General features: G+C 40.2%; 7 protein-coding genes across 12 annotated transcripts in view; 1 reads left to right on the top strand and 6 right to left on the bottom strand.

Moving 5' to 3' along the window:
- Positions 1-33: 33 nt before the first annotated feature.
- Positions 34-7,595, bottom strand: polr3h (polymerase (RNA) III (DNA directed) polypeptide H (22.9kD)). Of its 4 annotated transcripts, none has more exons than XM_012961320.3 (8): positions 7,450-7,595; positions 6,367-6,415; positions 4,653-4,779; positions 3,219-3,315; positions 2,501-2,587; positions 1,967-2,030; positions 1,622-1,832; positions 34-1,006 (listed from the first exon to the last, which is right to left on the bottom strand). In XM_012961320.3, exons 3-8 carry the CDS (start codon positions 4,761-4,763, stop codon positions 953-955), a joined length of 624 nt encoding a protein of 207 aa, XP_012816774.1. In that variant the 5' UTR covers positions 4,764-4,779; positions 6,367-6,415; positions 7,450-7,595; the 3' UTR covers positions 34-952.
- Positions 7,596-50,080: 42,485 nt separating this feature from the next.
- Positions 50,081-60,860, top strand: wbp2nl (WBP2 N-terminal like). The gene is given in 8 exon segments (NM_001113925.1): positions 50,081-50,177; positions 51,888-51,996; positions 55,965-56,100; positions 57,261-57,353; positions 58,623-58,811; positions 60,012-60,146; positions 60,345-60,421; positions 60,524-60,860. Coding segments are annotated over 8 exon segments (846 nt in total). The 5' UTR covers positions 50,081-50,118; the 3' UTR covers positions 60,572-60,860.
- A 6,112-nt stretch (positions 60,861-66,972) lies between these two features.
- On the bottom strand, positions 66,973-78,399 carry LOC100495359 (cytochrome P450 2D15). Of its 2 annotated transcripts, none has more exons than XM_002933762.5 (9): positions 77,902-78,399; positions 76,619-76,790; positions 74,510-74,662; positions 72,234-72,394; positions 70,651-70,824; positions 69,807-69,948; positions 69,195-69,382; positions 68,325-68,466; positions 66,973-67,531 (listed from the first exon to the last, which is right to left on the bottom strand). In XM_002933762.5, the coding sequence occupies exons 1-9, from the start codon at positions 78,106-78,108 to the stop codon at positions 67,353-67,355; spliced, it is 1,518 nt and encodes a 505-aa protein (XP_002933808.1). In that variant the 5' UTR covers positions 78,109-78,399; the 3' UTR covers positions 66,973-67,352. The 2 variants fall into 2 exon arrangements, with proteins under 2 accessions (XP_002933808.1, XP_004913818.1); XM_004913761.4 differs by having other exon boundaries at positions 68,325-68,427.
- Positions 78,400-84,325: 5,926 nt separating this feature from the next.
- Positions 84,326-94,913, bottom strand: LOC100495518 (cytochrome P450 2D17). The gene is made up of 9 exons (XM_002933763.5): positions 94,333-94,913; positions 93,675-93,846; positions 92,340-92,492; positions 90,471-90,631; positions 89,039-89,212; positions 87,899-88,040; positions 86,320-86,507; positions 85,674-85,815; positions 84,326-84,927 (listed from the first exon to the last, which is right to left on the bottom strand). The coding sequence occupies exons 1-9, from the start codon at positions 94,537-94,539 to the stop codon at positions 84,749-84,751; spliced, it is 1,518 nt and encodes a 505-aa protein (XP_002933809.3). The 5' UTR covers positions 94,540-94,913; the 3' UTR covers positions 84,326-84,748.
- Positions 94,914-99,752: 4,839 nt separating this feature from the next.
- Positions 99,753-110,742, bottom strand: cyp2d6 (cytochrome P450 family 2 subfamily D member 6). Its single transcript, NM_001015719.1, is given in 9 exon segments — positions 99,753-100,260; positions 100,716-100,857; positions 101,824-102,011; positions 103,112-103,253; positions 103,979-104,152; positions 105,678-105,838; positions 106,373-106,525; positions 109,424-109,595; positions 110,346-110,742. Coding segments are annotated over 9 exon segments (1,518 nt in total). The 5' UTR covers positions 110,553-110,742; the 3' UTR covers positions 99,753-100,081.
- A 2,768-nt stretch (positions 110,743-113,510) lies between these two features.
- On the bottom strand, positions 113,511-129,703 carry LOC101731511 (cytochrome P450 2D6). 2 transcript variants are annotated; one of them, XM_004913762.4, is made up of 9 exons: positions 129,101-129,698; positions 127,099-127,270; positions 125,045-125,197; positions 124,421-124,581; positions 121,643-121,816; positions 121,088-121,229; positions 119,654-119,841; positions 118,902-119,043; positions 117,930-118,434 (listed from the first exon to the last, which is right to left on the bottom strand). In XM_004913762.4, exons 1-9 carry the CDS (start codon positions 129,305-129,307, stop codon positions 118,256-118,258), a joined length of 1,518 nt encoding a protein of 505 aa, XP_004913819.2. In that variant the 5' UTR covers positions 129,308-129,698; the 3' UTR covers positions 117,930-118,255. The 2 variants fall into 2 exon arrangements, with proteins under 2 accessions (XP_031756935.1, XP_004913819.2); XM_031901075.1 differs by lacking the exons at positions 117,930-118,434; positions 118,902-119,043; positions 119,654-119,841 and adding an exon at positions 113,511-113,899 and having other exon boundaries at positions 129,101-129,703.
- A 13,078-nt stretch (positions 129,704-142,781) lies between these two features.
- LOC116410452 overlaps positions 142,782-144,179 on the bottom strand; it is an 8,090-nt gene continuing 6,692 nt past the window's right edge. Inside the window, exon 12 of the mRNA XM_031901074.1 lies at positions 142,782-144,001. Coding sequence (XP_031756934.1) covers positions 143,782-144,001 — 220 coding nt within the window. The 3' untranslated portion in view covers positions 142,782-143,781. The remainder of the gene's footprint in view (positions 144,002-144,179) is intronic.

The following is a 144,179-nucleotide window of genomic DNA, read 5'->3' as shown; positions in this document are numbered from 1 at the left end:
GATATTTGACATCCATTTTGTTGAGGCAAACTCTGAGGCATAACAGTGTTTTTAATTTTCTTTTACATCCATCCAGTGAATCACCTTACCCACCCTCTGTTATTAGATTGCTGTGATAAGTGCTTATGTTTATCTGCTTCTTAGCACACTGCCATTCATGTCATGGTTGCTGTTTGCTTGCTGTCTAAATTTCTACACCTCCCTGAAACACAGATTAAATCACAATTGTGTAGAACTGCATGCTGGAAAAAAAAATTTGAGTACCATTAATAAAGCTAACCTGACAACAGAGTTGTAGTTCACCAAAACCTAAAGGTCGGAGGTGGGATGTATGCACTGTTGGGTTCCCACTTTTATGGGTTTATTTATCAATTTCTGAGTTTGTGAATTGGAGTTTTTTTTTCTAATTCGAATAAACTCGTAAATTCAAGTGTTTGCTTATTTATTAACATGAAAAACTCTACTACTATCAAGGCAGTAGGTAGGAATTTGTAGGTTTACAAACTCAGAGAAAAAGCTTAAACTCAAATCGAAAATATGTCTTGACTTTGCCTAGGACAACTCTCATTGGCTTCTACATAAACTCGCAAGCTTTTAGATGCCGAAGTTTTACATTTGAGTTTTTTTTTGCACTTAACCATAATTTGAATTTTGCGAGTTTTAGCGCTAAAAAACCTAAGCACTCTAACCACCCCTAGTGTCTAAATAACATTTAATTCAACTCTCTATATGAAAGTATAATTTATACGGCAAACAAAAGGGAACCAATAGTCAACGTTATCTTAAATCTAGTGCATTCTCATGGAAGATAGTAAATATTTCTCCTCATTAAACAGGACATAACTCTGTAATACTCCTGTTTTCATTGTCAGATGCTCTGTGTATTCCTGACTGGCATGGCTTTCTGTACAGCAATGATGTGGGACAGGAAAAGCAAGGCAGCTCCTTTCAATCAGTTGTTGGTCCACCAGGAAAGCAGGCCCAACCCTGGCTCACTTATAGACCCCTACAGGAAAATAAAACAATCATTCTAAGGGTTATAATAAATTTTTGTACCCCTTCATTCCTAAAGGCCCCCAGTCATAATCTCATTAGCTGATGCTTCACAGCTGCCTCTCTATGCCAAGCTTTTTGTAATGTTAAATGATTCTACTGGCTGAGTGTAGCAATAACCACATACTGCAGAGGCAATCACCCTAGTGTGGCTAACTGGATGGCATTTTGTCTTGGGTCCTTTACCAGAGTTCTGGAAGTTTTGGGTTCTGCGCAGTTTTAAGCACTGCACTCTTCCGGACAGAATTCTCTGATATTGTTTCTGGGATCGGTTGGAGCCATTCTCCTTACTTAGGCGTCACAGTCCTGAGTGCTACCACAGGGACTACATTCAAGTTGTGTGTCAACCCTTAATCTATCATTTTTATCAGTACAAGTTTGGACATGCCTTATGTAGATTATATAAAGTTGTCATGTACCCTTTCCTAGCTAACTAGGGAACAACTTTATGGTAGCCAGCTGCTGAAGCACCACCAGTGCAAAAGGAGAATGTCCTCTCAGTAGCGATGCAGGACAAAATTAATAGAAATCCCAACTAAAACAGATAGGAACCAACTGAATTTCTTACCACCAATGTGTAGGGTGCCTCTTTGCGAGGAGTCTCCTCTGCAACCGCCGTTGACGAGGAGGCTTCTGCTGAGCTGGGTCCGGTTGGAGATGTGTCTATAAAGGTCTCATCCACCATTCGGAATCTGATATCCTCACCCACATCCATGTACAGGTCATGAGCACCCTCCTCTGTCTCATATTCCCATACCCATACCTGTTCGGCCTCATCACTGAGAGCAAAAATTGTCAAGGAAATGTTGATAGGAAATATACACACTTACTAAACAGACTAAAGGAATCTCACAGCTACTACTTCTGCTACATGAGGGGCCATAACAGTTGTCCCTGTTACCACAAAAGATACAATTTTGCTGGTTGCTGCAAGGACTCCGGAGGTATAACAATATCATCAAAGAAGCCTAGGGAAACTGTGGGAGGAATTAAGAATCATGTATTATCTGCAAGATTAAGGAGCTGAACAAGACATGTCTAGCAGAATCAAACAATCCCATTACTTCCTACCAACAATAGATCTAACATTTTAGGGTAATAGCACATGGGGAGATTTGTTGACCATGTTTAAATCTTGGCTACTGCAGAAGTTTAAACTGCGGGACACAAATCTCCCTGTCTGCTATTAAACTTAAAGGAAAAGACCACCTTTACATTAATATTAAGTATGATATCATAATATGTTTTGGGCAGGGCCCTCTTTTGCTTCTGTAGCAGTCATTGGCTGTATTTTTGTATTTATTGTACAGCGCTGTGCAATATGTTGGCGCTTTATAAATACATCACAGTGAAATACTGAGACAATTACAGAAGTACAGTACACTAATGCCGATCTAAGCAAATAGGGTATGAGATCTGAGGATTCCAAACAATTTTACATACTCACCATGCACACCTTCTGGGCTACAACCTTTAATCTTCCCCATGAGGATCTCATCAAGGAAAGGACGAAATACCACATACCGGAACTGCACTAAAAGTGACACGCCGATTAAAGGATAGTGGCACAAAAATTATTTAAAGCACTATGCCAAAGCTTGTGCTCTTAAGGTACCATAAACATGTAAACATATGGCTAAAAAACTTCAGAACTAGTGAAGGTTTGAACTAAAATGTATGTGATTCTGCTACAGAAAGTCATATTGTTCTCACTGAGCGAGGAATAGGACTGAAGTAAGACACAAGGTGAAAAAATATTGTAAGGAAAGATTTGCTAGGTTGGTAACACAGGAAATAGTTGTAAAGTCAAAGGTGTTGGGAGTTAGAAAGGTTAAATAAAAAGAGCAGAAGCAAAAAACAGGAAATAGGGTAAACTGTCACTCTGGTGCCAAAGTGGTTAAATATTAAAGGAAAAGTTAAATCACTGGGGGATGCCAAATGTTATGCACCATTTATCTTTTGGCCAGGGCAAGATTAACCATTTGCCTAAACTGTAATGTTTATAGTTAAGTCTTTTTTTAAGCAACTTTTGCCTTAAAAAAAAAATACCACTCTGCTGCAACTCCCAGCATCCTAGAGGCTGCCAATAGTTATTATTGAAACGCTGGGAGTTCTAGGTCAGGTCTATCTAAAGGGCTACAGGATAGACTTTCAGAGAGTGTTACCTTTTGTATGTGATGCACCATCTCCAGGAAATATATAGGAGTCATCCATTTTTGTAATGTCAAAAAGGCAGATACAGAGACCCACGTTATATACAACCTAAGCACAAAGAAGCAGAATGTGATTTGATTTTATGGAATGGAAGAAAGAGGGCGTTAATGGGATTTAAATGGAGGTGGCAATAAGTTTGTTCCACGTTTGCTGTGTTGGTTAATTTACACTGTGTTTGCACATATAATCCCTCCTTCCTATTATGTTAAATGTTAAAGAGTTCTACCCAAAATAACACATACACAATGTACATAATGCATCATCAAGAAAAATATTACAACCCAATCCAATACTACACAGTACTGATCAGCTTTGAATATCAAATCTTCTAATTCTTTCCCATAGTAAGAGAGAGAGAACCAATATTAGGCTGACCATACGGCGCAATACTAGTCAAGTAAATCTACCATTCACATTAGAGCTGGATACTTTCCTATTTCTGCCTACATTAAATCTGGGCATGCACAAATGGAAACTTGGTGCCAAAGGCAACTTGTGTAGTAGCAGGTCTAAATACTTAATATTCAGAAATTCTAGCTAGAAGTATATTGTATTGAGACTATATTGATAGACGTGCACAATGGAACATGAAAAGGCATTACTTGTTTACTATGTGAATGTTAAAGATACAAACATAAATGTGTGCATATACATACTATAAAATGTAGATTATATAGGCAAATTACATTGCTTTTAAGCTGTACCAAAGTATATGTATATACATGACATGAATAAGTCTTGGAAGTGCCATGCAAAACAGGCTCTATCATTTTTTTAAAATTCATATTTACCCAAGAATCATGCATTTGAAACCAAATGCAGACAGAGGAGGGACAAACTAACATCACTTGCATTTTGCTAATTTATAATCAAGTATTGCGTTTAATAAACTGAGCATATGCTGGTCATATGTGTTTTTTTATGGGGCCCATGTGCAATCTGCACGGCATGCCCTCTACATCACCTCGAGCCTATAACGCTGTTACACGTGCCACCTTTGTTCACTAACAATACCGGTTTAAGGGTCGAGGCAGGCATGAACGGCAGTTGAAGGCAGGGCAATAAGTTAACAGGAAGGGTAAATAGGCAGGCTGGGCAAGAAAATGGCCATGGCAGAGGTGGGCCTCTGCTTATAAGGTTTGATCAGCAGTGGAAAGGGTCGGGGAAGGGAGGGATTTATCGGTAGGATTGCCACCTTTACAGCTTTCCCTGCAAGTACATTTAAAGTAAATCTGTAATATTGGCATTGGCCTTAGCTGATGAATTGCCCGTTAGGATGGTCAAATACCAGCTGGGTGGTGACCCTAAACTCTATTCAAGTGAAACCTGGAGCCTCTGTATTCCTTAATGGACTCATTGTGCCCTGAACTCAGTAATATTCCTACCTTGTTTGCCAGTTTCTTATTGAGCTCCTCTGCTATAGAGTCATTCAACTTCCTCTCGAATTGCCAAGGATTAGTCCGGACTGTATCCACCATCTCTACTAGAACAAACATTTTTGCCAACAGCAGTCTAGGAAACAAATATAGAAACCCATTATCTTTCCAATGATCCATTATCAAATATTAATCTCATAGTAAAACACATCCTACTGGCATTTTATAGAGGAGCAGTATTATGATCTGGAGTAACAGATGGCAGTCATACTTTCATCTAGTCAAAAAACATCAGTGCACATGAACACTGTAACCTAACAAGTAAGTCAGACTGATCAAAATGTGTTTACCTGCAGACTCATACAGCTTAATACTGTTTTCAGCCTACCAGCTTGTTTATCCAAAAACATGAATCCTTCAGGGAAACTATTATTTTAGTACATGTCCGCTGTTCTGTTGATAGGCTGCTGGGGAGGGGGATTTTACAGCTAACTACAACTTGCAGTAAAAAGAGACTAAAGCTTGCCACATGTCAAATTTAAAAATCCAATAGAAAAAAAATCTGTTTGCTCTTTTGAAAAATAGATTTTGGTACAGGATTTTATTCGAGGAGCATGAATACCCAATGAATTAAAAAAAAAAAAAATCACATTTCCCAGTTAATACCATACACAATAAATCAGTCAGAAAAGAGCCCATCATCTCTTCTCCTGCTAATTAAATCTCTTATTTGGCCAATCATCCTGCCACACATGAGAACAGCTTTTTTTGTCAGATCAATCACTACATGCTATTTGCTGAACAAACAGACCCGGGGACAACTGATCTGCAATTCTTCTAATGCTCAATGCTCACTATACAATGTGCTTATAAAGAGAAGCTTTGAAAGCTAATAATATATATACCTACTTAGTTTATTTCCGGGAACAGGACTGTATTTGTTTACAATTATATTGCATATCTGGGGTTGCCACCTGTCCGGTTTTGACCCAAACAGTCCTCCCTCCTGCCCGGTTTCCCAGATTAAGAAAATCGGACAGGATGCATTGACATTGACGCAGCAATTGGCCAACTGCCGCGTCATAGCCCCACCTCTTTCCCCGTCCCACAATGCCACAGCCCTGCCTCTTCCCTGCCCCCTTGACGTCACCCCTGCCCGGTGAAGAAAGCTGGCAGATGGTGCCTAATGACATCATCAGTTATATTCTCTGTTCAGTAAAGTTATTTTTGTCACATGATTCACTGAAACTTGTGTATTATACAGAATGATGTATCCTATTGTAAAATATGAGGATATTAGAAATCACCATGAAAATCCATGACCAGTACAAAAGCCCTTGGTTTGCAGGCTCGTAGTCATGAATCTCCTCATGTTTAATATCATTATATATTATAATATAAGGGTAATATTTACAACTAGGTTTGCCACCTGCAGCCAGAATTGCAAATTTACATTTTATTTGCTGATAAATTTGTGTTATTCGGCCTCCCTGCTCCTCATCCATCACCTCTTTAAACTTGCCTCCAGATAACATTTTTGGTCGATGCCGGCCACTGTGTCACAGCTCTGCCCTGTCATAACCCCACCCATGATATAATTGACCCAAACCCCTGAGCTGCAGCCCCCACTGCTGTCATCAGCCAGTATGTATCCGGCAAATGGTTTAGTAGCCAACAATCTTGGACTAAAAACCACCCCCACCATGATCTCTCCAATACTTACTTCTCTCTTCTCTGTCTGCCTTTCTTTCCCTTTCCTCTTCTTTGTATGCCTAAAAAAATCAATAAAAATCTCAAGTTAAAAAAAAAAAAAAAAGAAACCTGCAAATGTGTAAACCCTATTTGCAATATATGTGCATTATTCCATATATATGCATTATTCCCTATATATATGTGTTACACAGTGGTTTACAAGGAATAACACAAATAGATATATCTGTAATAAATTAGACAGTGAAAAAATGAGTTCAGTTCTAGGAGAATCTATAAACAATCAATGACGTTCCTGGGCTATATCTGCAATTAATATTGTTTTTATGTTATTGCATTATGAAACTGATTAGTAACTGAACTGGTTCTTACGTTTATTTTTATTTTTTTTTACACTTGTTTCCTCTAATAATATCAAGTGCATTCTCCACATATAATTCCTTACTTACAAAGGGATAATCCACTTTTAAATTAACTTAGTATGATGTAGACAGCGATATTAGGAAAATGTACAATTGTCTTCATTTTTATAGTTTCTGAATTATTTAGGATTTATGTAGTTCTTCTATATGAAAGTTCAGCAGCTATCTGGTTGCTAGAGTCTAATTTACCCTAGCAACCAGGCAGTGATTTGCATGAGAGACTGGAACATATGAAGGAAATGGCCTCAATGAAAACTGAAGTATTAAAAATGAACAATAACCATTTTGCCTCATAATGCAATCTTGGTTGATTGGGTCAGTGATGCCCGATTCAAAATTTGTAAAGAGGCAGAAGAAGAAAGCAAATAATTGAAAAACTATAAGAGATAAAATGATGGCGACCAACTGAAAAGTTTAGAAGAACAGGACAGTCTATAACATGCCAAAAGTTAACTAGCCTTCAAAGTCAGTTGTAAAGCTTGCTAAGGAAATGCCCACCGCAGCCTAGCAAGGCATATATGTCAGCTTGGGGATCCCTGCCATGCTGCCCAATCACATTCAGCTACAAGCTGACAGGGACACCCTCTCTCCCCTGAGACTGATCCCAGACACACATCCAGCTGTGAGCGCAGGGAAGTTGCCTAATGCATACCGCCCCACAGTCCCGCTCTCACACACAGCCTGCAGTCGCTGGTGAAATGTCCCGCAACACCCTTTATAAGCCCAACATCACGGCTTGTCCGGCATGCACAGCACTACCATAAGCCTCATCTCGCGAGACGTGCGACTACGGGAAAAGAAGCGCAATGACGCGCACGTAGGCGCTTTGGGGAAGTGACGAAAAGGTTGAAGCATTTTAGCGTCACGCAAGCGTAAGCTGAGAGTTCTGCGAAAGGCTGTGCCGGGCGCGGCTGGCTGCTGTGCTGTACACACATTTCTTTTTCTCGGCTCGCAGACTGCTTTTACTCTTTTAAACAGAAGACTTAGTTTGTTTGCTAGCCATACTATTTGCCACCATAGCTTTCCTATACTGGACCAAAAGAAACAAGCAAATTGTCTTTGTAAGCAATAGTGATTTCAGTATTCAGAGGTAATGTTATTTCAGAGCCCCTAGTTGTCTCCAGAGTTGCTTATTTCAAAACGTAATGAAAATGAATACATAGTTTTCCTAGTTTTTTTGTTAAAAAGAAAGATTTTTTCACGATTTGGGGACAAAAACAATGGTTCATTTAGAAGAAGACAATGTGTTGAATAGTCCAAAAGTAATCTTGAGTTTTTAGGCATTTTTTATTGCAGGGGCTCCAATGTCTTAGTGAAAGTGTCAGGTTTTTACAATTTAAAGATTAAGGGCTAATTTACGAGAAGACTAAGTAAAATAAACCAGAAGTAATCTTTAACTCTCACTTTACTCGTCAATTATAAGATTAATCACAGTGGCTGCCTTTATGGATAACACCAATTTGTGTCAGCCTAATACACGGGCCAACTATAGCTGCCGATATCGGTCCCTTGGACCGACTCGGCAGCTAATCGGCCCGTGTATGGGCAGAACAGAGCAGCCTGGCTGACCGATATATGGCCTGAAATTGGCCAGATCTCAATTGGCCAAGTTAGAAAATCCAGTCAGATTGGGGACCGCATCGGCTCGTTGATGCGGTCCCCAAACCAACTGCCCCATAACCACAAATGTAATCAGATTATTTTTTTTTAAGTTTCTTGCTACCCGATATCGCCCACCCCGTAGTGTATGGGCACCTTTACTGTTCTAAAGATGGCCAGATCTTCTCCCGATATACCCACCATATGGGTGGGCAATATCGGGCTAATTCTGTCATTTGGCCCTGGGGCCAAATGATCAAATTAGAATGACGGGTATAGGTGTTCATCGGTTCAGGGACCACATCAACGAGCCAATGTCCCCGATCCAACTAAAAATCTATTGAGATTTGGCCAATGTCAGGCTAGATGTCGGTGGTGCAGGCCTGTTAGACTGATTTGGCAGCTTATCGGCCTGTATATGAGCACTAAGGGACCTATATCAGAAGCTAGAATCGGCCCGTGTATGGCCACCTTAAGTTGATTTATCAATAGCCCTTACAATTCAAACTGCTTTTAAATCTGTTACCTCCTGGCCCTTGGCATCAGCATATTTTTATATAATATGCTAACAATCTGCGTTGTAATCAGATATGTAAAGTAGTCTAAACAAGATGGCCATCAATTAGGGTTACCTCCTTATCTCCTAAACCTGCCACATATAAAATTGAAATTTTGCACTGCTGATTAGTAATCTGTAATTTATTTAGCTTTCTTTTTCCGTTGTATAAACAGCTGTGCAGGATGTATTGAAACAGTACTACACTAAAGTATGTAAATTTCATTCAGCGATGAGGTAGCAAACCTAGGATCAATTAGTTTGTAAAGGTGGCCATACACGAGGCGATTTCGCTCGTTGTGCGATGAACGATTATATCAACAAACGATCGTATGGCGATCGAGTTCCCATACGATATGCCATCCACGAGCAACGATAATTCGGGAAAGATTTCGTCGCATCATTATCGTAAAATACGTACGATCGTACATCTACGTACGATCGAATGTCGTTGACTTCCGCTGCTGGCAATCGTGACATGCGCAGAGAACAATCGTTGAAAGACAAATGTCTGACACTCACACCAACTGGCAGATTTTATCGTTAAACGACCAAAATTTTTAAACCTGGCCGATCGATTTTGGGGACGATAATGTCGCTTATTTAGTGGGACGACGATCGTTCGTACACCACCAACTATACGATAACTTAACGATAGCATCGGATCGTTCGGGAATCGGTCGTTTGTAAGTAAAAAATCGGTCCATGTATGGCCACCTTTAGAATGTTTTGAACATGGTGTACTAGGAGACATTTCTTAAAATGCATTAGAGGAGAATGAAAGGCATTTTGACATTTTAGTGCCAATAGATTAGTCACATTAGTGCAAGCTAGAACGCTAGTTTTATTCTGTAGAAAGCTTTCCCATACCTGAGTAAAAGTCATAGAAGGTCCATTTTAGTTCAGTCTGACTTCACTTACCTGCCTGCATGCTGCTCCTGGAACAGCTCTAAGCATGGGATGGGAGGGACAGAGAGTTGAGATTGGAGGAGGAGAAGGAAAGGGGAGAGAGGAGCAAACTGAGCAGACTTGTGCTGTGCCCTGAAGGATTTTCCCGAGAGCAGGAAGTCTGACACAGAAGATCATGCATACAAAATAAAAGGAAATAAATGTGGTGTTTCTTTTCACTGAGGACTCGGAGAAGCAGTTCTGTAAGAGTTTATGGCTGTATTTACATAGAGCTGCTAAGATGTCCACCCTGTAGTGTTGAACAAAGGTGTTAGGATTACTCCAAGTTGCTGCTCTGCAGAGATCTGATCCATAGATACTCCTGCCATTTCAACCCATGAAGTAGACACAACTTTCTAGTAGAGTGAGCTGTGATCCTGAATGGAGGTTTCAAACTGTCCTTGATATAGGCCATCTGAATGGTCTCCCTAATCCATCTAGACAAGGATGACTTAGAGGCTTTGAGCCCTCTATTCTTCCCTGCAAACTGATGAACAGATTTTCATCCCTCCTGAAGGTCTTGGTACGATCCAGGTACATTTTCAGGATTTTCCCTACATCCAACAGAGGAAGCTGACTGTCCTTCTCTTGTATCCTATGGTTAATATAAGGAAGAATAATCTCTTGATTGAAGTTACCTGAAGTACCCACCTTGGGTCTGAAAAAGGGGAGAGGTCTTAGAACTACCCGATCCTGAAGGAAAATCAAATAGGGCTCCTTGGACGACAAAGCTTGTAATTCTCTTATACACTTGGCTGATGTAATGGCTACCAAAAAGAGTACCTTGAAAGATAAGCACTTAATGGAACAATCCTCCAAAGGTTCATAAGGAGATTCACACAGCTTCTTCAGCATCAGAGAAAGATCCCACGAAGGGAAGGGTTGATACACCCTTGGTCTTATCTTAGATATAGCTTTTATAAACCTTCTAATAGGTGAAAAAGATGATAGAGGTTTATCTAAAAGGGCAGAGTGCGCAGAGATCTGTACCTTTTTCGTACTGACAGCTAACCCCTTGTTGAATCCTTCTTGCAGAAACTTTAGCAGATTTGGTACTGAAGGTTGGCTGTTCAAAAGCTTCTTCCTTGAACACCAAGATCTAAAAATCTTCTAGACTCTGAAGTAGACCTTGTTAGTAGAATCCCTTTTTAGACTGTAAAAGGATGTCAACAACTTCCGGAGGAATACTCTGCGACTCTAATATGGCCCTGTCAGATTCAAGGCAGTTAACCAGAGCCTGGCAAGATCCTGGCAAACAACTGACCCCTGCGATAACAACTTCGGGGTTTGAGGTAGGATCCAGAATTCCTTCCTGGCCATCCTCATTAGAAGGGAAAACCAAACTCTCCTCGGCCAGAAGGGAGTTATTAAGATGGCCTTCACCTGCTCCTGTCTGATCTTCTGAATGACTCTGGGAATCATGGAGAAGGGTGGAAAAACATACACTTGGGGAAATCCCACCTGAAGGACATGGCATCTAGAAAATCAGGATAATCCTGTCTGTTGAGGGAGCAGAATGTCTTCAACTTCCGGTTCTTTCTGGTTGCCATTAAAGGTGGCCATACACGCACCGATAATATCGTACGAAACCTCGTTTCGTACGATATTCGGTGCGTGTATGGTATGTCAGCGAGACGACCGATATCGCAGGAAGCTGCTGATATCGGCCGACTCGCCGATCGGACCAGTTGGAAAATTTTGATCGGGCGCCATAGAAGGCACCTGACGAAAAAAATCTCCCTTCAGGGCTGAATCGGCAGAAGGAGGTAGAAATCCTATTGTTTCTACCTCCTTACCTGACGATTCAGCCCTGAATGGTGTGTGGCGGATCTGACGATGTTTTGTGCGACCGATGGTCGCACGAAACATCGTCAGATCGCCACGTGTATGGCCAGCTTAAGTCTATGACTGGAAGACCCCACTGTTCTGTAATCTTCCGGAATACCTGTTGATTCAGAGACCTCTTCCCTGCTCTGAAGAAATTCCTGCTGAAGTGGTCTGCCAGAATGTTGTTCTTCCCTTTTATGTGAACCGCCATGATGCTGGGTACATGATTTTCTGCCCAACTCAAGATTTTCCATATCTCCCTTCACAGTAAGGGGGCTCTGGTTCCCCCCTGCTTGTTGATATATGCCACAGTGGTAGAGTTGTCCGACATTATCTTCAGGTGTCTGCCCCTCAACAAGTGTTGCATGGTCGTGATGGCCTTGAAAACTGCCCTCATCTCTCTGAAGTTGGAGGACATAGAACTCTCCATTGGGCTCCAGACACCCTGGGCTGTTGTCTGGTTCAGATGTGCCCCCAAACCTGTCTGAGAGGTATCCGTTGTTAGCACCAACCATTCCACCTGTTTGAAGGACAATCCCCGAGTAAGATTGTGACTGTAACTGTTGTCTCGTCTCTTTGCTGAGAAAGACTCTTGTTTCTAACGAAGGTAGTTGACGGTCCCATCTGAGAAGAACCTCCTCCTGAAGCGGCCTCATGTGGAATTTCGCCCAAGGTACAGCATCTATCGTTGAGGTCATCACTCCTAATACTCTCATCAGATCCCTGAGAGAGGAGTGTGGTTGAGTAGCAATCTCCTGGACTAACTTCTTGAGTCTGGATATCTTCTCTTGTGGCAGGTAAACTTTCATCCCTGCTGAATCAATCTCCAGCCCCAAGAAATGGATCGTTCTGGATGGAACTAATGACGACTTCTCCCAATTTATTATCCAACGAGATGTTGAAAAAAGAGGATAACTCTGTTTATTTTCTTCTGAAGAAGGGAGGCTGAGATCGCAGTTATAAGCCAATTGTCCAGATAAGGGATTATTGTAATCCCCTCTTCCCTGAAGACCACTACTATAGATACCACGATCTTGGTAAAGACCTGAGGAGCTGTGGTATAACAAAAGGAAGAACCCTGAATTGGTAATGCAAAAGATTCCCTCTGATGTATAGAGCTACACGAAGAAACCTCTTATGATCTCTGAAGAGCGGCACATGCAGATAGGCATCTTTGAGATCCAAAGAAGCCATGTAATCTCCTGGATCTAAGACCCTTATAACAGACCTGATGTTTTCCATACGGAATCTTTCCTTGCAAATGAACTGGTTTGCGAATCTTAGATCTATGATCGTTCTGAAACTTCCATTCGGCTTTGGGACCAATAATATATATATATGCTTGAGCGATAAAATCTGTAATGGCCAGTTCTAGAGCTCTTTGTTTTGCTGGAGACATCATAGGGTTGATACACTAAAGTGCGTTAAAACGAGCGATATTTATAGCATGCTTTAAAAATTTTATCGCGTCTAATTTTTTGCGTCAATGCACAATTCACTAAAAGGATAATTGCGTTAATTTAGACGCAATGCTGTTTGTGACTATTTTCATGCAGTATTTGATGCAACGCACGCTAATTAACGCAGCTCGCTACTTGTCATGCGCCCTTATTAACGCACGTGCGCTATTTTCGCGCGCACGCCATATTAGCCATACACAGCATTACGTTCTTAAAACTACTTTTTTTTTAAATGACCATTTTCTTGCAAACTGGAGGCTGCATCACTCTAGGGCCAACACATACTTGAATAAATCACACTGCAAAGTCCATATTGTGTTGCCAAAAGCTCATGAACTGTACTTTTCTATAATTACCGCCTGCTTCAAGTAGGTGTTAATTTTCGCATAGAGTAATGCGATATTTAGCATGTCTAAGGGGCACATTTACTAATCCACGAACGTCCGAAAAGCGTCCAAATGTGTTTTTTTCGTAATGATCGGTATTTTGCGATTTTTTCGTAAATTGTCGCAACTTTTTCATAGCCATTACGACTTTTTCACAAATTGTCACGACTTTTTCGTAGCGTTATGACTTGCGCGAATTGTCGCAACTTTTTCGTAGCCGTTGCGCTAAGTACGAAAGTTTTGGATTCATTCAAGCTTCAGTATCGTGACTTTCCTTGGGTCAGGTTGGAGCTGCAGAGTGCCATTGAGTCCTATGGGAGGCTTCCAAAATCATGCAAAGTCTGAAAGGTTTGCCCACTGTTTACGAGGGCTCAATACGAAAAAATCGCAACAATATACGAGCAAATCGTAACGGCTACGAGAAAGTCGCGACAATTCGCGCAAGTCGTAATGGCTACGAAAAAGTCGTAACGGCGACGAAAAATTCACAAAATGTTTGTTTCCAATCCGAATTTTTCGGATTCGTGGATTAGTATATCAGCCCCTAAGTGTTTGTGAATCATGCGTTAGTATTATTTCTGCGCGCTAATTAACGCAATGCGGTAAAATTAACACATGCGGTTGCATGCTAGTAAACGCACGCGATATGCGACTTAACGCATGCGATAATACTTTAGCGAATCGCTTCTTTTTTTGCGTCAATTTGAACACAAAAAAGCATGCGATAACGCTTATCGCACTTTAGTGAATCAACCCTCATATCTTTTTAATACAAAAAAAATATTTCTGCATCTACACTCGATTTATTCTTAAAGGACAAGGAAAGGCTAAGTCACTTGAGGGTGCCAAAATATTAGGCACCCCCAAGTGACTTTAATCGCTTACCTTGTACCCCAGGCTGGTGCCCCTGTTAGGAGAAAAAAGCACCAGCCCGGGGTACCTGTAGCGCTGTGGTTCCTCCTTCCGGCTTCATTTCGATGCGACTATCCGATAGGCGCATGCGCAGTAGAGTGAAAAGCCGACTTCTCTGTTGAAGTTTGGATTTTAACTCTACTGCGCATGCGCAAGCGAGCAAACCAGGAAGAAGGAAGCGCCAGCCCAGGGTAAAAGGTAGGCGATTTTAGTCACTTTGCCTTTCCATGTCCTTTTAATCTATCTGTTCTGCACTTGTCTACACTGGTTCCATAAATTTCAGGTATTGACTAAGCTGGCTTTATTTCCTTTACTGGGTACTTAAGTGCAGCCATTATCTCCAGCTTCCCCCCCATTATATTTATAGAAGCCTATTATTTAGGCCTTTGAATTAAAAATATAAACAATAAATACTGGGAAGATTTTTTGCATTGAAGATATTCTGTGATTGTAGTAAAACATTCTGATTAAATGTACTTATTGAAATCTTTATTCTCTGATTAAGCACAAACAGATCACTGCAACATATGGAAAAAATTAGAGCAGCAATCTCCAAGCGTAGTAAAAAGTCATATTCATTTTAAGTTTACCTTGTCTTGACAGCTCCACCAATCATTTAAGATGGATAAAAGAACACCAGGAATGAGTCAAATTCAAAAATGTAAGGCATAACAAAGGCCACCTTTTTTGTGTTGAAATGATTGGCTGAACCAATGGATTTCTTCCTTTTTTAGTTCGGTATTCTATACTGCAAAGCCTGAAGACCATTATTATGCTGATTTATTTTCAGTTCAGGAATGGCAATTCTGGAAGATAAACTGGTTTCACAAAACACATGTAGACACCACGCAGGTTCCAAAAATTAGACAGAAGAATAAACTTCTGGATTAAATCTTCTTTGATGTCATACCTGAAATTATGTTTGGCTGCCCTATGGCAAGAGAATAATTTTGTGCCAACTGTTTAATGGATTCTATCAACGTATTTATGAAATTTAATACGTTATTGGGGGGGGGGGGGTGTAGCCATGAGGCAAGAAGAACCTTGCCTCACATGGCAATTAAAAGAGGTGAAAAAAAGCCTCCTTTGATTAGTTTAAGAGACAAATTTCCATCTTTTAAAGCTGAAATACGCTGCCTTCACTAGCAATGCGGCCCACCTTGACCCACTCTAACAGAAAATAAAAAGCTAAGTGCAGGGGTGGGGTGAGACTACATTGGGGCTGCTGCCTCGGGCAGCTCTAACCCCTAGATTGCCCCTGTAAGCGACAGAGCTCTTCTGGCTCATTAAAACAATGTCAGCCATTTGTGGAAGAGCTTTCATTCAAATGGTATTACATTTCAAAATCTCAGTGTTTTATGTGCAGCACAAATCAAGTTGCTAAATCTAGTGCAACTAATAACCAGCTTGCTTTATAACTGTTAGGTGCAATCTTAGATTTTTGAGAAACAAATAATAGTGTTTTATAATATGCAATGTAATTTCTTTAATAAAAATAAAAATGTATTATTAATCCAAAAAAACTAGCAGTTTGGTATTACTTGCATCATTGCTGGCAGTCCATCCATTCCACAGAACATCTACACCACCTGTGAATAAGCTGCAGATATAACTTTGATGTCTAAAGTGCAATAACTTATATACAAATCATCTCCCAGCGATAGCAAACACCTTGTTTTAATAATCAGGAAAGGGTTTTGCAAAATATATGTTTTCAGCCCATTCCACTGCATACTCAGAACACATTTTTAGCATAAACACCCACCTAAAATCAAAAGAAATGTGACATTCTAGTGCAATCTCCTTACATTACTTGTAGATGAATAGGTATTTGGTGGTGTTTGACCTGCTAAATCAGACCCTCACTTTTGATTTGAATAATGTAGATAGAAAAATGTATTTATTCTGCAGAAAGCTTTACCATACCTGAGTAAACAGCCCTAGAATCTCCCTTTGTTTGTTTAAGATAGCAGCTGCTATTTTAGCTTGGTCTCCGTAGCTTCCTGCTGCAGCTCTAGCCGCTGGTAGCTCAGATCACACATTCTGATGGGAGGGGGAGTGAATTCTTATGGGAGGTGGCGGGCAGGAGAAGGGAGAGAGCTGCGCAAACTCAGGCCCTAGGAATGAAGGCTTTTTCTGAGAGAGGAAGTCAGATACCATAAGAACATGTTCAGTGCAGCTTTTCTGTGAGTGCTTATGGCTGTATTTTTCTGATAAAGATGACTTCGTTTTTACCTTTCCTTCTCCTTAAGGCACTTTAGAAGCAGCACCTACTGCAATGTTTGAAGATTAAGGAAATGTGGTTGTCCTTTCTGTTCTAGATGAAAATGCTGGCACTTATGGAACTAAGTTAAGATTCATTAAAAAATACCTACCCATTGGTATTAAAAGAACACACTACTTGTGTGTTTCTGTGCATTGCAGAGGTGCAGACAGAGAGAGAGATATTTAGCAGAGTTCATTGGAAGTACCATATTTGTTTGTAGAGCTTTTCTACTGCTTATTTGCTCATGTACATTGGAGAAGAATTTTTAGAAAGGTCCCTTGAACAATATTACAATCTTTATAATAAAAACCATTTATAAAAACAGAATTCTTGAATTTTCAGGAATAACTGTAAATTACTTTCACAAATACTGCAGTTATGAAGCATAATTTAGGCATTTTTTTGTTTATTTTTGGCATATATATAAAAGTGAAATTATAATAACTATATTCGGAAAGGATTTTTTACAGTGAGAGCTGTGAAGTTGTGGAATTCCCTCCCCGAATCAGTCGTACTGGCTGATACATTATATAGCTTTAAGAAGGGGCTGGATGGATTCTTAGCAAGTGAGGGAATACAGGGTTATGGGAGATAGCTCTTAGTACAAGTTGATACAGGGACTGGTCCGATTGCCATCTTGGAGTCAGGAAGGAATTTTTTCCCCTCTGAGGCAAATTAGAGAGGCTTCAGATGGGGTTTTTTGCCTTCCTCTGGATCAACTTGTAGTTAGGCAGGTTAGGTATAGGCATTATGGTTGAACTAGATGGACGTATGTCTTTTTTCAACCCAACTTACTATGTTACTATGTTACTATGTAATAACTATAGTAGTGAATTGGCAATAATTAAGGACAACATTTCTAACCAGAGAGCAGAATAACATATTCATGAAAATCCTTTTAAGATACTAAAAAAAAAACCCTAAATTAAAAATCAGTGATTATATCCTAAGAAAAATAAAGGAATATTGTGCCTGCTATCTATCAACAAATCAAACCTAATTACAAATACATGATACAAATACATGCAGTGGGAGGTGCATTTAGTATCACATAACACTGTGATCAAAACTGCATTTTTAATTAGCAAATGTTTCCATGAGTAAAGGCTAGATATTAGATTGCAATTTGAGCTTTTAAATTACAGTACATAGAATGTTTCTTATCCTCTCATAGCAGGTCTAATCTAGGAACCGCCGAGAGGCAATATGCTTTTGCTGCTCCCTAGACCCATAGATCTTTCATGTAACCTATTTTATGACTTATTAGTAAGGGTAAGTACCGTTCTTAACTTGAATGTCTATGTATGAAATAGGGTTGGGTGATAGCTTAATGCTGAAGGTAAGCAACACATAGCTGCAAATGGAGGTTAAACCTCCTATATAGAATCAGCAAATACAGATACATCACTTGCTCCAACACAAAAAACGATTTACTAACAGTACACTGGATGTTGAATTAGCTTGGTTTGGGGTTGGAAACGCTTCCTAAGAAATGCAACAGCAGCTTACTGCCAAACCAAAACTACAGAATATAAGAAGTATTTACCTTTACTGACATTATTTGCATAATTTAGTAAATAACGGCTTCCAGGTTTTTATTGGATCCTAAAATTGATTATGTTTGAAAACGTGTTTCTTTAACTCTGACACTCCACTTTATAACAGGGAATTCTATGCTGTTGTAGTCTGTCAGATGACTTAAAATCACGTGCTTCCTTGCTTCTAAATTACCATATGTGTTGCCTGGCTAAGCGGTTCTCATTATATGTGTTGCTATGTCCTATCACAACAGTTTGTGTGTTAAGAGGTTTTCATATTTTCCATTAAATATTGTTCCAAGAGAAGTAGATGGGCCTCTTATGAAGTGAGTCACTGCATCTAACTCTATTTTCAGACTTGTTTTACTCTAAAGGAATACATTTGGCATTAAGAGTTGGCTGAAGCAAATCAGACAAAAGCCAGTGGATTTTGAAAGCTTTTCAAGTGACATATGCCAGGTTGCAATGATCCCACATTATAAGCTGTGAACATTGCCTTGGGGATAATTTTCTCTAGATAGCTGATTGCCTTTACAGAGTATATAGTTCTCTTAACCATCAACGTTCCTCTGGTTCATTGCGTCTCTCTCACATTTCTATTTAATTCTCACAGAGGAGCATTACATATAGCCAGTTGGCTAACAGTTCTTCTTATGTATAGATAACCAGAACCAATAAACCCAACAACAGTGGTTTCATTGTTCTCAACTTCAAAGATAAAGCTAGCCCTCACATCTACCCTGGCTTCGCATATTTTAAAAAGTACTTCTGAAACTGCACTTTTATTTAGAGTCATTATTTTTTAATTTACTTCCACAGATAAGTAGGAACAAGAACAAATTATTATTAGGAGAAGGAAAGTCATTTTGGCATTTTACTGCCACATTAATGCCACCTAGAATGCTTTATTTATTCTGCAGAAAGCTTTACCATACCTGAGTAAACAGCCCTAGAAACTCCCTTCGTTTGTTTAAGATAGCAGCTGCCATTTTAGCTTGGTCTCTGTAGCTTCCTGTTGCAGCTCTAGCCATTGGAAGCTCAGATCACACATTCTGATGGAAGGGGGAGTGAATTCTTAAGGGAGGGGGGAGCAGGAGAAGGGAGAGAGCTGCACAGACTCTGGCCCTGGGAATGAAGGATTTTTCTAAAAGAAGAAGTCAGATACCCTAAGAACATTTGTGTTTACCTTTCCTTCTCCTATGTATGTACAGTGGAGGAAATAATTATTTGACCCCTCACTGATTTTGTAAGTTTGTCCAATGACAAAGAAATGAAAAGTCTCAGAACAGTATCATTTCAATGGTAGGTTTATTTTAACAGTGGCAGATAGCACATCAAAAGGAAAATCGAAAAAATAACTTTAAATAAAAGATAGCAACTGATTTGCATTTCATTGAGTGAAATAAGTTTTTGAACCCCTACCAACCATTAAGAGTTCTGGCTCCCACAGAGTGGTTAGACACTTCTACTCAATTAGTCAACCTCATTAAGGACACCTGTCTTAACTAGTCACCTGTATAAAAGCAACCTGTCCACAGAATCAATCAATCAAGCAGACTCCAAACTCTCCAACATGGGAAAGACCAAAGAGCTGTCCAAGGATGTCAGAGACAAAATTGTAGACCTGCACAAGGCTGGAATGGGCTACAAAACCATTAGCAAGAAGCTGGGAGAGAAGGTGACAACTGTTGGTGCGATTGTTCGAAAATGGAAGGAGCACAAAATGACCATCAATCGACCTCGCTCTGGGGCTCCACGCAAGATCTCACCTCGTGGGGTGTCAATGATTCTGAGAAAGGTGAAAAAGCATCCTAGAACTACACGGGAGGAGTTAGTTAATGACCTCAAATTAGCAGGGACCACAGTCACCAAGAAAACCATTGGAAACACATTACACCGCAATGGATTAAAATCCTGCAGGGCTCGCAAGGTCCCCCTGCTCAAGAAGGCACATGTGCAGGCCCGTCTGAAGTTTGCCAATGAACACCTGAATGATTCTGTGAGTGACTGGGAGAAGGTGCTGTGGTCTGATGAGACCAAAATAGTGCTCTTTGGCATTAACTCAACTCGCTGTGTTTGGAGGAAGAAAAATGCTGCCTATGACCCCCAAAACACCGTCCCCACCGTCAAGCATGGGGGTGAAAACATTTTGCTTTGGGGGTGTTTTTCTGCTAAGGGCACAGGACAACTTATTCGCATTAACGGGAAAATGGACGGAGCCATGTATCGTGAAATCCTGAACGACAACCTCCTTCCCTCTGCCAGGAAACTGAAAATGGGTCGTGGATGGGTGTTCCAGCACGACAATGACCCAAAACATACAGCAAAGGCAACAAAGGAGTGGCTCAAGAAGAAGCACATTAAGGTCATGGAGTGGCCTAGTCAGTCTCCGGACCTTAATCCAATAGAAAACCTATGGAGGGAGCTCAAGCTCAGAGTTGCACAGAGACAGCCTCGAAACCTTAGGGATTTAGAGATGATCTGCAAAGAGGAGTGGACCAACATTCCTCCTAAAATGTGAGCAAACTTGGTCATCAATTACAAGAAACGTTTGACCTCTGTGCTTGCAAACAAGGGTTTTTCCACTAAGTATTAAGTCATTTTTTGTTAGAGGGTTCAAAAACTTATTTCACTCAATGAAATGCAAATCAGTTGCTATCTTTTATTTAAAGTTATTTTTTCGATTTTCCTTTTGATGTGCTATCTGCCACTGTTAAAATAAACCTACCATTGAAATGATACTGTTCTGAGACTTTTCATTTCTTTGTCATTGGACAAACTTACAAAATAAGTGAGGGGTCAAATAATTATTTCCTCCACTGTATGTATGTATAACTTTATTTATAAAGCGCCACAAGGGTACGCAGCGCTGTACAGTCTTACAGAATACAAAATTACACACAGGGAGGAAAGTGATATAATAAATAAATACAATAAATATATATATGTATATAAGTGCCATGTGGTATGAGACACAGTAGGAAGGAGGTCCCTGCCCCGTAGAGCTTACAATCTGAGTGGTTGGGTAACATACAGGCACAAATTGGAAGGTAAGAGTGCACCAGGTATGGGCATTTGCCCTTAAGCGCAGGACTGGGCAAAATAATGTTTTAGTGCTCCAGAAGGTAACAGCTGAGTTTTTTCTTAAAGAGAGTGGGTGAGTGTTCCCTACCAAGGGATTCAGGGATAGAGTTCCCGAGGTAAGGAGCAGTAAGATAGAAAGGTTTAAGACAAGAGAGCGCAATGGGTGTGGATGGTGTAAAAAGACGGTGGCTCTGAGAGGAGCGGAGGAGACGACCAGGAACATGCAGGGAGACCAGTGAAGAAATGTAGTGAGGAGCAGAGGAGTGAAGGGCTTTGAATGTTAGCAGAAGGATTTTGTAAGCTATCCTTTGTTTAACAGGCAGCCATGCAAGAGAGCTTAAGTGAGGCTGAACAGGCTCCCTCTTCGGAGAGAACAGGAGGATCCTGGCAGCAGAGTTTAAAATTGATTGCAGGGGAGAGAGGTGGGAGCCTGTGAGGCCGGTTAACAGGAGATTGCAGTAATCTAAGCGGGAAAGGGTAAGGGCACTTTAGAAGAAGCAGCACCTACTGCAATGTTTCTGTTCTAGAAGAAGAATATGGCACTTATGGAACTAAGTTAAGATTAACTGGTATTAAAAGCATATCTAACCCTGTCTTATTGAATGTACAAGTTCACTACTTGTGTGTTTCTGTGCATTGCAGAGGTGCAGTCAGAGAGAGATATTTAGCAGAGTTCATTGGAAGTACCATATTTGTTTTTCTTGTAAGTGTAATGCAAGAGCAGACCTGAAGAAAGGCCTCTAATACTTTAACTGTGGGCAGTGTTTCTCAGGTTTCCTATTCTGCGAGTTCATGTTTCTCTTCACTACAATGGGAGACCACATTGAATAGCCCTACTTTGGTTTCAGCGTTTATGGGGATATTTATGTAAGCACTGACTTTCTCTGGATTTACTACAAGGTTGAGAATCCCCAGTATGGTTTTTAAGAATTAAATTGAAATGAAGCTCTATCCAAATATTGAAACCAATACCATTTTCTATGAGGACAATAAATGTAACTGAAAGCAGCTTCAAAATATACATTATTTAAAAATGTAAATTATTTATACACTGCTCAAAAAAAAAAGGAAACACAAAAATAAGACATCCTAGATCTGAATGAATGAAATATTCTTATTAAATACTTTGTTCTTTACATAGTTAAATGTGCTGACAACAAAATCACACAAAAATTTTCAATGGAAATCAAATTTATTAACCCATGGAGGTCTGGATTTGGAGCCACACTCAAAATTAAAGTGGAAAAAAACACTACAGGCTGATCCAACTTTGATGTAATGTCCTTAAAACAAGTCAAAATGAGGCTCAGTAGTGCGTGTGGCCCCCATGTGCCTGTATGCCCTCCCTACAGCGCCTGGGCATGCTCCTGATGAGGTGGCGGATGGTCTCCTGAGGGATCTCCTCCCAGACCTGGACTAAAGCATCCACCAACTCCTGGAGAGTCTGTGGTGCAACGTGGCGTTGGTGGATGGAGCGAGACATGATGTCCCAGATGTGCTCAATTGGATTCAGGTCTGGGGAACGGGCGGGCCAGTCCATAGCATCAATGCCTTCATCTTGCAGGAACTGCTGACACATTCCAGCCACATGAGGTCTAGCATTGTCTTGCATTTGGAGTAACCCAGGGCCAGCCACACCAGCATATGGTCTCACAAGGGATCTGAGGATCTCATCTCGGTACCTAATGGCAGTCAGGTTACCTCTGGCGAGCACATGGAGGGCTGTGCGGCCCCCCTAAAGAAATGCCACCCTACATCATTACTGACCCACTGCCAAACCGGTCATGCTGGAGGATGTTGCAGGCAGCAGAACATTCTCCACAGTGTCTCCAGTCACGTCTGTCACATGTGCTCAGTGTGAACTTGCTTTCATGTGTGAAGAGCACAGGGCGCCAGTGGCGAATTTTCCAATCTTGGTGTTCTCCGGCAAATTCCAAACGTCCTGCACGGTGTTGGGCTGTAAGCACAACCCCCACCTGTGGATGTCGGGCACTCATACCACCCTCATGGAGTCTGTTTCTGACTGTTTGAGCAGACACATGCACATTTGTGGCCTGCTGGAGGTCATTTAGCAGGGCTCTGGCAGTGCTCCTCCTGTTCCTCTTTGCACAAAGGTGGAGGTAGCGGTCCTGCTGCTGGGTTGTTGCCCTCCTACGGCCTGCTCCACGTCTCCTGATGTACTGGCCTGTCTCCTGGTAGCGCTTCCATGCTTTGGACACTACGCTGACAGACACAGCAAACCTTCTTGCCACAGCTCGCATTGATGTGCCATCCTGGATGAGCTGGAGTTAAATTGTGTTAAGTGTTCTCCGCACATCATGTCCTGATAATGTAGCCAAAGACAGCTCTCCTGTAGCCATGACTCCAATTCCCATAATGTGTTGTGTTCTTACTTCACAGGTCTGTTAGGAACAGAACCTGCATTCTGCTACACTGTGTAAGAGTCATGAGAAGCAGTGCAGAGAATAGAAAGGGGCAGAGAGACTCTGCTTTCAAATTAATGTAAAATGGGACAATTGCTTAGAACTAAATTTTCTTTCACTATATAGTGTTTAATTATTTTCATTATCTGGGTGAATTTCTATTTCCCATTCTTTTCTTTTTCAGTTTTCATGATGCTTCTTCCCTAAAGCAGATAACATATTAAAGAAATGTACATAGTAGAGAAGAGGGGGCCAATGCAGGAAAAGGGGCAGGGCTCCATCAAGGATGCATGGAATCAGCGCTGTTTTAATAAATGGGCAAAAAGGGCATATGCGCAGGGCCCAGCAAGATAATGGGCCCACTAGCCCACCTTTCAGCTGGGATAACCTTTGTCAGAAGCATTCTGCAGAGATGGCAGACCCCTCATTTTAATGAAGTGGGAACATTCTAAAGTATAGTTATTTTAATTTCTTATTCTTGTGGCATCGTTATTTATAATACAACATTAATGCAATGACAACTCTATATATAAAATAATATCCACCATGTCCAGGGCTTTTGGTCCAGAGCAGCACACCTGGGGATCATGTCTACTTCAGTAAGCGTAGACCATTTCTTCACTGTCTGCCTTACTGTATTGAACTAGTGGGGCCCACCAATAAAATTTCACCCAGGGCCTGCTGGTATCTTAAAGTGGCCCTGCATGGAATCCCCATCCTGCTAGGAATAGCAGTTTGAGAACATAATAAGCACTGCAAGTTGGACATTATGCATATGTTGAAAAGTTCTAGCAAAATTATATATCCTTTGTACTTTGTATTATCCCCACAAGGGCTGTTTAATGCCGGGACCCAGTGCTATGCCTTCTCTGCCCTACCCAAAACCTGACCCTGACTACAGTGCCAGTGCTTATATACAAACATACTTTCCCCCTTCTCCTTGATTTCTGTTTTCCCTTATATACAGCATATATATCACGTCATTGTCATAAAAGTGCTAAACAAAAATAACAGAAATGGCTGGATATGTCTTTCAGCGTGTGATGTGTAACATCTAAACACCCGAAACAGATTTAACCAAACAAACAATAATGTGTTGTCCTAATACATCTTCTTTTTATTAAATCACAGGCTCTCATTTATTCAACTAGTCTGGATTTTAATAATCACATCATCCTGAGCCAGCCATTAACATAACACTGCAAATTTCATTTGGATCCCAGCGCCGTAGTACAGGTATAGGACCCATTATCCAGAATGCTCGGGACCAAGGGTATTCCGGATAAGGAGTCTTACTGTAATTTGGATCTCCATACCTTAAGTCTACTAAAAAAAACAATAAAGCATTAATTAAACCCAATAGGATTGTTCTGCCCCCAATAAGGATTAATAATATCTTAGCTGGGATCAAATACAATGTCCTGTTTTATTATTACAGAGAAAAAGGAAATACATTTAAAAAAAATGAATTATTTTATTAAACTGGAGTCTATGGGAGACAGGCTTTCCGTAATTCAGAGCTTTCTGGATAATGGATCCCATACCTGTATGTGAAACTGTCAGTAGTCTGTTTTTAGTCACTGCAAGTTATGGATTAACCATTTACAATGCTAAGTGGGGCAAAACATAGGCTTATTGCCATTTTTTTAATTAGACAGGTGCAATGGAAAAAAGTTTTCATTTGTATAAACTGGAGAACAAAATAATCTCAAATGACAAAGGACCCAATTTGAGTGCACACGGCAGTTTTTATTTTGCTTAAAGTAGAAAGATTATTTGTTACTCGTGAGACCTGAGTCACTAAAACAAATCTGTTTAGTTCATTACTGAGCTGCTCAATTATTATTTTCTGCAAAAAGGTCTTATATCATTTGTAAAGCCACTGACATTAAGAACATTTGTCCCTATTTGTCAGTTGTAGAGACCATAGCAATGTGCGTAATTTACATTACTGTTCCACCATATAACCAGTAGCATGAACCAACCTTCTGTCACCAGAACTTTCTCTGCAATAATGTCTCTAATATAATGTCTGGGCAAAGTGAGCCCACTCCAATGTATCTGACCTAACTGTCAATCAAAATCTGATTTTTCTCAGATGAAACTGAAGAGTAATTTGATTATTTTCTGTAACCGTATAAAATATGTTATTGTATATATATATATATATATATATAATTCTCATTATAGTTTCTTATTTTTAGGAAATGCTATTATAGAATTGTGATTTTTTTTTGCAGTGGTTCCTCTTTAATTGATCACAGTGGGTGGTGGGACCACACAAATAGGTCTGCAACTTGTTTGCACGCTCCCACCAGCCTCTAGGTTAAAGCGGGTCACCAGTGGCGTTACACAATCACTTGCTTGACCCGAACAGCAATTCACAGTAATTGTTTCTATTTCCAGCACTTACTAATCATCACATGTACAAAAGAGGTAAATTCAAAATTTCCCATGTTGTTTCTTTGTTTGATGTTCATATTTATTCAATTAATGTGGCAGAGGCGTTCCGTCTTTGCAAAAGAAAGACGAGTCCTAATTAAAACCTCAACTTTAGTGCCATTTCATAATAATCTGTGCACATAGTTTGCTTCATTCCAGTCATCTGTTGTCATGCTATATTAGTGTTTGGCTGTATCCATTTGTCCCCTGCAGTCAAAGCACAATAATGTTTGAAATATTTTTATAGAGGAAGTTTTCAAGTGTTACTGTCTGTGAAATATAAAACATGGCACTTTCAATACAGTTTCCTTTTTTGTATAATTGTTTAGAGTGGTTGGTTATTATAACATTATAACATCTGCAGAGCAAAGTAACACGACCCTTATTTTACTTGTTTTTAGCAGTATTATAGAAGCTAATATTGGCGTAATAAGTTGATACCATAGGGTTTCATTTATGTGAGCAATGTGAGTCAGTTTTTTTTCCCCCAAGAATTCTGATGTCATAGCAGACAAAAAGGGGCAATTCTGTTGCACTTCACCTTCTGCAATTGCATCTGATTCGCTATATTGAATGCAATTCCACTTTGTTGCAAATCTGCCACAATTGCGCCAAATATTTCTTCTTCTTTCACTCATCTGGTACACCCAGTACACTTTCTAATGTAATTCATTTGGACCAGCGCACAGATTAGAATGGGTGGGAGGTGAATGCTCTAAAAAGATTTAAACAAATTAGTTTAAATGGAGGGCAGACTTTGGGGCCGATGAATCAAAATTCGAATCCCGAAATGATTGCAAATATCACAAAAATTCTTATGAAAAAATTGTAATAGTCACAATGATATCATATTGGCGATCCAAAAGTCACAAAATTTCTGTATCCGAACCATCATAAACAGCGGGAAAACCTTTCTGACTTTGATCCTTCTGTGCATGTTTTTGGAAGCCTCCCATAGGACTCAATGGCACTCTGCAGCTCCAACCTGGCCCAAGGAAAGTCTCCCATAGGGCTCAATGGCACTCTGCAGCTCCAACCCGGCCCAAGGAAAGTCTCCCATAGGGCTCAATGGCACTCTGCAGCTCCAACCCGGCCCAAGGAAAGTCTCCCATAGGGCTCAATGGCACTCTGCAGCTCCAACCCGGCCCAAGGAAAGTCTCCCATAGGGCTCAATGGCACTCTGCAGCTCCAACCCGGCCCAAGGAAAGTCTCCCATAGGGCTCAATGGCACTCTGCAGCTCCAACCCGGCCCAAGGAAAGTCTCCCATAGGGCTCAATGGCACTCTGCAGCTCCAACCCGGCCCAAGGAAAGTCTCCCATAGGGCTCAATGGCACTCTGCAGCTCCAACCTGGCCCAAGGAAAGTCTCCCATAGGGCTCAATGGCACTCTGCAGCTCCAACCCGGCCCAAGGAAAGTCTCCCATAGGGCTCAATGGCACTCTGCAGCTCCAACCTGGCCCAAGGAAAGTCTCCCATAGGGCTCAATGGCACTCTGCAGCTCCAACCCGGCCCAAGGAAAGTCTCCCATAGGGCTCAATGGCACTCTGCAGCTCCAACCTGGCCTAAGGAAAGTCTCCCATAGGGCTCAATGGCACTCTGCAGCTCCAACCTGGCCCAAGGAAAGTCACAATAACAAAGCTTGAATGAATCCGAAAATTTCGTACTCGTCGCGACAATTACGAATTGTCTTGCTTTTTGTTGCAAAGTACGAAAAAGTTGCGCAAATTGATGAAAAAGTCGCAAAAGATACGCACAGTCTGAACACATGTGATTTTTTTGTTTTTGGATCATACTTTGATAAATGAGCCCCTATATCTCCTCCCCTTTGCTGAAGCACTTCCTTTGTCAGTAGCTTGACTAAAATCCAAAGGAAGAGGGTATTGATTACTGAGGTTTAAAAGGATACTCTTGTCAGAATACAAAGCATTTAAGGGTAATGGCACACAAGGCCAATCAAAACCACCTTTTCATTAACTCTGAATTGTGCAGCGGTGCAGTTTTTGAGCAATAGCCACCTTCACCCTAAGGATTTGTAATCTATTTTAATTCAAGGTTTAATTACAGTTCTACTATTCTGGCGCAGATACCATTGAAATACAGAGTGCAATGGGTGATAAGTTTTTGTATGTTCAGGACATTTTCAAAATTAATATCAAGAGAAGAAAGGAGACTGCCAGTCTTGTGCTGTTCCCTATGTGAAACTGGGAGATATCATTTACTCTGAATGATTTGTTGAAAATGTTTTTTTTTTCTAGATCAGTGCTGTCCAACTGGCGGCCCGCGGGCCGCATGCGGCCCGCGACCCCCCTCTGTGTGGCCCCCCACCTGTCTGGCTGCTTTGATGGCTTACTCTTGTGTAAGCTTTAAATGGTATTAGTACTGTGATTAACTGCCCCCCTGCATGGTTCTCACCTCAGATTCAGGCTGTAATCAGGCTGTATTGTTTAAATATGTAATACCCTGTGTTGTTCACACCTTTTAGTTTCTGCATTGTTCACCCCCTGCAGTGTTCACACCTCAGGCTCAGGCTGTAATCACCCCCATTGTTCCCCTGTTCACACCTCAGGAGGAGTAGAAACCCACAAATAATCCCTGCATACTACAAAAAGAACATATACTGAGGTGGTAATGCAATTAAAAAGTTTTTTAATATATAGTTATTGTGCAGACTGTAGGAGCAGTGCCAGCATTGTGTCACTGTATGCTGCCTGTGTGTGCCATACACACAGGCAGCATAGGGCAAGCAGAGTATGGCACACACAGGAAGAGTAGGGCAGGCAGAGTATGGCACACACAGGCAGGGTAGGGAAGGCAGAGTATGGCACACACAGGCAGGGTAGGGCAGGCAGAGTATGGCACACACAGGCCAAGTTTGGCACAAACCAGCCAAGAATGGCACACACAGTGAAAGTATGGCACGCAGGCAGGGTAGGGAAGGCAGAGTATGGCACACACAGGCAGAGTAGGGCAGGCAGAGTATGGCACACACAGGCTAAGTTTGGCACAAACCAGCCAAGACTGGCACACACAGTGAAAATATGGCACACGCAGGCAGGGTAGGGAAGGCAGAGTATGGCACACACAGGCAGGGTAGGGAAGGCAGAGTATGGCACACACAGGTAGGGTAGGGAAGGCAGAGTATGGCACACACAGGCAAGGTAGGGAAGGCAGAGTATGGCACACACAGGCAGGGTAGGGAAGGCAGAGTATGGCACACACAGGCAGGGTAGGGCAGGCAGAGTATGGCACACACAGGCCAAGTATGGCACAAACCAGCCAAGAATTGCACACACAGTGAAAGTATGGCGCGCAGGCAGGGTAGGGCAGGCAGAGTATGGCACACACAGGCAGGGTAGGGAAGGCAGAGTATGGCACACACAAAGGCAGGGTAGGGCAGGCAGAGTATGGCAGGTTTTTGCTGTACTACAACCATTAATATGGGTATGGTCATGTGATAACATGGGTGTGGTTTCAAGTGGGTGCGGTTTCAAAAAGGGGAGTGGTCAAAACTGGCTTCCATTATCGGCCCTCCACCACGTAGGTCGGAAAAATTCCGGCCCTCGGTACAACAGAAGTTGGACAGCACTGTTCTAGATAATAGGAATTAAACCTACATAATGTAAGGCACTCTCTATTCATTTTTGTTAAACTGAACATATGCCATGTTTGTCTTGGCAGAATAGTGGATAGGATTCCACGCATGTAAGTATAGGCCAAGATGGTTTGTTGTGAGTTAAGCATTTTAGGCAGCATAGGCTGAAGGTTAATTTTTTGAACCTTGTCCTCGTCCAGAGTGATTGAAGGTGACCTCTAAATACTCCCCAGGGACAATCTGTGCATTAGATTCCATGCTGCTCAAGGCTGAAGGAGTCAACTGTTTGTGGGTGTCTGGCACTGCTCTTAATGCTGAAGAGCTTTTTACTGGCCTTGCCATGTGTGTAATAAAGTTTTTAGTATTAGCTTAGTTTGTTGCAGTGTCACTAAGGGGCTGATTTACTAACCCACGAATCCGACCCAAATTGGAAAAGTTCAGACTTGAAAACGAACATTTTGCGACTTTTTTGTATGTTTTGCGATTTTTTCGGCGTCTTTATGAATTTTTCGTTACCAATACGATTTTTGCGTAAAAACGCGAGTTTTTCATAGCCTTTACGAAAGTTACGTAAAATCTTGCGATTTTTCCGTAGCGTTAAAACTTACGCGAAAAGTTGCGCCTTTTTCGTAGCGTTAAAACTTAAAAGGTGTGAAGTTTCGCGTAAGTTTTAACGCTACGAAAAAAAGCTCAACTTTTTGCGCAAGTTTTAACGCTACGAAAAATCGCAAGATTTTACGCAACTTTCGTAATGGCTACGAAAAACTCGTGTTTTTACGCAAAAATCGTATTGGTAACGAAAAATTCGTAAAGACGCCGAAAAAATCGCAAAAAATCGCAAAATACCGATCTTTACGAAAAAAACGCAATCGGACTCATTTCGACCCGTTCGTGGGTTAGTAAATCAGCCCCTAAGAGTAGTCCATGTGTACTCAGTGGCATTTAATATACAGAGAAGATGTGTGTGATGCTGGCATACTTTCAAAGAAAAGAAAACTCACTTCTCTTTATTAGCTGAGCAGGTTTAAATGCTGGAATCCAGCAATAAATTTAGGGAAAAAAAAGAATTATCAATGAGAACCCATAATACAAACACTCCAATTGGAAGAAACAATATTAAACAATATTTTGTAAAGAAAACCCCCTCACAAGAGTGATGTCTCCCTCTACTAGGGCAGGCAACCTTGTTGGGGTACACAAGTGCATAATAAGCAACTGCCTCAGCTTGCTCATTATGTGCATGTATGTGCATGTATGTGCTGTAGGATTGGTGTACATGTTCCCTGATCCTTTGTCACATACATACACATAGCAATCTCGGGCACTTTAACATGACTGTTTGTACATGTTGGAATACTATTCACTGCACCTCTGGTGGATGATGGGTGCACTTTCATTTTAAAAATGCCACAGTGCTTAGCAGTGTAGACTGTGTATATTTACCCGTTAACATACATTAAGGGGCTGATTTACTAATCCACGAATCCCAATCCGAATGGGAAAAATTCGGATTGGAAAACGAACATTTTGCGACTTTTTCGTATGTTTTGCGACTTTTTCGTAGCCATTACGACTTGCGCGAATTGTCACAACTTTTTCATAGCCATTAAAGGAACAGTAACACCAAAAAATTCAAGTGTATAAAATAAATTCCAATATAATGTACTGCTGCCCTGCATTGGTACAACTGGTGTGTTTGCCTCAAAAACACTACTATAGTTTATATAAAGAATGCAGCTGTGTAGCCATGGGGGCAGCCATTCAAAGGAGAAAAGGCACAGGCACTTAGCAGATAACCGATAAAACACTATTGTATTCTACAGAACTTCTCTGTTATCTGCTATGTAACCTGTGCCTTTTCTCCTTTTTTCCAGCTTGAATGGCTGCCCCCGGGGCTACACAGCAGCTTATTATATATAAACTATAGTAGAGTTACTGTAGCAAACACACAACTTTTACCAGTGCAGGGCAACAGTACATTATATTTCATTTACTTTAAAACTCTTTAATTTTTTGGTGTTACTGTTCCTTTAAGAATTTCGCGAATTGTTGCGACTTTTTTGAGGGCTCGAAAAAGTCGCCAAATACCGATCATTACGAAAAAACACATTCGGACGCTTTTCGGACGTTCGTGGATTAGTAAATGTGCCCCTAAGTATGAATACTATAGACTTTTTCTCTCCAAAATTTGGAGAGAAGCATATAGATAACACAAAGGGTTATAATGCTTAGTATTAGTGCAATGATTGAAAAGGCTATGCTGCAGCAAATTTACAATATAGGCTAGTTATGTCAGTTTACTATGGGCTAATTGAAAACACAGACAGCTAATATGTATAAAACAGGAGTTTCAGTAAATCTCGTAAAAACTGATTGCTCCATGCCTTACCCATAAAAGAAACCTATAAAGTTTTAGGGCAAAAATAAAGGGCAAAATGCCCCTGCCCAAATGTCACAGCTTTCTATATAGAGGAAAATAGAGCAGATGGTATTTTCACTCCTATACACCTTCTATTTTACTTATAATAAGTCTGCAAATTATACACAATGCTTTTTATTTAAAAGCTACTACTTGTAATTTCATTAAGTAGGGCTTCTGGGGCAGATAATGAATGTATACTATTAAAGTAGACATATCATATAAAAATTAAGAATACACCAGTGAATTATACTCCTCTAAATATAGAAGGATTGTGCTTAAAAAGTTGTTTCTGAAAAATTTGGCCAAAACCCCACTAGCCCCGCCCATCTGTTCCACTTCCTGCTGGCTGAATTCTCTGGATGTGCAGGGGAGCCGGCGGCTCTCAGTACACTGCACTGTAGGATAGGAACCAATCAGCAGCTAGGCTGACCTGATAGGGAACTGAAGCCTGTCTTTGCTTGTGTGACTGCAGGGCTGTGATTGGCTATCCTCCTCATGCTGTGCTTCTGGCAGGGACTGTTAGGGCACGCCCACTCTTCATTTGAAATAGGGGCAGAGAAGTGATCTATAGGGAGCTCCGATAAAGGGGTCATTATTACAGATAGAATTCATTTTTAGCCCAAAGTGAAAACCAGCACCGTATATTATTCATAATTGCCTACAAAATTAGGTTTTTTTTTCATTTATCCAATATGTCTCCTTTAAGGCTTTTGGATGTCAAGGTCAATGATCCTCATAACCCCCCCCCCCACACACACACACACACACAAAGATCAACAGTAAGGTTTTGTTTTTTATTGCTTATCTTTCTATTCATCTTTCATTCTGACTGTTTGTTGGTTGCTAGGAAAAACAAATGCTAGCTATTGGATTGCAGATGAAATTCCAAGTTTGATAGCTGTAGGAAAAAAATAAATATAAAAAAACTGCAAATTGACGTAGATTACCTCTGTCTACATCATGCTAAAGTTACAACAGTTATAACAGAATGAAGACTGCAAGAGATGGCAGGCTTGCACATAAGATAGAGTGAAAAACTTCACTAATTCCAAATATCAATTAGCCAAAATTTGGGTCTGATTAAGGAAGTGGGCCCTGTCCATGCTGCGTCCATGTGTAAGGAGTGATGTAAGTTTTGGAGAGAGTCTGATATTGAAAGGGGGAAGGAGGGGGTGGAAATAGTTCACAAGAGAGTCAGCTCAGATGTGCAGACCAGAGGGTTGAAGGGAATGAGAAAGGACAACGACAGATTTACTGCTGCTAACCTGCAGGGACACATCTTCTACTGGAGCAGCTAATCGCAGGCTAAGGTAATTGAACCTAGTGATGTAATGTTGGCATCTTTGCTTGGTAATCTTATGAACGTGTGTGTAAGAGGTTTATGCTTGCCATTAAAAAAACATATTGCTTATAAAATTTACTTTACATGAGTCTTAGTAGCCAATCAATTAATAAAAGCAGCATGATGGTAATATACTTGCTAGTCACCTTTATACTGTATTTTGCTAAGTGGTGACTTCAGTAAGATTTATAAATCATTTTGTAGTGTTTCTTGTGGGGGGGCACAGATATATTGGGGTTCAAGCCTTTTTCATCTGGGCTTGGCATTTCCTCCAGTTTTACATGTTTTCATGGAAAGTAAACCTAAATATCTAGTCAAAAAGTAGGAACAAATGATTGATTTGCCCTTTGATTCTTTAGCTTTACGACATGGATTTGAAACTAAGATCCTTGTGTGTATGGTGAAGGCATGTTAGGAGTTACAATCAATAAGGAGGTCTACTCACTTCTTATGTTACAGTGTCTAGCTAATTCTACATTCTTCAGTACATCTCAAAGTAGTAAATTATGGGCTAGAGGATAAATCGCCAAATTGCTTGTAAAAGAACAACTGCCTAAATATTGGACTTGCTACAGTACTTCAAATGGATTGAATATGTTTTCCCATTCTTTGAAGACAACTTAAGCCACATGACATATTGGAAAGCCAACCTCTGTCACCAGATGTTGCAGCAATGTGACTTTCATCAACCATATATGCCTAAACCATGGATGTCTTATAACCAAGAATATAAGCTGATTATCTCTTAATGACTAATGGTGCACTGGAAGGAGTTTACATTTTAGAAGTAACCATTTACCAGTGGAAATAGATATCATACACATGTAAAGCATACCCTGCAGTGGTTTAACACAGAGGTTTTCTAAGGGAAAAGGGACAAAAAAAATGGGGTGCCTTGGCCACTGCTCATTGCCTGGATAATTCAAGCAGCTTGACCCAACAGGTGACATTCTGCCAATCCAACCTAACTAATTTTGCAGCATCTAGCTAATAGAGCATTCCTTTGTAATGTTCCGATATACAGATGCAGGAAATTGTTCCTGTATACATGAATCTACATGAATCTAAGTAAAATTAAGATTAATCTAAGATTCACCAGCATTATTAGATGAGAGGTAATCTTTTTCTAATATGGTATAAAGAGAAAGAAAGAATAATTGCACCTTCCACACTGAAGTGTTAGTCTCGAGTAAATTTCAACACTATTCTACAAAAGAGATATGTAAATGGGGATAAAATCCTCCAAGTAACGTGCAAATGAAGTATACAAACATACAATACACAAATTAGGAAACACCCAAGCAGGTGTTCCCTCCTAGACATCAATCACATGCACAGTTACTTAATTAAATTATTAGGTCAGTTGGTTAACAAAGAGTGTTGGAAAAATCAGAATTAAAATTGAACCTTTATTAATTTAGATAAACCCCCCCCCCCCAAAAAAAATGATGCTCATAGAAAAAAGAAAATCCCAATTAAAAATAGCAGGGGGTGAAAAGCGATCCAAATATTAATCACAGAGCATCAACTGCTCACTACTGACTTACTGAGGCTGACGCAAAACAAAACGAAACAATGTTGCAAGTTTCTCCGACATATAAAATGTATCTAATTCCCCCTATTCAAACTCCAACTGAGCAGTAACAGGGAAAATGCCTCGGAGAACTTGCAACAAATGTAACAACTCTTAACTCGTGTAGAGAGACACCCGACACCATATCATGTGCTGCTGCTATTAGTAAAGTAAAACGGGGCTAGAGTGCTTCTAATTCAGCACTCCAACTAGCAAAGTATACTGAGCATTCTCCTCCTTAGTTTTAATCGCCCCACCATGAATTATAGCATTAGGTCTTGTGGTGATACCCCAGCCTCCCTTATCAATATTGCATTCCACCCCCGCACCTAAAACTGCATATCATTCGTGCACCCATACCATCCCACCCCCTTACAAAAAAAGCCCCTGCATCAACAGCCCAACCTCCCCCCTGATCAATATGCCCAACGCGCGTTTCGCTCCACTCTGTGGAGCTTTTTCAAGAGCTTTTTCTAATATGGTATGTAGCTAGTAAATTTACAGCATGCAAAAATTACTTATCAAGGAAAAGTTCAACTAATCAAGTAAACACCATTGAGGCCCAATTAATATGATTATTCAGCTGACTCAAATTACAAAAAATTTATAAAGTTGGTGAATATGGATAACTATTAATCCTGTACAACCAGAACTGCTACCATAGCCTCACCCCCCTCTTTTTTCTCTTCCTTCCTTTCTTCTTTAGTTTGTTTTTTTGTTGTTAAATTATTTAAAATATAAAATATGCAAAATAAAATCTTTTAAAAAAAAATTACAAAAAATTTAATTTTTGTGGATAACAAACTGCGTAACTCTAGGCAGTGTCAGTTGGTAGTTTCTTTTTTTTATATTATACACAGATATCAGGCATATTTTTTCCCATAGAAAAGATCTATGGGAATTAGTGAGTAGAACTTTAATTTGAAGCAGCGTAGGCGGTTTTTCACGGTGAGGGCAGTGAGGTTGGGGAATGCCCTTCCTAGTGACGTTGTAATGGCAGATTCTGTTAATGCCTATAAGAGGGGCCTGGACTTTTTTCCAGGTTTACTATGCATCCAAATGGATGTCCCTTCCCTCTCCTTAGGTTTTGAATTTTTGATGCTGGTTTTTGTGCAACAGTTTTGGTGAATTTTTCCCATGTGGACTTTTTCATGTTCGGATTTTTTTTTTTTTTTTTTTAAATGTCAGACATTTGTAGAAATGAGTTTTGTTGTATTTTTAAAAATAAATATATGAGAACAGTTTTAGTAAATCTGCCCCTTGGTATTGATATTGGTATGTCAACACACTTTGTGAATATATGTACACTGGGGTTCATTAGGAGGGACTGAACTTGATGGACTGTTGTTTTTTTTTGTTTTTTTTTAAATTTCAGCTCAACTTTCTTATGTATCTATGGGTAGCTGATACTATACTGGTATGAACCAAACTTTCTGAGATACTTGAATGTTTTACATGTTCTCTATAGCTAGAGGTACAAGATCTACAAAAGGAACTAACCAGATGTGAAATCATTGGGCCTCCAGTTGGTGTAATTTACAACTCCCAGCTGTTTTATTACTAAGAATGGTGGGACTTGTAGTACAACAGCTGGATGTCAGCAGGGTTTACATCCCTGGATGAGGCATATTCCTCCAACCCAGGCAGTAATAAAGCAAGAATCCCGAAGGACTGAATTTCCAGCTGGAGAACAGTTTCTGTCTCTTTTCTAGTCATCATCAATAAAATAGACAGAAAGCAGGTGAACATTTCATGAGAAAGGGAGTGCAATTATTATTATAACATTATGTATATGTTGGATCAGAGGTAAAATATGACATTGTTGCACAAGATTATTAAGCAAGGAGCATATTCCTATATATTGAACATTTTCTGCTCAAGATTTCCTCCCCTTTTAAAAATACATTTTTCAAAAGTAGAATTCACTAATAAGTAGATAATATCTATTTATAAATCATGTCTGGATCTTGTGATGAGCAATGTAATCAATGTTGTATCAATACAAAACCTTGTCATAAAGTAATTGTGTAGAGGTGAGCTATAATAATAAGACTGAACTGAATATTTGAAGTAGTTAGGCACATTTCTAACTGTGTATTTCCTGGGAAACATAGGAATATATTTTATATTCCCCGAACCTGAAAGAAAAATGGAGGCAAAACAAATATGCTGAAAACTATGCTGCAAAAGGGTGGTTGTCCATTAGAAGGTATAAAATTACACGTATAAAATACATTTATTGGCCCTTTAGTTTCCCCTTTGTTACTTTATAATGTAGGCCTTTTTGACTCCTTTAAACCCAACTGACCATATCCAGAGTTGACAGAAGTTGACAAATTCCCGACATTATACTGAGCAGTGAGATGTTTGGCATCAATTCTGTTTATCTGAGAGCGAAAGCTTGATTTGACCCGTTGCTTAACTCTCAAAGAACAGATGTTTTTTCTTCTGGCGCGTGACAACAGTAATGAAGGGGCCAGTACAAGTACGAAAGAATGCAAATATTTGCTATGTAAAGTGACATTATTAAACCACTATGTAGAGTTTAAGTTATGAACAAGTTGGGGAATTCACACATTACCAATTACATACAGTTAAAGGCAAATGGTCAGAGGTCAGTGCTGTCGCTGGACTTCCACCCCAATACTTAACACCAGTGATCCCCAACCAGTGGTTTGAGAGCAACATGTTGCTCACCACCCTTTTTGAAGTTGCTCCCAGTGGCCTCAAAGAAGGTGCCCATTTTTAAATCTCTGGCTTATAGACATGTTTTGGAAGCAGAGAGAGTTTCAGAGCCTCTTGCAGGCCAGCAGTTGACATGGGGCTACCAAATAGCCAATCACAGCCCTTATTTTGCATTCTAAAGGAACATTTTTCATGACTGTGTGGCTCTCCAATACGTTTTACATATGAGTGTGGCTCACAAATAAAAAAGGTTAGGGATCCCTGCTTTACACCATACACAATAGAACACCAGAAATGCCTCTTCCTTGATATATAGTGCAAAAGCAATTAAGTCTGAAGACCAGTGGTGCCTGGGATATATACTATGCACAGGCTTAGCAATAAACCTTAAAGATTAAGACTTGCAGTACCCTTTTTTGTATCATTTGACATTTTTATTAAAAAAAATTACATCAGCGGAGACAAAATCATAACAGCATCTTATCTAGCAGATGTAATCTTATTAACATATATCAAATTATTCATTTCCATCTTTTCTCTTTTGCCTTAACTAGAAAAAAGACAATTTTGTGGAATAAAGTTGAGCTAGAATACATTTTTGTTTGTCTCTCTTCATTTCATTTAAAGTAGTTGAGAATAAAAGAGTGTTTAGAAACAGTTGGGTGAAATAGGAAATTATAAAGGAAATATAGTTTCAGGTTCCATTCTGCTTATTTAAGGAGACACTGATATATCTTGTTGTATATAATATGTCTTAGGTACTATTATTGGCCCTCCCCTGTAGATTATCTAGTTACTGGGTCTTCTTTTGGTACTTGTCTTATCCCAAAAAATCACCACAAGACACTGATTGTATCATTTTATGTATTCTTCTGAGGAAGTGGTATAACCACGAAACGCGTTAAGCCAAGAGGTGAATATGCTCTGACTTGTTTTTAACTGATGAAATAAATATATGTTTTTATCTTTAAGTTTTCCTGTGCTCCACTTCTCTATAAACTCCTTTTTGTAATTTTGGCCCTATCGGGGGCGGCGTAAAGCGTGGTAGCACAGAATGACTTACTATAGCAGGCTATCCTGGTGAGTGCTCCCCTCTCTTTCTTCTATTTCTCCAGCCATTACACCCTACAAAATAAGTTGCCCTTAATTTATTATTGACATTTCTAAAGCACCAGCATAAAACAACCTGATGTACAAACATCCCTATATAAGTGAGCTTTACAGCAGTGCCATAATTATTATTACTGATGTAGGATCGTCATTTCGCATAATGAAGAAATGGATTGCCGTAAACAGTTTAAAGGGGAAGTATTTTCTGTAATTTTTCCAGCCTTGCAGCTTCTGCTTTTACTACAAAGTGGGTAGCAATTTCTCAACTATTCTATCTTTTCACACACTACAGCTAATCGTTTGGCAGTGGCAATAGTTACCCATAGCAGTGTATATGACAAGCTGAGGAATGGCCATCCTTCGGACCTGTTCGGATACACAGGCTTTCATAAAGAATGAATTGCTACCTACCCTGTTCCTGGCGATAGGTTCCTTTAAGGGCCTAGCATATGTTTATAGTAATGTTATTAATATATATTAATGAAACATTATCTTTTTATTTGTAATGCTCATATAACCAGTAGTCCACAGGTATTTTGCATTTGTGGCCCTAAGTTTCATTCTCCCATCTTGGCCTTTCCATTTTTACACAAGCAAATAGTTATGTTATCTGTATATATGTTATTGTTATATGTACATGTTAAGTTATTTTACTTTTAACAGGGTGGTGCAACATGAAGGTTTCTAACTCAAATTTCATTTCGACTTTGACCTTACTTATACTGGTCACCACTCCACATGCAAATAAAGAGTTCGTCAACCAGTATGAGAAATGGAACTACAGAGAAGGAGGTAAAAGGCTGATGAACTTTATTTTATATTCCATTCCGCAAATGAAAAATGATGCAGCTGTGCTGTATCAGTAAAGTCAAACAGATAGCAATTTAGAATGTACACAAAAAGTATGTTTTGTGCTTATTTGTATGCTTGCACTAGTTAGTTTTATATCCACTGTAAATATTTATACTATATGGATGTATATGATGAGTATGGGTCTGGCAGATGTCAGGAAAACGCTACCTACCTAAATATATAATGCCACCTGTAAAGTTTGATGGAATTGTTTTTTTACTCCTTGACCTATGGTCCCTTGTTGCAGTGAAAGCAAACCTTAATGTTACAGAATAAAATGCTCACTACTTAGGGGCTGATTTACTAAGACACGATTTTGAATCCGAATTGGAAAAATTCCGATTGGAAACGAACATTTTGCGACTTTTTCATATTTTTTGCGATTTTTTTCGTCGTCTTTACGATTTTTGCGTAAAAACGCGAGTTTTTCGGCGTCTTTACGATTTTGCGTAAAAACGCGAGTTTTTCGTAGCCATTACGAAAGTTGCGCAAAGTCGCGATTTTTTCGTAGCGTTAATACTTGCGCGAAACGTCGCGCCTTTTAAGTTTTAATGCTACGAAAAAGGCGCGACTTTGCGCGCAAGTTTTAACGCTACGAAAAAATCGCGACTTTGCGCAACTTTCGTAATGGCTACGAAAAAAATCGTAAAATTACGATTACGTCTTTCGTAAAGACGCCGAAAAAATTGCAAAATTACCGATCATTACGAAAAAAACGCAATCGGACGCATTGGCCCGTTCGTGGGTTAGTAAATGTGCCCCTTAGTAGATGCTTTTGTATTTTAGCATGATAATGTGCCTATGCACAAAGCAATGTTAGTATAACACTGGCTTGACTGGCCTGCACAGCCCTGACTTCTGCCCAACTCAACAGCTGTGGAATGAATAAGAAACACTGAATGCGAGCAAAGCCCAATTACCCAATATCAGTGCCCAGTCTCACTAATGCTTTTGTGATTTAGTAAAAGCAAATCCCATCAAATTGAAGTTATTTATTGGAAGCCTTCCCAGAAGGACTAAGCACTTGCTCTACTCAATCCTCTGGCTAGGAGAAATGGGCAATGACCCTAATAGCAGTTCTTTGGGTTTACAGCCCCTAAATATTCACAGGCTCTTTAACCATTGAGCTACCAGTCTGTTTTGCATACTTGCATATGCTGTTTGCAAGCATTCCAATATGTGGCTTTTATTTTAGGGTAGCTTCATAAGAAGATACTTGGGGGCTGATTTAATAAATGTCAATATGTTCCCTCCACTGTTTTTATTTTAAAACCCCTGCATTAGCATGTGCCTTTATACCCCTTTTATGTAAACTTTTTTATATGCATGAAATTACAACTGTTTGAACCCCCTTAGCATGCAAATACCAAATGTGTATTATTTTATTGCAAACATAGAGCAAAACCCCACACGTCCAAAATTTTCCTTCTAAGATTTGCACACAAATTTTAGGCCAGAGAACTCAATTTTAGGCCAAAGTAATTTGTTAGGTACCCCCAGTGCGTTATACGACTAACTTTTACCTCCCCGTATCTATAGTGATAGCAAAAGCATTAAGGTGACAATTTAATTTAATTAAACTCTCTTTTTTTCAGCTAACAAAGTAAATATCATGGGAATACGCAGTATTACGGGATTTCTTGAAAAATGGGGAAATGAAATTTTCAGTGCTGGTAAAGACATCCTAATGGACCAGCCGGAACTTCTCCTCCCTGATTACACTGGGTAACAATTTCCCATTCTAGTTGTTTATTGTAAAGAGATGCATGCAGTAAACTTGTTTGTAAAAAAAAATTTCAATAAGCAGATTTGTTTTGCATGTGAATTTTTACTGAGCCAAGCCAATTTTGCCAGATGGGGTCTTTTCATAATTTGAATCTCCATACTTTGTCTACTATAAAAATAATTTAAATGTTAATTAAGGCTGATGCCACACCAGGCGTAGGGCTGATTTTTTCAGTAAGCGGAAAAACGCTTGCTGAAAATTCAGCCCTACGCCTGCTACTTGTGCCTGCACCCGAATGAATGGGATACGCTCGGGTGCAGGCACATGTAGCCAATATACGCACGAAAACGCGAGAGAATGCAAAGTCTCGCCTTTTCGTTCGTATATCGGCTACATGTGCCTGCACCCGAGCGTATTCCATTCATTCGGGTGCAGGCACAAGTAGCAGGCGTAGGGCTGAATTTTCGGCAAGCGTTTTTCCGCTTGCCGAAAAAATCAGCCCTACGCCTGGTGTGGCATCAGCCTAAACACAATAAGTTTGTTTTGCCCTCAATAAGGATTAATTATCTTACCCGGGATCAAGTAAAATGTTATGTTTTATTACTACATAAAAAAAGGAAATCTATTTTTCAAAATGGCCTTCCTGTAATTTGGGACATCCTAGATAACAGGTTTCCAGATAAAGGATCTCAAACATGTACTTTATATGGTTTAGTAGTCACAGAATGACACTGCCTAGAATTACACATCTTGTTACCTACAAAACCCCTAGATCCATCTTAATTATGGATACCCCCAACACACTTAGGGGCTGATTTACTAAGACACGAATTCGAATCCGAATTGGAAAAATTCCGATTGGAAAACGAACATTTTGCGACTTTTTCGTATTTTTTGCGATTTTTTCGGCGCCTTTACGACTTTTCGGAAATTGTTGCGACTTTTTCGTTACCAATACGATTTGCGCGAAAAAACGCGAGTTTTCCGTAGCCATTACGATCTTGTTGCGACTTTTTCGTATTGAGCGCTCGTAAGCGGCGGGCAAAACTTTCAGACTTAGCATGATTTTGGAAGCCTCCCATAGGACTCAATGGCACCCTGCAGCTCCAACCTGGCCCACGAAAAGTCACCATACTGAAGCTTGAATGAATCCGAATCTTTCGTACTCGGCACGAAGGCTAAGGAAAAGGCGCGACTTTTTGCGCAAGTAGTAACGTAGCCAGATTTTGCGCAACATTCGAAATGGCAACGAAAAAGGCGCGACAATTTTCCGAAAAAAATCGCCAAATACCGATCGTTACGAAAAAAACGCAATCGGACGCATTCGGCCCGTTCGTGAGTAAGTAAATGTGCCCCTTAGCGTATAACATTTCTATTATTTCTTCCAAAATGCTAAACCTTCCAATTATCAACATTGAATTCAATCTGTCAGTTTGCTGCCAAGTTTTCCAATTTAATCAAATATAATTGCAAAATGGCAGCATCCCGCATGGAACATAAAGTTTTGCACAATTTAGTATCATCAGCAAAGTTGGGGACAGTACTTTCTATGCCCACCTCCAGGTCATTAATAAACAAGTTAAAAAGCAAAAGACCCCTCCACTAACAACACTGGTCCAATTAGAATATGTTCCATTTACCACCACTCTTTGTAATCTATCCTTCAGCCAGTCCTCTATCCAAGTGCAAATATTATATTCAAGGCCAATATTCCTTAATATTATCATTAACTCTCTGTGCAGTACTGTACCAGTACTGTAAACACTAGTTTAGCAAAGTCTAAGTAGATCAACCAACCAGTCTAGGTTCCTTGCTTACCTCTTTTAAAAAAGTCAAGTAAATTAGTCTGGCAATATGTATTACAGGGTATTTATAAAACCATGTTGGCACAAACTTATAGTATTGTGAAAATATGCACTTTTTGTCTTGTTTTGTGTAATTTATCAGTATAAATGACCCATAATAATATGATTATGTCTTATATACAAATACAGACATTTTGGTGATAACATGGCTGGAACTAGGGGTAGGCAAAAGAGGCACATGTTTAGGATGCAACAGTGTGGGGGCACCAGACATGTACCTTTTCTGTCTGAAACCCCGAGTTCTGGCCCTAATGTAGCTTATAAATGCTCTTGCTCCCACCCCAACCATCCACTCATTATGTAGTGCAAGTAGCAGGGGATATCAGGGAAAATGAATTTGTGGGGCAGTGGGGAGGATAAGGGATCATGAGGGAGGGGTGACAAGCGGGGTCGTGCCTTGGGCACATACTTAAATACTTCCTCTTCCCAGTAATTACAGGATCAGCTTGCTACTACCTTGTAAAAATATTTTTTACAGGACATGGGTGTCTAAACCTCAAAATATAATTGGGGTTTTGTAATAAAAGGCACTAAGTTTGCCTAGTAGCAGTAACCCCATAGCAACCAATAACCTCTATTCTGACTTCCAAATTGCCGCTTCCTTGCTTCAGTAACTAAGACCTAGCAGACCTAGGGGCACATTTACTAATCCACGAACGTCCGAAAAGCGTCCGAATGCGTTTTTTTCGTAATGATCTGTATTTTGCGACTTTTTCGTGAATTGTCGCGAATGTAACGGTTATGAAAAAGTCGCGTCAATCTCTGAAAAAGTCGTAACGTCGACGAAAAAAATCGCAAAAAATACGAAAAAGTCGCAAAATGTTCGTTTTCCAATCCGAATTTTCGCGTGGCGAATTTTTTTATTTGTTTTGCCATTGGCGGATGGTTTTGCGAAACGCATGAAAAAATTTGCTGCAGAAAAATTCGCCACACGTCCAAAAATTCACTGCGAATCCATGCCTGGCGAAACATTTCATCACTTGTAGCCGCATATAAAGTTGCGCAAATGAACGCACGCCATGTTAGCCATAAACGCCAATATATATTTTTATTGCTTTTTGGGCTTTTTTTTTGCAAATAAACATTTATACAGCACCTCTCTAGCACTTTGTGCTCTCCCAGGGCAAAATGTCGCCAATTTTATGCTGCCGGTTGTCGCTTGAGTAATGTCGCGACAGTTAGCGCATGCGATAAATAGCATGCATGCGGAAAATACCGTGCATGCTATTTATCGCGACAAACCTATCGCATAAAATACCGTGCGTAAAAAAGCGCATGTATGCTTATAGTGAATCGTGCGAAAAGTTGCGAAAATTAAGACGCGATAAAATTTTTAGCACACGCAATAAATAGCGCACGTTTTATCACACTTGTGATACACTAGTGAATCGGGCCCGATGTACTTTACTCTTGCTTTGCATTTCCTTTACTTTTCCCATTATTCTCTATGTTTCTGTAGGATTCGCTCCCTTGCCGAAGCGCTTGATGACCTCCTGCGAGATGTGAACCTGTTAAAAAAACGCCTGGTAGAATTAAATGAACGCTTTGAAGGAATTAACAGAGTTTTTGCCAGAAAGAGACTACGCATGGCTCCCAGGAAACCTATAGCTTCTCCAAAGAGTGTAATTCACTTAGTACAGATACAAGAGAAACTTACCCAGCCACCTAACCGTCCCTACCCTGTGAGAAGAAGGGTATACATAAGAAGACGAAAGGCAAAAAAGCCAGCCCAGCACTAAATACTTGTGACACCTTCTGAAGCACCATGTTGAATTATAGTCATTATAGTTAGGGCATGACAGACATCCTGAGAATGGGAAACTCCTTTGGACTTTTCTCCTGGCTAGAGTACATTTCCTTTTGAATAAGAGCGTGAACCATGAAAATACAAACTGCACAGAGCTCCACTGGCTGGATTCTTGTCATATCAATATTTAAATAAAAATATTTCTATTATCTTGGTAATGGCACACATGGCATTTTCTGCTCTGATTGGCCTATGTTACAGCAGCACTTTGGTGCCAAAACTCATCTCTGTGTGCACACACTGACAGGCGGATTCTTTGCCCATTAGTGCTGCTGCAAGATGTTGGATCTGAACAGATGCTTTTACCCCTGAGGAGAAAAAAATTTGTGTGCCCTTACACTAAGGCCAGTGGCACACAGAGTAGATTGCAAGCTTTTCTTCCTCCTCCATTTTGTATGCAGCTAGAGAAAAGTGGCACAATATGGCACGATAGCCAATATCGGCATACCTTTGATTTTCCACACCGATATCCACTCTGTGTAGCTTCACACACGATGCTTATCTTTTAAATAAGCTACAGGAAGAAGTGGAAGAAAGTGGACAATCTGCTCTGTGTTCCCCTGGCCTAATTACAGATGGTGGGGACCTCCAACTTGGAAGATGTAACTCACAACATACATGTATGACCACCAGATGTCCATTAAAGTTGGGTGTCATGCAAGTAGATGGAGCATCACATTTATAAGGAAAGGGAGTATCACTGTTATTATGAGTGATAATCACATTCGCATCATTTCAGGCAATTAAATATAATGCAAAACTGAATTTATCCTGTATACACAATCTTGGATATAAGGAACTTGAATTTTCTTCTACCCATACCATGTTATGTATGATATATTATTGGGAACCATATGTAAAAACTGCAATTTAATAGCTGCTCAGAGTTTTCTTATGTGTTTATGTATACATAGTACCATATGGTCTAGTGCAACTTGGTTATAGTTATATCATATTAAGTTGCCTATTGAAGAACAAGCTGAAATATATAAATCAGTAAATATTGCTGTTTTACATGTATTTCCTTGAGCCACCATTTTGTTATGGTCTGTGTGCTCCCTTGGAGATCACCTGACAGGAAATAATGAACAGGAAGACGTGTGGGAGTAAAAACCAGAACTCTGTCCATTCACTGGCTGATGTGGCCTAAAATGTATGTGTGCCCTTGGTTTGTGAATGTGCGCACAATAAATCGTATGATACTAGGGGGCAGCCCTTAGTAATGAAAATGGCAATTGTCTACCTAATATTACCCAATGGCACATAATACTGAAAAAGTATATTTTTATTAAAATGGTTTATTTAGACTAAGTAGGGTTTTACATGCAAGCTGTTTTAAGTGGTATATTTTTATAGAGACCTACATTCTTTGGGGGTATAGATTTTCTTTAAAGGGATTCGGTCATGATTTCCATGAGGTACTTTTTATTTCTAAATTACGCTGTTTACATAGCAAATAATTCACTCTGCCATTTTATTCTTGAACCAACAAATGTATTTATTTAGCTGTAATATTGGTGTGTAGGTGCCATCTCAGTGCATTGTGCCTGTATCTGAGGAGCCAGCGCTACACATTAGAACTGCTTTCAGGTAACCTATTGTTTTTCCTACTCTATATAAAGGTTGAATTTATGAGCCAGACTTGGATATTTTACTACTGAGTGCTATTCTAATAATCATTAGCATTACAGGCATCAGGGAGCTGCTATCTTGTTACCTTCCCATTGTTCTGGTGACTGTCTGCTGGGGTGAAAGGGAGGGGGGTGATTTCACTCCAACTTGCAGCACAGCAGTAAAGAGTGAAAGTTTTCCCATGACAAAATTCCTTAAAGGAGTTTTATGCTCTGCATTAGCATATACATTGGCCTACCTTACTGTATATGAGAAGCTCCGTTTCACTATCCTACAGCTGCTCTTCAAAGGAAAGTCTCCCATGTTACCAACTTCTTCCACAGACATCTTCCAGCTTCTTAGACTGGAGGAGGATGGAGAGGCCTCCATTAAGTATCTTGAATTTAAACAGTTATATAAAAGATGGCATAAATACAAAGGACTGAAAGGATTCAATCAAACCCCTAAGAATAGCTGGAAAACTAAGGACTAATCATTTCAGATTATGCAAGTTCAAAAGGACAGTTTTATTAACACCACCCAAAAACTCCACTGTGTTGTGCTCAGTGAAAAATAAGGTAATGCTATTCAACCTTTCAACAAATGTGAATTAAAAAAAAATCAATAGTTTTAAAGTTATATGTAAATTTAATTGATATTAACTGTATGACCTTTCACCATTGGCCATTTTATTTCATAAAACAATAAGAGCATTTGAGCAGATAATCACCCTTTTCTTTACCTTTAATACTATGCAGTGTTCCTCGGTTTTCAGAAATAAAACTTTCTAGTGTTATTATTCAGACACAGTGACCAGCCGTCAGAGCGCTAATAAAGAACCTGCCACATTCACATCAGCTGACACCTGAGACGTTCTGCACTGTGCTGTTTGTTCCCTCAGCCTGTCACCTCCTGTATGTTGTCCACTGTAAAGCTCTCAGATCCTCTGTGTGTGCCAGTATATAAATAGTGTATATATAAGCACACTTAGCTATGGAGTGGTCTAAAAGGCAGTTGGAGTGTTGCAAATCAGTCTATATATTCTAAATAATTTTAATTATAAAAAAATAATTTTTTTATTACATTGCCCACTCTTGCATGACACAAGCAGTATCATTGCATTAGAGGTATGACAGGCAACACCTTTCCATTATCTGTGTTCATAAGGAGGGTTCTTGTACAAATCACTCTGCTCTTCACCAGAGCCCTCAAGAGATCACTCTGTCCATAGCCGGAACAGATCACTCTGAGATATTAAATTATATACTGCATACTGCACTCCCCCAGCAGCCCTGTACTTATCATACTGCACTTCCCCCTGCAGCACTGTACTTATCATACTGCACTCCCCTAGCAGCACTGTACTTATACTGCACTCCCCCCTCCAGCACTGTACTTATACTGCACTCCCCCTTGCAGCCCTGTACTTATCATACTGCACTCCCCCCTGCAGCCCTGTACTTATCATACTGCACTCCCCCCTGCAGCACTGTACTTATACTGCACTCCCCCCTCCAGCACTGTACTTATACTGCACTCCCCCTTGCAGCCCTGTACTTATCATACTGCACTCCCCCCTGCAGCCCTGTACTTATCATACTGCACTCCCCCCTGCAGCCCTGAACTTACACTGCACTCCCCACAGCAGCACTGTACTTATCATACTGTACTCCCCCAGCAGCACTGTACTTACACTGCACTCCCCACAGCAGCACTGTACTTATCATACTGCACTCCCCCCTACAGCACTGTACTTATCATACTGCACTCCCCCCTACAGCCCTGTACTTACACTGCACTCCCCCCAGCAGCACTGTACATATCATACTGCACTCCCCCAGCAGCACTGTACATATCATACTGCACTCCCCCAGCAGCACTGTACATATCATACTGCACTTCCTCCAGCAGCACTGTACATATCATACTGCACTCCCCCCTGCAGCCCTGTACTTATCATACTGCACTCCCCCCTGCAGCCCTGAACTTACACTGCACTCCCCACAGCAGCACTGTACTTATCATACTGTACTCCCCCAGCAGCACTGTACTTATCATACTGCACTTCCCCCTACAGCCCTGTACTTACACTGCACTCCCCCTGCAGCCCTGTACTTATCATACTGCACTCCCCCTGCAGCCCTGAACTTACACTGCACTCCCCCCAGCAGCACTGTACATATCATACTGCACTCCCCCAGCAGCACTGTACATATCATACTGCACTCCCCCAGCAGCACTGTACTTACACTGCACTCCCCCCAGCAGCACTGTACATATCATACTGCACTCCCCCAGCAGCACTGTACATATCATACTGCACTCCCCCAGCAGCACTGTACTTACACTGCACTCCCCCCAGCAGCACTGTACATATCATACTGCACTCCCCCAGCAGCACTGTACTTACACTGCACTCCCCCCAGCAGCACTGTACATATCATACTGCACTCCCCCAGCAGCCCTGTACTTATCATACTGCACTCCCCCAGCAGCCCTGTACTTATCATACTGCACTCCCCCCTACAGCCCTGTACTTACACTGCACTCCCCCAGCAGCACTGTACTTATCATACTGCACTCCCCCCTACAGCCCTGTACTTACACTGCACTCCCCCCAGCAGCACTGTACTTATCATACTGCACTCCCCCAGCAGCACTGTACTTTTTATTTCTAAATTACAGTTTACATAGAAAATAATTAACCATTTAAAATGTTATTCTTGAACTGCACAATGTAGCCATTTCAGTGCATTGTGCCTGAGTCTGAGCTTCAGAAGGAGCCAGCGCTACACATTAGAACTGCTTTCAGGTAACCTATTGTTTCTCCTACTCCCATGTAATGTCAGGAGTCATGAGCCGGACTTGGATTTGTTACTATTGAGTGCTATTCTGATATCTACCTTATAGTGATACAGGTGTCAGGGAGCTGCTATCTGTGATATCACCCCAACTTGCAGCACAGCAGGTAAGTATGCACATGGCCATGGCACTCTGGGAAATGAAGACTTATGGCTAGCCCCAAGTCATATTCCAAAATTAAATGTAAAAATATTTATTTGCTCTTTTAAAACACGGATTTCGATGCTTTAAAACAACGTTTTCCCATGACAGGGACTGTTTGCATCGAGCTGTCACTTACAGCTGAGAAACTGGCAGTTCCTGAGCAGGAATTGGTGCTAGCCCCCCCCCCCGGTGACATCACCTCGGCCCGCCCACAATTTGGTCACATGGAAGTGACATCAGGAGCTCCATTAGGTAACTCCATTGCAGTAATTAGTGAGTACGCAGGGAGAAGTTGGAAGGTTTAGTGGGAGATGTCGCTAAATAAGAACCACTCTGAGGGGGCTGGGATCATCGTCAGCAACGGGGAGAGGTCAGTGTTTTGTGTATGTTTGTATACTCTCCTTGTTAGTGCTGGAAACCCTCGCAATATACTGTGTATTATACAGTGCTGTCTGTCTCTAGTAATAATATGCTGTAGCTGAAATATAATGTGCTGTGTGTTGTAGTGTGTGTTAGTAATAATGTGCTGTGTGTGTAGTAGTGTGCGCTAGTCATAATGTGCTGTGTGTGTAGTAGTGTGCGCTAGTCATAATGTGCTGTGTGTGTAGTAGTGTGTGCTAGTCATAATGTGCTGTGTGTGTAGTAGTGTGCGCTAGTCATAATGTGCTGTGTGTGTAGTAGTGTGCGCTAGTCATAATGTGCTGTGTGTGTAGTAGTGTGTGCTAGTCATAATGTGCTGTGTGTGTAGTAGTGTGTGCTAGTCATAATGTGCTGTGTGTGTAGTAGTGTGTGCTAGTCATAATGTGCTGTGTGTGTTAGTAATAATACCTGCGCTGCATATATTATTTTATCATGGTATTTTCTTTATCCTGCTGGAAATAATTACCTTATATGTTATTGCTATAGCTTCCACAGCACCTCCACATTCAGTATACGTGTATGTATGTTTAGGGCTGTCACAGACGGGGAGATTAGTCGCCGTGCGACAAATCCCCCTGAAATGCCAACCCACCGGCTATAATGTAAATCTGGCAGCGCAGCGATTTGCTGAAGTTGTGGAAGTTTCCTCTCAAGGCAACTTCTGCGACTTCGGCAAATCGCGGTGCCGCGTATGCCACCCCACCGGCGATTTACATTCTAGCCGATGGGATGGCATTTCGGGGAGATTTGTCACGCGGCGACTAATCTCCCCGTCTGTCACAGACTTTAACTTTATTAAAGCGCTACAAGGGTATGCAGCACTGTACAATCTTACAATATATACACAATTACACACAAGGAGGATAGATGTAATAATAAATACAATAAATAAATATAAATACATAGAGATTAAGTGCCATGTGGTATGAGATAGTAGGAAGGGGGTCCCTGTCCCGTAGAGCTTACAATGTATGTCACTTGTGTGTACACACAGAGTAAGAATTTGAGGTGCTGTGTGAGCTATAACAATACGTGATTTTCCTGTGAGATCTGCTACATACAGTGAAGGCAGAATGGACAACTGTGGGGTATAAACACTAAATATATGAGATGAGTAGAGAATGATATTATGTGTGTCATTAAAATGTAATTGTAGGGATTGCAAGTGCTAAGTTAATGGAAAGACATCCATTAATTATGTCTGGGGATAACACTGGCTGGTTACTGATCTATGTAAATACTGTCTAGGTTTATTGCTTTAGTTCAACCAGAAGGCAGAACTTTCAGGATTTCCCTTAATTACCAGTTAAAGGCACTGGGCTCTAAAACTATTATTAGGTGAGTGTTAAAGGTAAATGTGGCCAGTAGGTAGATCCACGTAGAACAGCTATTGTATTATAATAGTTATTGTATTATATCTCTCACCACAGCTGATACATGCAGTTTGGCCTGGTTCTGTACAGCAGAGCTGTCAACTGGGGAGGGTGGGTGGGGCAACAAGAAAAGTCTGTGAAAAACAGGATTACTGAGTCACGTTGGGAGGGGAGTTGTTCATGTAAACAGTGGTTGCTTGTGAAATCACAGTGAAAACTCCTTCCTAAGTGATGAACCCATATCTGTCACATGAACTCTGATCATATACATACATTTTCTCTTCCAGTGTTCTCAGGCAGTGTAAAGATGTGGAACTCTCCTTCAGCGATATGTCTCAAAAATCAGAGGCATTCAAAGGCACCAAAAAAGGATCTCTATTTCTCACCCCCTACAGGGTAAGGTACTCTGCATGGTTATTGCTGAGAATCACAAACTGTAGTGCTGCTGTAGTACTACTGGCCATGCATGGGTATAGCCTCTTGTTTGGCAACATCACCAAAGGAGTGGATCTTTGCCTGTTAAACCACCCAGTGCAAACCCCTTGGGAAAGGATTTTGTACATCAACTGATGCAGTCTTTGTCTGACTCTATTTTCAGCCTTCTCAGTTTGATATCATATTAGATACCAGCCAGGAAGACCATTATTTTAGTCCTGTACGTGGGCTAGTAAGCTTTTACCTTGGACTAATGTCACACGTTGCTGTTTTTTTTTCTGACATAGAAACCACTTAACTGTTCCCAGGTAAAAATGACAGTGTTGACTGCATTCCTGCTGTTGTGGGATGCTAGGGGGCGAAGAGCAGTTAGAGAAACTTCTTTGTGTGAAATTAACTTTAGTCAATATGTTCCCTATTATAGCCATCTTAACTGAACTTGTATGTGATTTAAGTGACTGAATCAAAATAATTATGCTCCAATTTTGATGGTATTTTTTTTTCCTAGGCAACATGCCATGGATAACTTACTTACACTGACTTATCTGTCTGAAACTCAGTATTGAGCCTATGGGTGAAGGCTAGCGCCCATCATGATTGCCCCCTTTCCCTTGGGGTCTCCCACCTCTCCACCCCCCTGGCAAATTGTGCACCAAATCCCCCCGCAGTAAGACAGCAGCTGAGGAGAGATTCAGGGCACTTGACTTTGAAAAGGTCAAAACCTAGAAAATGCAGAGGTAATCGCCCAGTACCCCCCTTACTGTTGTGCCCTAGACACATACATCTTCTGCCCACCCCTAGGTCTGGCCCTGCTAAGCCTGACAGCCTCAGTAAGATATCTCCAGGACAGTTAATTGTGCTGCAGTTATATCAGTACTAATGTAAGATATACAGGGCAGCGACCTCATCCAGTCTGTATTTTGAAACTTCTACCCTACCACAGAAGTATTTGTTTTCACAGTCTAATGTATAGCAACTGTAACCCTTTTGTGATTACGCCTTTTGCTATATGAATAAGCAAATACAATACATTGCTATATAATACTTCAATATGCTAGTTAGAGGCAACCCTCTCACTGCAATCCCCTGACATGCACCAATAAAAAATCAGTCCAAATCCTTAGTCATACATTCCTTCATAGATAATCCTGAGGTATAATGTATATTATACAATATATGTTCCACTAGAGTCCCAAGGAGCACTGAGAAAAGGGGTTACCCCAGTATACAGCACTCCTTATCTCTCCTTGCTCAGAACCCATAGATTATATGTGTATTGGGGAGGGAGAGAGGGAGCAAATTAAAAAAACATATTACAAGTTATGGGATGTGAACTTTTACCATTAACGTGTAAAGTTTCCTGTTACTGGCTAAATTAGTCCTTTAAAGCGGACCTGTCACCTTAAGAAATAATTTCAAATTGTTTTCTATTGTGTTTGGCAAGCAAAATAAACTTCACTTACACTATATAAATTATTTTAATCTTATTTTCTTCAGCCTTTGAATTCACAATTGCAGCAAGCAGGCAGGGGCCATTTTGTGGACACTGTTATCAAAGCAGGCATTGCATCCTGCCAATATCTTGTTTCTGTGCCAGTATGGGGGGACCTGATACCCATATCCATGCACTGGTTACACAATTAGATGGTGAGGAGGGAGGGGAAATGTCAGGAGTGCAGTGACATCTAAGAAGTTCTGAATTGAAAGTGAAAGTAACTGTCTGCCCCACCCCTATGCCTAAGGCATAGAGGCGGGGCAGGCATTATATGATTGACAGCTGGGATTTTAAAATGCTTTTATAATGGGTATGGATGTGGTAATAAAAAAATTATTTGGGGTTTCATGTTTAATTTGAAAAGGACTTTTATTATACAGCTTTTTATGTCTGGGTGACAGGTCCACTTTAAACCTTTTCTATATAGATGGACATTTACACAGCATTTACAAAGATTGTATATGATTCACATCAGTTCCTTGCACTCTAAGATGCCCACTTGGTGGTCAGATATCAGTTGGGCAGGCCTGTCAAATTGGCCCTGTATGGGAACCTCCGATGGGCCTGCCCCACCAATATCTGGCTGAAAATTTGTCAGGTTTAATTAGGCTCATTGAAGTGGTCCTCATTTCAAAGGCCTGCATTTGCTGTCATTGTAATCTGATTATTTGCAATGCTGTAGGACAGTGCTGTCCAACTGGCGGCCCGCGACCCCCCTCTGTGTGGCCCCCCACCTGTCTGGCTGCTTTGATGGCTTACTCTTGTGTAAGCTTTAAATGGTATCAGTACTGTGATTAACTGCCCCCCCCCCCTGCATGGTTCTCACCTCAGATTCAGGCTGTAATCAGGCTGTATTGTTTAAACATGTAATTCCCTGTGTTGTTCACACCTTTTAATCTCTGCATTGTTCACACCTCAGGCTCAGGCTGTAATCACCCCCATTGTTCCCCTGTTCACACCTCAGGAGCAGTAGAAACCCACAAATAATCCCTGCACACTACAAAAAGAACATATACTGAGGTGGTACAACAATTAAAAAGTTTTTTAATATATAGTTATTGTGCAGACTGTAGGAGCAGTGCCAGCATTGTGTCACTGTAGGCTGCCTGTGTGTGCCATACACACAGGCAGCATAGGGCAAGCAGAGTATGGCACACACAGGCAGGGTAGGGAAGGCAGAGTATGGCACACACAGGCAGAGTAGGGCAGGCAGAGTATGGCACACACAGGCCAAGTTTGGCACAAACCAGCCAAGAATGGCACACACAGTGAAAGTATGGCACACGCAGGCAGGGTAGGGAAGGCAGAGTATGGCACACACAGACAGAGTAGGGCAAGCAGAGTATGTCACACAGGCCAAGTTTGGCACAAACCAGCCAAGAATGGCACACACAGTGAAAGTATGGCACACACAGGCAGGGTAGGAAAGGCAGAGCATGGCACACACAGGCAGGGTAGGGAAGGCAGAGTATGGCACACACAGGCAGGGTAGGGCAGGCAGAGTATGGCACACACAGGCCAAGTATGGCACAAACCAGCCAAGAATGGCACACACAGTGAAAGTATGGCACGCAGGCAGGGTAGGGCAGGCACAGTATGGCACACACAGGCAGGGTAGGGAAGGCAGAGTATAGCACACACAAAGGCAGGGTAGGGCAGGCAGAGTATGGCACACAGGCAGGGTAGGGCAGGCAGAGTATGGCAGGTTTTTGCTGTACTACAACCATTAATATGGGTATGGTCATGTGATAACATGGGTGTGGTTTCAAGTGGGTGCGGTTTCAAAAAGGGGAGTGGTCAAAACTGGCTTCCATTATCGGCCCTCCACCACGTAGGTCGGAAAAATTCTGGCCCTCGGTACTACAGAAGTTGGACAGCACTGCTGTAGGACACTTGAAAATAGTACCAGTAGTAAAGAGCATGGGTTCTTTTTTTTTTTTTTTTTTTTTTTTTTACAGGTGAAGGATGCTTACTGCCATATTGTTGCTTTTTTTAATACATTCTCAATAAGGGCACCTCCATCTGGTATAAATGCATGTGATGTGTTCCTGTATTTTCTGAATAGCGTGTTCCAGTGGCATGCTATCTTACTTGATTTTCCATTCTAAGGAACATGATCCACTTTCAGTAACATTATTCGCTCTCCACAGAGGCAAAAGGTCTCTTTCTTAGCTGGGCAGTAACCCAGCAAGCGGTAAAGTCTCAAGAGTTTTTAGAGGGCAAAGCTAGAAATTAAAGTTTTTTCTTTTTATATCGAAGAGAATGTGACATTTGGTATACACTGTACAGCATTATGTTACTGCTTATGCGCAGTTATCAGTTTGGTTTTCAGTAACACTCTATAAGGTGTTTTCTATATTAGAAATAGGAATTTTCTACAGTGGAAAAAGCCAGAATCTTTCTAAAGTCTTCTTATGAATTGCATTCTGTGCAGGTGATCTTCCTAAGCAAGGGGAAGGACCCCATGATGTCTTTTAATATGCCATTCTATCTGATGAAAGGATGCTCTATAGAACAGCCAGTGTTCTCTGCCAACTACATCAAGGGATCCATCGGTGCTGAGCCTGAAGGTGCGTGTGTCCCACCCTGCAGGGCCGGAACTAGGGGTAGACAGAAGAGGCACATGACTAGGGAGCAGCCATGGGGGGCGCCCTACCCCTAGTCTGGGCCCTTGTTCCCCTTTTGTCAGTGTCGCTCCAGTTGCATTCCCCCTGCCCCTTTGCAGCATCACCACACTGACCCCTTGTTCCCCAGTTGTCACTGCTGCTCAAGTGTGCTCTCCCCTACCACAAGCAGCAGCAGCAATGCGTGTTCGCCAAAGAGTGCATGCGTATGCGTTGATGCTGCAGGGGGGTGTGGGGAACGTGCAAATACGTTACTTTTTCTTAAAACTTATATTGACACTTAAAACAGCCTAAATTCACCTCTCCTGGCTAGAGTTAGGTTCTGTAATTAAATGTCATTGTCTGTAACAGTAGTAGACTGACTTTTACTTCTAAGGGCTCTGGCACATGGGGAGATTAGTCGCCCGCGACAAATCTCCCTGTTTGCGGGCGACTAATCTCCCAGAATTGCTATCCCACCGGCGATAATGTAAGTCACCGGTGGGATGGCACACGCTGCGCAGACTATTTTGGCAAATCGCCGAAAATGCCCCGTGAGGAAACTTAGGCGATTTGCCGAAATCGCCTGCACAGCGTGTAAGTCGCCGGTGGGATGGTAGTTTGGGGAGATTAGTCGCCCGTGACAAGGGAGATTTGTTGTGGGCAGCTAATCTTCCCGTGTGCCAGAGCCCTAAAGGTGAAGACACACTAAAATAGACAATGCTGATCATTTGCTGATAATTGTGTCTATGTGTGTTTTAGCAGAGACAAGTCTCTGTATTGTCTGTTGCAGGTTATTTTCTGGCATTTAGTAGCCATGACAAGTAGCTACTACTAAGTAGCTCTATGTGTCTTAACCCTAAAGAGACCTGTGTGCAGTCATTGCTGCAGAGCCAGATACCAGCCAGAATGGAAAACTTTGGTTGTGGTGAGGGGTATAGACACTAATCTCTATATTGTTGTTGTTGTTGTTGTTGTTAGATGTTTAAAACATATCTGCACTGTACCTTTTACTTATGCATTTTTATGCTCTATTTCATTTATATGTTATTGAAATAACATACTTGCCCTCAAGGTCCATCAGTGTCTATAAACTGCCTAACAGATTTTACCTCTGTCGTTCACAGGTGGCTGGGTGGGTCAGGCCTCTTTCAAACTTACATTTAATAGTGGAGGTGCTATTGAATTTGGACAAGTCATGTTCAAAATGGCAACTTGTGGTAAGTGGTTTTTTTTTCCTGTAACTGTGCCTTTTCATAATTATAGGGACTATTATTTTTCAGTATCTTTTTACAAGCAGTTCTGATGTGTGCAACTTGTAAATAGATCATTTAATAATTTGTTTTACATGCTGGAACAAATAATTTTTAAATGTGGAAAACAATTGTCCTAATTCTTTCTCTCTGCACAGGTGATTGTGCCCTGTGCTGTTGCTGAGCAGTGCTACGTACTGACATTCACTAAAAAGTCTAAGCAAACACGTTACAATGAAATGTCACATTTAACATTTTTCTGAGTGGCAAAAATTTCCCAAAAGTGCTCTTAAATTGAGAAGATAACTGAACTGCAGAAGATCCTTCTTCTCAATCTCTAAAACATCTATGCTTGCAATAACGAGACTCTGTTCCTCTTACTCAGGTGTTTTGCTGTATGTTCTCCTGTGATTACGAAATACAGCCTTTTTTCCAGAACGGAATCATTCAGGCACATGCAAAGGCCAAGTTGTTTTCCACCTGCATTTGGTGCTTGCACGTACCTGAATGAGTGTGGTCTAATAAGGAATAATGGGCTGTAATTCCCTCAGGTGGAATATAGGAGTGATCCACCACAATGGAACACAGGGTAAAATGTCTGTGTATAAGAGCCGTTTAGCTGAACTGACTGCAGGAAGGAGTGTGTGAGAGCAGGCAGGGCAGGCATTGACTTAGTTGTAGAGAGACTTGGTTAGTCAGTGGATTGTCAGGCGGGTAAAGGGTTAAGAACAATTCTTTTTTTGTACCAGTATAGGCCCAGCAGTCAGCTGCTTAAGCAGTTTTCTGTACAAGGCCCCCCCAAGTATCAGACAGAGGCCATGTTGGTTTTAAATCTAATTTTCTCTAAAACTGTTAGATAAATTATAAAGTCAAATTACTAAGATAAATTATAAAGTCAAATTACTAAAATTGTGACTGTTTCTAAATTGCACTGTTTTTTTTTTTTTTACCAAAACTTGAACTTTTAAACTCTGCTTAATTTAAATTTCTTTTAGTTAGCTTGGCACCTGGGGTTTTCTGGATAAGTGGCGTTCTAAATAATGGGTTTCCAGATAACGAATCCCATACCTGTGATTATTTCTTCATCTTTTTTGATGTAGAATAGATTAAAAGAAAGTTTGTCAAGGTTTTTAAAGTGACAGAATTGTAAGTCACCCTTTTTTTATTTCTTTGGTGGCTTTATTAGCCACCATTGCATCCAGAAGGAGAGCTTTACTCAGATATGTTTTTCTTTAGCTTCCAGAGCCCCTCCTGTCCCTCATGCCGTATATGGATACATTCCTGCACCAGGCGGGTACCCTCCAGCTCCAGGAATATATTCAGCGCCACCCCAACCATCAGGACCTTATCCATACGGACCCCCTGCTATGAATGGATATGGACCACCTCCAAATCCAGTGGGATACCCCTATGCTCCACCACCAGGTATTTGCGCAAGGTTAATTTGTACTGAAACTGCAATCAGGAATATCAAAGGAATTTGTCCTCTTTTTCCTTACCTTCAATAGAAGAAGTGCTGGTGTGATGAAATATTGCAGCTTCCATTCCAGTATAAATAATAGGAACAAAGTGGTTTCAACAATGGTATTATTTTAAACATAATGTATGTGGTTTTTTTTCTGCCTAAACTACTATGTAGCTGCTTCCATATTCCCCCATTATAGTCAATTATTTACTAGTTAAATTCCTAGGTACACCAACATACAGTATAGTTTTACTATACAGTTGTACAATCTATGAAATCTGTGTCAATGGACTTATATTTTGTACATGTCTAAACCAGTTATAATGTAATGATTATTAAGTATTTAAAGAAGAACTAAGTCTTAAAAGTGAATATAGCTAAAATTATATATTTGTTATACTGAACTTTTTGCACCAACCTAAAGTTTCAGCATCTCTTTAGTAGTAATGATCCAGAACTTTAAAGTTGTCAAAGGGGGGGGGGTCACCATACTGGATTTTGTTAGATATGTCTGTGGCAGTGCACATGCTCAGTGGTTCTGGGCAGCTGTTGAGAAAAGTTCTCAAGGGTCTGTTTAGAAAATACTTCTGTGTTCTGAAGCTGATGCTGCAAGGCTGATTATTTACTTGCACTGATTTCTGAGCTGCCATGTGCTAGTTATCTGAAATAATTACTAAATAGCCTTATATCATGACATATTCTATATATACAGTATATTGGGAGTGGGTTCCTAAGCTCAGGTAAGTGACAGCATCAGGGAATCAGCAGAAAAGAAGATGGGGAGCTACTGGGGGTATATTTGGGGGCACAGAACTTCATTGCTTTGGACTTTGGTTGCCTTGGGCTGGTACAGAAGATCAGAACATAATATATAACATTGCTGCCCTTCTTCTTGAGTTAAACTTTAGTTCTCCTTTCAATACATGTACTTTAACGTCTTTCCAATGCTGTATGAGATTTAGCCTGGGAACATCCATTGTACTATTAACTATCCCCAGCCATTCTTTGCCCACTCATATTACTTTTATTTTTCATGGATGTGGAAATGTAGCTTTCACCGTCCTGGCTTAATATGGGTGATGTAACTTACAAGATGGGGGATTTATTTTTGTTTTAGAAGCACAAAATGTTGTGTATTTATGAGAGTTATTTTTCTATAGGACCTGGTATGTATCCACCCCCTCCTGAAATGAATCCCATGTACATGGCTCCTCCACCACCTTATCCTGGGCCCCCTTACAATGGAACCCCAGCACCTTCAGCTCCCTCTGGGTGCATGGATGCTGGTATGCCTGGTGAGTTCTAGTAAAATATTATGAATTGCTGCCTTTTCTTAGCTAAATATGCACAAAGTCTTCCTCTTGGCATCAGTACTGGTACTTTTTAGAGACCGTTCACCCCCAGCTATCTAAGCTATACTATTACCTGGTTATGCACTGACAGAGAATATGGTGCAGTAGGTTTTTGATGCATCATGGTTTTTCTGTTTTAAGGAGGCAGCAAAGCTGCAGAAGCTGCATCCAGTGCGTATTATAATCCAGCCGACCCTCACAATGTCTACATGCCTATGGTGAGTTCATGATTTTGTATTGCAGCGTGTTGTTACCTTTATTTCTATGTGTTCCTGTTATTGGTTTTTTTGTAATTTGCTACTATGAACTCTCTTGTACAGGACCGTCCACCTCCATATGCTCCGACTGATGATAAGAAGAACAACTAAACACAAATTCCTGAGCCCACTGCAACATAGCCTTTGTATCTCTTGGCAGCTGGATGTCTTGATTTACATCCACCTGGTGTAGCCCTAAGAAACCCTGACCAGCTTGATAACCATAGCACCCAGATGTGACTTCCTGGTTCTGGTAACAGGTTGTTAGTAGTAATACATTTTAAAAAGTGTGTACAGCTATTTATGTAAAACAGCAGATTAATTTATTTCATCTATAAACTGTTTTTTACTGGCAGTTTCTCTGAGAATAAACTACAGAATCCTTCACAATTCAAGTCAATGAGCAGTGTCCAATAAATCCTATTCTTTAAAAGGGCCTTGATTAAATTATGTTCATGTATTATTGTTAGGCCAAAGCTGGATGTTAAGTTGGCTTTGCGCACAGTGAAGTAGTTGCTATCCATTTCCAAGCCCTAAAATCTGTCGGCAAACAAAGGTTCTTATAAAAGATGGCAAATAGCTTTCTGCCTCATCACCTGACTGGTATTACCTGTCAAGCCTGGTCAGGTTTTACTTGGTCCCTTGCTATCGTGTTATACATAGCCATCTTTGTGTCCATACCAGACTTTTCCACAGGAGGCCTATACATGGCCATTTACTAGCAAGGATTATCCTTCATTTAAATGACAAGGAAATGCTTAAGTACTGAGAAATGCTCCACCCCAGTTCGTATAATCACTAACCGCTGACCCCAACAGACACTTTGCTAAAAAGCACAGTGCCGCTAAGGATGGTCCATCTACAGAGTAGTAATTAGTTGCCAACATCTGTCGGCACAATACAGTGCATCTCTTTAAATATATAACCAAAAGGCAACACTATAAACAGAAACGGCCATATATAAAATTTTATTCACATGCAATTTAAATAAATTATAACACTTTTGAATCATTACCAATAATACCATTACAGCTGTGATTAAAGTCCCACGTAATTGTGTGGTACGGTGTATTATGACACCTCAAGGGGCAGCAGCCATTTTGTTGCTTCCTTGTAGCTGCATTGTCTTGACTAACTTATGTGTGCCCTTGGAGGAACTTCAGCCTGTGATCTGGAAAATCCATACAATTGCAGCAAGCTCTATTTTTTACTTAACCACTTGTTTTTTTAATGGGATTAAAGCACACAGGCTGGTGTTCACCTGGGATTTACTTTCACTTTTAAAATGTGCAGAGAAAGAGACTAATTATTTGTGCTTTAAATTTAGCTTTTTCTCATTAGAAAAGCAAAGTCTTAACTTTTATACAGATATATGACATCGATATTCATTCTCAAAGCATTGTGGAATTTATGTTTGCAAATTTCTAGCACACCATTATTTGTCTTGTACTGTATGTTTTCACACTGCTGTATTTACATGTATAGCTCTGCAGTGGCGGTGTGGAACCCTTACACACAGCAAATTATTAGGGATTGGCAACCCCTGGAGCAAGACTCCAACCCATGTTGCAAGACTACAGTGCATACCATCCCTCCTGCACTTGGCAAAGGGATGCTGGGAGTTTTAGTTCTTCACCATTGAGAGCCCCAGCTGTTCCAGAAAACTAAAGGGGTTATGTTATAAAAGGCAATACGTTTGCCCAGGAGAAGTAACCCAGTTTAAGAAAAAACATCTTAATAGTTGCTATTAGTTACTGCTACCGAGCAAACTTAGTTATTTTTATTACATATTGGTGTAGGACTTTTTACTTTGCAGTTCATCCAGTCAGCAAAACTGGTATTAATGGCATGTTTCTGAGGGGGTAGTGGGACTTACATTTCAGCAAGTCTAAAGGAAGGATAACCAAAACACCTTTTACAAACCACACCTTTCCTCCTAATGGAGGATAGCTGGTTATGAATCTTGTGAGATGTAGTTGAGCAGAAGCTTTAGAGTTTAAGTTACCCCACCTTGCAATATGTAATTAATACACAGAGCTGGCTGAATGGTCTGTGAATGCATACTTTTTTCCAAATTATTCAGCTTGAGACTCTGGCTGATCTTCATCCTAGAGGTCCTTTAGCTGTTGCTGAAGCAGACATCCTTATACCCTCTAGTACACATTCAGTTTGTTATTATAGCATCTAGAATATTCCAGCAACAGCCTGGGGCACTAAGGTTTATTTCTCTAGGTCTGTAAATGCTGAGTAGCATTGCATTCCGAGCCACATGGTTAATAAATATGTAATCTCTCCTACCATGTCCTTGGGCGTGTATGCAGGAAAGCAAGTAATGAATTGTGTAGATATGTGAAGAAATGTGCAGACATTGATTAACATTATTCTGTTTACTGGGCACTGTCTGTTACAGATATATGGAAGAAATATCTATATTTTGGGTGATCTTTTTGATTATATGAAATGTGTGCACTTTAACCTCTCCGAAGGCTTGGGGAGAGCTCTGGTTTTAACCAATTCTGTGCCAGGGTCTCCCAGGAAGAACTGACCTTCTGATCTTTACCTGGAATATCATTTTCTTGGATGCATTCCAACAAAACCGTTCTAGAAATACTTTGTTTAATCTGTGTTTGTAGGTTGGTTTTGCCGTGCTTTGTAAAAACGCTAGAGTGAAATTTAGATCTTTTAGTTTATTCCTGTTAAATTTGAGGATTTGTAATTAAAATAAATATAGTCTTTAACTAAACCGTTTTAGTTTGTTTTTTTCATTTGTATCTGCTTTAGAAAGAATCCATAAGGAAACAGGATTTATGTTCCTTTATGAATGCAACATATGTAAAAAAAAAAGGCACTAAATTTGCACAGTAGTAGTTACCCCTAGAAGCCAATAAGATGTTTGGTTTTTTTTTTTGTAACTTAATTTTTATTGATTTTTAAGTTTTCCAGAAGGGTGAAAACAAAAAGAATCATACATACAATGCATATGAAATACAATTGAATGGGGTTATTTTTTAGACAGAAAGGTGCGTAGTAAACATACATAATAGGAATAATAGCAATATTATTGGTTCCCCTTTGTTCTAGTAAGAGTAGAGAACATGGAAAAAAAACTGTAGAGGGAAGGAAAGGGAGAAAAAAGGGGAGGGAGAAACTTAATCAAACAGTGATAGTCATCATGTTTCTACTTGTAGTTTGGTAGATTTATGTCCAAAAGTATTTTAAACTGCAATCTAAATATATTGCATTCCTATTCTGTGAGCAGGTACAAGGTACATCTGCCATGTGTAAAAATGCATTGCACCCACTGCTAGTACAAACATCCACAAGTCTGTAGCATAGGGAGAGCTTTGCCTGGGAAGCCACGTGCAGTCTCACACAGCGGATATACAGTGGCTCAGCTGCTATGGCTCTGCACCCTGACTTTGGGAACACTCCTAAACTTGAACTGACCATAGAAAGATACTACTATGAAACACTCAATAAATGTTGAAAGCTAACACAGCTATTACTTGAATGCTGAAATGTATTAATAACCAAAACTAGAAACTGATATATGTAGTTAAGTTAATATCGCTAACCATTTAGGTTTCCTTCCACATTCATGAAATCCGATTTAAAAAAGTGCTGCTTGCTAATGCTGCTTCCACACTGATGTGTCTGAAATGTCACCAACAAATATATTATTGATTTACTATTAATTACCGTATTATCCCATTATTTTGTAATGGATTTAACCTTGGAATAGAATGCCACAGTCTGATAAAAAGTAATAATCAAGTTGATCCTTTGGACTTAGGAAGCATTCTGCTATTGCTAATGCCGTTCCATTGATGATGTTGGTCAATGGTAAATAAATATAAAATTGGCCATATACAGAATGGGAAACTCTACAAATAGGTATTCAACCGCACAGCCCTTAGACCAGGCTTGATGCATCAATCCTCGCAAGGCACACCGCTGAGCCATTCAATACAATCCAAATATAGAGGAGAGCACCATAAAGCAGAATTCTGCTAAAATGCTTTTTATTTCAGACCAAAAAACACAACATGTGTCGGGCAATGTGACACCCTTTATCAAGTGTGAATGGGAAACTCTTCCGATTTTCAGTGTGTGTGTGTGCGCATATGCTGGGGCAATGATCCAGACAGATATCTTTGTGTCATGGATACCAAAAAGTATTGGCCAGTGTGTATTAAGCCCCAGTAAGGCATAATGTCTGTATGAACCACTGGAAGTGGTTGTTATTAATTATTATTATTTATATAGTGCCATCATCTCCCACACCACTTTACAGCGTAAGGGGATACAAATACATGTTATATATACAAACTTTTCCCCAAAATAGATGAACAGTTACAACTGCATTTTATTAGGAGGTAATGGGGGAGAACAAGGAAAGGGTACAGCACCTCATTTCTCCCCCCCCGGAAACAACTAGTATGATGGACCACCAGCTTAGGCAGGGATAAAAAGTGTTGCTAGTAATGTGTGGTGGTATTGGTGGTTATTCTAAACTGTTGTGCCTCTCATCCAACCTAAAATCCTAGCAAGTCACAAGCAAAAAACAGAAAACATAAGCGCTGGGTTGCTAGTTGTACAAGGAATGCAGCATACTTTGGGTGCCAGGGCTGGGGTGCTGAACCCTTGGTGTTTAGGTCACAACTGTAAAGTTGGGCTCCCCCTGCCTGTGGAGGTAGGCCATCTGTGGTGGTTCATCTAGGGGAGAGAAACTGAATTCCTCGTTCCTCCTTGGTGGATGCCCCTGATACTGTTGTACCTCTTTAAGTAGAAGTAAATTATAATATGTGATATAAATGTAGTGTGTATATAGAATAAAATATACCTTTCACAATTTAAAGGAGAAGGAAAGGCATTTTGCCTTTTTATCAGCAACAGGTTAGTCACAATAGTGCAAGGTAGAACTCTATATTTGTTCTGCAGAATGCTTTGCCTAGAAGGCCCATATGTTTGTTTACGATAGCAGCAGCCATTTTAGCTTAGTATCAGTAACTTCCATGATGCAGCTCCGGCTGCTGGTAGCTCAGATTACAGCAGAAAGGGGAGGGGGAGAACAGAGCAAACTGAGCAGATTCGAGCCGTGCCCTGAGGGAATTTTTCTGAGAGCAGGAAGTCTGACGCAGAAGATCATGTATACAGAATAAAAGGAAAGAAACAGTACTGTGAGTGCTTATGGCTGTAATTCTGATAGAGCTTACTTAGTTTTTGCCTTTCCTTCTCCTTTAAGGCTGATTTATGTTATATATATATATATATATATATATATATATATATATATTCATATATATATGTGTATTAATAAAACAGATTATTAGTACATAGAGCTCTTTAAGCAGTACAGTTAGCATCAGACTTTAATCATCAGCCCTCTCACATCAGCTTATATGATAGGAGAGGGGCTAAATAAAAACATAAGTGATAAAAAATAGCACTAACAATACAATTTTTTTTTTTTTTTACTGCTGGGTCAGCGACTCTCTGTCAACAGCTGGAAAGAGTCAGAAGAAGGCAAATAATTAAAAACTATAAACAATTAAAAATGAAGGCCAATTGAATGGGTGCTAAGAATTGGCCATTCTATAACATACTTAAAGGTAAACCACCCCTTTAAGTCTATCAAGTGACACGCCAGCTGTAGTCAATACTTTCCATTACAGTATTAAAGGAGAACTAAAGCCTAACTAAAGAAGTAAGGCACAGCTGTTGTACAATAAGATTTGTGCTTCTGTACCAGCCCAAGCGCAACCACAGCCATATTTATTATAGCATTTAGCACTAATTTAAGCTTAGGGGTTGTCATAGATCTGTATCCTCAACAAAAAGATCTTTAGTTCTTTGAGTATATGGGAGCCACAATTCCTGTAGACATCATATAACATAATGGAGGACACCTGACACTGCAGGGCTTTGCTGCAATTAGTGTGTTCCACTACACAATTCCTGGGTGCAAAGTGGATACAGTATGCTGTAATAAACCTACAACCCCCAGTGCTGATTTGTTCACCCATGGTTATGCAGGGAATCATCATGCTGCAACATTGATGTGTTGAGTGAACTCTTTGTATGGTTGGGATTGTTCATGCAGGTAAACCTGTAGGGAACCATATGCCATCTTTCTTAAAGGAGAAGGAAAGGCTAAGTCACTTGGGGGTGCCGAAATGTTAGGCACCCCCAAGTGACTTAGATCGCTTACCTTTTACCTTGGTGCCCCTGTACAGAGAGAACAGCACCAGCCCGGGGTAGCAGCGAGCGCTTCCTACTCCCTATTCGCTTGCGCACGCATGCGCAGTAGAGTGAAAAGCCGAACTTAAACAAGAAAGTCTGCTTTTCACTCTACTGCACATGTGCCGGCCCACGGATTTCGCCCAGGGCTGGTGCTTTTTTCTCCTAACAGGGGCACCAGCCCGGGGTACAAGGTAAGCGATCTAAGTCACTTGGGGGTGCCTAACATTTTGGCACCCCCAAGTGACTTAGCCTTTCCTTGTCCTTTAAAATGGCATACATTTAGGGGATTAATATATATACAGGGGATTCAAAAAAGACTGAAACAGCCCCCCACCAGCCCTAGTTCTTACTGACATAACACATATAGTGTGACTCTCCCATGTTGTTCTCATGCTTATTGTGGGTAATGATTTCTAGGATTTATGCAGTCCTTATGGTAATCTCAGAATAGAGAAGGCATGTATGTCGTTTTTGTTTTAGCTTTAGGCTGCAAAAAGACTGGTGTATTTGGAAATGCCTACTGCAGGACCTAAAGAGATTACCCTTGCATAATATCCAAATAACATTATAGATTCCATAAACCCCAAATCCCAGAAAGCATCTCAGATTTTTTCATATGATGGAAGCAAGCAAAGATTAGTTCAATATCCTATCTCATTTTAGCACAGACATTAAATGAGCGTGGGCACATTGTTACTGCAAATACAGGGTCTGTCTGTGGGCGGGGCTCATTGTCTGGGATCAGAAATGTGAAGGTTTGCAGGAAAGTTGTAAAGAAGAGAAAAAGTTCCATCCTGGCCAACTGCTCTCCAACGCAAGACCGGCGTCCTGAAAAGTACAGATTCAATATCAAACTTAATGACTGATACACTACAGACTTGATGTTTTAAACACTTTTGCAAATAAAATAACATTTAGCCAAGCACAGGGGGTCTTTAGCATTGATGGGATAAATTATAGATATATTTAGAAGGACTGTCCCATATATAGCCCTGCAGTTTTGTAGCACCCAACATCCTCTAGCTTTCATTGATTGCAGGACAACAGGTTGGGCAACTCTAAAATAAGATTCTGCTGAAGCCTGATCCTATGGTACCCGCTATCCCACAGCCAGTGTTCCCATGTGCTAATATTCCCACTGCTGCTACAGGTGCTCTTTTACTTAGAGCCCACAGCAGTAATCATGGGGACTCATGCTTTACTCGTACTTTCATTATAAGTTATCAGGGCCCTATACCTAGGGGCACTGTGGTCAGTAGGCCCTGCCAACAAGTAGAATGAGGCCCTAATAAAAGAATTCCCTTCACAGACAGGGTCACAGCCCTGATCCACCCTGGCCATGATTTACCCAATTCCCCACTTGCTTTGCTGCAACACCTTCCTCCTTTGCTGCACACTTGCTGTACTATGACCCCCAGTTCTACTGCAGTGCTTTGGCTCTGCCTGCAATGTCACAGGGCCACTGCTTCGAGTAGCGCTAAACATTGCACTGACCGTACATGTTAGCATATATTAAAAGGTTGGATTTTATTTTTTAATATTACTTTCCCCCACTATTTGTTACTGACATTTAAAAGCATTGCCTTAGTTGTGTTCCTTGCACCTTTAGTTTCCTTATTACCTGCAGAAAATGGCACAAATGCTTCTCTCTTAACAAATTTTCCCTCCTCATCTAGAAAATGCTCAGGATAAAACTGATGCGGTTTTTCCCAGACTCTTTCATCCTTTAGAACAGATGACAGGTTTATCATGACAACTATCCCCTAGAAACAAACAGGAATACTGTTAGGCATTATTATGGGAACCATACTGTACCCTGTGGGTACAAATGACTGTAGTGTGGTTGGTGCTGTATTGTATCAGTTGTGGTTGTGCCATGAATCCCAGTGGCAGAGTATGGCACACACAGGCAGCATAGGGCAGGCAGAGTATGGCACACACAGGCAGCATAGGGCAGGTAGAGTATGGCACACAGGCAGGGTAGGGCAGGCAGAGTATGGCACACACAGACAGCATAGGGCAGGCAGAGTATGGCACACACAGGCAGAGTAGGATACACACATGCAGAGTAGGGTAGGCAGAGTATGAAACACAAAGGCAGGGTAGAGCAGGCACAATCAAAGTAGGACAAGAGACAGGGAAACCTATTAGGGTCTTACAGGTGTAAACAATGCAGAAACTTACAGTGTGAACAATGCAGGGCTTACAGTCTCAATCTGAGGAGTTAACAATGCAGGAGTCAGTTAATTTCAGTACTGATACCATTCAAGCTTACATAAAGGTAAGCAATCAGAGTAGCCAGACAGATGGGGGCCACATGGGGGAGGCCGCTGGCCGCCAGTTGGACTGTGCTGCACTAAGTAAGCTTGTGAAGCCCTTGCTTTTGTATTTAATGGAATTATATTTTTTTGATTCACTTTATTTTACTTATATTGCATTATCATTTACCAGTCTTTAAAAATGAAAGCCAGAATAAACTGACATCCATTACCTTTGGGATAAAATAGCCTTGGATCTCTGTGTCTCTATATGCCATGTGTGGCAAAGTAACAGGTAACACATCACCGCACCTCTGAATTTCATGGATAACAGCATTAGTATAAGGCATCTTTAATATATCCAGCATAGCTGGTTTCCTGTTTCTTCCAATCACTTCGTCAATCTCCTCTTGGACCTTTTCTGAGTCAACAGATCCAGTTCAGTATTTAATCTTATGGAAGTAAACAATCACGCACACACACATGTTGTATTGTAAATGTACCAGCAAGATTTCCATTTTCAGGAGAACCAAGGACATAAATTCAGGGATATTATTACCCCTAAGCATTAGCAGTCTAATGTAAACTTCATATTACAGTGTTGGACTTGGATGTCAGAGGCCCACCAGTGCCCACCCTCCCACCCCAGTCGTGAGTTCCTACTCCACCCCTCACGCTACGTATCACACCCTCCTCCGTGATCCGGCCGGGAGCAGTTCCTGGCGGGGGAAACGGGAGGAGAAGGTTGGATCAGCTGGGGTTGCAGGGCTGTGTCCCAGTGTCCCACCAGCCCTTATGCATTGGATTTAAATTTTTTTTTACCAAAAACAGATTCAGACACTTACTCTGGACTTCTGGATACAGCAGCATGTACAGTAAAGCCCACCTAAGGGTGGTAGTTGTAGTTTCTGTGCCAGCAGAAAAAAGGTCAACTGGAGTAAACAAAAGATTGTTTTCATTAAAGCTGGTCTCTTTGTCTTCTTTGGCCTGGGAAAGATATTTGACAGTCAGGGATAGTTTATAATCATGGTCTTTTGAATCCTCATAGGAATTGGTCAGTCTTTAGAAAGGCTGTGACGCTCAATCACATTAAGTTATATCTACTTGAAAATACAGCTGTGTTAGGTACACTGGAGGTTATTTAAGACTAAATAATATAGTTTTGGTATTAGCCTCCTCCTACTTTAAGGGGATCAACTCTTCCAACCCTACCTGAGCCATTGAGCCTCTCTATGGGCATCTGCTGAGATTAAAATAAAGATTAGAATAATGGTGGATTTATCTTCAGGTGTGTCAGGATATTCTGCTCTTGGGGGAGCTCTTTGCACATATAATCAATGTTTTAAGCCTTCTAGCACATGTAGAACATATAAGGACCCAATGTTAAGGCTTGTCTAGATAATAAATAGACATTGGATAATATAATGTAATATATATTATTGCCAGAAGGTGAAGAACAGACTCAATGACATCAAAGAATAAAGATACAGTGGATGATAAAATTTAGTAAATTACTCCACAGCCCTTTTGACTTGTATGGTCTTTTTGGAGTACGTCTTCAGACAATGTTTTGTATTAATATGCACCTTTGTGGGCATCAGTGTTCATTTTTGTAACTACACAAATTTTGTGTGAGAGTACAATTTCATAAATAGAACTGCCCAGGACCTGTTTGTCAAAGAGCATTACCTTTTCCATCTCCAGCAAAAAGGCATCTATAAGATCTCGTTTGTATCCAGGATCCCAGGTTTTGCGGTGCTCATTGACAAATTCTTCCAAATATGCAAAAAAATGTATCTGAGGTTGAAAAATCTTCTTTGACAAACCTGGAATTTTAGACAAGCTAGGAACTGCAGTTACGATCTAAACATAGAAACACATGGATTAGTCATTAAAGTTGGGATAAATTCCTCAGTTATTTCTTGGTGCTTTAAAAAGAATAAAGTAACCTCTAACCTTAATATTTGTGGGTCCAATAGAAATATCCAGTGTACAATGGATGCATGAAATACTGTCTGACATATGACTAGTTTTAGATGTCAAGAGGTGCTGCACATACAATGAGAGCTATATATGAGTCTTTGTTATGAGATTGATGCCTCAAAGAATATAGATCAGTGATCCCCAACCAGTGGCTCGGGGGCAACATGTTACTCACCAACCCCTTGGATGTTGCTCTCAGTGCCCCCAAACCAGGTAGTTATTTTTGAATTTCTGACTTGGGGGCAAGTTTTGGTTGAATAAAAACAAGATTTACTACCAAATAAAGCCCCTGTAAGCTGATAGTGTGCATAGAGGCTGCCTAATAGCCAATCACAGCCCTTATTTGGCTCCTCCATGAACTTATGGTGCTTGTGTTGCTCTCCAAGCCTTTTTTTTATTTGACTGTAATTAAGAAAGGTTGGGGACCCCTGCTATAGATAATACTGCATAGTGACTAATTGTGTATGGTATAACGGTTGTATAGGAGATAGCAAAATAAAAAAATCCAGACAGAGGGGCAGATGTGGCTGCAGGATGGCAGGTAGGGTGGTTGAGAGGTGCAAGCAAATTATCTTTATTATTTTTCATTTCATTTAATGTTTTTTAAAAGTTTTTTCTATTAAAAATACTACAAAGCTTTAATATATTTTTACATGGCTTGATGTTAGGGCTGCTTTATGGCACTCTTGCACTCAGGACACTAATCTCATTGCTGGGCTCTGTAACCCCCCAAAAAGGTATGTGTAACAGAGTAAGTTAGGTTGAAACATCAAGTTCAAACTTTTATGTCTATATGGAACCTGCCTTTTTGGCTAGCTGATTGAGAGGAAGGCAAAAAACCACCCTGAAACCTTTCCAATTTTTCTCAGAGGGAAAAAAAATCCTTCCTGACTCCAAGATGGCAATTGGACCCTGTATTTCATTATTACTTGCTAAAAAGCCATCCACCCCCTTATTGATGCTCTCTCAATATCTAATAAGTGCTTCACACGTGAATGGCCATATAATTCTGTAGCACCAGGGAGAGAAACCAACCCACAGATAATTAGGTGCTGCTAAACAAGTGAACAGAACCTCACAGCCCACAGTTGTGTTTACTGAAGTAAAAGGAAGAATACATATATAAGAATTAAAGTTTATGATTAAAATAATCGTCCAGCTCTTTAAGATTGTATTTATCAACATTTTCTTGATAGTCAGTTAAGTGTTGATAAAAGATAAAAAGGATCTGAACATCCCCAGTCTGATCTACTAAAAATCTATTGCTATGGTGCATACCCATTGCTCACCTGGGCCAAAGGTCCAGACTCTGCTTTCAAGGTAGCCTCTAAAAGACGCAGCAGTTTTTGATACCTTTCATCATCATATTCGAACCTATCACCAAAAACGATGGAGCAGATGATATTACTGACTGCTGTGTTGATATAGTATTGTGGGTTGAATGAACAACCTGTAAAAGTTATAAAAAAATAATTATTTATTTAGCGTAAAATGTAGAATGATTGCAACATTTGGCAACCTTACTCCAGGATGAAAGAGAAAGGACTCAGGTAGCCCAGGACTTAAAGGAGAAGGAAAGGCTAATAAAGAGTTAATCTCAAGCTGCAGGCATACCTTTAGTTCTCTCAATAGTGCCCTTAAGTCTCCCCATATTTCTCCTGAGGGAGCAGGAGAGGGGAGAGAGGAGAGAGCTGCGCAGAAAACAAAGAGACAAGAAATCCTGTTTCTTTTGACAGAGAAGTCAGTGCAGCGTTTCTGTGAGTGCTTATGGCTGTATTTACGTAGACCTTTCTGATAAAGCTTACTTAGTTTTTACCTTTCCTTCTCCTTTAAATGTCAACTGGATAAATTTTTACTTCTCTTTTTCATTAAGTCCCATGAGTGCTACTTTTTCCTACTTTGTGGCAACAGTTTGGAGAAGGCTCATTTGAGCAAGATAATATTCCCATTCAAAAACCAAGGTCTGAACACAACCAGTTTGCTGTGGCGGTACTATAAAAATAATCACTAACCAGCACAGAACCCTGACTTCAACCCAAGTTGTAGGTTGACTTGGAACGTCAGACCTGATCACCCAATATCCAACCACAAAAATGCTCTTTTAGCTGGAAGGAAACAACTTCCATCAGCATTTAGTGGCAGGGCTGGAACTAGGGGTAGTACTAGTAGTAGTCAGACAATAGTCTAGAACAGGGGTAGGGAACCTTGGCTCTCCAGCTGTGATAAAACTACAAATCCCAGCAAGCATTTTCCTTAATTAACCATGACTGTGGCTGTCAGACTCCTGCAATGCATTGTGGGACTGGTAGTTCCATAACAGCTGGAGAGCCAAGGTTCCCTACCCCTGGTCTAGAGCGCAATTGTTGGGGGTGCACGAGACTGTTGCAAAGGGAGGCCAAATTCATGAATAAATCTACAAAAATTCATTCGGTGCCTTTAGCGATTAAAATATAACCTTTAATTTCATTAATTTAAAAGATAAGAGGATAATCACTCTTTTTTAATAAAAATAGGATCCACAATTACCAAGAAAAAATCAATGATTTATTAAAAACAATTAATTATGAGTGCGGATTAATTAGATTTTATATTCACATGATTCTTATTAAAAATTGCCCCAATATTCCCAATAATTCATCTCATAATAAGGCAAATTTACTAATTATTCCAATGATTTTATATAAATGATTTCCACCACTCAAGGGTGCCTCTGCTTAATTCATAGATTTATAGCTGCTTACAATCATGGGGAAAACCAATTCATTTAGGTCAAAAGCACAGTAAAAAATTAGTCACTGGGTGAGAATCGATCATGGGTGAGGAAGACCAATAGTTACGCATAGCTTTGAATGCCAAAATTACCTACACAGCCTGGTCCCTATCCCCAATTCGCTGCCCTACTGCTTTCTCCTACCCCCAGGCTGTGTACCCAAATCAAGCTAGTGTTCACAAATGGAAATGGTTATGTCACTGATGCTACAAGAGCAAACATCAGCTAAGGCTTACCCAACAGCTAAGGCTTACCCATCAGCTAAGGCTTACCCAACAGCTAAGGCTTACCCATCAGCTAAGGCTTACCCAACAGCTAAGGCTTACCCATCAGCTAAGGCTTACCCAACAGCTAAGGCTTACCCATCAGCTAAGGTTTACCCAACAGCTAAGGCTTACCCATCAGCTAAGGTTTACCCAACAGCTAAGGCTTACCCAACAGCTAAGGCTTACCCAACAGCTAAGGCTTACCCAACAGCTAAGGCTTACCCAACAGCTAACTGCCATAGCCTGTATGTTTCCCATTCATGTGAGCGAGGAGCAGCTGCATGCAGGGAAAAGAAATTGTATCTTCTCCTTGGAACTATGACAGTGTTTTGGTTTGGAAGCCGGAGTTCCCCTTTAAGTTAAAGATTTTTCCCCACACTATTCTGCTATACTAAACATTGCATTTTTCTCAGGTACAAATGCAAATTTTACTTTTAATGATATTGTCCCTTTAACCCATTCTGTGTGATAGTCCATGTGATTCTGCATGGTTCAGTAGAAGACTACTACAGGTATCATATGACGTCACCTTGTTCTGACTCGAAGGCAGAGCATAGGAACCCAGCTTCCTCTGTCACTCTCTCCTCCAGGGATTTCTTTCCCATACCAAAGTCCCTTAGGGTACTCAAGGAAAATCTTCTCTGCTCCTTCCAACCTTGGCCATAATGTGCCAAAAGCACACCTGGGGAAATAAGGGTAAATAAGAAGCCCATAAAGCCACAATTTGAGTAAAAGACTTTATCCAACCACCTCTGATGATGATCAATAGTATAGTCAATATAATAACTGGTATCTACTTTTTTAAAAAAAGGTAGATGTAATTTTTTGGTCTCCTTCAATCTTAATAGATAAATCTAAAAACTGTATATTACTTACACTTTGTTCCATGGTAAAAACTAAAGTGGATGACGTTGAGGTGTTGGGAGGAAGATACAATTTGGGCTGACTGGATATATTGATATATTAAGTTTTGGGGGCGGTATGTGATTTCTATAGATACATCAGTGCTAGTTCATCCACTTTAGTTTTTACCATGGAACAAAGTGTAAGTAATATACTGTTTTTAGATTTATCTATTAAGATTGAAGGAGACCAAAAAATTACATCTACCTTTTTTAAAAAAGTGGATACCAGTTCTTATATTGACTATACTATTGATCATCATCAGAGATAGTTGGATAATGTCCTTTTTGGTCAATTTCTACATATCTATAGGAATTGTACAACTTCTGAAGAATATGATACACAATCTGGATTGATTCTGCAAAGATTAATAGAAAAAGGATATAATAAAAAGAAAGTCAGGGGAGCTATGGGAAAAGCTTGGAAAAGAGATAGACAGGAATTATTTGAACTTAAAGATACAAAAAAGGAAGAAGTTCAACAAGTACATATAGTTCTAGAGTATAATGCACATAATAAATGGATTACAAAAATAATTAAGAAACATGGGGATTTATTATTACAAAATACTGAATTGGTACCATTTTTAAAAAAAAAAAAACATGTGGGATGTATGAGTGTACAAGTATGGGTGTACATTGTAGAGTTATAATTAAAGCCAAATGGGTACAGAAGGGTAACGGAAATCACACGATAAGGTCCTTATATAACTGTCAGTCTAAGCAGGTGACATGATTGAATGTTTGTGTAAATTGAGATATATAGGAAAGACAGACAGAACACTTACTATATGGATAGGTGAGCTCAGGGGGCCATTAAAAGAGCAGGGGTGAATGTTAATGCGGGTGTAAAGCAGCCGTTTATAGGCACTTATGCAATGGTACCCAATTGTTTGAAGGTAGCATTATAGTTATTTTGGATGGGACTAATTTTGCTTCTAAAGCAAAGGGTGGTGATTTTACTAATAAATAAAAAAAAAAACCCAGTGTATATTTGAATTCCACATTGTGAAGCCATTTGGCTTAAATGAAAGTGTGAAATTGGCACCTTTCTTGAAATGATTTTTTGGTGTTTATAGATGTGTGTATTATATGGAAAGAAAAAGTTCAATTTTTTTTCATTTTTCCCCTATTTTTATCTTTTTTGTTTAGTATTTTTTTTCCATATGGTGGAGTTTTTTTAATGTAACTATCTCTTTAAGAATAAATATTGACGTTATTCCCAAGTCTATGGAGGAACCAATGAGAAAGTAATGGAGAGGATATAAGGACGAATATGAGTTAATAAAATATGGTTGCCTGATGAAACTATAACAGTGAAACGCATAGCAACAATTTATACTATTTGAACCGTTACATTTAATTTATTATTAAGTTGCAATTACAGAGCTGTCAGTAGAATGCATGTGCTAGTGTGGAATGCAGCGCCATTTTGAAAGGTCCCGGAGGAGTGTGAGCGGCATCACAAAGGAACGAGGATCTAAGTGTGGGCGAAAGAATGACAACACAGAATCGAACGGTTTGGGTGAGATCTTTCCAGTACTGCATATTTCATACAAAAAGCTGGGGGGTGCCCCAAAAGAGCTTTTATTAGCAATATATAGTGATAAGTCCATTTGTTGGTCTAAGAGGGCATCATACTCTACCCAGCAAAGCTAATATGAATGTTTAGTTTCTCCTTACCCTCAGACACTTCCATTAAAACTAGCAGGACTCTGCATTATACCAGATTATACCTTTGGAATTTCCAGTTAGCCCAAATGATTCATAAAGGGGAAATCTAGGCCGATCTGCTATGTCTTCAGACTTCTGGAACAGAGCTTCTTTTATTACTTCAAATCCATTCAGCACCACTATATTTTGCCAACAGATCTGCAGGCTGAACACATCTCCATACTTTTTACTGAGCTGCAAAGATAAATATTTATGTCAGACCGCATGAAGCCACATACCAGGCTATACATATTATCCCAGTATAGGTAGGAAACATGTTTCTGGAGCATTAAATCAGTGACCTGCAACCCCTGTCCCTCCTGGTCTTGTTGAATTACAGATCTCAGAACCCCATAAAGCCAAAGGCTGTTGTTGATTTTTGGGCTGTAGTTCAGCAACATCTGGAAGGCCATTGTTTTCCCATGTCTCCTAACAACATTCCCTTATTAGTAGAAGGGTATCAGTAGGGGCTGGTGTGGACTGAAGGTTGTTGAGGGCTCAGCACTTTGCTCGGAGTCCCAATTACTTCTAATTATGCCTAATTTGTTTCATACAATATTATTGTGCATGTATGGGAATCTTAAAGGAGACACATCCTATAAAAATTAACAATGTTTCCTGCTGATTCATTGAGAAATTCCACAAAAACCCCACTAGTCCCGCCCATCTGTGCCACTTCCTGCTGGCTGAATTCTCTGGATGAGCAGGGGAGCTGGCGGCTCTCAGTACACTGCACTGTAGAATAGGAACCAACCAGCAGCTAGGCTGACCTGATAGGGAACTGTCTGTGCTTGTGTGACTGCAGGGCTGTGATTGGCTCTCCCCCTCCTACTGTGCTTCTGGCAGGGACCGTTAGGACACGCCCACTCTCCATTTCATACTCGGACAGAGAAGTGAGAGGATCTATAGGGAGCTCCAATAAAGGGGCCATTGTTACAGATAGGGTTAATGTTTAGCCCAAAGGGAAACCAGCACCGTATATTATTCATAATTGCCTAAAAATTTGCTTTAGATTTATGTTTCCTTTAAAATCTTGGCAGCTTTACATTAGACGTATTTGTATGTCTCCAAATTTAAAGGGAAACGTTGGTATTTATGGTAATCATGGTCATGATACATAATTACATGACATTAATTGGATACACGATTAACATTGTAGGCATAGCACTGTATCTAAGCCATTGTGCAGGCCAGAAAGTAATCTTAACGGATACAGACATGTAATCAGAGTTTCATTATTTATTTCAATTCTTGGAAGCGTCTGTCAATAGGCTACAGCTGATCATGACGAAGTGCTTGGTTTTACCTTGTTATAGCTGTTGTTAGCGCAGGAAGCATCTATCTGGAACATGTTCCCCACAAAGGGTATGCAAGGAGGGCCAGGAGGGAAATTCCGCCATGTTTTCCTGCGCTTGACAAAATCCAGCAGCAGAAGAGAGAGGATGAAGATGATGCCCAGCGTTAACATATCACCTCCTGACAGCAGGCGCCACAGCTCTGATTGGAGATTCATTGGATTTTCCTTCTGTGAGGATTTATTCCTTTACTGTATTGAGTGGCACTGTCCTTGACAAAGCACTGAATTTCCCCTTTGCCCTCTACCTCTTGCTTCTGTCTTACCTTGTGCCTGCACTTCTCATTCCCCCAGTTACTGCAATCCTTACTCTCCTCATTCACATGATGTATATAGCCCACAGATATTTACCTCTCTGTGCCGGCTGTGCCACACCTTAGCTTAGCTAGGAGCTACTGGCTCTGTTGTTGTTGTCAGCTAAAGTTCCCTGCTCCCCTCCTCTTCTGTTGTGCCAGATGGGCCAGGCTTACTTGGCCGGCCAATAATTTTATTAACCCTGAAGTTTCTCACTGACACACGTACTGCAATGTCCAGCCCCCTCACAGATAATGGTTTCTGCTCTGGCTGCTATCCACTGGAAGAGCGAACTCCCTCTTTGTATTTATACACTTCCAACTGAGCTTGGGCAGATGCAAGCACATTTACTTTTGGTTCACTTTCATCTTACATCTTCCTGGATTTTACACCATTTTTTTCTGGTTCCCTGAAAAACTCCATCAGGGACACATCTAATAAATACATGTTGCAGGGCAGCAGTGTTTGCCTTTAGAATAAACTGCAATCAGTTCAGCCCTAGTAGCTAGATTTTTTAGATGTGTCTATAAATTTTCAAGTGATCTGGTCACTTACAGTTGGTGAAATTGTCCTTATACAAGATCAGTTTTTAGTTGGGTCCACCAATAGTGATGAGCGAATCTGTCCTGTTTCACTTAGCCATAAAATTCACTAAATGGCAAGAAAAGTCGCGAAACGGTGAAAGATTTGCGTAATGCATTTGTTGCGCAATTTTTTTGTCTCCCGCATCATTTTTTTACACGACTGTGCCCATTTTTGACGCGACCGCAACTTTTTTTGACGCGTGACAAATTTGTTTTGCAAAACAATTCGCCAGTGGCGAAATGTGGAAATTTGCTGCAAATCCATGTCTGGTGAAAAAATTCGCTCATCACTATCCACCAATACTGACTTTAAGCCCATAACTTGTTTCTCTGAATAGTGTGAACATTACGGGACTGGAAGGGTATAAGAATGATAATAAGGGTTAGGGTTTGGTTTGGCCAGGTACTCAGATTTGGCTAAATCATTGCCTGAGTGATAATAAGAGCAGCATAATGTGGGATATAAAAAACATTTGGGGTGCTTGGATGGGGAATTTGTAGGAGGGGGTGGGGTAAGTGGAATATTATCCTACTGGATCTAACACTTTCTGCGGTCAGATTAGTCCTTATGATACAGCATGCAGTTACATTGCACTTCAGACACTGTCTAAATCAGGGCTGTCCAACTGGCATCCCGCGGCCCCCGCGTATGGTCCCCCACCTCTCTGGCTGCTGTAAATGCTTACCTTTGTGTAAGTTTTACATGGTATCAGTGCTGAGATTATTTGCCCTCCCTGCATTGTTCACACCTCAGATTCAGGCTGTAAACTTCTGTATTGTCTACACCTTTAAACCCCACATCTTTTAGTCTCTGCATTGTTCACCCCCTGCAGTGTTCACACCTCAGGCTCAGACTGTGAGTCCTCACATTGTTTACCTGTTTACACCTCCGACAGACAGTAGGAGCAGTGCCAGCATTGTGTCACTGCATATGCTGCCTGTGTGTGCCATACTCTGCCTGCCCTATGCTGCCTGTGTGTGCCATACTCTTCCTGCCCTATGCTGCCTGTGTGTGCCATACTCTGCCTGCCCTACCCTGCCTGTGTGTGCCATACTCTGCCTGACCTATGCTGCCTTTGGGAGCTGAACCTGGCAGGGGTTTGTTCTGGGAGTTTGTTAGCATTTGGAAATAGTCATTATATGGTCCCTAAGGTGTGTAATTATGTGCTGGGGGTTGATGTGCTACCCACAGGTGAGGCATATGGATTTAAGGGTATGTCTTAATATGACATAATAAACTTCTTTCACATATGAGTGACGGTGATATCCCTGCAGTGAGCACCAACCATTTGGGTTTTGTTGTGTTACCACCATTAATGTGGTTATAGTTGGGTTTGGTTTGAGGTGGGTGCAGTTTAAAAAAGGGGAGTGGTCAAAACTGGCTTCCATTACTGCCCTTCCACCATTTAGGCCAGAAACATTCCATCCCTCGGTACCACAGAAGTTGGACAGCACTGGTCTAAATCATTTGTTAAAGTTGTTATTCCATCTTAAAAAGGAACTATTTCAACGCTTTTTGAAAACTAAACATTATTTCAAGCAACTTTGCAATATACATCAATAAAAAAATATGCAGCCTTTTTACGATTTTTAAAGGAGAAGGAAAGGTAAAAATCAATAGAATAGATTATAGTTATATAGTATATTAGGGGTTTCTGTGTTGTGTCGGGCTCTTTAGCACATTTTGGTTCAGAAGCTGGAGTCCCCCTCTTGTATATGGTGCTAACTGGTCTCTCCTGTCTAACAGCCCATGTCTTTCCTTTCACACCTTTGCTCCAGGTCAATCTGTCCATGCTAGGACATGATTTAACCCTTGCAGTGACTATTTTAATTGCAAGCCAAACTGAATCTTCTGTAAGCAGAGCTGAAAGTGGTAATTCCTGCATCACACCCTCAGCCCAAGAGCAAGGCTCAAAGAAGGATTTGGGAATTCTAGAATTTATTAACCATGAAAGTCAATAGGAACCAAGGACAGTTCTCCAAAGTTTTCTCAAAAATCTTTGGCTATTCTATGGGCAGCCCCCATGAAGCTAAAACCTTAGACGTGTGTATGTGCATAAGCTGTGTTATGTTTTAGAAAGTTATATGTTTTGAAGGAGGTTAGAATGTTGCAGCCTTGGGAAATAGTGGGAGGAAACTGGAAAACGAGTCTCTGTGTGTGAAAAATAAAAATGGTCAACTGTTAACAGCCTGCATGGGCGTCCACAGAAGGGGGCAAGAGGGGGCACTTGCCCCCCCCTGGAAAAGTAGCAAAAAAAACAAAAACCTTACTCCGTTTCTGCACTTTCCCCTCAAGCCCGTTTTTGCTGTGCTCCGATTGGATCTTTCTTCTTGTGGATTCACCAATCAGAGCACAGCTTCCTTGACAGACAGTAAAATTGACCAATCAGAGCACAGATGCACACAGGGATCGGGAGATTTTGCAAACTGGAAACAGAAATAAAGACTGAAAAGATGAATCTGCAGCTGTAACTTTACCTGAGAACCAACTCTCAACTTTTGCTGCAGTTTTCATCCCACAGGTACTATACAGTTCTAAAGAATCACTAGCTGACATTAAATTGTTTAATTTATAATCTATCCCCTACCCTAACACATGGAGGGTAAGTTAACTCTTTCCCTCTGAAAAAGCTCATTGTGTGTTTATATATGTGTTGTTGTTTTTTGCACTTACTATTTTTTTTTTTTTTTGTCATTGTTTTGTTCATTTATAGTAAGTTACAGTGGGGCCAATGTTGTGTATCAGTGCCAGTGTTATAGTGCCAGGGCCTGAATATCTGCCATCAGTACCCACTGCTCCTCATGGCATATAATGTGCTGGGTTTGTAAATACGGACTGCGTCTCACTGTATATAATGGGGAGTCAGTACCCACTGCCTTTCTTGCTATAAAACTAACCTAAACACTTCTAAAGGGGTGGTTCACTTTTAAGTTAACCTTTAGTATGTTATAAAATGGCCTATTCCTAGCAACTTTGCAATTGGTCTTCCTAATTAATTTTTTTGAATAATTTGCCTTTCTCTTCTGCCTCTATACAGATTTCAAATGGGGGCCAAAAAATATTGCTCTGCGAGGCTACAATTTTATTATTATTATAATTTTGTATTACTTATTTTTCCAAGTAGGCCCCTTAACTATTCATATTCCCATCTCTTGTTTAAATCACTACCTGGTTGCTAGGGTAAATAAGACCCTAGCAACCAGATAGCTGCTGAAATACCAAATGGAGAGCTGCTGAACAAAAAGCTAAATAACTGAAAAACCATTAAAAATAAAAGTGAATTAGAATGCGAACTACCCCTTTAAGCTAACTGATCCCAAACACAAATGTTTGCAGATCCCCTAACAGAAGTGCGCGTATGAATACTTTTACTACTAATACTAAACATTTTAGGGTAAAAAAAAAAAGCACCCCCACCCGCACTTTTGTACAGTATCCCTGGGAGTCAGTGGGAACGGCAAGAGGTAGTTGGGAGGTTAACTTTTTACGTCAGCAGTGAATCCACTAAGTGTCACATTAGCTGTAGGTCAGTCTGTGTATGGGCCATATTTAGCCTCCCCTAGTATCATCCTGCAAAAAAAAAAAAAAAATATATATATTTATCTGTTGCAGGATGATGCTAGCTTACTTGCCCCCCCTTGGAAAATTTTCTGCGGACGCCCATGACAGCCTGTCTGCATTACTCTTCTGCATCACTGATATAACAATGGCGACAAGGATATCTCAACCCCCTGCAGCACCCTGAAGAGCCTGCAGTGCCCCAGTGTCTGCCCTGGATGGCACCTCCCCTAAGAGGAAAAAGGGACTCCCTGGGCTCTGAAGCGTATCGCATTTTCACGATTCTGGGAGCAGATTCCTCACACACTGCTACAGGGCTCTGGTGATTTATTTTAAACCAGATACACTTCCTTTACTGGAAGCTGTGGAATTAGAGTGCCAAATGAAAATGGCTTTGCTGGAGGCAAATAATATACTGCCCCCTGCAGGAGGAAGTGAGGTCCCCATTCATGTACACAAACTGACTGACAGTATATCTAATGGTCACTGTTACTAATACAAAACTACGCGATCTAAAAGCTGGCGAGGTCACGTGGAGCTGTCATTATTTCTCAAAAATGAGGATTGTACAGGTATCAGACCCCTTATCCGGAAACCCATTATCCAGAAAGCTCCGAATTACGAAAAGCCTGTCTCCCATAGACTCCATTATAAGCAAATAATTCAGATTTTTAAAAATGATTTCCTTTTTCTCTGTAATAATAAAACTGTACCTTGTACTTGATCCCAACTAAGATATAATTACCCCTTATTGGGGGCAGAACAGTCCTATTGGGTTTAATTAATGTTTTATTGGTTTTTCAGTAGACTTAAGGTATGGAGATCCAAATTACGGAAAGACCCCTTATCCAGAATACCCTTGGTCCCGAGCAAAAATGTGCGCAGGAATATTCTGCTGCACTTTGTTTCCTTACTCAACAAGTTTTGTCGTGTTACTTTATTTTTCGAATGCTAGCTTAAGGTAAAACCATGGCAGAATATTCTGTTATGGGTTTTTTTGCAGAAAAAGAATTGCAGCGAGAATCATATGATATTTATTGGCAACTTTTCATGGGCTTTTCCTTTAATAAATAAAGACTATTTGAGGTTAAGAAAAATATTCTCTTGTATATTTTTTTCTCGAATCGTAAAAATAATGCAAACTCAAATTGTGATAAATAGGCCCTTTAGTAAGAGATGCCATTCCTGTGCTTTATTGCCTGTCTCTGGTTGTAAAATATGAGCCCTCCAATGAGCATAAAGGCACTGCTCTTCTTTGCAGTGAGCTTTTTAATTCACTGTACCTGGGTGCATAGTCACATCCAGAATCAATTCAATCAAGTGTCGATACATAAGAAAAGAGATAATTTTGCTTGTCATCCATTAGGGTCTGTTTACTCAGATGTACACACTCATTCAAAAAGTCAAGGAAGCAAATGGTATATTAACACATAATTCTCTTTATATAGTAAGTAAATATTAACAAACAAGAGTTTCAGAGTTTAATACATAGTATACATACCACCAATTAACCTTGACACAACAAAGCAGATAAAGAAAAAGCAGACACACGTGGATTGAAAAACTTTTCGGGGTGATTCTTAAAGGAACAGTAACACCAAAAAATGAAAGTGTATAAAAGTAACTAAAATATAATGTGCTGCTGCCCTGCACTGGTAAAAGTTGTGTGTTTACTTCAGAAAGTCTACTATAGTTTATATAAATAAGCTGCTATGTAGCCATGGAGGCAGCCATTCAAAGGAGAAAAGGCACAGGCACAGGCACATAGCAGATAACAGATAAAACACTATTGTATTCTACAGAACTTATCTGTTATCTGCTATGTAACCTGTGCCTTTTCTCCTTTTTTCCAGCTTGAATGGCTGCCCCCGTGGCTACACAGCAGCTTATTATATAAATTATAGTAGTGTTACTGTAGCAAACACACCAGTTTTACCAGTGCAGGGCAACAGTGCATTATATTTTTATTACTTTAAAGCTCTTTCATTTTTTAGTGTTACTGTTCCTTTAAGCGGCTACCCTGGCAAACAAAACACCTCGGCAGCTTTTTATTTTTGTTGTGCTTCAGTTATGGCCCTTAAAACACCCAGTGATACATAAGCCTAAAATAAACATCTCCCCCCACAATAAAACAGCAGAAATACATGAACTTGGTTACTGTAAATCAATCAAGTGCTTAAAAATTAAAAGGTATTACAAAAATACATAAGCAAATGATACCCTGATTATGTGTGGAGTTCAGTCACACAAACTCAGCTTTTACGCTTCCTGTTCCAGAAAAACTGCAACTACCAATACTGCCTAGTAGATTCATTTTTTTTAATAATATAAACTATTTTTCACACCTATAATGAGCAGCTGTCTATCTAACTTTAGCACAGATTTTATAACGGTGTGGGAACTGCATATATACAAACTCTGGATCTTCCCGTGGGCAAGGCTCGCCATCAGGGATCTGAAATGAGAAGCGCTGCAGGAGAGACGAAAAGAAGAGGAACAGTTCCATCCTGGCCAACTGCTCTCCTAGGCAAACACGGCGACCTGGAAACAACAAATCTCTGTAAGCGAAATTTCAAAGAAGAACATGCAACAATATTCAAAGTCAAGCTTTGTGGAAATAAAGGTATAAAGGCTGATGATTTTTGGGTCATTTTACTTCTGCTGTCAGATGGAAAAATATTCTTACCACTGGTTTAGGATTAAAATACATTTTAGGTAAATGACATAAAAATAATATCATTTACCCATTAGTAGATGTAACCCCATCTGTAAATACTGCATTATAGTCATTCTTACTCAGTGCTGCCAATTGTATGCAGTACAGGTATTGGACCCCTTATCCGGAAACCCGTTATCCAGAAAGCTCCGAATTACGGAATGCCCGTCTCCCATAGACTCCATTATAAGCAAATAATTCAGAATTTTAAAACTGATTTCCTTTTTCTATGTAGAAATAAAACTGTACCTTGTAATGGATCCCAATTAAGATATAAATAATCCTTATTGGATGGAAAACAATCCTATTGGGTTTAATTAATGTTTTATTGATCTTTTAGTAGACTTAAGGTATGGAGATCCAAATTACGGAAAGACCCCTTATCCGGAATACCCTTGGTCCTGAGCATTCTGGATAATGGGTCCTATACCTGTACTGTAAATCAGAATGCACAGCAAGTCCCTGACCCATACAGAGCCTGATTTATGTCTGATGCTTGAGGGGAGGTGAGATGTAAGTAACTCATGTTCCAATGCCTTTTCTAGTTTTGTATATGTATCATTGTTATTACCTGCAGAGAATGCCATGAATGCTTCTCTTTTCACAAACTTGCCATCCCTATCAATAAAATGCTCCGGATAAAACTGGAAAGGCTTTTCCCAGACTTTCTCATCTTTAAGCACAGAGGACAGGTTGGTCATAATAACGGTGCCCTGTAAAAGTGCAAATGAGAATAAATTTAGTAGATACAGCCGTGGTCTGAATTAGAGTCACTATGTACAGCATGCCTTTGCTTATGTCCCCTAGCAGCCTACTTACTTTATGCATTTAATCATAGCATGCTAAATAAAGACTTTCAAGTGTTCACTAGAGTAGAATCCTTTGCGATAACGTGAGGCTTTATTAGCTGAAACTGTACGGTATGGCCTGTACCACACTGGGTTTAAAAGGCTTTAGTTCTTTGTATTGCATCTCTAGCAGAAGAGTGGACAAGGATGCACATGAAAATTCCCAGATATCTACTGATTTTATGGTATTTTAGTTTTACCCGATACAGGACTGCTTCTCTATCCTTCATTATCACTGGAACTAATAATGTACAATATAAGAAGTCTATAACATTTCACAAACATGTAATCTAATAGAAACTATCTGAGAACTGGACTGTACTGCAGGTGGGAATAACACTTTTTTTAAATAGAGAAAAATAATAATACTTTTGGTATGAAAAAGCCTTTGATATGTGTGTCTCTGTATGTCATATGTGGCACGGAGAGAGGGATTATATCTGCATAACGCTGGATTTCATGGATGACTGCATTGGTATAAGGCATCTGTAATACATCTCCCATGGTAGGCTTCCTGGTTCTTCCAATCACTTGGTCAATTTCCTCTTGCACCTTTCCTGAAAGCAGGAGAAAATGCCCAGTGTGTCATTGATCTTAAAGCTTTTAGGATGCTGCCTACTTGTCTCAGTATAAATGTGGCATATTTGGCCTACCCTGTGAATAAGTCAGTATAATTACAAGAACCAGATCACCATTGTTGTATTTCTACATGACACCTCAACTTGTTAGTAAACTTGGAATGTGCAGTACACTGCATGGGGCATTGTGCCAATAGCCGCAGGCCTCTGCTCTCTGTTTCCGAGCTATAGGGCAGGAGGTAGGACAGGGCTGCGCTTCACATCCATCATGGTTGTACATTGGATAGCTTTAAGAAGGTGTCAGATGGCATTTTAGCAAAAAAGAAAATACAGGGTGTCACGATCTGTTTGGCAGGAACCCTGGAGACTGCTAGAAAGATCAAACTCTTTAATGAGCAGGAGAGCCCTGCTGGGACCGGTCTTCATCGACACCCTTTTCGGAACACAGAACTTTCTGCTATGGACTGACATGAAAAAACTTGAAAGAACCTGAACACAGCAGAGTTTGATCCAAAGCATACTACAGTGAAAAGCACCTTAAGGAGTCAGGGCAGGGAGCTTACAATCAGAGTCAGGAACCAGGCAGGAGTCAGTAACCAGGGGAACAGAACCGAGAACAAGGCTTGGGAGAAACTGTAGCAAAAAGATCTTTCTGCAACTTTTTCCTGCACATACAGTTCAGACTTTATAGTAAATGTCAGACATTCGTGGAAAAGAGTTTATTCAAACTTCTTAAAGGAGAAAAAGAATGAGAACAGTTAGATTTTTAGTAAAAAGCAGGCAAGGAGTCAGGGCGGGGAGCTTACAGAGTCAGGAACCAGGCAGGAGTCAGTAACCAGGGGATGACAACCAGGAACAAGGCTTGGGAGAAACTGTAGCAAACAGAACCAGCTTGGGCACAGAATACAGAAAGCAGCCACCTTTTACATTTAAATGTGTTGGCACATGCCCGTTCGGATGTGCACCAAGGCAAGTGCATGCATAGAAAAGCCTGGGGACCTGGTACAAAGCATATAAATGCTCCATACAAATAAGCAGTCCTGGGTTGGTAGAGATCTCACAACGGGTCAGACTAACCACAGAAGACCATGGGTTACACAAAACATCTTGCCACAGAAGGAAGTGGAGCTTCCATTAAATGTGAAAGTATGAAATCCAAGAGGATAGTGTTGTCTGGTACATCATATATATGAAATGACCAACTGTATAGGATGCCCAGCTTCTTATTTAACCTCACCCCTTTCTCTAGAAAAAAGAAAAGCATTGGGTTGGTCTCCCACTCTCAGCCAAGTGTAATAAATGTCTCCAACAACATAGTTAAGAGTTACAGCTACTATATGTGTATTTATTTAGCTCTTTTTAAAACTTACTTTGCACATCTGGGTACAGCAACATAAACAGCAGGCCCCATCTCAGGGTTGTGGTTGTAGTTTCTGTGCCAGCTGCAAATAAGTCCGCTATAATTAACAGAAGATTCTGATCATTAAAATTACTGTCTTTAACTCCTTTTGCCTAAAAAGAAAAAAAAGAGTAAATTAAAGGGATTCAGTCATGATTTGTATGGTGTCGTTTTCATTACTAAATTACACTGTTTACATTGCAAATAATTCATTCTACCATTTTTTATCTTAATGTAAGGTATGAGCTACCAGTCAGTTACCTTTCTATCATGACCTCACTATGGTGAATTAACTCTAATTGTGCTCCTCTGCATTTTCTTCCAGTTACTGCCAAACAGATGCACAACATATTTGGGTCACAGGCGGGTTCAGGCCAAGCTCTTCCTGCGCCCTCCCCACTTGGGACCTTACTGTGCCCTAATGCCACAACTGGCGGCGTCTATTCATAGATGCATGTCTGCCCTGCCCCGCCCCCTCCATGACATAAGAGGTAGGGTGGGGTGGGCGCGGGTATATGGAATAAATGCAGACCTGCTAAAATTGCACAAGCTAACTGATTCCATTTTATTCCGCCTGGCTGAGCTAATGAGAGTTCACATCTGTGGTTTAGCTCAGATTAGCCTTCATTTGTTAATGCTGTATTATTTTTTCCCCACTAACTGCGTTATATTAACAGATACCCTGGATCACATTTGACTGACCATCTCATTCCTACAGTCAATGGCAGGTTATGTTTCTTCTTTCTTTAAAGCAACAATACTTTGCTTAGGATGTCCTTGAACAGAGGATAAGGTAGCCAAGCCAAACCATCACCTCTATGCTCCTACCCACCCTAAACACTTATCAACTTATTCAACTTTTCCCCTGCACATTTTCCAAATCTTAACTATAGTATTCAGCTGTTTCTTTCATTCTTTCATTTATTCTGGTTACATCGGTCCTAAATAAAGGGTCCCATTACCTGTTTTTCATGGAAAACCTTCTTCATGCCAGCCTACAGTTGGTTATTTATTTACTGTTATTTATTACAACATATATTTCATATCTACTGTTCTAGTAAATCCTACCACTAGATAGAATGGTAACTCAAGACTTCCTGTGTAAACTTACCTTTTCCATCTCAAGTATGAAGGCATCAATAAAATCCCTTGTGTGCCCAGAATCCCATGTTTGCTTATGCTCATTGATAATTTCTTGTAGATATTTATGCAATTGCATCCGAGTTTGGAAAAACGGCTTGGCTAGGCCCGGAAATTTAGATATCCATGCAAATAAAGTTATAACCTAGGCACACAAAATAAAAGCAATATAGTGTCCAGTGTAACATTGTACATATCCAACCTATATCTAATTATATCTTGAGATATATATATATACATACATACAGAGAGAGAGAGAGAGAATATCAAGGCATACTTGAGTTACTACATGATGTATACAAATCAAAGCATGTAATATGTTTCTTATTTTATACAATGAAGAAGAAAGAAGTTACTTATTTTTTTATGAAATGAATCCCATTTCTGAATAGTTGGGATTGTTTAAGTGTCTCTGACCGTTACAAGCTGTAAATTTTTTTTTTTTGCAAAGTAAATATTCATACTGATTATCAGCTTAGTTTTTCTTATGTGGACTTTCTCAGTCTGCATAATTGCCATTTTAGGGAATAGATAGGATGCCACTGGGGCTGTACCAGTGAAACCGGTACAGCCGGTGAAAAAGACCTTCTCCCATAAATGAATACTCCTTTTAATATAAGATAGTACCACATTGATCGCCATTACTTGCTACAGCTACTTTTTATTATCCACAAATTTCCCTATGCAGATCATACTGTATCAAGGATTCCCCTAACTTAGTCCCATTAAAGGAGAAGGAAAGTCATTTTGGCATTTTACTGCCAATAGTATAGATTGGTAAGTATAGATTGTGTGTGCTGGGTTTACTTGGAAGGGTTGAACTTGTAGGTCTTTTTTTAACCCAATGTAACTATATAATTGCTGGGTTGACTTCATAATCCCTTTATAAAATGACATGAAAGTTCCTCTAGTTCACTGTTGCCATAGAAGTTGAAATTGAGTTGGAGAATTAAAGCAGTAGCCTGTGTGAACTGAATGAAGCTCTCAAATTTGTCTAAACTAGATGGGCCAGTGTTTGCAATGGCTGTTGTTTTAAGATTAATGACTTACTTGGTGCAAATCAACATTGATGATTAGAATCAATGGAATTAGTTAAAGTGAGAATTAAAGCCAAACAAATACTTAATACTTAATTCTCGCATAAGCTTTTGTGCTCTTTTAATTAATTCTATACTAAATGAAAAGATTTTGCCAACCACTGAAAGCTCTGTGGCCACCCAAATGATGTAGAAAACTATGAGGCAATTGTACTTAAGTTCAAACCACCACATCTATGTGGGAATATGTTAAGATCTAATATAATCCAGGAAAGTATGAACAGCAAGAACAATAGATTCATGAAATGTAAAACAGTCTCAAAGTAAATAAATGTAATTAAAAACATGTTCATTTTCTTGCATTACCTGGGTCACTTTCCCAGATTCTGATGTTACAATTTCTTCGGTTAGCCTCAGAAGCTTTTGGAACTTGTGATCATCATATTCAAAGCGTTCACCAAATATGATAGAGCAGATAACGTTACTGACTGCTGTGTTTATTAAAACTTGTGGGTCAAAGGGACGGCCTGCAAAAATACAGCATAAAGTATTAGAAAAAAGTTTGCATCACCTAAGGGGCTACTAAGTTCATTTTTCCCTGAGATGCAATTTTCAGAATGGGGGGCCTAATATAAATGTATAAAATACATATAAGAACACTCATTATAAAATCCAACATAAAGGACAAGGAAAGCGGGATAGCAATTCATTAGTAATACTGAGGAACATAACAATCATAAATTCAAAGTTCACCACATGGAACTGAAAAACTAACAATGCTTATGGTTAGGCACAGCTTTCTACACATTTGTCTGTTGTCTGTATTGCTGAGTTAAGATTGTATACAGAATAGAAATCCTTGGCCCCCCTTTGTGTATTGGACACCTCCCTGGGGGAAGTGCGACTGGGGAGGGGGGACTTTATAAACTATTTTTTTAATTTGCTTCCAGCTATAGAGGAAGCAGACCCCGTGGTCCAGGCCCCCTGCCCCCAGGCCCTACACGACCACGGGTCTGCTTTCTCTATAGTTACTCCAGTGATTACGGGTAGGTATTCCTGGAAGCCCATCTTCAAGTTTGGTTTTGGTAAATATAAGGGAGAAACATATTTTTTCTTTCTTATATCTATAAAGTTGCTAGATAAGGGGGCTCTGAACCAATGTTGGACCTCAAAGGGGGGCTTGATCCATGGAAGTCCCAAAACATCTGCTATAGATCCATTTAAGAGTTCCATATATTTTTTGCTGTTTATAGCTTTAGATAAAGCTTTTATAAAGTGTAGGAGCCATTGGTTTTTGCCATCTTAATATTATTATTTTAACCTGCAAAGACATCTTAAAATGGCCATATATGTTAAGATGTTCTTGTTTGGCAACCTCACTAATCTTTACCCAATCTGGCCACTAACACTTTGGCCCAAATTAGGATTATGTGATTTTTTGGCCACTGAATTAAAGATCACAATGGGGATGTACGGAGACCTAATGGAGGACCTCATCAATATGCTGATGCAATCCTTCCCCAACAGGGTTTCCAAACCTGCCCAATTTTTATTTGCTTATTATTTGCCCAGTAGTCAAAAACTATTGCTGTGAGATCTTACAATTTTATTATTATTGTTACTTTTTATTGCTTATCTTTCTGTTCAGTCTCTCAGTTAAACCACTTCCTGGTTGCTATGTTAAACAAGACCCTAGCAACTAGATAGCTGCTAAAATTCCAAACTGGAGAGCTGAAGAACTAAAAGCTACATATCTGAAAAACTACAACAAATTAAAACCAAAATTAAAACCAAATGCAAATAATCTCACAATATAAATGTCTATGTAATACTAAAAGTAAATTTAAAGGTAAACAATCCCTTTAAATAGGAGACTATAATACATACAGGAGGGGAAATAAACAGAAAGATAAGCAATAAAAAGTAATAATATAATTGTAGTCTCACTGAGCAATAGTTTTGTGCTTACTTACATACTAGAAGTTATCTTAAAGGTGAACCACCCCTTTAGGAAGGAGCAGAATTTCTTGAATATGATTGATGTAACTGAACAAAATGAATACATATTTACTGCCTTTATCAGCCAGAAGGGTATTAGAGAGTAAAGAGCGTGAATGATTAACCATGAAGTTCATGTACAAAGGTAGTGGCAAGAACATTGACCCTTGTCTCAGAAGGAATTATTCTATGGCCTCTTTTCTTATTGCAAGTCTTTAAAAACTCCTGTTTTCTGACCTTGTTCAGACTGGAAGGCATCACACAGGTACCCAGCTTCTTCTCTCACTCTCTCCTCCAGGGATTTTTTTCCCATCCCAAAATCCCTCAATGTAGACAAGGTGAATCTTCTTAGGTCCTTCCAAGATTGGCCGTAATTTGCAAACAAAACGCCTTGTTAAGAGACACAAGAAATCAATTTGGGGACTGTTTCACTGGACACTGCATTGCATAATTAACTGCTATGTTATTTTCTATTACATTAATGGTTCTGTGCATATTTTGTGCCTAGGCACAAACCACTTGAGGCAGAAGTGCAGTAAATGTAAATAATGCCTTGTGCTTATGTGTGTTTATATGTGATAGCAGCAGGGTTGGACTGGCCCACAGGGATACCAGGAAAACTCCCGGTGGGCCCAGGTGTCAGGGGACCCCCATGCTTCTAACCATTTGGCCTAATTAATTCCTTATTTTTCTATATGAACAAAGAAGAATAGAACAAACAAGAATAGAATATAGTATGTAAAGATAAAAAACTAGGAAAATATAGAGGTTGAGTGAGGAGTGGAGTAGAAGTAGTTTGGAGAGTGGGCCCATGGTCTAAGGTTTTCTAGTGGGCCCCTGGCATCCCAGTCCGACACTGGATAGCAGTCCTTCCAACTGGTTGCATATAAAACTGGATGCAAAAGGTGCAGATTACATGAATCCCATCTAAAGGAGGGCCAGAGAACTAAACTAGTAGAAGCAAGTTTTAAAGAAGTGCACAAACCTATAAAAAAAGTTTTTTTTTCCTTTTAGTATGTGTATATATGAATGGATGTTTGTATATTATAGTTTATACACTTCTATAAACAGTGCTTTATCTGTCACACAATATGCCCCATATTCAGAAATCCCAGTCGCAAGCATTCCAAATAATAGATCCTGTATCCTGTAATGTCTGACATTCTTGGTTCATGGGGTTTTCCAAATAAGGACTCTTTCTGTAATCACCGTACCGTAAGTCTGCTAAAAATCATTTGCACATTGGGGATTGGGATTGTTTTTCCACCAATGTGGATTCATGAAGCTTAGGTACCATCAAATATAAGCTGTTTTATTATTAGAAAGAAAAATTAAATTTTTAAAAAACATATAATTATTTGTATAAAATGTACTATATGGGAGATAATCTTTCTGTAATTTGGAACTTTCTGGAAAACAGGTTTCCGGATACACCTATATGTGGTAATTTACAAACATTATATGCTCATAGTGATTTCCTTGAATATAAAATCACCATATTTGTGCCCTATGTTTATTGTTCCTGATACAAAGTAAAGCTTTCATTTCCATGGAGATTAAAACTCGCATTACCTTTGTTGTTCTCATCAAACCCAAGCATTTCAAACAAGTAAATTATGGGACGGTCTGCTATGTCCTCTGACTTCTGTAGCAAAGCCTCCTTCATTACTTCAAATCCATTGAGCACCACCATGGGTTTCCAAAAGACCTGCAGGCTTATCACATCCCCATATGTTTTAGAGAGCTGTTACAAAAAGAGCGTAAAAGAAATGTATTTGGAGTATAAAGTCGAAGAAGCATGCTAATAGCTTATGCTTATACAGTAGCTAAACTAGAACTAGTTGGCAAATAGCAGTGATTCAGTTACCAGATATTGCTAGAACTTAATCACATGAATGTTACATATGATATTTCTGATATATAAAAAGGGAGAAACTATCTTTAAGTTCCTTTCCCCTGAATACAAGCCTGTGTTTGGCAGAGCTGCATTCATTGAGTTGCTGTTTGGGACACAGCAGAAGGGAAAATGCAAGACTGTCATGTGAAATGCATGGCTCATTGAGATTTGGTGTCGCTAATCAGTTACTTTTACTAGGTAGGGCCACCCATATGAACTGACACATCATAGATTAATAGCAACAATTTTGAGCCTGTGACACACAGTAAAAATATTAATTACAACAAAGACATCCCCATGGGAAAAGCACTGTGAGGTGAGGGTCACACTTACCTGTCTTAAAGCGATTTGGGAACTTTTAAAGTCCACCTGCAGCAGGTTCCCCACAAAGGGCCAGGAGGGGGGGCTGGGAGGGAAGTCTTTGCAGGGTTTCCTGCGCTTCATGAAGTCCAACAGCAGAAGCAGAAGGGTGAAGATGATGCCCAGTGTGAAGACATTACACCCCAAGGCAAATGGGCAGAGCTGGAATAGAAGGCTCATGGTGTCTGTTCTGCAGAACTAGTTTTGTGCTTGGTGTGATCCTCCTTCACTTCATTCAGCATACTGTGTATCTCCTCTTTTTTACCATTTTCTTTCATATGCTGTATAGAGAGATATATACATTTTCTCAGTTTTTCCTAAACTATGCCAGTCCTAGATATTTCCTGCTCCAAACCATTCCAGTAATTACACCCTGTGCTGCCTGCAATTCGGAGAGCTTGTTTTGCACGGGAACAGGAAGGACTCACACAGCTCACACTTAGCTCCCTGCTAGTACAATCCAATCAGTATCTGCTTCCTTGTTTAGCCTGCCGGTCAAAGTGAAACCTTAATTCCAGCTCTGTACAGATACACTTCCTGAATACTTGCCAAGCCCAATGCACGTTTAGTTCTCCCTCTGCTGGTAATATTACAGACTCTGCAACCAGCTCTCTAGGATTCCAGTCTTATTTTTATTAACATTTAAAGGAGCTCCCTTCCCCATAGAGCTTACAATCTGCTTCCATTCTTTATTACCTGCACTAATCAGAATAGCTGTGGCTCATTCAGTTCATGAATTGATGCATATTGATTTAAATAAAAGGAGGGGTTTTTTTTGTAATGGTGGTGGGTTGCCCTGTTGAAGTTTTACTTACTGAAACCTTATGTTATATAACACGACTCAGTTACACTGTTTGTTGGGGGACTTGATTTTAAATGCACCATAGATATAGAATGTTGTTAGGCAGTGTAGGGCTCACAGAAATATGTTAATGGGCTTATACGCTCCCTGGTTTCTCATTAGGGCTCCTGAATAAAGGGTAAGTGCAAATGGTCTTACTACTTAGTCACACTGTTTGCTGGGGGACTTGACTTTAAACTCACTACAGTAGAATGCTAATTGTATGTATAATGAGGGGCCTTGGTGTGGCACATGAGCTTACTTATTTTGGCCAAAGTGTGGTACTGACACCTAATTTTTTTGTAAAATTATTTCTAAAGGCAAATAATGGCTCTTTATTGTTTCTACATCTGGTCAACGCTACAGCATAGGTTAGACCGAGCCCTGGTAATTTCTTTCTGTGCTTTGTGTATACAGGCTGATTAACAATGGATGGGGCATTTATAGTAATGGACAGAATGGAGATAGGGGAGCACATGAAATGACAGGTACAGGGTTAGGGGAAACATTAACAGACACAAGCTAGAGAGGATATAAATATGACAGACTTCCATTGTTTTAGGGGGTATATTTGTACCCCAATACTACTTTTGTCCAATGTTAAGTTTTTTAAAAAGATTTCTGTGAGATTTCTTATATGTGTAGAGCATTAAATATTGTATGCTGCCATTTCTGTTCTATGAAATAGCTCTGTCTGTTTTGCTTAGTCAAGAGGGTTGAAGGGGGTATTCCCCATCCAGGTGTACACATGCCCAGGGGGTGTTTTGGGAACCCCCCACTGGCATAGGTATGTCCAGTGGTTCCCCCAGTGGATAAATGATTAGGCAGAACAAAGAAAGAGATGCAGGGAAGAAAGGGAAAGCAGATAGTGAAAGGATAATATACTATAAGAAGCTAGAGACCAGAGAGACAGCAGTGTGGAATTAGATAAAGGTGAAAAAGAGTAGACAGCATATAACATGTAATGAAAGGAGTCTAAAAGGATAGGAAAAAAAACAGTGGCTCCCAAGGGTGTATACAATCAAATGAAAGGGAAGGAAAAGATAATATTGTTTACATACATAAAAGTAGATGGAAAAAAGTGAAAAGCAGAAGAGGAAAGGTGGTAATGGGGAGAATGTTAAAAAAGGTGGATAGAAGCAAAGGTGGTAAATAATTACAAAAAGTAAAAAAACATAAAAAAATGGAAATTGACCAGAAAATAAGCAAACAGAATGCATAAGAGAAGGTGAGCTCCCTACATATATGTATGATGACTGATACTGTATCAACGTGGGACTAGTAGTGCCACTTTTTCTGAAACAAAATATCTGCCTTCCTATATTTTTAAGGTTTTTACCTATTAATAAATTTGGCATGAAGCAACTTTTTTACCAACCAGACTGGTAAGGCTATGGTAAAATCTGGGGCTCCCAAAACTATAAGCTTTACCAACAAATCTTTTCTGTGAGACTTTTTATCCTCAGGTGTGGGCCCTCACATATGATGGAGGCAGGGTATAGTAGAATTATATCTCTCTGGTTGAAACAGTAAGCATGGGAGCATTTTCATTAAGGCTTGGGGAGGCTGCCTGATACTTAAATGAGTAGTTCACCTTTAAAAAACATACTACATACTTTTTATATCTAAATTACATGGTTTACATAGCAAATAATTAATTCTACCATTTCAAATGTTATTCTTGAACCAACAAATGTATATTTTTAGTTGTAATATTGGTGTGTAGGCGCCATCTCAGTGCATTGTGCCTGAGTCTGAGCTTTCTGCTGGAGAAGCTCTATTAAAGCTCTTTTACTAGCAAAACTGTATTAACACATAAACCTCCAGAAATGTGTTCAAACTTTACATAACCTGCCAAATTTTGTAAAATGGGAGTGACATTTAGGGGGTGTTTTCACAAAATGGGCATGGTTGACAAATTGCCATGCTATGCGCACCATTTATTATTGTCCCTCTTTGCATTTTCAGATGTTGGGAAGTATGCTATTTCCAGCCCACTGTGTCAGATATATGTGTATACATCTGCAACCACAGGTCAACTATCTTCTAACATGTCTGCTAGAGCTTCCCTGTAGATTCTTTTTCCCTTTAAGTCCCAGGGCAGCTTTGAGGGAATCAGATTGTCTAAAGGGCGAACTCTGAACCTCCCCCTAGCCAATCCAAATTCCGCTCCTTCTTCTGGGTCTTAAACTTTGTGGACATGCTGTGGCTGGCGAGAAAGAAAATACTTGAACTGTGGCCAACAATGTTTAAAGTAGCCAGGCACAAAGTAACTATCCATCCCATCCTGACACCTGTCTGGTGCAACAATTTGAAAAAGATGCAGTTTCATGATTTGTCAGTGAATTTTTCCCACACACTCAGTTCAGACTTTATAGTAAATGTCAGACATTTGTGGAAATGAGTTTATTCAAACTTTTAAAGAGAAAAAAATGAGAATAGTAAATCTGCATTTAGTTTGACCAGGAGCAATAACCTATAGCAATAACCTATAGCAACCAAAAATATGTTTGCTTTTAAACATGTGACCAGTAAATGCTACTTGCTGATTGGTTGCTATGGGTTACTGCACCTGGGCAAACTTAGTGTCTATTATTACATTACCCCATTACTGTATAAAATATGTTTGGTATCTATTGTCTCTCTCCATACAATGGTTGTGCAGCCACATTTAGCCTCCCTAAATGAAAAATAAAATCACTCTCTGCCTATGACTGTAACAATGGGTGCCAGTGGCAAACAACAACATTTATTAACTAAATCCACAAAGGAGTACTTTAGCATTAATTGAGCAGGAAGGGGAGCTTATTCCCTTCTAACCTAAGGATCCCCGTAGCTGTCTAAGATCTAGTGGACTGCTGAGAGAAGGAGTAGCCATTTTACCAGTAGCAGTGTAGTTGCTTGTGAATTTGTAATTGCCCATCTTGTCCTCTCTGCCCTAAAGTTTTTCACTGCTAAACCCTTTCTATTATATCATCTCCAAAGCCTTTTATTTTCCCAAACAACCCATTTCCCAGCCCGTGTTGTCATGTGCCCACCCATTCTCTGCCCCTGGGGCATCACAGGCCCTTCCATTACCCGCCCCTGTGATGTTATCAAGCAGCACCAACCCCCAGCGGCAGGATAAAGTGGATCAGAAAGGTGGCACCAATAGTAGTTACCCTGCCCCTCTCCCTTGATAAATCTCCACATGGAGAACATGTAGTTTCAAAACTACTGACATGGACAAACCAAAATGTTAGTGTGTTTTCAAGATCATATATTTTTAAGCTTAACTGTGCTGACCAGGCTATACAAGCTGGTGACCTAGTTCTGCAATGTCACTAAGAGCTAGGTACAGTATGTCCCAGAAGCAGCAGGAGTGGGGTTGGCAGCTGCAGGGAGTTGCCAGTTGTGAGTATGACAAAGAAAATACTAGTAGAGCAACGGTACCATAAATGGGAGTAGAGACAGTAAAAATATTTCCCAAAATGTTGTAGCCCCTGTACCATCCTGTATTGTTAATTGTCTATAGTAAACACTTGGCTCCAGGCAGAATTACATGCAGAATGAACATAAAACATGTCCCGTGACAGACTAATCAGATGAAGCACAATAAACAAGCCGTGTGTCTATTGCAGCAGACCTTTGCTCTTCTACCTCTATCCTAGATTTCTACAGCGGTGCGTGCACTCCGCTTAGTGTCGTTCCCTGAGTCCCGATATAAATGTCTGCACAGAATGAAATGCACCATTATATTGCTACTGCTGTTGCCTCTCTACCAACTGTGCCTTTATTTCATAAATCCTTTTTGCTTTTGTTATACTTCAAGAAACAATAAATACTGTCTTACTGTCTTTGGTGCTCTTAGAGAAGGAACATGTTGTGTGTTATTCACATTCAGTAATACACAGAGATGTTCTTATACACCGTGACACCTCCATCTCACAGTTCTCCCCACCAATTATAGTTATAACACTTTGTCCATTGCAGTGAGTGGTGGCTTAAAATAACAACTAGAAATCTGTACACCATATGCCAAATTTGAATAATGTATTAATGCTCCCAGTCTTTTGTTATTAGACTGTCTGTCTTTGTTTCTTTTATTTTGACTCATGGCACTGCCTAATGCATTTGTTCTTGTATCTCTGTTGAGATATTATGGCTTAGTGGTGGCTGGGTACCTATCATTCCCTGTTTGTAGCTCAGGCTCAGATGGGGGATATAGTGGATATACAGTTGTCAGTTTTGTATGGAAAGTGTTATAGATGGGAAGAGACTCTCTGAAAAGGGAGAGTTGAGCCAGAAGGTACCATGGGAAGTAGAGCCAGCGGCATTTCAGCATTGAGTTGGTGAATTTGCACTAGGTGGAGGCAAGTGGAGTGATATCCGCTAGCTGTGCTGTAGCAATAGCTACTTTCACTGTGTGGGCAGAGTTGTATCGAGCAAATGATTTATGAATTACAAAATAAGAGGTAAAAGGTACTCACTTGCTCAAAGCACTAGACCTCTTTATCCAATCCAATATCATGTTTTTTCAATTCAATGTTTATTAGAATTTAGAACAAGAGTAGCAAGTTATTTTCCTTTTTATTTTTGTCACACTTCAACTTATGGCAATCAGAACACCCAGTGATACATAAGCCTAAAATAAACACCTCCCCCCACAATAAAACAGCAGGAAAACATGAACTTGGTTACTGTAAATCAATCAAGCCCTTAAATAAGAAGAAATATTACAAACATGCATAAGCAACTAATAGCCTGATCACACAGATTCAGCTTTTAGACTTTCTGTGCCAAAAAACTGGCAATTATTTAGGCTACCTAGTAGATACATTTTTTGTAATATAAACTATTTTTTCGATTGTGTGTATGAACACACATGTAATAAGCAGCTGTCTATCTAACCTTGGCACAGATTTTATAATCATGTGGGACCTGCAAGAATACAAACACTGGATCTTCCCGTGGGCAAGGCTCGCCATCAGGGATCTGAAATGAGAAGCGCTGCAGGAGAGACGTGAAGAAAAGGAACAGTTCCATCCTGGCCAACTGCTCTCCTAGGCAAACACGGCGACCTGGAAACAACAAATATCTAAAGTTTAAATTTTAAAAAAAAACATGCACAAATATTCAGTTGTGCTTTGTGGAGATAAAGGGATAAAGGCTGATGACACTTGGGTCATTTTACTTCTGCTGTCAGATGCAAAAAATGCCCTTACCACTGATTAAAGGGCACCCATCACCATAATATTGCTTCCTCTACCCCTTCCCCTAATAGAGCCCACACTCTTGGGGAAACAATAGTTTAAGTTAATTTTAAGTTACATAAAAGCAATATCATTAGCCCAATATGTAAATACTGCATTATAGTCATTCTTACTCAGTGCTGCCAATTGTATGCAGTACTGTAAATCAGAATGCACAGCAAGTCCCTGACCCATAAAGTACATGGTCTATGATGCGAGGTGAGATGTAAGTAACTTATGTTCCACTGCCTTATCTAGTTTTGTATACGTATCACTATTATTACCTGCAGAGAATGCCATGAATGCTTCTCTTTTCACAAATTTGCCGTCCCTATCAAGAAAATGCTCCGGATAAAACTGGAAAGGCTTTTCCCAGACTTTCTCATCTTTAAGCACAGAGGACAGGTTGGTCATAATAACGGTGCCCTGTAAAGATCAAGTTGTTTTGATTTTAATTAATTTTTGGTAGCGAAGAAGCAAATCGGATTAAATTTATCAGATACAACCAAGGCCTGAATTGGTGCCAGTGTGTAAAGCTTGCCTTAACTTATAGCCCCTAGAAGCCTACAGTACTTACTGTATGCATTTATTCATAGCATCCAAAATGAAGACTTTCTATTGTTCTCTATAGTAAAATCCTTTATGAAGACTTGAGGCTTTTATTACCTGAAACTGTATGGTATGGCCTGTACCAAGCTGGGTTTGAAAGGCTTTGTTTTTTTGTATTGCATCTCTAGCAGAAGAGTGGGCAAGCATACAAATAAAAAATCCCAAAGTATCTTCCTACAGACTTGATAAGAAATCTCTAATATTTCAGGAACAGGTAATCACATGTAGAATTATTTGTTTCTCTTTTGAGAGGCTATTACAACTAATGATAACAAAATACAAGAGTACAAGAAAGTTGAAGAAATACACAAATTCGAAGAAATGTCTCTTTCATCCCCGGAACACTTACAGCACAACCTGGCTCCACTGGCTATCCTTTAAAGAATCGGACTTCTACAAACAATCCACAAGCTAGCCCCCTAGAGGGACACCCCCCTCCCCCACCTCCTATCCCTTCCCACATCCGCCTCCCCTTCCCTCCCCCCCATGGTTTAACCTAACAAATTTAAACATTGTATAATTTCAAATGAATACAATTTGTAAGAAGCAAATATGTGTACCTACCCCTTCTTGTTTTCCCAATGTTACTCAAATCATTAAAAATTTATATTGAAAAAAAACAAAAAAAAAAACAACAAAATACAAGAGCAATGAGATAATACTGTGTGTGACATGATATGTAGCTTTGTATTATACTGTCAGGGAGCTGGAATGTACTGCAGGTGGGAAATCAAGACAGAAAATATATTATCACAGTTTAGGAAACATTTTTACATTACTTACCTTTGGGATGAAAAAGCCTTTGATATGTGTGTCTCTGTATGCCATATGTGGCACAGAGAGAGGGATTATATCTCCATAACGCTGGATTTCATGGATGACTGCATTGGTATAAGGCATCTGTAATACATCTCCCATGGTAGGCTTCCTGGTTCTTCCAATCACTTGGTCAATTTCCTCTTGCACCTTTCCTGAAAGCAGGAGAAGATGCCCAGTGTGTCATTTGTCTTAAAGCTTTTAGGATGCTGCACCCACCAGAAGAGTTGGCCAATTCATCCCTCCAAGCCAATGGGTACCAGGAATGCCCAGAGACTCCATACCCTACTTGGTAGGCCATCCTAATTAGCTCACAATTTGGCCCTGGATCAGTAAGGATTTGATGTATTGGCCCACCCTGTCAGACAGTATACAAGAAACAGATCATCATTCTTGTTTTTATAAAAAAAATCTGGAATATGCTGTGCAGTTTTGGTCTCTTGTGCTCAAACAGGATATTAGAGAGAGATATTAGAGAGAGTCCAAAGAAGCCCTGAAGGCAGATTTTGCTCAGGCACCTTCAATGGCGCCCGATCAAAATCTTTTACCCCGCCTGATCGGCGAGTCGACCAATATCAGCAGCCTCCTGCGATATCACCTCCGCACCGAATATCGTACGAAACAAGGTTTTGTCCAATAATATCGGTGCGTGTATGGCCAGCTTGAGGCAAATTGAAAAGGCTTCATATGGGTTTTTTTCCTTTCTCTGGATCAGTTAACAAGTGTTTATTTAGATGCAAAGGTTAAACTTGATGGGTGTATGTCTTTTTTGACTTTCATTACTATATTAATTGTGTTTATTAATTGGGGGATGTTAAGACCTTATGCTCAGCTCCTTGTTGCACTCCTAAGCAAATCATTACCAATATGTTAAATAAGGTTGTCCACAAATTATAATGCTCTGTACAAATAAGTCGTCCTCACAGTGGGTCAGACCAACCACAAAAGATCATGGGTTATACAAGACATCTTATCTTGCAAGGAAGTGGAGCTTCCACTAAGTGTGAATGTATGAAGCCCAATGAGATGGTATTCTCTGGTACATCTTATATGTTAAATTACCCTTTGTGATCTAACAAATTTGGATCCTCACAATGAACAAGGGAAAAAATCTTGCATTTTTAAAGGCCTCGTCCAGCCCTTTATCTAACGTCTCTTATTCTCAGCAAAGGGTAAGTAAAAATGTCTACAAATAAAATATAGTTGAGATTTAGTGTATATCTAATAATATCTTTTTATGACATGACAAACGTACTTTGCACATCTGGGTACAGCAACATAAACAGCAGGCCCCATCTCAGGGTTGTGGTTGTAGTTTCTGAGCCAGCTGAAAATAAGTCCGCTGTAGTTAACAGAAGATTCTGGTCATTAAAATTACTGTCTTTAACTCCTTTTGCCTAAAAGAAAAAAGAGGAAATTAAAGGGATTCTGTCATGATTTTTATGGTGTAGTTTTTATTAGTAAATTACACTGTGTACATTGCAAATAATTCTACAATTTAAATTGTTATCTTGAAAGCAATAAATATATTTTTATAGTTGTAATAGTGTTGTGCAGGCAGCCATCTTAGGTCACAGATTCTGATTCTGTGTTTTTATAGTAAGAGCCAGCACTTCACAATTCACCTGCTTTCAGATAAGCTATTGTTTCTCCTACTCGGTGTAACTGGAGGAGTTACAATATTGTGTGCTATTCTCATAGCTATCCCTATGTGGGGCATGGGAGCATATTAAGCATTGTAGGTGTCAGGGAGCTGTTACCTTCCCATTGATCTGCTGGGGGGAAAGGAGGGGGTATTATCAGTTTAACTTGCAGTGCAGCAGTAAGGGCAGGGCCTCACAAGGCCAATAGTCAGCCTATGTATAAGCCAAAAGTCCCAAATCTTAACTACATTATCAGACTTTCCTTAAATACTTTAATTTTCTTTTGGTTGTGTTAATGTCCAAAATAAAGGACCCCATGACCTGTCCTTAAAATAGCATGGATAAGTTTCTCTGTCAGCTGGCACTGTATTTCTTTTTGTTACATTTGTATATTAAAATGTATATTTCACTTCTAAATCCTACCTCTAGGTAGTGTGCTAACTCAAGTTTTAGTTGTTCTTCTTCTCTTGTAAACTTACTTTTTTCATCTCAAGCATGAAGGCATCAATAAAATCCCTTGTGTGCCCAGAATCCCATGTTTGCTTATGCTCATTGATAATTTCTTGTAGATATTGAAGCATATGTATCCGAGGTTGGAAAAACAGCCTGGCTAGGCCCGGAACTTTAGATGACCAGGGAAGTGAACTTATAATCTAGATGCACAAAATAAAAGCAATATAGTGTCCAGCGTAATACTGTAAATATACAAGCTTTAGCAAATTCTAACTTGTTTAAAAGAAGATTTGAGAATTTCACATGCCTATTAAAGAATAATCATCATCATCAGAATAATCATTATGTTTTTCATCATTCGACCATGAAATAAGCTAAGTTAAAGGAGAAGGAAAGGCAAAGTCACTTGTGGGTGCCAAAATATTAGGCACCCCCCAGTGACTTTAATTGCCTACCTTGTACCCCGGGCTGGTGCCCCTGTATGGAGAGAACTGCACCAGCCCGGGGTAGCAGCAAGTGTTTCCTCCTTCCTGTCTCGCCACGCGCGCATGCGCAGTAGAGTGAATAGTGGAACTTTAACAGAGAAGTCGGCTTTTCACTCTACTGCGCACGCGCCGACCACTGGCATTTACCGGCAAAACGAAGGCAGAAGGAGGAAGCGCTGCAGCTACCCCGGGCTGGTAGGCGATTAAAGTCACTTGGGGTGTCTAACATTTTGGCACCCCCAAGTGACTTTGCCTTTCCTTCTCCTTTAATGTTAGGCCATTTAGTTCTCACAGGATTACAAATAAAGACAATGTTACTGCTTAAATAGTTTGGGAAACCCTATAATAATTGTAGGTTACTGAATGATGTAAACAAATGGAAGCAAGTTACAGTATGTGTTGCACCTCTTGTACAAAGGAGAAGTGAAAAGCTTTTTATTTTTAAGTGGTTTCTTCCCATTTTTCACATTTAGAAAGGCTTGAATTGCTTAGGTGAATATGACCTTTGCTATACGCTGTAAATCTGTTTTTCTGTGAGGTAAATATCAATACTCATTATATGTTAAGTTGCTCTTCTGTAGACTTTCTCTGTCTATATAATGTCCCTTTTATATAACAGAGAGCATGCCACTGGGGTCTTACCAGTGCTTTGTTATGGTGAAAAATTACCTTTTCCTGTTGTAAATTGATACCCCTTTTAATATTGGACTGTACTTTTCTGATTTTTTGTTAAGCTACATTTATTATCCACAAATACCCCTATGAAATCATGCAATCCTACTGAGGCAGAGATTACTTGGGCCCACCTTGCTTGAAGGTTGCTAGAGAGAGACCTGGGGATTGGGGTTTTAGACATTCTTGATATAACTGAATGTCTGACACAGCAATGCATTTATAAAGAGTATATATGTAATGTGTTATTGGCTAAGGGGGTCCTATTAGAGTAATATCTCAAAGGGGTGTTTAAACCTAGAAAATCAAAAGATCACTGCATTAAATATATAAGCAGTCTGCAAAATGTCCATTAAAAACTTTGATAAACTCCAAGTAGGTCACTACTACTACTTATGTCAAATAATTGTGGCGAATTTCATGGAGGATTCACTGTGCGCCAGGCCTCCTTTCTGTCTTGAATACAAGACAGGAGGTAGGAACAGCAAGAAAAATACTGTAGATTTCTAAAATGTAAATCTGCCTTAATACATGTCATTGAAAACATTTTTTTATTGTCTTTCATTACCTGGGGCACTGGCCCGGACTCCGCTTTTATACTTTCTTCAATTAGACATAGCAGCTTCAGGAACTTGTGATCATCATATTCAAAGCGTTCCCCAAATATGATAGAGCAGATAACGTTACTGACTGCTGTGTTTATTAAAACATGGGGGTCAAAGGGACCACCTGCAAAAATACAGCAAAAGCATTAGAAAACATCACCTTTTATAGGTAATATAACTGATGTAAGTGTGCAACTTATGAACATAATGACTAAATATTAACTACCTGTATCATGTAGGTGTATTGACTAATTATAAAGACTATAAAGAGAGTGAAATATTAACCATGAAGTTCATTAACGAGGGTTTTCTGGCACAGTTTTGACTTGTGTCTTATAAGGAATTTTTCTGTGGCCGATCGTGATGAAGAAGATTTTTCACCTCATTCGCTGCAAAATTCAGCATTTCACCATTGGTGAAAATTTGCTGCTCCATATTTGCAATGTGAGAAAAAAGTCATGTTCATGTCAAATAAGTCATGGTTGCATCAAAAAAGTTGTCATAAAAGCTTACACGCATTAAGAAAAGTCTTGCAGTAGCTACATTTTGTGAATTTTTTGCCGTTTAGCAAATTTTTCAGCAATTTGGCTCATCACCAGTGGCCGATTTTCTAATTTCAAATATGTCAAAAATAACTTGTGCACTTGTGTTTTCTGACCTTGTTCAGACTGGAAGGCATCACACAGGTACCCAGCTTCGTCTCTCACTCTCTCCTCCAGGGATTTTTTTCCCATCCCAAAATCCCTCAATGTAGACAAGGTGAATCTTCTTAGGTCCTTCCAAGATTGGCCGTAATTTGCCAACACCACAGCTGGTTAAGAGACAAAAGAAATACTTTAATTTGGGGGCTGTTTAATTGGACACTGGCATTACATAATTACTTGTTGTGTTATTTTCTACACCCGTCTAGAAGCCCCCGCCAGCTGCCTGCTCTCCCCCCCTGCCCGCCCCTTTTCCCCCCCTTAGACTTACTTCGCTTACAGGGCCCACCTGGTTTTTTCAGGCTCAGACCCCCTAATGTAAGTGAAGAGCAAGAGGCTAAGCTCCTGTTCCAAACAGAAACAGTTAAGGAATTAATAATAATAATGGGGATTTAAATGACCCTGCTATTGACTGGAGCAACAGTATTGCCAGGACAGTAAATGGGTAAAAAAGTTTATAAACTTATTACATGGCATCTTTATGTCACAAGAGCCAACTAGAAATCATGCTGCACTGGATCTAGTGATCTGTAACGGCCCAGAACACAAAGTGCAAGTGTTGAACCCCTGGGTAATAATGACCATAATGTTATCTCCTTTAATGTCTGATGCAAAAAACAAATATACATTGGGGCAAAAAAGACCCTGAATTTCAGAAAAGCAAAATTTAACTCCTTAAGGGCAGTGTTTCAGAGCATAGATTAGAGCATTATGTTTTCTGCTAAATACACAGAACAGAAATGGTTGTCATTTAAAATGATATTAAGTTGTTACTGTTCTCAAAAAAATTCCCTTTAGAAGTAAATAAGTCAGAGGGGAGAGAATCTGCATTTCTTGAATATAAACACAATAAGAAATGTTGTAAAACAGCAACCAGGAAGGCAAAGATAGAAAATGAGGAGCGCATTGCAGCAGAGTCTAAGGCTAACCCCAGATAGTTTTCTAAGTATATTAATTGTAAAAATATGCAGGTTGAGAGTGTGGCTTCTTTAAAATACGGTAACAATATGGTTTTGGTTATAATGGATACAAAAAATGCAAATGCGTTAAATCAGTTCTTTTCTTCAGTGTCAGAGTTCCAAGACCAGATAACTGCACTGTTGGCTTAGCTCAATCAGTGGTTGACATAGGACATCATACAGTACATAAAGGTTTACTCAAAATTTTTGAGTAAATGGTGGGCCCAGGCCCATGTTGGCTCTGCCAGCCCAGTCCCAACCCCACCAGCTCTCCCTCCTCCAATTGCGTCTAAAATAAGTATACATGCACAGTGTACATGCACTCGAAGGGAAGGGGGTTGTGTGGGAAGCAGGCCCCCCTGGGGGATGTAGGGGGCCAGAACAGCAGCAGCCCCGGTGGGCCCTGTACCCCCCTAGTCTGACCCTGACTGAGAGAGCTTAGTTCGGTTTTAGACTAGCCTCTGATTTTCACTTGCTCTCATCTGGTATGGTACCGAAGGAGTGGAGGAAAGCTGATGTAAATTTGACATTCATGGTGGGAAAGTTATTTGAAGGCTTGTTTAGGGATCACATTCAAAATGACATTCTACGGGATGGCATTATGAGCAATAATCAGCATGGATTTATGAAGGAAAGGTCATGTCAGAAAAATCTGATTGTTTTATATGATAAGGTTATTAAGTAGTTGGACAGCAGGGTTGCAGCAGAGGTGATCTAGTTGGCCAAAGTGTTTGATAAAGTGCCCTGGTAAGCTAAGGTCTCTTGGTCATAGTCATGTTGTTTGCACATGGATAGGGAACTGGCTACAGGATCGGGTACAGAGGGTGGTTGTTAATGGTACATTCTTTACTTGGAGTAGGGTTCTTAGTGGGGTCCAACAGGGTATTGGGTCCACTTGTTCATTAATGACTTGGCGGGGTGGGGTGGTATTGTAAGTGTTTGCAGCCCAATAAGTTCTATCCAGAAAGTGGCATCCTTGCAGCAGGACTGCAAGCTGGCAATCTGGGCGGCTAAGTGGCAGAAGAGATTCAATGTGTATAAATGTAAGGTCATGCACCTGGAATGGGCAAATCCATGGAGAACAACCTTGGGGTCCTTGTAGATAATAAACTTGGCTGTAGCAAGCAATGCCAGGCAGCAGCTGCAAGGGTAAACATGGTTTTGAGTTGTATTAAAAGGGGCATAGATTCACGGGAGGAGGGGGTTATCCTCAACTTTATAAAGTGCTGGTAAGGACCCATCTAGAATATGCTGTGCAGTTTTGGTCTCCAGTGCTCAAACTGAATATTATTAAATTAGAGAGGGTCCAGAGAAGGGCAACTAAGCTGTTAAAGGGCATGGAATGTCTCAGTTATTAAGAAAGACTGGCCAAAATGGGGTTGTTTACGTTGGACAAGAGGGGGATATGAATGTAGAAATATATAAGGGGATCATATAATAACCTCTGAAATGCTTTATTTATCAGTAGGTCCAGCTACTGTTTAGAAGAAGGGAGGTTCCGTCTAAATATTGGGAAAGGTTTTTTTTACTGTGAGAGCTGTGAAGCTGTGGAATTCTCTACATGAATCAGTCATACTGGCTGATACATTATATAGCTTCAGGAGGGAGTTGAATGGCTTTTTAGCAAGTGATGAAATACAGGGTTTTGGAGGATAGCTCATCTCAGAGTCAGGAAGGGTTTTGCCTATTTTAAAGGCAAGAATTATAAGCAGGGAAAAGTAAAATCACCAGCCAGAGACTTGGGCCCATGGCAAGGTTCATGCACAATAAAAGTCATAAAACATCTGTCAGAAAAGTAGTTGTGTGCTGTATGTTTCCCTTAGTAAAGCCACAGCTTAGAGGAAGGAAGGCCATGGGGTTGGGGCCCTTCTGGAGCTTTATGGATAAAGGGTTTACTGATAAGGAATTCCATACCTGTACCTGTAATTTATGAAACTTATTTGCTCATAGTGAGCAATTTCTTTGTACATAAACCACCATATTTGTGTCCTGTATTTATTGTACCCAGCACAAAACTCTTATTTACATGGAGGTATAAACTCTCGCTACCTTTGTTGTTTCCTACAAACCCAAGGATTTCATACAAGTTGAATGGGGGACGATCTGCTGTGTCCTCTGACTTCTGTATCAAAGCCTCCTTTATTACTTCAAATCCATTAAGCACCACCGTGGGTTTCCAGAACACCCGCAGGCTCATCACATCCCCATACTGTTTAGAGAGCTGTAACAAGGAGAGCATAAGAGAAATGTATAGAAGCATACTTATGGCTTATGTTTATACAATAGCTATAGCTAGTAGAAAATAACACATGTTATAAATAAGCCCAGCAATGGTTCAGTTACCCAAATTAGCTAGTGCTAGAACTTGAACACATGCATATTGCCTAGAATATAAAAAGTGAGCAACTATTTTTTGTATATGTTTTTGCAGTATTCATGCTGTGACGATTCAGACTTCTTTTTGATTTTAGTTTCAGTATATATTGATTGTACAATGATATTACAATGAAAGCCAGGGAAGGCAAAGTGGGCCGTCTGTTATTCAGCTATGTATTCTGAATGGTGGATTTTCTTTCAATAGGGTTTATAATGGGAGCTCTGTATAAAGCATCAGGCCAATCCTAAAATTAACTTGATAATGTATACTGACCCAACTAATAAATAAACCAAGCATATAAGTTATGGGCTGTACACTTCCCAGCAGGGGTGTTTCTAGGCCCCTGGCCACCCATAAGGCAGCTTTTCCTATCCTAATTTGTGGTGGGTCAAGGGGGAAGTGCATCACTCTCTGCAATAGAAGAGCCATTATAAAGGACAGAATTTGGGCTCTTAATGTCACCTGAGTCCTGAAGCTTTGGGATTGTCATTTCATAGTTTAATAGCAACAATCTCCAGTCTGTGACACACAGTAAACATACTGATTACAACAAAACCATCCACTTGGCAAAAGCACTGTAAGGGTCGCACTTACCTGTTTAAAGCTGTTGTGGAGGTCCCTAAAGTCCATCTGCAGCAGGTTCCCCACAAAGGGCCAGGAGGGGGGGCTGGGAGGGAAGTCTGTGCAGGGTTTCCTGCGCTTCATGAAGTCCAACAGCAGAAGCAGAAGGGTGAAGATGATGCCCAGTGTGACGACATTACACCCCAAGGCAAATGGGCAGAGCTGGGATAGAAGGCTCATGGTGTCTGTTCTGCAGAACTAGTTTTGTGCTTGGTGTAATCCTTCACTTCACTCAATATACTGTGTATCTCCTTCTTATTACCATTCTTCTCATATGCTATACAGATATATATATATTCCCTACCTTGATACTATACTTTGCCAGCCCTAAATCTTTACTGCTACAAGCCCTGCCACTAATTACACCCTGTGCTGCTAAACTAGTCCGAAGGTCTTCTCTTGCACAGGAACAGGAAAGACTGGGGCTCTCACAGCTCACCCTTAGCTCCCTGCTAGTACAATCCAGTCAGTATCAATTTTCCTGCTCAACCTGCAGGTCAAAGAGAAACCTGCATTACAGCTCTGTATAGGTACATTCCTGAATACTTGCCAAGCCCAATCCACGTTTAGTTCTCCCTCTGCTGGTAATATTACAGATTCTTATTCCACACATGCAACCAGCTCTCTGGGATTCCAATCTTACTTTCACTAACATTTAAATCAAGAGGCACTAGGAGTTAGACTTTGATGCTAAAATTGATTTTATCACAGGACCTTTTCTTGCCTATCTATATGACTCTTCCTGTATACCCAGCTGTGAGTACAATACACTAATTCAATAGTATAAAAGAATATAAATAAATGCAATAATAAAATTGTTTTTAAGATTATGTTTCTGTTTGTTGATACCGCTTATCAGAACGGCTGAGACTCATCCCTTGTATGGCTTCATCAAGTGGTGGCATTTCTTGTTTAAAGGGGATCTAAACCCTAAAACAACAAATTGGAGTAAACAGTCTTTAGGATATACACCACTTCATTAATGTACCTATGATAATAGAACTGCCGGGAGTCCACTGGGGATTCCACTGGTTTGAATCTTATTAAATATGCCCCTAAATATTTACCTGCTTCAATAAAAGAATCATCATCAAGTTCTTCTCCATCATAATTACTGGTAATATGGAAGAAGGATGCTGTTTTAGCAGAAGACTGTTTTATTATGAAGGCTTTGTTTGAGAAAACTGGATATGGAAATACTGAAAGTTGCTGTGCCAGAGGGAAATATTTACCTGGGGATCAACAAAACAAATTAACAGTAAGATTAGTCACATGTGAAATGGAATAGTTTGGGTTACAGATGTGTGGGCTGATACTGCAGGGTAATGTGGCTGATGTTACTGCACCTTAGTTGTACTTCAATTACTAAAGAAATCACAAAGACAACACACAAGTTTGCCTCCAGGAATCCATTTTTTACTGCCATTGGGGGAGGGAGAGCAGAGGAGGAACAACGGTATAGAACAGACAGGGATTGGGTCTAGGTCAGATGGTCCCACCCATTTTTTCCCCCAGTGTCCTGCTGGCCCAATCCAATCCTCCACTAGCCATGATTTGGTAGGCCCATCTTTAGCAAATGGGCTAACTTGGTCTCTTTGACATTTACCAAGGTCAAATCCTGGGTTTATTATAGGTCACTGAAGGTCGTATATTGATCCAAGCAAGGTCTTAAAGGCATTGTTCACTTTGAAATTAACCTTTAAAATGACATAGACATTGATATTCTGAGACAATTTGTAATTGGTTTCCATTTTTTATTTTTTTGTAGTTTTTCAGTTATCTAGCCTTTTGTTTAGCAGCTCTCCAGTTTGGAATTTCAGCAGCTATCTGGTTGCTAGGGTCTTGTTTACCATATCAACCAGGCAGTTGTGTGAATGAGAGACTGGAATATGAATAGAAGAGGGACTAAAAAAAGATAAGGAATAAAAAAATAACTATAAAAATAAAATTGTAGCCACAAAAGACAAAGGGGCCGATTAACTAAAGGTCGATAAAATGAGAGTTATTTATAGCATGCATTAAAAATGTTATCATTTCTTGCAATATTTAGCGCACGATATTAAGCACGTAACCATTACTTTCAGAAACCTACAGTTCAAAAAATGCCCATTTCCCTGCAAACTGGAGGCTGCATGACTCTAGGGCCAACACAGACTTGAATAAATCCCACTGCAAACTCCATATTGTGTTGCCAAAAGCTCACGAACCACAATTTTCTTTAAGTACCGCCTGCCCCAAGTAGGGGTTAATATTCGCACAGATTAATGCGATATTTTGGGTCATATGCTTTTGTCTTCATATGCTTAGTAGTTCTATTTCTACTAGCTAATTAGCGCAATACGTTAGAAATAACGCTTTGTGATGTTGCGTTTTTTTGCGCATGCAATATGTGGATTAACGCATGCAAAATGACTTTTTAATGCAAAAAAGCATGCAATAAGCGTTACTGACCTTTAGTGAATCAGCCCCAAAGTGTTTTGCCTTGTGGAGTCAGTGACCCCCATGTGAAAGCAGAAGATATAGACAAAGATGGCAAATAATTCAAAATAAATAATGAAGACAAATTGCAAAATTGCAAAGTACATTCTCTAACATACTAAAAGTTATCTTAAATGTGAACCACCCCTTTAATGCTACTGTGTGTGGCTAAATCACCCTTGCTCTATGCTATATACTCGAGAGAACTGCTATAGGGGTATTTCATAACTGGAAGGAATGAAATGAGTGCAGTACCTGGCAGAATGGCACTCCCCTATTGGCACATTTGCCCCAACAAACAGCTCCAAACCTTTTTCTACTGATTTATTTTCCATCTGGTGAACAATGAAATGCCCTCGGCATAAGGCAGAACCACCAATGGCAGAGACAGAACCTTGAAATCAGGGTCAATAAAAGAAAGAATGGGAAGGCCATGGTCTGAATTAGAGCCACCATGTACAGCATGCCTTTGCTTATGTCCCCTAGCAGCCTACTTACTAGTTCACTAGAGTAGGATCCTTTGTGATGACGTGAGGCTTTCATTAGCTGAAACTGTATGTTATGGCCTGTACCACACTGGGTTTAAAAGGCTTTAGTTCTTTGTATTGCATCTCTAGCAGAAGAGTGGACAAGGATGCCCATGAAAATTCCCAGATATCTACTGATTTTATGGTATTTTGATTTTACCCGATACAGGACTGCTTCTCTATCCTGCATTATCACTGGAACTAATAATGTACAATATAAGAAGTCTCTAACATTTCACGAACATGTAATATAATAGAAACTATCCGAGAACTGGACTGTACTGCAGGTGGGAATAACACTTTTTTTTTATACAGAGAAAAACAGTTTACCTAGTTTTGGTACGAAAAAGCCTTTGATATGTGTGTCTCTGTATGTCATATGTGGCATAGAGAGAGGGATTATATCTGCATAACGCTGGATTTCATGGATGACTGCATTGGTATAAGGCATCTGTAATACATCTCCCATGGTAGGCTTCCTGGTTCTTCCAATCACTTGGTCAATATCCTCTTGCACCTTTCCTGAAAGCAGGAGAAAATGCGCAGTGTGTCATTTGTCTTAAAGCTTTTAGAATGCTGTAATGTGATCCTCCACCCAATGGGCCCCAGGAATGACCAAGGATTCACAGAACATCATTATAAGAATCCAATTTATCCTTGTCTCAGTATAAATGTGGCATATTTGGCCTACCCTGTGAATAAGTCGGTATAGTTGCAAGAACCAGATCACCATTGTTGTATTTCTACATGACACCTCAACTTGTTAGTAAACTTGGAATGTGCAGTACAGTTTTTAGGGGTCTTTTACAAGTCAGTGTGCAAAGTCCACTGCATGGGGCATTGTGCCAATAGCCGCAGGCCTCTGCTCTCTGTTTACGAGATATAGGGCAGGAGGTAGGACAGGGCTGCGCTTTACATCCGTCACTCAGTGTACCCCTTAGTGCTCTTAATGAAGGTTCCATGTTAAACAAAAAAAAAAAAAAAAAGGTTGTTGTGAGAGCTGTGAAATTGTGGAGTTCTCTCCCTGGTGTGGTTGTTCATTGGATAGCTTTAAGAAGGGGTCAGATGGCTTTTCAGCAAGAAAGAAAATACAGGGTGTCACGATCTGTGAAAATTAGCGTTTAATAAGGGAAGGTATATATATTTTTCACATGAGCTTATGCATCAGGATTCCCCTTGAGAAAGGCTCTCTGCCGAAACGTTGGGGCAATTCTCATTTGTGGCAAGTGTATCCGCTAAACCTGTGTGTCCTTTTTTTGCTTGTGCATTTCTTGTGGTATGTATTACTTTGTTTAATTGGTGTATTTTTTGTTAAATTTGCAAATTAAAATTGTTTTGCTATTAAAACTTCTGTATGCTATATAAAAGATTTTTTTAATACTACCACAGTGCCTACATATTTTTTTGTGTGCAAACCCTGTTCTATTTAAAATTTCAGGTAATATATGATTGACAGCTGGGACTTTTAAATGCTTTTACAAAACATGATTTTGGGTTACATGTTTAATTTGAAAAGGTCCTTTTATTATACAGCTTTTTATGTCTGGGTGACAGGTCCACTTTAAGGACAAGATGAAATGGATCTATGAAAGACTGACAAGCATATAAAATGATAAACATGGATCCTTTATTACAATATGGGAACCTTGGCATACATATGCTTTTCCAAATTCTGCACATATCTCATCAATACAATAACGAGCTTAATACGTTCAACATATGGTAAACCATAGATCCCAAAATGGAAATGGTATATAGAAATGAGAAGATATGCTCATGTCGCTCCCCTCCACAGCCACCAATCGCTCCAGATACTTTAACATCACAGGACCTCTATGGTAACATCCACACAGGTAACAAGTTGAATAAGTAAATCTTTGTAAACTATTTCTGGTTCAATTGTTCCCCCCTATCCTTTACACTACCTTATACTCAACCCCTACCTGATAGAGGGTATGAGTCTTTAAACTCCTCAACTCCCCTTTCCCCAGTTATTTCCTCAAGGACTTTGCATCTCAATATATGTTTTATATGAAACACTGTCCACTTTGTTTAATATGAAAATTAATAAAAATTATTGAAAAGAAAACAGGTGACCAGTAAATGCTACCTGCTGATTGGTTTCTATGTGTTACTGCACCTGGGCTAACTAAGTGTCTATTATTACATAACACCATTATTGTATAAAATATGTTTGGTACCTATTGTTTCTCTCCATACAATGTGTTTGAGTGAAAATGGGTGTGAGCCCCATTTAGCCTCACTTTCTGCCTATGACTGTAATAATGGGTGCCAGTGGTTCTAGAAGGCAAACAACAAAGGCTTTATTAATGAAATCCACACAGGAGTACTTTAGCATTAATTGAGCAGGAAGGGGAACTTATTTCCCTTCTAACCCAAGGATCCCCTTAGCTGTCTAAAGGTGGCCATACACGCACCGATATTATCGTACAAAACCTCGTTTCGTACGATAATCGGTGCGTGTATGGTATGTCGGCAAGTCGACCGATATCGCAGGAAACTGCTGATATCGGCCGACTCGCCGATCGGACCAGTTGGAAAATTTTGATCGGGCGCCATAGAAGGCGCCTGACCAAAATTCTCCCTTCAGATCTGAATCGGCAGAAGGAGGTAGAAATCCTATTGTTTTTACCTCCTTACCTGCCGATTCAGCCCTGAATGGTGTGTGGCAGATCTTACGATGTTTCGTGCGACCGATGGTCGTACGAAACATCGTCAGATCGCCACGTGTATGGCCACCTTAAGATCTAGGGACCGCAGAGAGAAGGAGTAGCCATTTTACCAGTAGCAGTGTAGTTGCTGGTGAATTTGTATTTCGCCATCTTGTCCTCTCCGCCCTAAAGCTTTTCACTGCTAAACCCTTTCTATTAAATCCTTTCCAAATGCTTTAATTTCTTCAATCCACCCCTTGCCCACCCATTCTCTGCCCCTGTGGCATTACAGGCCCTTCCATTACCCACCCCTGTGATGTCATCAAGCAGCACCAACCCCCAGAGGCAGGATAAAGTGGATCATAAAGGTGGCACCAATAGGAGTTACCCTGCCCCTCTCCCTTTTAGTTTCAAAACTACTGACATAGACAAACCAAAATGTTAGTGTGTTTTCAAGACAGTCATACATTTTTAAGCTTAACTGAACTGACCAGGTGGTGACTCACTAAGAGCTAGGTAAGTCCCAGAGGCAGCAGGAGTGGGGTTGGCTGCGGCAGTAACAGTAAAAATATTTCCCCAAATTTTGTAGCCCCTGCACCATCCTGTATTGTTAATTGTCTATGGTAAACACTTGGCTCCAGGCAGAATTACATGCAGCATACAGAATGAACATAAAACATGTCCCGTGACAGACTAATCAGATGAAGCACAATAAACAAGCCGTGTGTCTATTGCAACAGACCTTTGCTCTTCTACCTCTATCCTAGATTTCTACAGGCATGCACTCCACTTAGTCTCATTCCCTGAGTTACTCATGGCACTGCCTAATGCATTTCTGAATTGCTAACTTTGCTAGAAAGCCTATAAGGGGAATAAAGTTTTGTTTACCATAAAAATGTTATTTGCCTTTGTTTATCTATTGTTCTTGTAACTTGTGTTTAGTTATTATGGCTTAGTGGGGGCTGAGTACCTATCATTCCCTGTTTGTAGCTCAGGCTCAGATCAGGGAGATAGTGGATATACATGTAGGGACCCATAGGGTTAACATGCCCCTAAGGCTTTAAACCCTACAATTTCCTAGTTTATGCTGTTACTGACCCATGTATCAGTTTATAGTTTTTCATATGTGTCTTATTGGTTAACAGGGAGACCACTCCCTTGGCACGCTGATATAGTGTTAAGCAGGGGGGTGGGTCTTCCTCTTTGGCTGCATCTGATGAACCAGGTGGAAGTTCCACTGAGCCTGGGATTAACAGGGCCCTAATAAAGCCTTCTACCCTAGAGTCTGCATCTAGCTCTGGTAAAGTCGAGGACAGGGACCCCGTGAATAAGGAGTAGTAAGTATCAGGATAATTTATAAAGAGTACTTTCTAAGAAACTAAAGATTAGTTAGAAAGAACAGTTTCGGCTCCAATCAGGAGAGATTAGCTGGGAGTACTCTTCCCTACAGGCACTGTTGCCTTAGAGCAGGACACAGTTGACGCAGGTGTCAGGTCAGTTTCTATCCCTGATCCATAGTGGGCTGTGAGGGATCCTTGGCTGCTAAGGGACACCCTGAGAATACAGATACTTGGCCAGGCTACCCTCCACAGGGAGGCCGTGCTGGTTGGTGGTCCTTACCTTCCCCACCCTCGGCTGAGGTGGGCTATGCGGGTGGACACCATATTTTTCTAACTTCTGTGCAATTGCCTGATATCTTCTCTGTGTAAGTATTGCTCTAACCCTGTGGATCATTGTCTTGGACAATAAACAAGTTAAGTTCTGATTTACCACAAAGAACCTTTTGCGCCCATTCTTTTGCATGCTTGCACACAGCCTAAGTGAGTTGTAGTTGCAATACACCCCACAAGATATTTCCACTTAGCGAAAGCCCATCTGATGTGTAGAGTCCTATGTACCCCATGCTCTAAAGCCATTCTAGCTGGCGCTGCCTGTTTTTACAGCCAAATAGGGGTTACATACAGTTGTCAGTTTTTTATGGCAAGTGTCATAGATGAGAAGTGACTTTATGAAAAGGGAGAGTTGAGCCAGAAGGTACCATGGGAAGAAGAGCCAGTGGCATAACAACAAATAGCCTGATCACACAAATTCAGCTTTTAGACTTTCTGTGCCAAAAAACTGGCAATTACGTATGCTACCAAGTAGATTCATTTTTTAATATCAACTATTTTCTGTATTGTGTGTATTGTGTGTAATAAGCAGCTGTCTATCTAGCCTTTGCACAGATTTTATGATCATGTGGGACCTGGAAGAATGCAAATACTGGATCTTCCCGTGGGCAAGGCTCGCCATCAGGGATCTGAAATGAGAAGCGCTGCAGGAGAGACGAAAAGAAGAGGAACAGTTCCATCCTGGCCAACTGCTCTCCTAGGCAAACACGGCGACCTGGAAACAACAAATATCTGAAGTTTAAATTAAAAAAAAAACATGCACAAATATTCAGTTGTGCTCTGTGAAGATAAAGGGATAAAGGCTGATGACACTTGGGTCATTTTACTTCTACTGTCAGATGGAAAATATGCCCTTACCACTGATTAAAGGGCATTCATCACCATAATATTGCTTCCTCTACCCCTTCCCCTAATAGAGCCCACACTAACTCACACTAACAGTAGTTAAAGTTCATTTTAAGTTACTTAAAAGCAATATCCTTAGCCCAATATGTAAATACTGCATTATAATCATTCTTACTCAGTGCTGCCAATTGTATGCAGTACTGTAAATCAGAATGCACAGCAAGTCCCTGACCCATACAGAGCCTGATTTATGTCTGATGCTTGAGGGGAGGTGAGATGTAAGTGACTCGTGTTCCACTGCCTTATCTAGCTTTGTATATGTATCACTATTATTACCTGCAGAGAATGCCATGAATGCTTCTCTTTTCACAAACTTGCCGTCCCCATCAAGAAAATGCTCCGGATAAAACTGGAAAGGCTTTTCCCAGACTTTCTCATCTTTAAGCACAGAAGACAGGTTGGTCATAATAACGGTGCCCTGTAAAGATCAAGTTGTTTTGATTTTAATTAATTTTTGGTAGCGAAGAAGCAAATCGGATTAAATTTATCAGATACAACCAAGGCCTGAATTGGTGCCAGTGTGTACAGCATGCATTAACTTATATCCCCTAGAAGCCTACAGTACTTACTGTATGCATTTATTCATAGCATTACCTGAAACTGTATGTTATGGCCTGTACCAAGCTGGGTTTGAAAGGCTTTGTTTCTTTGTATTGCATCTCTAACAGAAGAGTGGGCAAGCATGCAAATAAAAAATCCCAAAGTATCCTGAAACGTGAACTACTGTAAAGATTGATATAAAATAATAAAAAATTTAATGAAAAAAAAAAAAAAAAATCCCAAAGTATCTTCCTACAGACTTGATAAGAAATCTCTAATATTTCAGGAACAGATTATCAAATGTAGAATTATTTGTTTCTCTTTTGAGGAGCTATTACAACTGATGATAACAAAATACAAGAGCAATGAGATAATACTGTGTAGCTTTTGCTGGAATGTACTGCAGGTGGGAAAACAAGACATGGCTTCAAACAGAAAATAAATGATCACAGTTTAGGAAACTTTAATAACATTTTTACATTACTTACCTTTGGGATGAAAAAGCTTTTGATATGTGTGTCTCTGTATGCCATATGTGGCATAGAGAGAGGGATTATATCTCCATAACGCTGGATTTCATGGATGACTGCATTGGTATAAGGCATCTGTAATACATCTCCCATGGTAGGCTTCCTGGTTCTTCCAATCACTCGGTCAATTTCTTCACGCACCTTTCCTGAAAGCAGGAGAAAATGCCCAGTGTGTCATTGATCTTAAAGCTTTTAGGATGCTGCACCCAACAGAAAAGTTGCCCAATTCATCCCTCCAAGCCAGTGGGTCCCAGGAATGCCCAGAGACTCCATACCCTACTTGGGGCCATCCTAATTAGCTCACAATTTGGCCCTTGATCAGTAAGAATTTGATGTATTGGCCCACCCTGTTAATAAGTCAGACAGTATAGCTACAAGAAACAGATCATTATTCTTGTTTTTATAAAAAAATATGTCAACTTGTTTCTAAATCTGGAATATGCTGTGCAGTTTTGGCCTCTTGTGCTCAAACGGGATATTAGAGAGAGTTCAAAGAAGGGCAACTAAGATGGTTAAGGGCATGGAAAGTCTCAGTTATGAAGTACTGCATTACTGGCCAAGTTGGGAATGTTTAAACTAGAAAATAGGCCCTTAGGGGGATATAATAATTATGCATAAATACATAAGGGGACCATATAAAACTCTCTAATGCTTTATTTACTAGTAGTAGACTGAGATTAGAAAAAATGAGGATCCAACTTAATATTCAAAAAAGTTTTTTTATTGTGAGAGCTGCAAAGCTGTGGAATTACCTTCCTGGATCAGTTCGACTGGCAGAAACATTTGATAGCTTTAAGAAGGGTTTGGATGGCTTTTAGTGAGTGACAAAAGGCTTCATATGGATTTTTTTTTCCTTTCTCTGGATCAGTTACATAATGCAAGATGCAAAGTTTTGACTTTCATTACTATGTTTATTGTGTTTCTTAATTGGGGGATGTTAAGACCTTATGCTCAGCTCCTTGTTGCACTCCTAAGCAAATCATTACCAATATGTCAAATAAGGTTGTCCACAAATTATAATGCTCTGTACAAATAAGTCGTCCTCACAGTGGGTCAGACCAACCACAAAAGATCATGGGTTATACAAGACATCTTATCTTGCAAGGAAGTGGAGCTTCCACTAAGTGTGAATGTATGAAGCCCAATGAGATGGAATTCTCTGGTACATCTTATATGTTAAATTACCCTTTGTGATCTTACAAATTTGGATCCTCACAATGAAGAAGGGAAAAAATCTTGCATTTTTAAAGGCCTTTATGGCTTGTCCGGCTGCATATCTAACATCTCCTATTCTCAGCAAAGGGTAAGTAAAAATGTCTACAAATAAAATATAGTTGAGAGTTACAGTTAACATATATCTAATAATATCTTTTTATGACACGACAGACGTACTTTGCACATCTGGGTACAGCAACATAAACAGCAGGCCCCATCTCAGGGTTGTGGTTGTAGTTTCTGTGCCAGCTACAAATAACTCTGCTATAGTTAACAGAAGATTCTGATCATTAAAATTACTGTCTTTAACTCCTTTTGCCTAAAAGAAAAAAGAGGAAATTAAAGGGATTCTGTCATGATTTTTTTTATGTTGTAGTTTTTATTACTAAATTACACTGTGTACATTGCAAATAATTATCAGTTCAACTTGCAGTGCAGCAGCAAGGGCCTCACAAGGCCTATAGTCAGCCTACGTATAAGCCAAAAGCCCCAAATCTTAACTACATTATTCAGACTTTCCTTAAATGCTTTAGTTTTCTTTTAGCTGTGTTAATGTCCAAAACCTGTCCTTCTGATAGCATGGATAAGTTTCTCTGTCAGCTGGCACTGTGTTTCCTTTTGTTACACTTGTATATTACAATGTATTTTCCACATCTACTATTTTAGTAAATCCTACCTCTAGGTAGTGTGCTAACTCAAGTTTTAGTTGTTCTTCTTCTCTTGTAAACTTACCTTTTCCATCTCAAGCATGAAGGCATCAATAAAATCCCTTGTGTGCCCAGAATCCCATGTTTGCTTATGCTCATTGATAATTTCTTGTAGATATTGAAGCATACGTAACCGAGGTTGGAAAAACAGCCTGGCTAGGCCCGGAAATTTAGATGACCATGGAAGTGAACTTACAATCTAGATGCACAAAATAAAAGCAATATAGTGTCCAGCGTAATACTGTAAATATACAAGCTTTAGCAAATTCTAACTTGTTTAAAGGAAGATTTGAGAATTTCACATTTCTATGAAAGAATAATCATTATCAACATCATCATCAGAATAATCATGTTTTTCATCAGTCGCCCATGAAATAAGCTAAGTTAATGTTAGGCCATTTAGTTCTCACAGGATTATAAATAAAGACAATGTTACTGCTTAAATAGTTTGGGAAACCCTATAATAATTGTAGGTTACTGCATGATGTAAACAAATGGAAGCAAGTTACAGTATGTGTTGCACCTCTTGTACAAAGGAGAAGTAATAAGCTTTTTATTTTTTTTACGCTGTAAATCTGCGAGGTAAATATCCATACTCATTATATGTTAAGTTGCTCTTCTGTAGACTTTCTCTGTTCTCTCTGTTCCCTTTCCCTTTAATATAACAGAGAGCATGCCACTGGGGTCTTATCAGTGCTTTGTTATGGTGAAAAATTACCTTTTCCTGCAGTTGATTGATACCCCTTTTAATATAAGACAGTACTTTCTGATTATTTGCTACAGCTACATTTATTATCCACAAATACCCCTATGAAATCATTCTCCATCAAGGATTTTCCTTATGCAATCCTACTGAGGAAAAGATTACTTGGGCCCACCTTGCTTGAAGGTTGCTAGAGAGAGACATGGGGTTTGGGGTTTTAGACATTCTTAATATGGATGAATGTCTGACACAGCAATGCATTTATAAAGGGTATATCTGTAATGTGTTATTGGCTAAGGGGGTCCTATCAGAGTAATATCTCAAAGAGGTGTTTAACCCTTTCCCTACCAATGAAGTAGCTCCTACGTGCTGGCATAAAAAGTCGTTAGGCGCCAAGCACGTAGGAGCTACGTTTTCTTTATCTTCTGCTCGTTCTCCGCCGCTTAATGTGTTTGAATTAGGTAAAGGTAAGCCATGAAATTAGTGTGCACAAGATATATTTTGGGTACTTGGGTATGTTTTGGTACTTTGGAGTTTTACCCTGGTACCTAATGATACGTGGGAGATAAAATGCTGCAAACTGGAAGCTTTGAGGAGATTTTTGGAAATGTTATTAAAATTGCCAACTTTAGGAAAGCTTTGCGGCTTGCTACTTTGGAGTAGAAAGACAGGGAAATGTGTACTTTCCAAAAATATATGACTTTCTGTGGTGAGTGTACTTTTTTACTAGCTTTATCTCACATAAAATTATGTAAATGTGTTGATTTTGCAGACGCTATGAAGATAGATTATATGGGGGCATGTTCACATTGGGGCCCCTACATGCCACATATTTAGGTAAACCTATACATATTGGGCATCAAACTGTTCAGTGGAACCCTGGTGTTCATATTCAGGGTGTTTTATCTTGGTACCTAATGATACCTGGGAGAGAAGATTCTGCAAACTGGAATCTTTGAGAGGATTTTTGGAAATGTTACCAAAATTGCCAACTTTAGGAAAGCTAAGGTACTTTGGAGTAGAAAGACATGGGTACCCATTTTAGATTTGGGGGAATGTGTACTTTCCAAAAATATATGACTTTCTGGGGTGAGTGTACTTTTTCTAGCTTTATCCCACTCAAAATGATGTAAATGTGAAACTGTTCAGTGGACCCCTGGAGTTAATATTTAGGGTGTTTTATTTGGTTACTTTATGACCTGTAGGAGATAAGATACTATAGACTGGAAGCTTTGAAGTGATTTTTTAAAAAAAGTCACAAATTTTGATAAAAAAACAATAAATTTAGGAAAGCATTGCAACTTGATAGTTTGGAGTAGACAGACAGTTATGCCTATTCTGGATTCCACAGAATCTGTTCTTTCTAAAAATGTACAATTTTCTGGGCTAAACCTTCTGTTAGTGGAATTTTTGGCCTTGAAATCTAAAGTATGCAGTTTTCTGGAGCAGTGCTTTGGGAATTTGGTAGTGTACTGCTGGGAGTTTTTGACCTATACACGTGAAAAATCTCCATAAAACTATATATATTTGCTATTGGCACTTTCAGGAGACATGGGACTTTCCAAGTCAGTTGTATTTTCATGCATAAAATATTTTTGGTTTCTGGTGTATGTGTTTATATTATGGATAATATTATTTAATTTTTTAGACATATATCTTGTTACAGAATTGGAATTACACAAAAATTCTACCATATTTTGAAAGCTTCGATTGTCCTGAAAAAAAAAAAGATATATTGTTTTCCTGGGTAAACTAAAAGCCCCCCGAGGAAAGACCCCTGAAGTGCAAAATGTTTAAAAACTGTCTGGCAGTGAAAGGGTTAAACCTAGAAAATTAAAAGACCACTGCAGTAAATTTATAAGCAGTCTGCAATGTTTGCATTTAAAAAGTAGGTAACTTCTACTACTTATGTCAAATAATTGTGGGTTGAAATAATAATCCCTGGTGCACAGTGAATTTCGATTCCGATTTGTTGTATGCCAGGCCTCCTTCCGTCTTGAATACATGACAGGAAGTAGGAACAGCAAGAAAAATAGATTTCTAAAATGTAAATCAGCCTTAACATATGTCATTGAAAACATTTTTATTGTCTTTCATTACCTGGGGCACTGGCCTAGATTCTGCTTTTATACCTTCTTCAATTAGACATAGCAGCTTCTGGAACTTGTGATCATCATATTCAAAGCGTTCCCCAAATATGATAGAGCAGATAACGTTACTGACTGCTGTGTTTATTAAAACATGGGGGTCAAAGGGACGGCCTGCAAAAATACAGCAAAAGCATTAGAAAACATCACACGTGTATATAGGTAATATAACTGATGTAAGTGTGCAGCTTATGAACATAATAACTAAATATTAACTACCTGTATCATGTAGGTGTATTGACTAATTATAAAGACTGTAATGAGAGTGAAATATTAACCATGAAGTTTATTAACAAAGGTTTTGTGGCAGAGCTTTGACTTAGTCTTATAAGGAATTACTCACCATTTCACCAAAAAAGTCGTGGTCATGTCAAATAAGTCATGGTCGCATCAAATACATTGTGGTTGTGTCAAAAAAGTAATTAAAAAGTTCCATGCATTAAAAAGTCTTGCAGTAGCTGCGTTTAGTGAATTTTTTGCCATTTAGCAAATTTTTCAGCAGTTTGGCTCATCACCAGTGGCCGATTTTCTAATTTCAAATATGTGAAAAATAACTTGTGCACTTGTGTTTTCTGACCTTGTTCAGACTGGAAGGCATCACACAGGTACCCAGCTTCTTCTCCCACTCTCTCCTCCAGGGATTTTTTTCCCATCCCAAAATCCTTCAATGTAGACAAGGTGAATCTTCTTAGGTCCTTCCAAGATTGGCCGTAATTTGCCAACAGCACACCTGGTTAAGAGACAAAAGAAATACTTTAATTTGGGGGCTGTTTAATTGGACACTGGCATTACATAATTACTTGTTGTGTTATTTTCTACACCCGTCCAGGGGCCCCCGCCAGTTGCCTGCTCTCCCCCCTGCCCGCCCCTTTCCCCCCACGCACACCTTAGACTTATTTTGCTTACAGGGCCCACCCAGACCCCCTAATTTAAGTGAAGAGCAAGAAGCTAAGCTCCTGTTCCAAATAGAACAGTTTAGGAAAGTAATAATAATAATGGGGATTTAAATGACCCTGATATTAACTAGAGCAACAGTACTGCCAGGACAGTAAATGGGGACAAGTTTATAAAATTATTACATGGCATCTTTGTCACAGGAGCCAACTAGAAATCATGATGTACTGGATCTAGTGATCTCTAACGGCCCAGAACACATAGCAAACGTGCAAGTGTTGAACCCCTGGGTAATAATGACCATAATGTTATCTCCTTTAATGTCTGATGTAAAAAACAAATATACATTGGGGCAACAAAGACCCTGAATTTCAGAAAAGCAAATTTTAACTCCATAAGGGCAGTGTTTCAGAGCATAGTTTTCTGATAAATACACAGAACAGAGATGGTTGTCATTTAAAATTGTATTAAATTGTTACTGTTCTCAAATAATTCCCTTTAGAAGTAAATATAGAAGTGTTAAAAATCACTTTATGTGGCTAAATTCTGAACTAAAGACATTAATGGGAAAGAAGTGCATTTAAAAACTACAAGTCAGAGGGGAAGCTGCATTTATTGATAATAAACACTATAAGAAATGTTGTAAAACAGCAACCAGAAAGGCATCAATAGAAAATGAGGAGCGCATTGCAGCAGAGTCTAAGGCTAACCCCAGATAGATTTTTAAGCATATTAATTGTAAAAAAAATGCAGGTTGAGAGTGTGGCTTCTTTAAAATATGGTAACAATATGGTTACAACCAAACGCCTAAATCAGTTTTTTTTTTCATTGTGTACAACGGAGGAGTTAGAGTTCAAAGACCAGATAGCTGCACTGTTGGCTTAGCTCAATCAGTGGTTGACATAGGACATGGTACAGTACATAAAGGTTTACCCAAAATGAATGTGAACAAGACAACCGGGGTCCATGCACAATAAAAGTCATAAAACATCTGTCAGAAAAGTAGGGGTGTGCTGTATGTTTCCCTTAGTAAAGCCACAGCTTAGAGGAAGGAAGGCCATGGGGTTGGGGCCCACCATAATACTCCCTGTTATCCTGAGAGGTCAGTCTGATCTTGGAAACTGCTCTAATCTATTCATATATTTATTCGGATGCACTTTAATAAGAACCATCAATTATTTATACTGATTAATTTCAGTTTATGTTAATGACCAAAGGATAATACTGGGTTTTTAAAGTTTAATAGTTTTTAGTAGAAGCCATATGTTGCTCCACATTTGAGAAATGCCCCTCATCTGGAAACTCCAGTCATATTATCCTGAATGGTTGGGACATGGGGTTTTCCAAAAAAGGGGTCTTTGCATAATTTAAATCACCATGCATTAAGTCTGCTAAAAATCATGTATACATTAATAAGCTCAATAGGAAGGTTTTGTCACCAACATGGATTCATGCATCTTAGTTACCATCAAATACAAGCTACTGTTTTATTATTACAAATAAAAGGAAATCATTTTGAATTATTTGCTAAAAATAGACTCTATGGGCTTCCCTATCTCCCTTCTGGAGCTTTATGGATAAAGGGTTTACTGATTTCCATACCTGTACCTGTAATTTATGAAAATTTTTTGCTCATAGTGAGCAATTTCTTTGTACATAAACCACCATATTTGTGTCCTGTATTTATTGTACCCAGCACAAAACTCTTATTTACATGGAGGTATAAACTCTTGCTACCTTTGTTGTTTCCGACAAACCCAAGGATTTCATACAAGTTGAATGGGGGACGATCTGCTGTGTCCTCTGACTTCTGTATCAAAGCCTCCTTTATTACTTCAAATCCATTGAGCACCACCATGGATTTCCAAAAGACCTGCAGGCTCATCACATCCCCATACTGTTTAGAGAGCTGTAACAAGGAGAGCATAAGAGAAATGTATAGAAGCATACTTATGGTTTATGTTTATACAATAGCTATAGCTAGTAGAAAATAACACGTTATAAATAAGCCCAGCAATGGTTCAGTTACCCAAATTAGCTAGTGCTAGAACTTGAACACATGCATATTGCCTAGAACAGTGCTGTCCAACTTCTGTTGTACCGAGGGCCGGAATTTTTCCGACCTACGTAGTGGAGGGCCGATAATGGAAGCCAGTTTTGACCACTCCCCTTTTTGAAACCGCACCCACTTGAAACCACACCCACCCACAGCGTGTGCCATTCTTTCACTGTGTGTGCCATTCTTGGCTGGTTTGTGCCAAACTTGGCCTGTGTGTGCCATACTCTGCCTGCCCTACTCTGCCTGTGTGTGCCATACTCTGCCTTCCCTACCCTGCCTGTGTGTGCCATACTCTGCTTGCCCTATGCTGCCTGTGTGTATGGCACACACAGGCAGCCTACAGTGACATAATGCTGGCACTGCTCCTACAGTCTGCACAATAACTATATATTAAAAAACTTTTTAATTGCAGTACCACCTCAGTATATGTTCTTTTTGTAGTATGCAGGGATTATTTGTGGGTTTCTACTGCTCCTGAGGTGTGAATAGGGGAACAATGGGGGTGATTACAGCCTGAGCCTGAGGTGTGAACACTGCAGGGGGTGAACAATGCAGAGATTAAAAGGTGTGAACAGTACAGGGGATTACATATTTAAACAATACAGCCTGATTACAGCCTGAATCTGAGGTGAGAACCATGCAGGGGGGGCAGTTAATCACAGAGTACTGATACCATTTAAAGCTTACACAAGAGTAAGCCATCAAAGCAGCCAGACAGGTGGGGGGCCACACAGAGGGGGGTCGCGGGCCGCATGCGGCCCGCGGGCCGCCAGTTGGACAGCACTGGCCTAGAATATAAAAAGTGAGCAACTATTTTTTGTGTATGTTTTTGCACTATTCATGCTGTGACGATTCAGACTTCTTTATTATTTTAGTTTCAGTATATATTGATTGTACAGTGATAAATCTATATTGAAAGCCAGGGAAGGCAAAGTTGGTTGTCTGTTATTCAGCTATGTATTCTGAATGGTGGATTTTCTTTCAATAGGGTTTATGATGGGAGCCCTGTATATAGCATCAGGTCAACGACCAATCCTAAAATTAACCCGATAATGTATACTGACTTAGCCCCAACTAATAAATAAACAAGCAAATCAATTATGGGCTGTACACTTCCCAGCAGGGGTGTTTCTAGGCCCCTGGCCACCCATAAGGCAGCTTTTCCTATCCTAATTTGTGGTGGGTCAAGGGGGAAGTGCATCACTCTCTGCAATAGAAGAGCTGTTATAAAGGACAGAATTTGGGCTCTTAGGGCTCTGACACATGGGGAGATTAGTCGCCCGCGACAAAACTCCCTGTTCGCGGGCGACTAATCTCCCCGAGTTGTCATGACCCGCCATCCCACCGGTGAACATGTAAGTCGCCGGCGGGATGGCACACGCGGCGGCGCGATTTCCCGAAATTGCGCCGCCGCGTCTGCCATCCCGCCGGCAACTTACATGTTCGCCGTTGGGATGGCAGGGGGAAGGCAACTTGGGGAGATTAGTCGCCCGCGAACAGGGAGATTTGCCGCGGGCGACTAATCTCCCCGTGTGCCAGAGCCCTAATGTCACCTGAGTCCTGAAGCTTTGGGATTGTCAATTCATAGTTTAAAAGCAAAAATCTCCAGTCTGTGACACACAGTAAACATACTGATTAAAACCATCCACTTGGCAAAAGCACTGTAAGGGTCACACTTATCTGTTTAAAGCCGTTGTTTAGGTCTCTAAAGTCCATCTGCAGCAGATTGCACACAAAGGGCCAGGAGGGAGGGCTGGGAGGGAAGTCTGTGCAGGGTTTCCTGCGCTTCATGAAGTCCAACAGCAGAAACAGAAGGGTGAAGATGATGCCCAGTGTGAAGACATTACACCCGAAGGTAAATGGGCAGAGCTGGGATAGAAGGCTCATGGTGTCTGTTCTGCAGAACTAGTGTTGTGCTTGGTGTGATCCTCCTTCACTTCACTCAATATACTGTGTATCTTCTTCTTATTACCATTCTTCTCATATGCTATACAGATATATATATATATATATATATTCCCTACCTTGATACTATACTTTGCCAGCCCTGAATATTTACTGCTACATCCCTGCCAGTAATTACACCCTGTGCTGCTAAACTAGTCCGAAGGTCTTCTCTTGCACAGGAAGGACTGGGGCTCACACAGCTCACACTTAGCTCCCTGCTAGTACAATCCAATCAGTATCTGCTTCCTTGTTTAGCCTGCCGGTCAAAGTGAAACCTTAATTCCAGCTCTGTACAGATACACTTCCTGAATACTTGCCAAGCCCAATTCACATTTAGTTCTCCCTCTGCTGGTAATATTACAGATTCTTATTCCACACTTGCAACCAGATCTCTGGGATTCCAATCTTACTTTCACTAACATTTAAATCAAGAGGCACTAGGAGTTAGACTTTTATCACAGGACCTTTTCTTGCCTATCTATATGACTCTTCCTGTATACCCAGCTGTGAGTACAATACACTAATACAATAGTATAAAAGAATATAAATGCAATAATACCATTATTTTTAAGATTAAGTTTCTGTGTGTTAAGAGACAAGATGAATGCGGCGGTCCCTTCCCCATACAGCTTATCAGAACGGCTGAGACTCATCCCTTGTATGGCTTCATCAAGTGGTGTCATTTCATGTTTAAAGGGGATCTAAACCCTAAAATTGGAGTAAAGTTATTCAGAGTGGTTCTCAGAGCATTTTTGGGAAGAAGGAAACCATGAAAGAATATAAGAAGAGGAAGGAAGAGTTAGGAAGGTGGCCATATTAGGATTTAATAAAAAAAACAAAAATATTATTATATGGATTATTAATACATATTTGAACCCACTCTTTACATTTGACTGCATTTTGAAAAGCACAAATATTATTGGTTAATAGTGAGGGCGGAGCTACAGCTAAGGGAACTTTGATTGTGGGCAGAAGAAAGGGACATTTTAAGGCATAATAAGGAGAGCAAATACTAAAAAGTAGAAGTAAATGGGGTTACTGCCTACAGGGATAATACAGGGCATGGTGGGGCTGAATAAATGCATAATAGCGCACTTTGCTTGGCAGTCCTATAGCAGGTCGCTTGCCCCGGGCTACGGAGCCCGTCCTTCCCAGGGAACCGGAGGCATGTAGTGACAGGGCCGACTTCCAGTTAAGTAAACTTCGTTTCCTGTTCCTTCCACATGGCAGTGGGCAACTATGGGGTTAATCCCTCCTGTATGTGGATGGACAGGAAATACCAAATAAAAGAGTTACCTCCGCCCCCGGCCGCCATCTTTTTTTCTCCTGTCGCTCCCCCCGTGTCCAGTAGATTGCCTTTCGTCTGCTGAAGCTCCGGGTCCGAGGTATGGTCCTTGTGTGGGTCCCTGGAGAAGCTGTTCGGGCTTTGGCCTTTTGTGCCATCAGTGCTGTCAGTCGCAAAGTCTTGATTGACACATGCGCGGTAAGACGCTGAGTGTTCCTGCTTCCTGATGCAAGTAAGGATGCGCATAGCGATGACATCATAGGAAGCGTTGGCGCCAAAAAAAGTTTAAATTCTGGCGTTTTGTATCCCCTATGGCTGCCGGTAAGAATACTGCCCTTGTGTGCCTTGGTCCGTTTTGAGGGTACATCTGTAAGTACTCTCTGTCCTGGTGAGCCCTATGCACTGTGTTATGTGTTTTTTTTTGTAACAGATTGTGTCTGTTATTACAGGGTTTGCGTTGTAATGAGTTCCAGACGCTCCCAATCGGGCTCAAGGGGGTGAGTGGTTTTTTTGAGAGGCTCCGGATGTACAAAAAAAAAAAAAAAAAAATTTTTTTTTTTATTATTTTTTATGATTTCCTTTCAATTGTTTGGTCTCTTTCAGGAGTTCCCCTAGTTCGGAGGGTCGAAAGAGAAAATCTGCAAGGAGAGAATGCATTTCATGCTCAGGGTTTGCTATGCCAGATAAGAGACTCTGTGCTAAATGTTTACAGGAGGCTACAGGCGCTTCTTCAGATCATGTCTCAGAGCTTATGTCCTGGATGAAAGACTCCTTTAACCAGTCCATGTCCTCGATGGTTGCACAAGTCACGGATAACGTTCTTAAATCTATCAAACCCCATATGACATCTCCACCGCAGGTTCAAGGGGATGCTGGGGAAACGGCGATTCAGCCTGTTTCAGATCTTCAGGGTTCTTCGATCTCTGAGGGAGAAATATCATCAAATGATTCGGATGATGACAGTGGTCCTTTTGATATTTAAATGGTTGAACCTCTAATTAAGGCGTTAAGGAAAACTCTGAATTTGGAAGATAAAAGCCTCTTCCCAGCCAAACAAGATAGAATGTTTAAATCATCCTCCAAAAAGAATCATTTGTTTCCAGTACATGATGTTATTAAAAATATTATTGATTCTGAATGGGATCGTCCAGATAAGAAGCCTATTCTTTCCAGAAGATTCAAGAGGATGTTTCCTTTTCCATCTGATTTGTCTAAGATCTGGGATTCTCCTCCTAAAGTAGACGCTGCTATTACAAGGGTGGCCAGAAGAACCACTTTACCAGTGGATGAAGGAGTGTCCCTCAAAGACACTATGGAAAGAAGGCAAGATGCTTCATTGAAGAGAGCTTACATGGCTGGGGGTGCGGCTTGCAAAGCAGCTATTGCAGTCACTTCATTGGCCAGGGCTAATAAAATCTGGCTTCAAGATTTAGAAGAGGCTCTTAAGAAGGGAGAAGACAAAGATAAACTCTCCAATATGCTCCAAGACATCTTATTGGCCAATGACTATATGGCTGAAGCCTCTATGGATTCAATCAAGTTAGCTGGTAGATTCATGAGTTCTTCAGTTGTTGCTAGAAGAAGTCTATGGTTGAGACATTGGAACGCTGACCCTCAATCCAAGCATAATTTGTGTTCGCTGCCTTTTAAAGGTAATCTTCTCTTTGGAGCCGAGTTGGATCAAATTATATCCAAAGCTTTGGCAGGTAAATCTTCCTTCCTGCCCCAAGATCGGAGAGATAGGAAGCCAGGGTTCAGAGGCTTTAGAGGATCCTACAAAGATGCTAAACAATACAAACCCTGTAGAGCTTTTTCTAGTTAATGGAAATCAAAAGATCAGTCCTTTCATGTTAAAAGACCAAACATCAAAAATGAGAAAAGGGCATGAAGGTTTGCGAGCCCCATCGCCTCCAGTGGGAGGAAGGCTTTCCTCGTTCAAAACGATGTGGGCTCAAGAAATTCAAGAATCTTGGATTTTGGATATCATATCAAACGGATACCAACTAGATCTTATAGACACTCCAAAGTTTTCTTTCACAACCTCGAACATGCCAAGGTTAGCAGAGGGGAGGCTTTCTTTAACAAAGATCATTCAGGACTTTCTAGCGAAAAGAATAATTGCAAAAGTCCCATCAAGTCAAAAGTTCCAAGGAATCTATTCCCATCTCTTTCTCAGGAGAAAACCAAACGGAGAATTCAGAGTAATCCTAAATCTCAAGGAGCTCAACCAACATTTGAGGGTGCCTACTTTCAGGATGGAGACTCTGAAGTCTATTGTTCAGTTCCTGGATCAAGGAGACTGGTTAGCAAAACTAGATTTGAGGGATGCTTATCTCCATATTCCAATATGGAGGGGTCACAGGAAGTATTTGAGGTTCAAAATCCTGAATCAACATTTCCAGTTCAGAGCCCTTCCTTTCGGATTATCCACAGCGCCCAGGATCTTTACAAAGGTCCTGCCTCCGATTATTGCCAACCTAAGATTACAAAATATTCCGATTTTTTGTATATCCTGGTGAAAGCAAATTCCAGGGAGATACTTTTACAACATGTTCTGCAAGTAAGCAACTATCTCCAAAACTTAGGATGGATTATCAATTGGGAAAAAAGTTCCCCTATTCCTACTCAAACCCTGGAATTTCTGGGAGTTGTTGTGAACACCGTGTCATTCAATCTAAGTCTTCCCTCCAGGAAAATCACGATAATCCAGAATTGTGTGAATGCTCTAATCAATTTTCCAATAACAACAGCGAGAATCTGTCAACAGGTTCTGGGCATATTAGGATCCACAGTGGATTGTGTGAAATGGGCCCGCATTCATTCCAGAACCCTTCAAAGCGACTTTCTTCGTAAATGGAACCACGATTTTCAGCATCCAAGTCAGATTATTCATCTTTCGCAGGAGACTGTATTTTCCCTGGGTTGGTGGCTCCTGGAAAGCAACTTGAGGGTACCGATCAGTCTTCTCTCCCCAACTTGGATTATTATCACCACAGATGCAAGCAAGTGGGGTTGGGGAGCTCACCTGGGGAATCTGAAAATGACAGGCAAATGGTCTCCGTCAGAGATTCACAAATCATCCAATTGGAAGGAATTGAAAGCCATTCAACTGAGTTTGCTGACTTTTCAACATCAGATTCACAAAACAGCTGTCAAAATCAAGTCAGACAACACGTCTGCAGTGAGATATGTGAACAAACAGGGGGGCACCAAGTCGAAAGTTCTGTTAGACTTGACCATAGCTATGTTCGCTTGGGCGGAAGCTCATCTAATGAGTCTGACAGCAGAACATATCCCAGGTGCACAGAATCGGATGGCAGACAGGCTAAGTCGGTCGATGCCTATTGCAGGAGAATGGGAACTTCACCAATTAGCTTTCGAGATGATTCAGATGAAGTGGGGTCCTTTTTTCCTCGATCTGATGGCTTCAAACAAAAATGCAAAACTGATGCGTTATGCTTCATGGAAACCAGATCAGAAAGCAGTCATAACAAATGCTCTCTCCGTGAATTGGAACATGGCAAGAGTTTATTCCTTTCCTCCCATTCCGTTGATTCCTCGGGTTTTAAAGAAAATAAAGGAGGACAAAGCGGAAGTGGTGTTGGTAGGGCCTTGGTGGCCACGGGTTGGACAATAGACCAACCACTCAGACTCCCGAATTGGCCGGACCTTCTCAGCCAAGAGGGGGTTTTACATCCTTGCCCAATGAGACTGGCTTTAACGGCATGGTTATTGAAAGGCTGAACCTGGAATCTACAGGTCTTTCAGACAGATCCATTTCCACGCTCTTAGCTGCTAGAAAGCCTTCTACTATTCTCAAATACTATTCCATCTGGGAAAAATTTTCTGAGTGGTCCAAAGAAATGGGGCTGGATCCCATGAAAACCACAGATATTCAGATTGTGGAGTTTCTTCAAAGAGGATTAGACCGAGGGTTCAGTATCTCTACTCTCAAAACTTATGTCACTGCTATTTCCCACTTCTCTAAAACTGTCTGGGCTCGGCACCCATTGTTACAGAGATTTTTTCAGGGAGTGGCTAGAATTAAGCCTAGAACTCGCTCTCAAGTTCCTCCTTGGGATCTCAACTTGGTTTTAAATGCTCTGACTCAGGAACCGTTTGAACCATTAGAGAATGTGCCTCTTCAACTTGTCAACTTGAAGTTATGCTTTCTGCTATCCATTACTTCTGCCAGAAGAGTTAGTGAACTACAGGCTTTATCTATTTCGGAGGGTAAGATTTTGTTTCTACAAGACAGAGTCATTCTCAGAACAGCAGACAAGTTCCTTCCTAAGGTTGTTTCGGATTTTCACACCAGTCAAGATATTGTCCTACCGGGGTTCTTTCAGAATCCTAGTACAGATCAAGAAGTTATTTGGAACACTCTGGATGTTAAAAGGTGTTTAGAAGTATATCTATCCAGAGTTAAGACTTTCATGGAAAACTAACTCCCTTTTGGGTATTACATCGGGTCCCAAAGCTGGAACTCAACCTTCTAAGTCTACTGTGGCCAATTGGATCAAGCAGTGCATTACGCTTGCCTATAAATTGCAATCCACTTCAGTACCCTCATCTATCAGAGCACACTCAACTAGGGCTATGGCGGCGTCTTGGGCATTCCATGCCAAGGCATCATCTGAGGACATTTGCAAAAGCAACTACTTGGTCTTCTCTTCACACTTTTGTTAAACACTACAAGTTTGATTTGTTTATCAAAAAATCATCATGTTTTTGTACAGCTGTACTGCAATCAGCATTGTCTATTTAGTAAACTTTCCCACCCTTAAATTTTGTGGTGCTTTTGTACATCCCATAGTTGCCCACTGCCATGTGGAAGGAACAGGAAACGAGAAAATCATATCATACTTACCGAGATTTTCTTTTCCTGGACTGGAACATGGCAGTGGGCGTTACTTCCCACCCTTTTTTGGGGGAGACTCCAGTAGTTAAAGATGGCGGCCGGGGGCGGAGGTAACTCTTTTATTTGGTATTTCCTGTCCATCCACATACAGGAGGGATTAACCCCATAGTTGCCCACTGCCATGTCCCAGTCCAGGAAAAGAAAATCTCGGTAAGTATGATATGATTTTCTCGTTTCTTCGAGTAGGCGGTCGGCTCTATGTTGCCGGGCAACCTTAGAAAATCAAAGCCACCCTCCGATTGGTGCAGTGAAAGAGCGTCTGGTAAGTCCGGAACCAGCCAGTCTCTAACGGCTTTCCATTAGTTTCTTACTTAGTTGCTGAGTGCTCATGTGCAGGTTACGTGTAAGACAGTACAGCGTCTCCCTGGCCGTGTAGATGTCACGCTAAATTTCCTGCTATAAATGGGGGATTTCTGTGTAGAAGCTGGGATTGAGAATAGAAGGTTCAGAAGGTGCAGTGGTGTAACTGTAGAGATGGGAGGCTCAGTGTCTTTCATTGGCAATGGTTGGGTTCAGGGTAGGGCGGATACTGCATTTGCTAGGGGACCCAGTACCTTATGGGTCTCGTAATGGGAAACATGTCTACTTGGCTAACAATCATACAGATCAGGAATATGATTTCTGTTATTGATTAGCAGCAGCCCACTGATATCTGCATGTTGGCAGAGGAGGTGAGAGTTGCAGAAGTATGTCTGCTTTGCACACATGATATAGTGAGTTATCAGCAGAGCACTGCCTTAATGAGCAGACATGCCAACTAACTCTGTGTCATTAAGGGCATAATGTTCCACTGTGGGCATTATGAGAGTTAATCTTTAAAAATAAACATGAATCTTAAAAGAAAAAAGAATCCGGAACTGGAGTATTGCCACCCTAAAGGCATGGATTTAGCTGCCTCTCTGGTGCTGGGGAACTGGTTAGCATTCCCATTCTTTCTTTTATTGACCCTGATTTCCAGTTTGTTTCAGGGTTCTGTATCTGCCATTGGTGGTTCAGCCTTATGCCGAGGGCATTTCATTGTTCACCAGATGGAAAATAAATCAATAGAAAAAGGTTTGGAGCTGTTTGTTGGGGCAAATGTGCCAATAGGGGAGTGCCATTCAGCCAGGCAGTGCCATTCTTATAGAGCAGGTACTGCACTCAGTTCATTCCTTCCAGTTATGAAATACCCCTATAGCACTTCTCTCGAGTGTATAGCATAGACCAGGGATCCCCAACCTTTTTTACCTGTGAGCCACATTCAAATGGAAAATGTTTGGACAGCAACACAAGCAAGAAAAAAGTTCCTGGAGGTGCCAATGAGAGCTATAATTGGCTATTTGATAGCCCCTATATTGACTGGAAGCCTACAGAGGGCTCTGTTTGGCAATTACACTGGGGTTTTTATGCAATTAAAGCTTGCACCCTAACTAGAAATTCAAAAATAAGCACCTGTTTGAGGCCACTGGGAGCAACATCCAAGGGGTTGGTGAGCAACATGTTGCTCACGAGCCACTGGTTGGGGATCACTGGCATAGAGCAAGGGTGATTTAGCCACACACAGTAGCATTAAAGGGGTGGTTCACCTTAAAGATAACTTTTAGTATGTTAGAGAATGTACTTCTAGCAACTTTGCAATTTGTCTTCATTAATTATTTTTTATGGTTTTTGAATTATTTGCTATCTTTGTCTACATCTTTCCTGCTTTTAATATGGGGGTCACTGACTCCGCAAGGCAAAAAACGTTGTCTTTTGAGGCTACAATTTTATTTTTATTGTTCCTTTTAATCCTCATCTTTTTATTTAGTCCCTCTTCTATTCATATTCCTGTCTCTCATTCACGCCACTGCCTGGTTGCTACGGTAAACAAGACCCTAGCAATCAGATAGCTGCTGAAATTCCAAACTGGAGAGCTGCTAAACAAAAAGCTAGATAACTGAAACATTACAAAAAATAAATTGTCTCAGAATATCAATATTCTATCAATGTCAGAATATCAAGGCCCATATATGACCTTTAGTGGCCTCTCATAAACCCAGGATTTGACCTGGGTGAATGTCAAAGACACCAAGTTAGCCCATTTGCTAAAGATGGACCTGCTAAATCATGGCTAGAAGTGGAGGATTGGATTGGGCCAGTGGGATACAGGGAAAAAATGAGTGGGCCCAAGCCCTCGTGGGACCAGCTGACCTAGACCCAATCCCTGCCTGTTCTATACCGTTGTTCCCCCACTGCTCTCCCTCCCCCAATTGCAGAAAAGTATAATGTGCGTGTGCATGGGAGGGAAGGGGCTGTTGGTGGGGGACCCAAAGGGTTTGTGGAGACCCTGGGATAGCAGCCCCGGTGGGTCTCGCACACCCTAGTCCATCCCTGGCTAAAATGGAATTAAAGTTGAGGAACTTGACATCATAGGTAATCAATGGGAAACAGAAAGCTGGGTCCTATAAAGGGTCAGTATTTCTGTACTGGACTGAATAAATGGATTCCTGGAGGAAAACTTGTGTGTTGTCTTTGTGATTTCTTTAGTAATTGAAGTACAACTAAGGTGCAGTAACATCAGCCACATTACCCTGCAGTCCACACATCTGTAACCCTAATGGAAGACTATTCAGGTTCACATGTGACTGATCTTACTGTTAATTTGTTTTGTTGATCCCCAGGTAAATATTTCCCTCTGGCACTGCAACCTTCAGAATTGCCATCTCCAGTTTTCTCAAACAAAGCCTTCATAGTAAAACATCCTTCTTCAATATTACCAGTAATGATGATGATAAAGAACTTGATGATCCCATTCTTTTATTGAAGCAGGTAAATATTTAGGGGCAGATTTAATTAGATTCAAACGAGGGGAATCCCCAGTGGACTCCCAGCAGTTCTAATATTATCATAGGTATTATCTTCTTCCTACATTAATGAATTGGTGTATATCCTAAAGACAATTTGCAGCACTGATCTCTAACCCCCAATCTGTTCAGTAAGTGCCCAAAAACAGAACAAGTATCGCATTGATTTTAACGCAATGTGTGAATGTAGAGAATTTAGTAAATGATTTTTATTTCAGAACATCATACAGGGTGCGCCTTCCATATTTCTATTGCCTTAATATAGGGCACCCATATGTAGATATCATCTCAGCTTTCCTCTGAACGATATATAGCATAGATCAGCGCCGAAGGCTACAAGAGAATAAGAATAACAGCCATCTAGTGTAATAAAGTTAATATAAATAAACACCCATGTGTAGTGAACAATAAAACCACAAACAGTAATATTTGGCCATCCATATACAGTGGCTTGAAAAAGTATTCGGCCCCCTTGAACTTTTCCACATTTTGTCACATTACAGCCACAAACATGAATCAATTGGAATTCCACGTGAAAGACCAATACAAAGTGGTGTACACGTGAGAAATGGAACGAAAATCATACATGATTCCAAACATTTTTTACAAATAAATAACTGCAAAGTGGGAATTTTGCAGTTATTCGAGGCACACCATCTAGTAAATATAAAACTTTGTTTTATATTTACTAGATGGTGTGCCTCGATTAAGTGTGTGCTTTCTATCTCCATTAAAAACTGATAGGATGAACACATGATTGTGGATTGATGTTTATGGATTTTTAATGGTATTTAAAGTTTGTTGAAATGACATTGTACTATCCTTGAGAAAGGTCCTAATAAGGACCGACACGTTGGACTTTTTGTACAATGCGTTTAAAATAAAAGTTACATTTTTTTAAAAGGGCGTGCTGGTCTAAAAACTCATTGTAATGTATCTAATTTGACTGTGCTCACCATGTATATATCAGCTATTGCCCTGCAGCAGTGTTCCGGCAACACACAATTCCTTGTTATCTTTTGGAGCTTTTTGTTAGCGTGTGGAAGCTACAGGATCCATGTAATAACTGCTGGATATATATGCATGTATTATGGACATACGTTCAGCACTACTGAGAATCAGTACATATACTGTACAAAAACCCATTTTAAGCTAATGGCACATGGGGTGTTTTATCCAATGGTGTATTTTAGCTGGCGGGAAACATTCCTGCTGGCATCAGTGGGAACTGCCTGAATTGTTTTGGGTGTTGTACCCCTAAAACTGTAGGAGGAGCAGCGTAGAAAATGGAGGGCGCTAAGAAACGAAGATTAAGCAGAAGAATCAGCTGAAGGGGAAGAACAGTAGGTTGAGTTTTTCAAACCAACATAATAAAATATTATTTATCTTATAGTTTTTTTTACTATACTTTACTAAATTCAAGGAAAATGTTAAAAAGCTGCTAAGCAGCGATTTCAGTGAATCAGTGAGTGCCTTGAGAGGAAACGCGCTGCCGCGTATGCCCACGATTTACATTTTCGCCGGTGGGATGGCATTTCGGGGAGATTAGTCGCCCACGAACAGGGAGATTTGTCGCGGGCGACTAATCTCCCCGTGTGCCAGAGCCCTTACTGATAGCGCCCCTCCCCCAATCAGACATAAGCTGGGCAGATGAGACAAATAATCAATGCATTCCCTAGCTGATTAAATAACATCACATGACGCATTGGGCAAGTTCTCTGTGTAAGTTTCTGAAGCCCAGAATTTCTCAGTTCAGCAGGTTACTCTGTGCCATTCAGGGCCGGAACTAGGGGTAGGCAGAAGAGGCAGCTGCCTAGGGCGCAACAATTGAGGGGCGCCAGGCAGGAGCCTCTCCTGCCTACCCCTAGTTATACTTTGTCATTGCCTCCGCCGCTTGTCATTAGCGGCGGAGGCAATGACCGATCGAATCGCCCCGCCCCCCCCCCTGCGCCGCCTCCTGTGCTGCCTCCTGTGCTTTGGCGCGCATGGGGGGGCGGGGAGGTGGGCGGAGTTGGCCGACCGGGTTGCCTAGGACGCTTGGTCGGCTTGGCCCGCCCCTGGTGCCATTCTATCTGCCTGCAAACCTATTGATTGATTAGCCAGCCTGGCACTGACATGCAATGTCTTTCTACAGCCATGAACATGTACTACACAATTCTACAATACGTTTTATTTCCACTTCAGCCTTCAGCCATCCTCTGAGCATCTTTAGCTACCACACTATTTCTACAATAAAAGGGGTTGTTCACCTTGGAATTATATTTTAGTATGATGTAGAGAGTGATGTTGGCCTTCATTTTTTATTGTGTGGTTTTTGAATGATTTAGCTTTTAGTTCAGCAGCAATCCAGTTTAGCAGCTATCTGGTTGCTAAGGCCTGAAGGCCTGAATAGAAAGAAAAGTAATAACAAGTGAACTACCCCTTTATATCATCATTCCCAAACCTTCAGCTTAATTATGGAAAACATGTCTTCATTTGCATTTTCTAGTGATTTGGCCGGATTGCCACAAGTAATATGTTCCAGGTGCAATACAAATGTTAGTCGAGGGGAAGGTATTTCCTGAAGACATGTTGCCTGTGTAGCGCTGATTTATAGCAAGCAACAAATCTCCTGCTCTGTCAGGGGGCCTAAGGGCTGTGACAACAAATCTTCCTTGTCGTGGGCTACTAATCTCCCGGCGCGGCACAGCGATTTCCTCTCAAGGCAACTTCAGCGACTTGCTCCGCCGCGTATGCCATCTCACCGGCGATTTACATTCTAGCCAGTGGGATGGCATTTCTGAAAGATTAGTCACCCGCGACAAGGGAGATTTGTCGTGTGTCACGGCCCTAAAGAATCTCTTGATTCCTCTCTGCCATTGTCTAAATGGAGAGCTGTTTAGATTACTGGATTCAACATTTTAGTAATTCTGTTTTTATGCCCCCCTAACCCCCATAGCGCCCCCTGCTCGACATCCTCCCCTGAATGTGTGTAAGTGAAATGTGTCAGGAGAGGACACCAAAACTATAGTGCAGCTAATCAACTCTAACATTCTAAAAGCATTTGGAGATCTCCAGGTTCAATACAACTTACCCAAACAGGATTACATTGCTAATTTCTTCTACAATAAAAACTGAAGATCTCTATTTATTAAATCTGTTATTAAAATGATTTGCAAACTATTGAGAAATAAATATACAGTAGTGAGCTAGTTATATTGAAATGTTGACAAAACTGCCTCATATTTTCTGCTCATGAGTACTGACACTACTACTGGTTCATTTCAACCTAAAGATCTCTTATGTGTTTTAATGTTATTTTGGAAAGAGCCACTCGTACCAGCAGTGTCAGGCAGTTCCCACTGATGCCAGCAGGAATGTTTCCCGCCAGCTAAAATACACCATTGGATAAAACACCCCATGTGCCATTAGCTTAAAATGGGTTTTCGTACCTCTTATTAAGCTAACTAATTATGCCCATACTATTTTTCAATAATAATAATAACAATAATAATAATAAAAGTTGTGTTGTTTTAAAAATGACACTGTATTAAAAATGTATCAAAGTGGCAAACAAAATTATCTTTCTTTAAAAGGTTTATTGATTTATAAAAAAGTTACATAAAATGTGTTTAATCTGCTTATCAGCTTCTGTAGAAACATTCTCAAACAGTTCCTCAGATAACGGATCCAGATCAACGGAACATTGTCTTGTTAGCGTTAGCCATTCTGAGGATACCTAGAACAATTATAATATTAAAAAACACCACACTTTTGGCTCACCTAATCAAATATTTACTCAGTCACACTTACTTCACATTTTCTAGAACAGGCAGCCATCTCTAAAAAGGTATTCTCCCTTCCTTTCCCTCCTTGCTTCATACTGCACATGTGTTTCATTCCTCCCTCCCTCCCCTCTGGCAGATCGGCTCAGAGAATAGGAAAGCTGCCGCTGGCACCTACAGGAAGGGAAGAGAGATTTCAGTGATGTCACTGTAGTCTTCACACTGCTGATGCTTCTGAGGAAGTGGCGGGAGGCCACGAAACGTGTTAAGCGCTCTAAGTCCTCTAAAGGGATGTACTTGATTTTTTATCTCAGTGGTGCTCCGCTGTTTGTTTTGGCACACTGCTGTAGGCTGCCAGCACCATATCTCAGAGAAGCAAGCAGGGATCTAGGAATTTAGATATGCAGTAAGTACTTAAAAAGAATGCCTTTAGACTTACTTTTAATTTATATTAACCTTTAATTGTCCTTTAAAATGAATGAAGAGATGTTTTATAAAAGAATTTCAGTAAGGTATTATAAATTATAAAATGTTTTTTTTTTTTTGCCTTCCTCTGGATCAACTAGTAGTTAGGCAGGTTATATATAGGCATTATGGTTGAACTTGATGGACGTATGTCTTTTTTCAACCCAACTTACTATGTTACTATGTTTTCCAGTTAAAGCAACTAAGACTTGCTAATCAGTCTTTTAAAAATGTCAGCCGTCATTCAAGCAGCTTCTTCATTTTACTCCATAAATGTTTTAGCTAATATAAAGAAACTGCTGAGATGAATGCTGAAATGTTTTCAAATTAAAAGCCGTATTTCTATTGTTGCGCTTATTAGGGCCAACACAAAACTGCAGCTCGTATTCCACCTTCGAGTTCTCTATGCACTGGCCAACATGGTGCAAAGTAAGTCATTTGCCTCATTATTGTTTATGAGTTTTTCTTCTTAACAGCAAGTCTTTGGAACCAATAGCCTTCCATATCTTTCTGAATTACAGTACTTTATTAGTTCAAACTCAATCAATTACATAGAGGCCACAATCATAATTGATGCTTAGCAATGGCACTTCAGACAGTTTTATAAAAGGTGTTGGCTTAACCTGGCCATACAGAAATTGACATTAACTGGCAACTCAGCTGCTCCAGGCCAAGTTCCCTGCTTATTGCTCATGACTTGACCAAAATTATTCATCTGATTATTATTTAACTGAGAACTGGCCAGGTTTAGGTTTTTTAAAAACCTGTGAGGTGTCCAGTTCATGTGAAAAATATCCAAATACTGGCAATCTTCACTTCTATCATTTTGCAAAAGAAAGGTATGACCATAAAGATTGCCCAAGGGTGTCTAAACAAAACGACACATACATCAGAAGCATGAACAGCGATGTAAGAGTCTGAGCTAAGATGCAAGATCTTTGGTCTCTTTCATTAGACATAGTATTAACCCCATAAGTCATTCTAGTTTTAGCTTCAGTCCCACCCAGAGGATCCAAGTTATGTAAAACAGATCCATTTATTTAAACAACCAAACCTAAATATTCCCATCTCTATGTAATTTGTGTGTAACAAGTATCACTAAATGTCACATTTTAAGCTCAGAGGTTTTAGAAACTCACAGTGTAGTTCTATAAGCTCTATGTCTCTCTTCCGGGTATAGAAGCAGAGCTACAAGAGCCTGCACCAGTGCAAATGGCAGTCTTTGAAGCACGATGTTTCTGGAAATTTTCTTGCAACTCTTTAGCTAACATCGGTGATATCTTGACCTTGGATTCCAGCTTCTGCTGATAGCCTTTTCCATTGCCCTTCAAAATGCTTTTCCATTCAGTCTCTGGATCTAGGTCCTTATGTGTTCTGCTAAAAACAAATAATAGTAATCTTAAAGATGCTGAAAAGGAACCAAGCACTTCCAGTTACCTCTATAACTGTTTTTATTGCTGATTAGCCATTAAGAAATGCTAAAATCACTCCATAAATGTTTTTAGCTAATATAAAGAAACTGCTGAGATGAATGCTGAAATGTTTTCATTAAAAG

Source organism: Xenopus tropicalis, chromosome 4 (genome assembly GCF_000004195.4).
Source record: "Xenopus tropicalis strain Nigerian chromosome 4, UCB_Xtro_10.0, whole genome shotgun sequence".
Lineage (NCBI taxonomy): Eukaryota > Metazoa > Chordata > Amphibia > Anura > Pipidae > Xenopus > Xenopus tropicalis.
Note: the sequence above shows the minus strand (reverse complement) of the source record. Positions and strands in the feature narration are given on the sequence as shown.

Bases quoted from the DNA above. Each gene is read 5' to 3' on its own strand.
- LOC101731511 (XM_004913762.4), bottom strand. From the start codon at position 129,307: ATGAGCCTTCTATCCCAGCTCTGCCCATTTACCTTCGGGTGTAATGTC. The intron at 127,271-129,100 runs ATAAGTGTGACC...TCCTTGTTACAG, and splicing joins TAAACAACGGCTTTAAACAG to CTCTCTAAACAGTATGGGGA. The intron at 118,435-118,901 runs GTAATAATAGTG...TGTTGTTTCCAG, and splicing joins ATTCATGGCATTCTCTGCAG to GTCGCCGTGTTTGCCTAGGA.
- LOC100495359 (XM_002933762.5), bottom strand. From the start codon at position 78,108: ATGAATCTCCAATCAGAGCTGTGGCGCCTGCTGTCAGGAGGTGATATG. The intron at 76,791-77,901 runs GTAAAACCAAGC...TTATCTTTGCAG, and splicing joins CTAACAACAGCTATAACAAG to CTCAGTAAAAAGTATGGAGA. The intron at 69,949-70,650 runs GTAATGCTCTTT...TATCTTTCCCAG, and splicing joins TTTTGCTGGAGATGGAAAAG to GCCAAAGAAGACAAAGAGAC.
- LOC100495518 (XM_002933763.5), bottom strand. From the start codon at position 94,539: ATGAGCCTTCTATTCCAGCTCTGCCCATTTGCCTTGGGGTGTAATGTC. The intron at 93,847-94,332 runs GTAAGTGTGACC...TTTTTGTAACAG, and splicing joins CCCAAATCGCTTTAAGACAG to CTCTCTAAAACATATGGGGA. The intron at 92,493-93,674 runs GTAATGCGAGTT...TCTCTTAACAAG, and splicing joins GTTTGATGAGAACAACAAAG to GCGTTTTGTTTGCAAATTAC.
- polr3h (XM_012961320.3), bottom strand. From the start codon at position 4,763: ATGTTTGTTCTAGTAGAGATGGTGGATACAGTCCGGACTAATCCTTGG. The intron at 2,031-2,500 runs GTGAGTATGTAA...TTCCTCCCACAG, and splicing joins TAGCCCAGAAGGTGTGCATG to TTTCCCTAGGCTTCTTTGAT. The intron at 1,007-1,621 runs GTAAGAAATTCA...ATTTTCCTGTAG, and splicing joins AGGCACCCTACACATTGGTG to GGGTCTATAAGTGAGCCAGG.